The following is a 139,567-nucleotide window of genomic DNA, read 5'->3' as shown; positions in this document are numbered from 1 at the left end:
TACTTATTACTATCGAATCACAATACTTCTAGAATCGCAATAAATGAAAATCGCAATACTAATCAAATCAGCACCCATGTATCGTGAATCAAATCGGGACAAAAGCATATCGTCCCAGCCCTAATATGTACGGTCTAGCAATATTAATTTCTCCGGCATTGTTGTTGTTCAGCGCTTGTACATGTAGGACGTGACGGTTGGTCTTTGTGGTATTTGCCCTGTCCCTCCACTGTGAATGGACAGCTGTGTAAAAAGTGACAGTGGCGAGCGCAGATGTTTACCCAAAGTTGAACATTCTTCACCTCTCTGCCAAATGAAAAAAACCTCCAAATGTGCAGCGCTTAGCGCAGAATAGATGCTCAGCACCAGTGTTTGTAGCATTGTGTGACTATGCGGTGCTCCCATTGCAAAGCATTGAAAACGTATAGAGGTCTCAGGAAAAAATGCTTTAATGGACACACAACCCTACCAGGTAGAGTACGGTCAGTGCACTGTCGACAATATTAGTTAATATAGAAATAACGTACCAATTTTTCCCCCCATCGATCAATCGATAGAGTAGGTAGAATTTCAGTCGACCAACATTTTCTTTGGTTGAATAAAGCCCTAGATAAATTATTTAAATTGAACTAATCTCTTTGAACTCGACCAAACAAGTTTAACTGACCTTAAGATAACCAAATTAGAAATAAAAGGACATTTGTAATGGTTTTGATGAAATGTTTAATGAAAAGAAGCAGTAGCAGAATGATGATATGCCTGGTGTTTTTACATCCTGATGGCGGTACTTCTCCATTAGGGATCAACATGTATTTGTATCTAATGAGTTAAGCCCTCTGACGTGTCGTCTTTCATTTTTAGTTTTTTCCCTGGAAAAGATAAAAATGACATTTCAGCTAAAAAGCTTATTTATAGTTAATTACCACATCCTCTTAAACACACACATACAGACACACAACACAGACACACACATGCACGCACACACAAACACACAAACACACACACACACACGTAGATACTCAACAGTTATGTATTTTGTTGTCCTTAAGTTCTAAACATTTTCTTACCTGGGTGTCCTCTCCATCAGGAGGTGGTTGGAACCCATCTGTGTTGTCAACTACTTCCCGAGTACCATTTAACTGATGGGAAAAATAATCACTTTACCATAATGTAAGTATGATATATAATAATTAAAATAATCCAAAGTTCACACTTGTACGGTATGTTAACACTTCTGTCTCTGAGCTTGTCTCCAATTCATTTTAGGCTGTTACACTTGCACATAATGTTTGTTTCAATGTCTCACTATGGGATATGGTAGCTCCCGAATTGCCAGACAAGCTTATCTAGCATCCACCAAACTGTAGGAGAGTCACCCTTTTCCATTTAAGACTCATACACCGTGCGGGCCACGCATGGGGCTGAGACGTCCAGCATGTAAAGCGAACAAAAGCGAGGCGTGGACCAGCTCGCTGCAGCACAAATGTCCCTAACAGAAACATCCCTGAATAGGGCCCAGGATGCAGCCAAGCCACGAGTCAAATGTGCATGCAGACCCGCGGGAGGCTGAAGCACCTGACCTTAATAAGCTACGGCAATAGCCTCCACCACCCAGCGGGAGAGGCTTTGCTTTGTGACAGGTTCCCCTTTGGGGGGTTAGTCCAGGAAAGGAACAGCTGATCTCTCCCGTTTGAAACAAAGTTTTCATGACTAATAAGCAAATTGCCAATTAGCAAAACAACACATTTTCGTGGCATTGTTAATTTTTGTCTAGTAGGACAACGTAGTAGGGCTTTACGACGCGAAGAAATATCTAATTGCAATTATTTTGGACTGATATTGCGATTGCAATATGATTCACGATATTGTCACGACATTATTCTCATTTTCTTTGACTAATATTAAATCTTAAAAAATTAAAATGAGTATAGTTTGTGTTTTTTCGAGGATCTGCACAAAACAAAGATGTTTTCTGTACTCTGGAGGATAGGAGTTGTAGGCCGGGACGTCTCTGCAGCACCACAATACTTCATTCAGAATGGTTTCACACATATTTTGCCTTTGCCCCTCTGCGATTTGGATATTGTACTAGTCCATATTGCGCGAAAATTGCAATTAATTGTGCAGCCCTAGTATGTAGGACACTGGCTAAATCCCCCGCCCTTTTTACAGTTTTTTAATATGTAACTAAGTAACTTTTAAAAGTACTTTTAAATGAACTACTTATTAACTTTTACTTGAGTTACTTTTCAGTTTATATACTGGAATATACTACTACTATGGTCCATAGCCCTGAACATAGGGTCAGACCAGCTGTCCAGGGGGGCCCTGTTATCGCGGAATGGAAACCGAAAATCATGGAACAGATTTGGGTTCGCATCAGATTTGACGGCCCGACACGTGCCGCACAGTGGATCTGTTCTAGGGCTGTTGGAACATTCCGAAAGTCGAATATAATTAAAATAGTAAAAAAAAATCAATACTACTCGAATGCTGAAATTACTATTCAAATATGATTTGTTTTAATAAATAGGTTGGCTAACGTTAGCTAATCTCCCTTTTCTCATGTCAGATGAACAATAAGTTACGGGAGTGAGAAACACATATTATGAAAAAGAACAGTCAGCTGTTTAATCTTTAGTTTAATTTATGAAAGTCTACATACCTGTATTATATAGTTTCTGCGATCCTGTAGTACCTGAAATAGAAAGTCATTGCACTTCAATAAAAAAGTATTTACATATTTACTCTAATTCAATGACACAGCAGTCTGTATTTGCTTATTCCTGCAAGGTCTGCAGAAAATCCTATAGTCAGCATCAAACTCTCGGACTGTGAAAGAAGGCTGATGTATACTGTCTTTGGGTTATTCACACTTCGTAGGATAAATGAATCTGTTACATAGAAATTGAACAATACATATAATAAAAATGTAAATGTATTTTTAACCCTTGGTGTAATTTAGAATTAATAATTGAAGTCAGCAAAGTAAAATTTGTGTAATATTCAAATCATTACAAGAGAGTGAAGAACTTTGCCTAACAGATTGGATACAAAATTAAGACATTTTGTAGTAAAAGGAAACATTTGGATAATGTCAAATTTATTAAACCAAGTTATCAGTGGCAATCTTCAGGCACATGCCCCAAGGTTCAGTCAGTGCCAAACTCAATACTCTTCTTTGAAACCAATAGATATTATAGAAAACACTCGTCCCTATACAGGAAGGCAGAGAAGAAAAAAACCTGCCATTGATTTCCAAAGCAGGCAACCCCATTACCAAAAACATTTGACACTCTATACTTTGATTTCCAAAAACCTCTTGGACAATGTTAAAATCATGTTCTCCCTCAAAGTCTACCCACCATTGATGAGTTGGTTGTTGTGTTAGTTCCATTCTCATTTTCCATCGGATGTATACCTGCTGGCAGCTGAAAATTTATTTTAGAATGATTTAGTACAAGGTCATGATAGTGTTTGCTTAATATGCATTTGACAGTTTGTTGCAAAGGACATGGACTTTGGGTTGTAAATAAAGCAACTAAATAATCAATAGAAATAGCAGCAGTATGATACATGCTGTAGCCTCTACTCTCTACTGATTTGTTTGATTCTTGAAAAAACTATGAAAATAAAATGTATTTTTTGTTGTTTTACATCAGAGTAGTATCACAATAAATATTGAAATGCCATTATAATTATAATTTATATGTAACCGAATACCTAAATTATGAAATTTAAATATCACTTCATTTATTGTATTAAAATATTTCATTGTTGTAAATTGTAAGTGGTGTTTAAATTTCAGCATTAAAGGTCCCATGGCATGAAAATTTCACTTTATGAGGTTTTTTAACATTAATATGAGTTCCCCCAGCCTGCCTATGGTCCCCAATTGGCTTGAAATGGCGATAGGTGTAAACCGAGCCCTGAGTATCCTACTCTGCCTTTGAGAAAATGAAAGCTCAGATGAGCTGTTCTGGAATCTTGCTTGTTATGAGGTCATAACAAGCAAGGTTACCTCCCCTTTCTCTGCTTTGCCCGCCCAGAGAATTTGGCCTTCAAAGTAACATTCAAGTAACATTTAAGGTATAACATTTAGGTTAATGGAAACTACAGAACATAATTACTTATTAATATTTTTAATGAATTAAAGTTAAAATCATAATAAACACTAATTATGTTCCAAAATATATGACCATTCTATATATGGACTGTTTTTATATAGCGCTTTTGAAAAAACTATGAAAATAAAATGTATTTTTTGTTGTTTTACATCAGATATATAGCGCTTTTCTAGTCTTTACGACTACTCAAAGCGCTTTTACATAGTACAGGAACCATTCACCATTCACACACATTCATACACTGCGGCCTAGGCTGCCGTACAAGGTGCCACTTGCTCAAGGACACTTCGATGTGGGACTGCAGGGACAGGGATCGAACTACCAACCTTCCGATTGGAAGGCAACCGCTCTACCACTGAGCCACAGCCGCCCCGCGCTTCAATAGCATTCACACACACTTAAATGTACAGGTCCTATCCCCTGACCAATCCCTAACCTCAACCACTCAAGGTCTAATGCCTAACCCCAACTAATCGAGCTGCTTCGTAGGGCGGGTTTTGCTGGCGGGCTAAGTATAAAGGATCTTTTACTAAACTCAATTTGAATAAAAAAAATCTTTTACCTGCGGAAAACCAGAGTCATTGTCAAGAGGGTTCCAGACACTGATCAGAGGTCTTGTGTCCTAAGGAAAAATAGAGAACATTTCAGGACCTTACAGTGATTCTTCCGAAATGTATCATCAATCTATATAATAACAATAATAATACATCTTAAAGCGCCTTTCATGACACCCAAGGTCACTTCACAAACAGAAAAGAATGGCCTTATATTTAAGACAGTGTTTAAGTATATTTTAATATATATGAGTGAGGGCTCTTTTTTTCTGATCAGGTCCCATTTTAATTATTATTATTATTATTATTATTAATAATATATTATTATTCTTGCCGGCCACAGAGTGGTGCTGCTGCGTATAATACATCCATGGTATTAAAGCGCACTCTTTGTGCCTGTTCTCTTAATACATCCATGGCCTGTTCCGGTTAAACGGAGTTTAAGTTTAAGTTGTAATGGCGGGCATTACCGTTACAGTTTGTTGCAAAGGACATGGACATTGGACATCAAATAAAACATCACGTTCAGTGATTTTCAAATGTAAACATAACAATGCAGCAGTGATTACGTATTAAAACAATTAGGTATTCATTTGCCTGTAATAAAAAAGTGTTGCTTCTGCCTTTACTCCCATACATTTAAGGCCTTCAAAGTAACATTCAAGTAACATTTAAGGTATAACATTTAGGTTAATGAAAACTACAGAACATAATTACTTAGTATTTTTAATGAATTAAAGTTAAAATCATAATAAACACTAATTATGGTGAGCACTTCTGAATAGTTTCTTATTTGGATCAGTTTAGCTGGTGTGGGCTGAAAAAAGAAGAAGAAAACAATTACGGAACTTACAGTAATACTATATAATAATTGTTCCAAAATATATGACCATTCTATGAGAACACTTTGGTGTCGAAGTCACAAAAGGATTGTGTGGCTTTTCTGCTGCTAAACCTCAACAAAATAAGACAAAAAAATGCATCCTTTTGAGTTTTGTTTATTCTGTTTTCACCTACCTTGGTAAGCGGCACCATGCTTCCTTTAGGCCACTGCAATTAAAAAGAAATAGCACTTAAAAACATCAAACCCAAACACCAAAGATACAACATTGGGTATTTGTATAATATCCCTTTGCCCTTTTGTTTGTTCTGTTTCTACAAGGTCATTGACATAGCAGCAAAATAATCAAACCGTTTTGTTTCAAAGAGGCAGCAGCATTATGATTAATGCCCCAGCTTATTCACTGATTCTTGGGGGTGGCTTCATCTAGGTTCCTCATTGAAGTAAAAGTTCTTAAGTTTAAATCTCATGTATGGTTCTGTGACCTATTTTTTAAAACTGTTAGTTAAGAAATAGTACTACAATGTTGTTGGTTGCTTGTGCCCTGGAGGTGAAATGGTTGCCCCCGCAGCCACAAGGTTGGGGATCAATACCAGGCTCCCCAGCCACGTGTCAAAGTGTCCCTGAGCAAGACACTGAACCCCAAATTGCTCCCCGGATGCTGTATGTATAGCTGTCTTCTGCTCCTAATGGGTTAAATGCATCAATAGAATTTCACTACATTGTACTGTGTGTATGTGACAATTAAGAATAAAGTTTGATCCTTTAATATACAGTACACTAAATAACATCTGAAAGACTAAAGTAGACTGACTCCTCTTAGCTCTAGGCAACACAAAACAAGTTGAGAGAAACTCAAGTCATTGCAAAGTAACAAAGCGCAGTACTTTTATAGCAGGTTAGAGCCAGAGTAAAACACAAACCATACTGTATAACACACAAAACCCAAAGTGCAGTAGTAGTGTTCATTATTTTTAACCAATTTAAATTGTTTCCTTCCACCAATTTTAACGCATTAACATCTTACCGAGGCTGTGAGAATGAATCCCACCAAACACAGAAGCGTAATTCCTCTCATGTCGATCACAAATTAGCCTCCTATCTGCTCATACATCTGCTTTATAGTGTCCATGCCAGTAGGTGGAGTCTATTACACATCTGTACTGCATAAAAGTGTTCTAGTTTAATTTCAAAGTCCAACGGGGTAGATTTGTTAGCAAATGTTAAATTGCTTACTCACACAAAACTGGTTCGATTTTTGGGTGCCTGGGTAGCTCACTTGGTAGAGCAGGCAGCCATATATAGAGGTTTACTCCTTGACGCAGTGGCTGTGGGTTTGACTCCGACCTGTGGCCCTTTGCTGCATGTCATTCCCCCTCTCTCTTCCCTTTCAAGTCTTCATCTGTCCTATGAAAATAAAGGCCTCCAATGCCCCAAAAAATAATCATAAAAAAAATGTCGTGCTCTCATTTGGCCACCGGAAGCAAAAGGCATTACACTGAAAATAAAAATAAAAATGTAACTCTATTTAATATCCAAAAGTTGATGTGTATTAGTACACAGTGTCATTCCAGACATTTTGATTAAATTTAATAGTTTTAATAATATAAATAAATAAGTATAAATAAGTTTTATTAAGGGGCCAGTAGATTAAATTGTTGGACTTTTGTCAACTAAAGACTTCTATCATTTTCATGTGTTATGAATTATGGGTTTGTCTGTCTCTCAATACTTTCTGACTACCACATCTTTCTGCACTCTGCCCCAAGCCCATTTTTTTCTACTGAAAATGCACATCTTTAAAAAAGACTCACACATATATATTTTTTTTTTTTTTTTTTTTTTTTTATATATTTTTTTTTTTTTCTAAAAAAAAAACCCCGGCATTGTGCTTTTTTAGTATGCAAACTTGACCAAACAGAAGTAAATACTTTGTTTGGGGGCTATTTTCAGCTGCAGATTAATATACATCTGGTGCTTTACTGAGTATACAGCAGCAGGACGTGTATCTGGGGTGGAGATCAAAATTAGGGCTGCATGATATGAGGAAAATATCTAATTGCGATTATTTTGACTGATATTGCGATATAATTCACGATAATGGAGGGAATGATCTTTTTATATCGTTATTCTCATTTTCATTGAACAAAATAAAAATAAATTAAATTGATTACAGTGTACATTTTTGCGAGGATCTGTACCAAACAAGATTTTTTTCTTTAGTCTGTAGAATACGATTTGTAGGCCAGGACGCCTCTGCAGCATTACAAAACTTATTTAAGAATGGTTTGTACTAGTACATTTTGCAGTTTTGATAAAATTGCAATTAATTGTGCAGCCCTAGTCAAAATAAACTACAATGTTTGTGTTTACGGTAATGAATTGTTGTGTTACAGTATCTTGTTTTTCAGAGTAGGGGGATACAATTTTTTCTTAGCTAAAAATGCCGGCCGCTCATCTAAAATTACCCAGCTGCGAGTGCTAGAGTGCCTTTTGGAGGCACAGGTTTGTTTTTAGCTGCCTTTGTTGAGTCTGGTTGCTATGATATGGAATATCGCGTAAGTAAAAATGTCGGCTGTCTGCACCATATGAGTTGGAATAAGGTAGAGTACTTGCTCTGGCCCTTGCTTTTTAAGAAGGAAAGGCTGAAGCACATACGTAGAGAGGACAGATAGGGGGAAAACATTTAAAATCGTACATATGTTTTTTTGCAACAATTTTAAAATGTTATTTTTTTTCCTAGATTCGATGTTTTTTATTTATTTTTTTACTAATGATTCACCCAAATATTTTCTACCAATACGGTACTGCTGATAGTGACTACATCATATTAGTTTCCAGCAAAACAGACAGAAAGCAGAAAATGTAGAAAATACATGTTATGTACTTCTTTACAAATAAAATAAATGTCAGACTGACTGACTGACATGGGATGTGCATTCTTCTTAAAAAACAATTAGTTTTTAGAAATGTATCATGATATAGGCCTATTGTCTCTATAGGTGTATTATTCAACTTTTGTTTTCGTTAAAGAAGGAGAAAAAAAATCACAATACTTATTACTATCGAATCACAATACTTCTAGAATCGCGCATAAATGAAAATCGCAATACTAATCAAATCAGCACGTATGCATCTGAATCAAATCGGGACAAAGGCATATCGTCCCAGCCCTAATATGTACGGTCTAGCAATATTAATTTCTCCGGCATTGTTGTTGTTCAGCGCTTGTACATGTTGGACGACGGTTGGTCTTTGTGGTATTTGCCCTGTCCCTCCACTGTGAATGGACAGCTGTGTAAAAGTGACAGTGTGGCGCGAATATTTTTACCCAAAGTTGAACATTCTTCACCTCTCTGCCAAATGAAAAAAACCTCCAAATGTGCAGCGCTTAGCGCAGAATAGATGCTCAGCACCAGTGTTTGTAGCATTGTGTGACTATGCGGTGCTCCCATTGCAAAGCATTGAAAACGTATAGAGGTCTCAGGAAAAAATGCTTTAATGGACACACATCCCTACCAGGTAGAGTACGGTCAGTGCACTGTCGACAATATTAGTTAATATAGAAATAACGTACCAATTTTTCCCCCCATCGATCAATCGATAGAGTAGGTAGAATTTCAGTCGACCAACATTTTCTTTGGTTGAATAAAGCCCTAGATAAATTATTTAAATTGAACTAATCTCTTTGAACTCGACCAAACAAGTTTAACTGACCTTAAGATAACCAAATTAGAAATAAAAGGACATTTGTAATGGTTTTGATGAAATGTTTAATGAAAAGAAGCAGTAGCAGAATGATGATATGCCTGGTGTTTTTACATCCTGATGGCGGTACTTCTCCATTAGGGATCAACATGTATTTGTATCTAATGAGTTAAGCCCTCTGACGTGTCGTCTTTCATTTTTTGTTTTTTCCCTGGAAAAGATAAAAATGACATTTCAGCTAAAAAGCTTATTTATAGTTAATTACCACATCCTCTTAAACACACACATACAGAAACACAACACAGACACACACATGCACGCACACACAAACACACACACACACACACGTAGATACTCAACAGTTATGTATTTTGTTGTCCTTAAGTTCTAAACGTTTTCTTACCTGGGTGTCCTCTCCATCAGGAGGTGGTTGGAACCCATCTGTGTTGTCAACTACTTCCCGAGTACCATTTAACTGATGGGAAAAATAATCACTTTACCATAATGTAAGTATGATATATAATAATTAAAATAATCCAAAGTTCACACTTGTACGGTATGTTAACACTTCTGTCTCTGAGCTTGTCTCCAATTCATTTTTGGCTGTTACACTTGCACAATGTTTGTTTCAATGTCTCACTATGGGATATGGTAGCTCCCGAATTGCCAGACAAGCTTATCTAGCATCCACCAAACTGTAGGAGAGTCACCCTTTTCCATTTAAGACTCATACACCGTGCGGGCCACGCATGGGGCTGAGACGTCCAGCATGTACTGCATGAACTGTCCCCTCTGCTTTCAAAACTGCCGCTGTCACCCCAATCCTTAAAAAACCTGGTCTGGATCCCTCCTCTCTCAACAACTACCGCCCAATATCCAACCTCCCCTTTCTGTCTAAAACCCTGGAACGCATAGTCGCCTCACAACTACAAACCCATCTTCTTGCCAATAACCTATTCGAACCTCTCCAATCTGGTTTTCGCCCCCTACAACGCACAGAAACCGCTCTCCTCAAAGTCCTCAACGACCTCCTCACCTTTGCTGACACCGGTTCCCTCAACATCCTCATCCTCCTCGACCTGAGTGAGCCCTTCGATACTGTGAGCCATAACATCCTGCTCACCAGACTCAAAGACCTCGATTGCGAGGGTCCTGCACTCAGCTGGCTCCACTCCTACCTTTACAACAGATCCCATTTCATCTCTCTCCACAACCACACCTTCTGCCACACAATAGCTACACTCCACTCCATCTTCATCCATGTACCTCCTTCTTGGTCAGATATCTCCACCACTTCAACCTGGACTTCCACTGCTATGCTGACGACACCCAGATCTACCTCAGCACCAAATCCCCCACAATCCTCCCCTCTCCCACATCAACTCCTGTCTGTCAGCTATTAAAACCTGGATGCAACACAACTTCCTCCAAACTCAACAGCGACAAAACAGAATTCCTTCTCTTCGGCCCCAAATCCACACTCAGCAAAACCAATAACCCCACTCTCACACCGCGACGGCACCATTGTCTCCCCATCTCCCCAGGCCCGCAACCTTGGCGTTATCTTTGATTCCACCTTTTCCTTCCTTGAGCCTCACATCCGTCAAGTCATTAAAACCTCCTTCTTTCACCTCCGCAACATCGCCAAAATCAGACCCTCTCTCACACCCCGCTGCTGAAAGACTCATTAGCACCTTCATCTCCTCCGACTGACCCACCCAAACCCCTCTCCCCCCCACCACCCCACCAAAAAAAAAAAAAAAAAAAAAAAAAACAAAAAAACCACTCGACTGAGCCAACATCACACCAGCTCACTAAAATCTCACTTTCCATTTCCACCCTACATCAACTCCCACAAAATGGTCCTCACAATAAAATAAAACCCTCCACCATCTGGCCGGGCCCTCATACCTCACTGACCACCTCCCCCTTACCAACCCTCCACGGTCCCTCAGATCCACCTCAGCGCGGTCTCCTCTCCATCCAAAAGTCCAACCTGCGCTGTTTTGGGGACAGAGCCTTCTCCCAAGCAGCGCTCCCAGGCTCGGAACTCCCTCCCCCAAGAGATCCGCACCTCTGAGTCCCTCACCATCTTCCAGTCCCGCCTCAAGACCCATCTCTTCACCTCAGCCTACCCATAGTCCACCTGCCCCCCTCGCCTTTTCATCTGTATCTTGTTTTGTTCTACTTGTTTTGTTTGCTCGTTTTGTTTTGTTATGTTTTTATAATCTACCCTGCCCTGTAAAGCGACTTTGAGTCCATGAAAAGCGCTATATAAATTCAATTTATTATTATTATTATGTAAAAGCGAACAAAAGCGAGAGGCGTGGACCAGCTCGCTGCAGCACAAATGTCCCTAACAGAAACATCCCTGAATAGGGCCCAGGATGCAGCCAAGCCACGAGTCAAATGTGCATGCAGACCCGCGGGAGGCTGAAGCACCTGACCTTAATAAGCTACGGCCAATAGCCTCCACCACCCAGCGGGAGAGGCTTTGCTTTGTGACAGGTTCCCCTTTGTGAGGGTTAGTCCAGGAAAGGAACAGCTGATCTCTCCGTTTGAAACAAAGTTTTCATGACTAATAGCAAATTGCCAATTAGCAAAACAACATGTTTCGTGGCATTGTTAATTTTTGTCTAGTAGGACAACGTAGTAGGGCTGCACGACATGAGGAAAATATCTAATTGCAATTATTTTGACTGATATTGCGATTGCAATATGATTCACGATATTGTCACGACATTATTCTCATTTTCTTTGACTAATATTAAATCTTAAAAAATTAAAATGAGTATAGTTTGATTTTTGCGAGGATCTGTACAAAACAAAGATGTTTTCTGTACTCTGGAGGATAGGAGTTGTAGGCCGGGACGTCTCTGCAGCACCACAATACTTCATTCAGAATGGTTTCACACATATTTTGCCTTTGCCCCTCTGCGATTTGGATATTGCACTAGTCCATATTGCGAAAATTGCAATTAATTGTGCAGCCCTAGTATGTAGGACACTGGCTAAATCCCCCCGCCCTTTTTTACAGTTTTTTTTTATGTAACTAAGTAACTTTTACTTAAAGTACATTTTAAATGAACTACTTATTAACTTTTACTTGAGTTACTTTTCAGTTTATATACTGGAATATACTACTACTATGGTCCATAGCCCTGAACATAGGGTCAGACCAGCTGTCCAGGGGGGGGCCCTGTTATACGCGGAATGGACACCCGAAAATCATGGAACAGATTTGGGTGCGCATCAGATTTGGACGCGCTACGGCCGTGCCACAGTGGATCTGTTCTAGGGCTGTTGGAACGAATTCCGAAAGTCGAATATAATTAAAATAGTAAAAAAAAATCAATACTACTCGAATGCTGAAATTACTATTCAAATATGATTTGTTTTAATAAATAGGTTGGCTAACGTTAGCTAATCTCCCTTTTCTCATGTCAGATGAACAATAAGTTACGGGAGTGAGAAACACATATTATGAAAAAGAACAGTCAGCTGTTTAATCTTTAGTTTAATTTATGAAAGTCTACATACCTGTATTATATAGTTTCTGCGATCCTGTAGTACCTGAAATAGAAAGTCATTGCACTTCAATAAAAAAGTATTTAAATATTTACTCTAATTCAATGACACAGCAGTCTGTATTTGCTTATTCCTGCAAGGTCTGCAGAAAATCCTATAGTCAGCATCAAACTCTCGGACTGTGAAAGAAGGCTGATGTATACTGTCTTTGGGTTATTCACACTTCTGTAGGATAAATTAATCTGTTACATAGAAATTGAACAATACATATAATAAAAATGTAAATGTATTTTTAACCCTTGGTGTAATTTAGAATTAATAATTGAAGTCAGACAAAGTAAAATTTGTGTAATATTCAAATCATTGCAAGAGAGTGAAGAACTTTGCCTAACAGATTGGATACAAAATTAAGACATTTTGTAGTAAAAGGAAACATTTGGATAATGTCAAATTTATTAAACCAAGTTATCAGTGGCAATCTTCAGGCACATGCCCCAAGGTTCAGTCAGTGCCAAACTCAATACTCTTCTTTGAAACCAATAGATATTATAGAAAACACTCGTCCCTATACAGGAAGGCAGAGAAGAAAGCTGAAAAAAACCTGCCATTGATTTCCAAAGCAGGCAACCCCATTACCAAAAACATTTGACACTCTATACTTTGATTTCCAAAAACCTCTTGGACAATGTTAAAATCATGTTCTCCCTCAAAGTCTACCCACCATTGATGAGTTGGTTGTTGTGTTAGTTCCATTCTCATTTTCCATCGGATGTATACCTGCTGGCAGCTGAAAATTTATTTTAGAATGATTTAGTACAAGGTCATGATAGTGTTTGCTTAATATGCATTTGACAGTTTGTTGCAAAGGACATGGACTTTGGGTTGTAAATAAAGCAACTAAATAATCAATAGAAATAGCAGCAGTATGATACATGCTGTAGACTCTACTCTCTACTGATTTGTTTGATTCTTGAAAAAACTATGAAAATAAAATGTATTTTTTGTTGTTTTACATCAGAGTAGTATCACAATAAATATTGAAATGCCATTATAATTATAATTCATATGTAACCGAATACCTAAATTATGAAATTTAAATATCACTTCATTTATTGTATTAAAATATTTCATTGTTGTAAATTGTAAGTGGTGTTTAAATTTCAGCATTAAAGGTCCCATGGCATGAAAATTTCACTTTATGAGGTTTTTTAACATTAATATGAGTTCCCCCAGCCTGCCTATGGTCCCCAATTGGCTTGAAATGGCGATAGGTGTAAACCGAGCCCTGAGTATCCTACTCTGCCTTTGAGAAAATGAAAGCTCACATGAGCTGTTCTGGAATCTTGCTTGTTATGAGGTCATAACAAGCGAGGTTACCTCCCCTTTCTCTGCTTTGCCCGCCCAGAGAATTTGGCCTTCAAAGTAACATTCAAGTAACATTTAAGGTATAACATTTAGGTTAATGGAAACTACAGAACATAATTACTTATTAATATTTTTAATGAATTAAAGTTAAAATCATAATAAACACTAATTATGTTCCAAAATATATGACCATTCTATATATGGACTGTTTTTATATAGAGCTTTTCTAGTCTTTACGACTACTCAAAGCGCTTTTACATAGTACAGGAACCATTCACCATTCACACACATTCATACACTGCGGCCTAGGCTGCCGTACAAGGTGCCACTTGCTCAAGGACACTTCGATGTGGGACTGCAGGGACAGGGATCGAACTACCAACCTTCCGATTGGAAGGCAACCGCTCTACCACTGAGCCACAGCCGCCCCGCGCTTCAATAGCATTCACACACACTTAAATGTACAGGTCCTATCCCCTGACCAATCCCTAACCTCAACCACTCAAGGTCTAATGCCTAACCCCAACTAATCGAGCTGCTTCGTAGGGCGGGTTTTGCTGGCGGGCTAAGTATAAAGGATCTTTTACTAAACTCAATTTGAATAAAAAAAATCTTTTACCTGCGGAAAACCAGAGTCATTGTCAAGAGGGTTCCAGACACTGATCAGAGGTCTTGTGTCCTAAGGAAAAATAGAGAACATTTCAGGACCTTACAGTGATTCTTCCGAAATGTATCATCAATCTATATAATAACAATAATAATACATCTTAAAGCGCCTTTCATGACACCCAAGGTCACTTCACAAACAGAAAAGAATGGCCTTATATTTAAGACAGTGTTTAAGTATATTTTAATATATATGAGTGAGGGCTCTTTTTTTCTGATCAGGTCCCATTTTAATTATTATTATTATTATTATTATTATTATATAATATATTATTATTCTTGCCGGCCACAAGGTGGTGCTGCTGCGTATAATACATCCATGGTATTAAAGCGCACTCTTTGTGCCTGTTCTCTTAATACATCCATGGCCTGTTCCGGTTAAACGGAGTTTAAGTTTAAGTTGTAATGGCGGGCATTAACGTTACAGTTTGTTGCAAAGGACATGGACATTGGACATCAAATAAAACATCACGTTCAGTGATTTTCAAATGTAAACATAACAATGCAGCAGTGATTACGTAAAACAATTAGGTATTCATTTGCGTGTAGTAAAAAAGTGTTGCTTCTGCCTTTACTCCCATACATTTAAGGCCTTCAAAGTAACATTCAAGTAACATTTAAGGTATAACATTTAGGTTAATGAAAACTACAGAACATAATTACTTAGTATTTTTAATGAATTAAAGTTAAAATCATAATAAACACTAATTATGGTGAGCACTTCTGAGTAGTTTCTTACTTGGATCGGTTTAGGTGATGTGGGCTGAAAAAAGAAGAAGAAAACATTTACGGAACTTACAGTAATACTGTATAATAATTGTTCCAAAATATATGACCATTCTATATGAGAACACTGGTGCAAAGTCACAAAAGGATTTTGTGGCTTTTCTGCTGCTAAACCTCAACAAAATAAGACAAAAAAATGCATCCTTTTGAGTTTTGTTTATTCTGTTTTCACCTACCATGGTTAGCGGCACCATGCTTCCTTTAGGCCACTGCAATTAAAAGAAATAGCACTTAAAAAACATCAAACCCAAACACCAAAGATACAACATTGGGTATTTGTATAATATCCCTTTGCCCTTTTGTTTGTTCTGTTTCTACAAGGTCATTGACATAGCAGCAAAATAATCAAACCTGTTTCATAGAGTCAGCAGCAGTATGATTAATGCCCCAGCTTATTCACTGATTCTTGGGGGGTGGCTTCATCTAGGTTCCTCATTGAAGTAAAAGTTCTTAAGTTTAAATCTCATGTATGGTTCTGTGACCTATTTTTAAAACTGTTAGTTAAGAAATAGTACTACAATGTTGTTGGTTGCTTGTGCCCTGGAGGTGAAATGGTTGCCCCACAGACACAAGGTTGGGGGATCAATACCAGGCTCCCCAGCCACGTGTCAAAGTGTCCCTGAGCAAGACACTGAACCCCAAATTGCTCCCCGGATGCTGTATGTATAGCTGTCTTCTGCTCCTAATGGGTTAAATGCATCAATAGAATTTCACTACATTGTACTGTGTGTATGTGACAATTAAGAATAAAGTTTGATCCTTTAATATACAGTACACTAAATAACATCTGAAAGACTAAAGTAGACTGACTCCTCTTAGCTCTAGGCAACACAAAACAAGTTGAGAGAAACTCAAGTCATTGCAAAGTAACAAAGCGCAGTACTTTTATAGCAGGTTAGAGCCAGAGTAAAACACAAACCATACTGTATAACACACAAAACCCAAAGTGCAGTAGTAGTGTTCATTATTTTTAACCAATTTAAATTGTTTCCTTCCACCAATCTTAACGCATTAACATCTTACCGAGGCTGTGAGAATGAATCCCACCAAACCCAGAAGCGTAATTCCTCTCATGTCGATCACAAATTAGCCTCCTATCTGCTCATACATCTGCTTTATAGTGTCCATGCCAGTAGGTGGAGTCTATTACACATCTATACTGCATAAAAGGGTTCTAGTTTAATTTCAAAGTCCAACGGGGTAGCTTTGTTAGCAAATGTTAAATTGCTTACCCACACAAAACTGCTTCCCATTTTTGGGTGCCTGGGTAGCTCACTTGGTAGAGCAGGCAGCCATATATAGAGGTTTACTCCTTGACGCAGCGGCTGTGGGTTTGACTCCGACCTGTGGCCCTTTGCTGCATGTCATTCCCCCTCTCTCTTCCCTTTCAAGTCTTCATCTGTCCTATGAAAATAAAGGCCTCCAATGCCCCAAAAAATAATCATAAAAAAATGTGTCGTTCTCTCATTTGGCCACCGGAAGTAAAAGGCATTACACTGAAAATAAAAATAAAAATGTAACTCTATTTAATATCCAAAAGTTGATGTGTATTAGTACACAGTGTCATTCCAGACATTTTGATTAAATTTAATAGTTTTAATAATATAAATAAATAAGTATAAATAAGTTTTATTAAGGGGCCAGTAGATTAAATTGTTGGACTTTTGTCAACTAAAGACTTCTATCATTTTCATGTGTTATGAATTATGGGTTTGTCTGTCTCTCAATACTTTCTGACTACCACATCTTTCTGCACTCTGCCCCAAGCCCATTTTTTTCTACTGAAAATGCACATCTTTAAAAAAGACTCACACATATATATATTTTTTTATATATATATAATTTTCAACAAGACTGAGTATTTTCCTAAAACAAACAGCTGGGCATTGTGCTTTTTTTTAGTATGCAAACTTGACCAAACAGAAGTAAATACTTTGTTGGGGGCTATTTTCAGCTGCAGATTAATATACATCTGGTGCTTTACTGAGTATACAGCAGCAGGACGTGTATCTGGGGTGGAGTCAAAATTAGGGCTGCATGATATGAGGAAAATATCTAATTGCGATTATTTTGACTGATATTGCGATATAATTCACGATATTGGAGGGAATGATCTTTTTTGTATCGTTATTCTCATTTTCATTGAACAAAATAAAAATAAATGAAATTGATTACAGTGTAAATTTTTGCGAGGATCTGTACCAAACAAGATTTTTTTCTTTAGTCTGTAGAATACGATTTGTAGGCCAGGACGCCTCTGCAGCATTACAAAACTTATTTAAGAATGGTTTGTACTAGTACATTTTGCAGTTTTGATAAAATTGCAATTAATTGTGCAGCCCTAGTCAAAATAAACTACAATGTTTGTGTTTACGGTAATGAATTGTTGTGTTACAGTATCTTGTTTTTCAGAGTAGGGGGATACAATTTTTTCTTAGCTAAAAATGCCGGCCGCTCATCTAAAATTACCCAGCTGCGAGTGCTAGAGTGCCTTTTGGAGGCACAGGTTTGTTTTTAGCTGCCTTTGTTGAGTCTGGTTGCTATGATATGGAATATCCGCGTAAGTAAAAATGTCGGCTGTCTGCACCATATGAGTTGGAACAAGGTAGAGTACTTGCTCTGGCCCTTGCTTTTTAAGAAGGAAAGGCTGAAGCACATACGTAGAGAGGACAGATAGGGGGAAAACATTTAAAATCGTACATATGTTTTTTTGCAACAATTTTAAAATGTTATTTTTTTTCCTAGATTCGATGTTTTTTATTTATTTTTTTACTAATGATTCACCCAAATATTTTCTACCAATACGGTACTGCTGATAGTGACTACATCATATTAGTTTCCAGCAAAACAGACAGAAAGCAGAAAATGTAGAAAATACATGTTATGTACTTCTTTACAAATAAAATAAATGTCAGACTGACTGACTGACATGGGATGTGCATTCTTCTTAAAAAACAATTAGTTTTTAGAAATGTATCATGATATAGGCCTATTGTCTCTATAGGTGTATTATTCAACTTTTGTTTTCGTTAAAGAAGGAGAAAAAAAATCACAATACTTATTACTATCGAATCACAATACTTCTAGAATCGCAATAAATGAAAATCGCAATACTAATCAAATCAGCACCCATGTATCGTGAATCAAATCGGGACAAAAGCATATCGTCCCAGCCCTAATATGTACGGTCTAGCAATATTAATTTCTCCGGCATTGTTGTTGTTCAGCGCTTGTACATGTAGGACGTGACGGTTGGTCTTTGTGGTATTTGCCCTGTCCCTCCACTGTGAATGGACAGCTGTGTGGACAGCACATTCACCTGCTTTATAGTACCCATGTAGTAGGTGGAGTTTGTTTATGCTAAAGTGATTTGTGCTTCACTAGCTAAGTCCGTTGTTCATTGGTTAACAGCCATTAATTACCAAGAATATTTGACACTCTCCATACTTTGACTTCTCTCATCTCACGGAAAATGGTGAAATTACTTTTTCCCAGACTTCCCACCATTGAGTTGGTTGTATGGAATTGGAATTTGAAACCAAGTCAAGGACGGTCAGCGTAACGCTTATCAGTTCAATTTTCTAAGCACAAATGGACATTTGGAAAAACAGAAAAATGGTTTCAAATATTAAATTTTTCATTTCATAGTCTTAAATGTATAAATTAATGAATTCATTAATTCAGTGTTCAGCTCTGTTGTCGTCATTATACAACACAGATTGCACTATGAAATGCAGTTGTAGTTGTGTAACGTCAGTTGATCAAATATAAAAAAGTGTCTCTTATGATGGATCAATCACGAGTTGGAATAACAAAAAATATACGCTTTTTTAGAGGATGGTTTCATTGTTTTTATAAAGTAATTTACAAAATATGACTAACGAAATTAATAACTAATTGGCGTGTTTAAGAATCAGTTTAATCATAATTTTAGTTAATTTTGTATATTTAAATATGACCTGTCAAGTTTTGGATTTGAAAATAAGGGAAATTTTCCGGTGCCCACCTCGAGCAGTCCCACCACCCCAACCAAGCTCCAGTATCCCTTACATTTTAAGACAGGTGTACAAGAAAGCTAAAATCACCACTTGATGCAGAATGCTGAAAACATTTACAATTTATAACATTGCTTGTCTTTACATTTACATTTTATTTTCATTCCACACATTCTTTTCATTTCATATTGCTTTTCTTTTACAGTTTTTCTTTTAATTTCACATAACTTTTCTTTAGTGAGTTATTGTACAAATTTGTTGCAGACTTTGCATTCTTTAAGACTGTTTTGGAAGGAGTGTATTTGTGGGCTGGGCCAGAGTGGTTCATTTTACATGAGAGTAGAGCGCAGACAGTTCTGTTGTCTAACGTCATCCTATTCTCTGTAACAATCTTTCGTACCATGCTAAACACCCTTTCTGAACTTGCATTGCTGTGGGGAATGCATAGTAAAGCCTTCATAAGTTTTGGCAGCGCACCGTCTCTGTCGTAGCGTCCATCATCCGTCTCTGTTTTTTTTCTTCTTTTTATCCCCCGCGTTGTCACTCATCATCTGACCTCACACACTAACCTCGCGACAACTGCCACCTACAGTACCTGCCTGTAGTAGGCTACTGCAGGTGGCAGTTATCGCGAGGCAAGTAACAGCTCCGATTGGGAATTTTTTTCTTTTTTTTTACTCCGCTCGGGTCCGGGGTATTATTATTTTTTAATAACGCAGGTTAAAATACGGGAGATTTACGGGAAAATACTAATACGGGAGGACGGCGGGAAAGAAGGGTAAAATACGGGACTTTCCCGGCCAAAACGGGATACTTGACAGGTATGAAATATGAGTGTATGATTTAAAAACAGGCGCGGGGTCACTCACTTTGCCTTACTGCGCGCGCGCGGTCGTTGCCATGGCGCTGAATTGAAACCACAGACGGGTTAAGGGCATAGACAGTATATGGTTAAGGGTTAACCTGTCTATGGGGTTAACAGAGGTGAAGAACTGGAGTCGATAAAGTGAGCTGAAATTACTTAACGCTATTCTCACCTGAAACCTCTCGTTAAATAGTATAGGTGGCTTGAGTTAATATATTTGTACAGTACAGCAGGTTGAGAGGCGGTTGGCTTGAGTTTTGTTGGGTTGTCGTCGTGTCTCTGACAGAGGTGGTATGAAGGCTCACAGCAGTAGAGTCGGAGTGTTTGTCCGAATCAGACCAACGGCACACTTCTCTCAAGACCACATTGAATGTCTTCCTGACGGACAGGTACATCTCCGGTTTAATATTTACGGTCTATGGTTTCAATACGAGTGGCTAGCTAGCAAGTTTTGTTAACTTCCATTTGATTTTAATGTTGAATTTAGAAACAGAGTCACAGTTTTGTTTTCATTGGTTGGGGGTAAAATTTGAACTTAGCACGAATAATTTTTGTAATTTGCGAGCCAAAGCACGTTAGTTTAAAACGTTTAAAACGAAAAGTTAAGATTTTTAGACTAACGATACTAGCTAGGTCGGCCCAATATATCCAATATATAATAGCTAATACTCGTATGTTTATACATATATGTGTATTAGTTCAGTTCAGTCACTTTATTATCCCAAATGGGAAAATCTGCAGTCAGGAGTGCAGGATAAAAACACATTCAAACAACATACAAATTAACAAGACATTAAGACAACAATACATATTGTTAATCTATCCAATTAATGTTAATTGTCAATATCAATACATGCCATAATACATACACACATACATACATGCTTAGCTACACATGCACATAAACATACTATAGCTACAGTACAGACACATAACATTGGGTCGTTATAAAAAATGCCATCCTAAAAAAATGTGTTTAAAAAAGCTATGGTACATTAAAACCATCGTTAACAAGAAGCTACAATTAGACATTTAGTTATGACATGGTACAAAATGTTTCAATTTAATTTTGAAGTCAAATGATTAACCTCCACCATCTTTCTTTTGACTTAATGATGGCTGCAGTAGTGTCTGTTTCCAGGGCCCTGATGTTATGCATGATTGCTCACTGGGACAATTAAAAAGGAACTGAGCCATTGCTCAGACATGTGCTTTTGTTGCTATGACAAGACAACATGTCTAAAGTTACTTAGAATACAAATTGCATCACATTTCAGATACAATATTTCAGTCCTGGAACACACAGCACAGTGGACATCTTGTGGCATAATTTCAATGCATTTTTATGCTTGAAAATAATTCCTGTGTTTGGTAGTCTAACGTTTCACCTGAAACTTCTTTTTGTGTCTTGTCTCCCAGACAGTGAACATCCATCACAGAAAAGACTCAAGGAAGCCCCAGGACTCCACGAAAAATCAGCTGAGTTCCTGGTCATTCCGGCTGGCAGGCATCCTGCAGAATGTATCCCAGGAGGAGTTGTACGCCAGAGTGTGTAGGCGGGTGGTACTGGGAGCACTGGATGGCTATAATGGTAGATCTTTTTATATACTTAAAACTGTGCGGTGTGTGTAGTTGAGTATTAATACCAGATAAGCAAAACTTATGGTCAACACACTGTAGGTTTGTTGTTTTTCTTTTGTCTTGTGACTCTATCACAGCCAGTTAAAGGGCCCAAATTCCCTTGTGATTTATCTTTCAAGAAATTATTATATAATCTATTGTCTTCTGTTGTGTGTTTTTCAGGTACTTTAATGTGTTTTGGGCAGACAGGTGCAGGAAAGACTTACACCATGACAGGATCCACTGAATCGTACAAGCAAAGAGGCATCATTCCTCGGGCCCTTCAGGAGGTAATCGCATCATGTGAAAATGTGAAAATGTTTATCTCTGAAAGACCCTGGCTGCTCCACTTAATTAAATATGTTTTTTTTTCTTTTCATTCTTTAAATGTTTTTTAGGTGTTTCAGGAGATGGACAAAAGGACTGAGTATACCTTCTCTGTGCACCTGTCCTACCTGGAGATCTACAATGAGACCCTGGTGGACCTGCTGTCATCGCTGCAAGGTTCACCACAACTGTCTCCTCGTGGCATGGTGGTGGTGGAGGAGCCAGGCAGAGGGGTGTTCATCAGGGGTCTGTCTCTTCACCCTGTCCACAGCGAGGAGGAGGCTCTCAACCTGCTGTTTGAGGTCTGATGTTAACTGCTGTAAATATTTGAAGGAATAATTCACCCCAAAAAATTAAATGGAGTCATTATTAAAGACGTACTTAAATGCGTCTTAAGTTATTAAAGTTCCAGGATTTAATGGATTAATTCATTGAAAATGTAACCTTGATGAAGCTGTTTTTTCTTTACTCAGGGTGAGATGAATCGAATTATTGGATCTCATGCCTTGAACAGAAGCTCCTCCAGGTCCCACTGTATCTTCACTGTGCATATAGAGGTATGAGTCAATTTACCTTTAAGGGTTTACAGTATTGTTTACTGTAGTTACATGCGTTTTCCTGCATATGATTTTAAGTAGGAGAAAATGTCTTTCTTGATTACAGTCTCACTCACGGACTTTGTCTGTTGCCAAGTATGTCACTTCCAAGCTCAATCTGGTGGATTTGGCCGGGTCAGAGAGGCTGGGAAAGACCTGGGTGAGATTGAGAATGTCTGATTTCACAAATACACATAGTTATGTTGAAAAGCCATACAAAAATTGTATTTTGCATAATGTGACCTTTAACACTTTAACATGTTAGATCCTTTGAATAAGGTAATGTCCAGGTGGGATGTTAGAATCACCAATCTTCTATTTTAAATTTTCCCGGTTATATAATCTTGTCTTTTTAATCATCTAAACAAAGTGAAAAAAGAAATAAGCCTCCTCTAAGATTTGTCATGTAAGTTTATATTTTTCCCCACTTCATTTTAACTTCTCCTTCCAGTCAGAGGGTCAGATGTTAAAAGAAGCCATGTACATCAACAAGTCGTTGTCTTTCCTGGAACAGGCCATCCTGGCTCTGGCAGACCGTCGCAGAGACCATGTTCCTTTCAGACAGAGTAAACTCACTCATGCCCTCAAGGACTCACTGGGTGAGACTGCACGCACTATGACTGATGCTGAGGGCGGAAATTTGGTAGTTTAAAGCTATAGTGCGTAGTTTTTCTCTCCCCCATGAGGAATTTCTAAGTAATGACAACAAAAAACGGAGGATTAAAAAAAATTTACTCTAGTCATACTGAGAAATACCGAGAGAGTTTTGTGGAGCTGATAGTCTTAATTAACTTTGTATCAACTCATTTGGCAATGGCTTAAATTAAATGGACGTTCATTAATATAAAAAAGTTATGCACTAAAGCTTTAAGTGGTACCTTTTTTTTGTAATACTTGTAAAACATAATGCTAACAACATAAGTCTATTTCTGCAGGAGGGAACTGCAACACTGTGCTTGTGGCCAACATCTATGGTGAGGCTGCACAGATAGAAGAAACAGTAAGCAGTGCAATATATGATATAAAACAAAAAAGCAGTCTCTTTCTTACTGCATGTGGTGTCATTTCAGCTCTGCATGATAATTACTATTCTTTGCAGCTCTCTACACTGCGTTTTGCCAGCAGAATGATGTGCGTCAGGACAAACCCTGCTGTTAATGAACACATGGATCCAGCAGTGAGTTCACATGATATTGCACATACCACTTAATGTGACACAAAAAATACTCAGGGAGGTCATGCATGGGTACAAATATGTATTACTTTTGTTTACAGTCTGCATTGTGCTGTGCTCCTGTGAGTGATCTCATTACATTTTTGTTGTAATTAGGCTCAGATCAAGAAACTTCAGAAGGATTTACACATGCTGAAAGAGGAACTGTCCTTCTACAATACATTGGTGAGTAGAGCTCGCATGAAAATTGTGACACAGCACAGATTTCATTATATATTATAATGAAATATTTCTTATGGCTGACCCAAATGCTTTGAAACTTTGATCGTTGCCATGGTAATCGATGCCCAAATCAGTATGCGTTGTTCTTTTTTATTTTGTTTTTATTATATATGCAGACTGATCTCATAAAGTGGCGTATGTATGACACGCCAATTCGTATGCCATTTTTCCGTGTTATCAAGACGCATAATCGCTTTTTAGTGTTTTTATCAATGCTGTTCGGCCGCCATTGACCTACATTATGTGGGAATTTTCGCCGTAGGGAGTAGTATGTAAAGATGTAAGTCCGCGGAGGGAGGTTGGCTGGGGTGGTGGATGGGTAAACACAGGACTTTCACCCAGGACTTTCAGCAGGGATTGCGTGTGGCGTTTTTTTTTTTTTTTTTTTTTTTTTTTTTTAAGCCTTCCCCAATGTTTCTTTCCTAAACCCAACCGTTTATTGTTTTCATAAGTGTGTGGCGTTGGTCGTTTTTTTTTTTTTTTGGCTTTAGGAAAGAGGCGTGTATGCCATGTCGATATATGCATTACCCCATAATATGGAATATGGTAATAGTAATTTCTAGGAGTGATCCTGAATATTCAAGGCTTCGAGCCTGATTCGACTGCCAATCTCACAGTCCAATCTTCGCAGAGGCGGTATGAAATGAGGATCATGCCATTTTGGCTATATGTGGGTGCTTAATGTCTGATTTTACATAACACAACTAACTGTTTTCTCCCATTAAGTTAATATATAGTAGGGGTGGTACGGTTCATGAAAAAACACCCGAACCGCTCGGTTCGCTAGTCTCGGTTCGGAGCGTGTGTGTACCGCACGGTTCGTCAGTACACTGTTAATGTGCACTAACCTTGATTGCGTCACATGGGTCTGGCTGGTCCCAAATTTCAAAACAGACTGTCATGGCGGCTCGTTCAGAATACGATCTCACATTGTACTAAAATAGTTCACCGAAACGTGTTTCTGAAAACATTTTAAGCGAGAAATAGGCCGTGCAGTTGCTGAATCTGTCTTCATTTCAGATAGACAAAGGTCAGTTTAAAAGATTTTTTTAAAAGTGGTACGGTTTTTTTGTGAACCGTACCACCCCTAATATATAGCCTATTATGATATCAATATCAACATATAATGCTGTAAATAAAAATTTGAAAAGAAAGAAACTTTTAAATAAATCTTTTTGAAGTGCATAAATAAATCCAACCGCTTCATGACTTCATGATTTAAGTTTCACTTTCCATGATCCGTGACCGATGGAGAAGCACCTTGGCGGCAGGTATTTAAATCTTGAACTGAAAATGTCTGGGAAAAGAAAATCTTTTTACTGCCTACCGCCACCTCCTGCGTAGTAGGCTACGCACCCCTAAAACAAAAAACTCAGTAAATGCTTCTCTCGCATAACAGCTTAACGCTGACAAAACATCTTCAAATGTGCTTGTATGTAACTCACGTTATGTTTAAGTACCAGACAATGCTTCCTAATGTTCATTTTAACACATCAGAATCCGAAACACATTTCAGCTGGTTCATATTAGAAGTTAAATGCCTATCATTCACCCTTTACCAGGTGAACCGTCCGAGAATTATGTACGAGCCGTTGTCTGAAGCCCAGCTGGCTGAGATCCACAGCCAGGTTCAGAGGTACCTAAAGGGAAGCCTGGAGGAAATCAGTGTGAGAACATAATGAAGAACACAGTTAATATTTTCTCTGTCACACCAATTTTGGCTTAGAATTGTTTTTGAAGGCTTTAATTTCTCTCTGCATAACATCTAATTACAGATCATAAGTATCAGGCAGGTCCAAGCAGTGTTTGCCCAGTTCAAGCTAGCTGTGCAGTGAGTATCATCTACCTTTTGAAATCTACAGCTTCAAAATGCAGTGTTTCTTTAGAAAAAAATCGGAACAAGGCTTTATTTGAAAGTGATTCAGCATGTTTATGTATCTATGTGAGCAGGGAACAGGAACAGAAGGTGAAGGCACAGCTTTGCCAGACATTCAACTTAATGGAGAAAGACCAAAGTGCTAACACAGCTGCTATCAAGGTCAGTCAACATCTGATTCACCGTTCAGGGCATCTTGTGGAAATTAGTAGTTGTAATTCTATTTGTCTATTGTACCACTGACAGCCTGTTTGTGATTGAGCTTTGATTAGATGTTGATTTGTAAACTCTTTTAGGAGTGGGATACCAGAGACAGCACTGAGGATGTGGAGGCACTTCGCTCAAGTTCGACCAAAGCCAACACTAAAATGTCTAGGGACAAACAGAGGTAGGTGAACCTCTGTATTATCCCATAGCTAACTAACAGAATCAGTAGCAACGTTTAAGTGTTTGTTTCCATCCCCCATGATTGCAACTGTAATTCCAAAACTTTGAGCATGATTACAGACAGACTACAGGACTAGACTAAGGGCGTTTTCACACCTGTAGTTCATTTGATTTGGTCCGAATCAGTTGGTGAGTTAGTAAACTTGGAGCGATTTTCCCTCAGTTGGTTTGGTTTGGTTTGGTTTCACTCCTGGAAAAATCCAAGCGTACCAAAATGTGTCATTACAAATCAGGCAAGAACGTCCAGCCCTCTTATTGGTCGGATATGTCTGGGGGCGGGAGCAAGAAAGTAAATACAGGAAGAAGGTCCTGTGTTCTGGTCTAGTGGTCAAACCAGCTCATTTCATTAAAATTATCAGACATTGTTTCGCAAGAGACGTTACTACATCTGCTCTGGTCACCGAGACTTTGCTCTGCTCTGCCGGCGTCTGTCTCCAATTTTAGCGTCAGCTGGTTTGACCACAGAGATACAAGTGACGGACGGCAAGCTTGACCGCAGTCTATTTCTGTGATAGAAACACTGCTACAGTTTGCTGCTCTGCTGCATCGCAGATTGCTATACACACCTGACTACAGGAGAAATTAGCTCTGACTTGCGGAGTACATATAGTTGGTGCGGTTCGAGTACGGATCATGTTCTCACTATAAATGAACCGCTCCAGAGTTTGATTGAAAGCGTACCGAGACCACCTCTTCAAGCAGGTCTCGGTACGCTTGTTTGGTCCGCTTTTGGTGCGCACCAGAGTTTGACTGCCGCGTTCTCACCTGCTCAAACGAAGCGCACCAGCAGGGCAAACAAACTCGATTCAACCGAACTAAAGGCTGTCGGTGTGAAAACGCCCTTAGGTAAATGCACTAGTTTGGTTTTCCTAATGGCACACTCAATGTGATTATCCAGCCAAAGCAAGAGACAGGGAGAGGGGAGTCCAGTTTCAAGGAAGCGTTTGGAGAGTGCCTCCAAATCAAAGCTGAATTCTGTCCAGATGCCTGAGAGGGAACAGGAATCACAAGAACCAGACACAGAGAGCCAGGACTCGCAGGAATCAAAACCGCCTGGCAATGAACCCTTTAACCCTGAGTATGTGTACTGTATTATATGAATATAGTCTTATCTAATACATGGTCAGCTCAGATATCAGTGGTAATTCTATAAAAGGAATGTGCAGTGTTGTTTTTATACCATTGCAACTGAAGCGTTTGCTTTCTTTGCCCAGCTCTACTCCATCCAAAGCAGAAGCCTTTGAGGATTTTAAAGTGGGACGAGGCAGCAAGATCAACCGCATCCTTAAGGAGAACAAGGCTGTGTTGCTGGAACGCTGCAGTCTTCTTCGACAGCTCACTGAGGAGGTCAATGCTGTCAAGAGAGAGATCGACTGCATCACAGCAACCATACAGCAGCATGAGACGAGAGGAGGTCAAGGTACGTCATTATTTTTTTTTTTAGACAATTTTTTGGGGCTTTTTTCCCCTTTATTTCAGAGTGAGAGACAGTGGATAGACAGGAAAGGTGGGAGAGAGATGGGGGATGACATGCAGCAAAGGGCTACAGGTCGGATTTGAACCCGGACCACTGCAAAGGCCTCATCCTACATGGGGCACACGCTCTTACTGGGTGAGCTAGAGGTCGCCCCGGCCAAGGTACTTCTAATGTTTGTATCATCGATCATATTTTTCGACATACTGCACTATGACTTTTTGACATACTATACAATGGCATTTTTCGACACGCTATACTATGAGTTTTTCCGACATACTATGCTATGACATTTTTATTACTTTTTTCGATATTCTGTACTATGTGTGTATTCGAAACCTGTGCCTTCTTGCTGTGAGGCCACAGTCTTAACCATGCTGCTATACAATACTGTTTTTTTGTGACTTTTTTCGACGTACTTATACTATGGTTTTTTAATGATTTTTTTCCAACATACTATACTATGACTTTTTTCAATATACTATATTATGACTTTTTTGTGACTTTTTTTCAACATACTATACTATGGCTTTTTGTGACTTTTTTTGACATACTATACTATGACTTTTTTATGATTTTTTTCAACATACTATACTATGACCTTTTTCGACATACTATACTATGGCTTTTTTCGACATGCTGTACTGTGGTTGTTTTCAACATACTATACTATGACTTTTTTTTTACTTTTTTTGACATACTACACTATGACTTTTTTCGACATATGGATGGATCATTAAATCATTGGACACTCTAAGAAGAGCAGTTTCTGTAGAGTTTTTCTGACGGAAGCCAGATTGAAATTTGTCTAGAATGTTGTGTGTGGCCAAAACAGCAAAGAGCTGTTTGGCTAGGCCTGTCACGATAGTCAATAAATCAATTAATCGCACGATAAAAAAAATGAGCTCGATAATTTTTCCGGCCGCGATAATTTCCATTTGCATGCTTGTTTGTTTTTCTCGTCTCTCTCTACATAAGAGACTGGAGAACCACTCTCGGTTCCTTAGCGTAACGAGGAGTGAACCCTCTTGTCAGTCGCATGGTCTTTGTGGGGGCGGGACTCCTGGCGGAGAGAGAGACAGAGACAGAAAACGCTAGTTGAGAGTTGGGGCAGGGTTTCCCGCAGCACTTTGCAGTTAAGGCGCCGTCAAAAAACTAAAAAGTATATGAGCGATATCAACCGTGTTACTTGGCGTCCCGTTTTCTCCCTTTCATTTCAAACCACACAGCTGACAACCTACAGGTGGAGGCGGTGGAGACAGGCTCGGACATACAAGCGGTTTCAGGAAAGTGGCTGCATGTGTCCGACAATGCACAGAACATTAACGGTACAAGCCTACAGCTGTCCGCGGACACGGAGTGTGGAAAGTATGTCAGAGGTGTTTACAATAATTGTAAAATGTAGTACAGAGTCTGTAGTCTATCGCACAAACACTCGAGGAATGCAGCAAACTTTTGACAGCCAGTAGGCTATGAATTGCCTGGGAGAACATGCATGTCACAAACGGCAATTCCACAACTGTACATCAGCGTGAAAGACGACATACTAAAGGAGATCAAAGACATATTGTGGATATTTAAAATGTCTTCCAGTTCCAGTATTAAATATTCTTTAGAAATAAAAGTGTATTGAAAAGTGTACCTGCATTATTATGCCATTATCATTAGATGCAAATTGGTTTCTCAACGACAATATTATCGTTTATCGCAATAATTTCTGGGACAATTTATCGTCCAGCAAAATTTGTTATCGTGACAGGCCTATGTTTGGCAACAACTTTTTCAAAAATTTTGGAAATAAAAGGCATCTTGGAGATAGTCCTGTAGTTTGCGAGAGTTGATGGATCCAGATTGGTTTTCTTTAATAATGGCTTTTGCAGAGAGCAGCTGATTATAGTAGGGCTGGGTGATATGGCCTAAAAATAAAATCCCAGAGTTTAAAAAAAAAAAAAAATCCGATTGAAGATTTAATTCGATTTTTTTCTCCCTCTCCCTCTCTTAAAATCAATCTGCAGATCACAAAGAAAATGTTCAAAACAAGTTTTATTTTGTTTTGACTCATACACACACGCACACACATGGGGCATGTATACTATATATATTCACCAACAACAAAACAGATGCTGAGATAAAGCTGTTTTCACACATACAGGTGGTAATTCACTTTTCGTTCCTCGCTAAAAGTTCAAATCATTTTAACGGTATTGCGCAACCTTGCCCCTATTTTCACCTGTTGCTGAGTAACGTACGTTAACATCCCGTGGTCTCTTGAATGTAGGATACCTGTAGCAAGCTCCTTCGTAGCGATAAAAACAAACGTCGAAGCGGAGCTCCGTGCTACAGAGCGGCGATTGCAAGTTGTTTAAGCCGCTACAGACCTCCGTCAAAGCTCGGTTGTATCAGCGGCATTTAGTAGATGTGTTGAGCCGCAAAAGACTTCCTCAACACCGCCTCTGGTGCCCCGCATGGTGCTCCTTCAGGTCAGCTGTAGCTGGTGGTTCAGTTATCCGAGAATAGGTGACTCTCAGCCGGGGACAGTGCACCGCGAGCGGCCGGTCATTTCGGCGGAGATTACAGATAAGTAAGTAATGAAACGACTGGTTAAAGTGATGGTTCGGAGTAATTTCACCCTAGGGTCCTTTGCACCATGACCTCGAGCCAAACACCCCCCCCCCCAGAAGCTTTTTTCACCTGGGTCAAACATTGGGAGAGTTAGCGTAGAGTAGCGTTATCAGCTGAATAGCTTAGCGCAGAGGCTAATGGACCCACGTTTGTATCTCGTAAATAAACCCACTAATAATGCCCGAAATAATTAATGTTATTCCCTGTCGCTGCCATGTTGTTTGTGTATCTCTATGGCAAATGCGCGGGGGGAGGGATGAGCCCGTTCGGAGCTACGGGAGCCCAGAAGGGAGCGTCGGCCGATGTTAAGGAGAAAATTGATTTTTCATTTAAACAAATCCACGTTAACTACACATTCGAGTTAATCGATAAAATCGATTTATCGCCCAGCCCTAGATTATAGAGATCACACAAGTACTCACAGACCCAAGGACATTTTTAAATAAGGAAGTTGGTATAACATCTACCGGGCTCAAGGAAGATTTCATACTGCTCACCAAGTCAGTGAGTTCTTGCAGTGAAATAGGAGCAAAACGATTCAAAATTGATGGCCGAGTGGAATGAACAGAGAACATGCACTAGCAGAAGCGATGATGCTATTCCTGACATCTCTGATCTTATTTTCAAAGAAAAATAGAAAGTCACTGCAGTCCTTTTATGAAAACACTGGCACTTCAGGAGGAGCAGGATTGACAATGTTGTTGACGGTGTCAAAAAGGATTTTGGGGTTACACTTGCTGGAAGAAATAAGGTCAGAAAAGTAAGATGCCCTCGCCTCCTTAACCATGTTATTATATTCAGATAATAGTTATTTGTGATGGATCTGGTGAACATGAAGTTTGGTGGTTTTCCACTGTCCTTCAGCCCTCCGACATATACGTTGAAAACAGCGAGTGGAGTCATTTAACCATGGGGATGAGTTGACAGGCATGATAATCTCCCTAACTAGCTGATGTGTGGTGAGCGTTCTGGGTCTGGCGTCGTAAGGCGTTGTATGGCTGCCGTGCATCACACAGGTGGGTGCTACACATTAGCGGTGTTAGAGAGCAGTCCCCACCCCCCCTCCCCCCAAAAGCGCTTGGAGTGTCTATGATAAAGCGCTATATAAATGTAATAAAATAAATAAATAATAATAAATAATCTGGATAACTGAGAGTGTGGCCTGGAATGAATCTCTGTTGCACATGAAATGTTCGAAGCACTGTCCTCAGGTTTAATCCTTGTGTTGACTTCGGGTCACATTGACCAGTTTTAAATTTTTGTTTTATATCAGAAAATATGGGACGTAGAAATAAGTGCTGAAAATGTGTAGAAGAAAAATTTAAAACGTTGGAAAAAGCAAAAAAAAACAATTTTTCAAGGTTGACGGGAAGATAACATTAATATCATCAGAAGCCACACTTTGGTTATCAGGAGGTTCAACATCATTGTCCTTAAATTCCAATAGCTCCCACACTACTATGACATTTTTATGACTTTTTTTTAACATACAATACTATTATTTCGACAAACTATGACTTTTTGTGACTTTTTTCGACATACTATGACTTTTTCCACATGCTATACCATGACTTTTTTCGACATACTATACTTTGGCTTGTTTTTTTTAACTTTTTTCAACATACAATATATCCTATGACTTTTTTCGACATACTATCCAATTGCTTTTTTGTGACTTTTTTCAGCATACTATACTATGACATTTGTATGACTTTTTCAACATATTATACTTTGACTTTTTTTGACATACTATCCTATGGCTTTTTTCAACTTACTATACAATGACTTTTTCCGACATACTATAATATGACATTTGTAGGACTTTTTTCAACATACTATACTACTTTTTCGACATACTATTCTATGGCTTTTTTCGACATACTACACTATGACTTTTTTGTGATTTTTATTTGACATACTATACTATGACTTTTTCCGACATACTATACTACTTTTTCCACATACTATACTATGACTTTATTATGGCATATTATGCTTGTCTAAAATGTCTTTTTTTACACAACAACTGGATGAATAATCACAGAAGACATTCAGTGTTGGATTCATCAAGTCTCCAAAAAGACACTGCAGTTCAGGTTAGGGGTGGCAGCATTGGCGATAAAGCGGGATACACGTTTTTTCACTGCATTAAGAAATTCATACTGTCACAGCCCTATTTAAATGTGTAATGAAGGTTTGTGTTTTTGAGCTGCGCTTGTCCGCACAGTGGGGCTTTGTACCGATGGCCCTGCCAAAAATTTGATTTGATAGGTTAATACATTTTTTTCATTGTGTGTCTTTGTATGAAGGTCACTATATGGTTATGGAGGGGGAGCCAGTGCTGCAGGAACCAGATGGCACTTCATTGATGCAGCTCAGAGAGCTGAAGGCCGTGTACCGGCAGAGATATGAAGTTCTATGTGGCGTCAAGGCAGAGGTCAACTACTGTCAACACCTTGTGGATCAGTGCAGGGTGCGCCTGCTCTCTGGTCAGTTCTCCAAATATCTTGTATCTTCTTTCATGGCTGGAATCTTTGTTCCTATAAAACACTCAGAATAATAATCAATTGCTCATGTGTGTCCAAGAATTTGAGAACTGGTATAAGAAGTCTTTCCTGGTGCCTGAAGAGGAGCTGGACATAACCATAGATAGGACCCTTGAACAAGTGAGTTTACCTCACATTTACAACAATGCATCTTTAATGGAGAAAATGTTGCTGTATAGTTTTCCATAAAGCAAACCCTGCATGTAAAGAAAAACTGTCACACAAAGTAAAGAAATAGCAGGTGCATGAGTCAGTTAAACAATGATTCTATATTTTTAACAGGTGTGGAAAGGACATAATTTTAGTTTGCCATGTATTAGAAAAGTTCAGACTAAATTTTGGTATAAAGTTATCTGCTTCTCTGCTGATCTTAGGGGGAGGATAACCAGCGGCTTCTTCCTGACAGCCCCGAGTCCTTCTACAACGCCCGCTACAGAATGCTGAAAAGGGTGGGTGTCCAATTCTGTTTTAGATCCAAGGAACAACTCCTTATTTAATCAGATAACACATTAACAATCAATAATGCGAAAAGTAAAGCTCTCTGTCTTTACAGAGGACGGCACTGTCCTTTACTCCAGTGCAGAGGAACTCGTCTGCAAGGTCTGGACAGAGAAGACTTCCTCCTATTCTACCGGTTAGCTAAGTAACTAACTAAAGTGTCCACATGTGCTGCATTTTCCTTTTTAGGCATTCACTTCTTCTCTCGGGGGTTTTCCACATTTAATCAAGCACAAAAGACACAACACAATGGATCAGCTTCTTAAATGAAAAGTAAAATTTATTATTCCTGAACCACAAAATAGACTTCTTTGGTTGTACAAATTCACTAGTTACAGTCTTGTATGAGCGCTAACCCCTTGACCCTAGGACTTCTGACCCTTTCCCTCCAACCTAGTTGCAAGTAAAAGCCTCCAAAGAACTCAAGACAAAAGAATAAACAAAAACTTGAAACACTGCATTAATAATGTAGTGAAACCCATCTGAAAAAAAAGATTTACCTAACAAAGTTAAAAAAGAAGATATCAGCCATTGCAAACGTTATCAAACAAACTGAATTTCAGTCAGTGAGAGCAACATGGAAAGCTATCATTAGAAGACCCTACATTAAATTAACACAAATGCTACTATGCCGTGATTCTTCAGAAATACCCATCAGATACATAAACTGACAGTATGTCAAGCAGTGAACTGAATAAGAACAATGTCTTGAGAGGAATTTCTAATTGTTTATGCCTCTCTCAGTTCTCCCATTAACAAACCAATATACATGCAGAGAGCATCCCAATACCAAGCCTGTCCAAATCCAGATGCGTCAGCAGTCCAGACACTCACTTGGTCTAGGTCAAGATTGGCTCAGTTTCAAACCCAAAGTTTGCTTTCCTTTCAGTATTTGTACATTATTCACACAATAATAAATGATTTTTTCAGTGGCGTCAGATTTAAATAAACCATAGACAGAAAAATAAAACACCTGCTACCTTCACGTCACTCTGGAATATCCCAGATAATTCACGGTTAGAAATGAATGATTCACATTGATAAAAATAATACCCTAAACAGGGCAGGGTGAGTACCGTTAATTAATGATACTAAAAATGAAACTTTAGTATTTGATGCTGTGATCTGTTTCTGTAAAGCTGCCTGATCAATGCTGCTGCCTTCAGTGTAGTCATATTCTCTACAAGGGGTTGTAGCACACTCAATCACAGGTGTGACACTGATGTGCAACAGCTATACTTTGTCCAAGCTATCTAATTTGTAGATATGATTCTCTCTGAGAAAAAAAAAAAAGTACAATAAATGATATGAATTCATTAGTTGAAATCTTTGATTTAGTGACGCATAACTATCTTTGAAATTTAAAGATAAATCAAGATAAGCATCGGTCTTTGTGCTCACAACGACCGGAGGGGTTAAAACAGTGTAAAATAGAAGGCCTTCAATTTGAGTAAAATGCTAAAAACAATAAATTAAGATATACGTTCTTAAAAAGCAGATCTGTGGCAGTGCAAAAAAAGATATGTAGCATTTTTTTTTTAAAGCTCTCCACAATTTGTGATTGTGAAGGTAGCAGGATGTTCCCTCCTCAATTAATATATACACTCCTGTCTGCCCAAGTCTCAAGAAACCCCTGACATTTTACAATCTATTCAATGAAAGCCTAACAATAAAATTCAAGACGTTAGTATAGCTATGACCCATTTCTTTTCTCTTCCAGTATGCGTTTTTCTTTAAAACAGTGAAATCATTAGAGGTGCAAAAACTAAAACAACTAAAAACTTCGGTCACCTCCTTTTTAAAAATCGATCGGTTTCTACTTGGTAAACCAAGTGTACAACAAAAATAATGGTCTGTAAGTAGCGGTCCTAGCTAACCACACTATCTTTCTTGCCGTTGAGGGACTATTGAGTAACTTGCCAACTCATCCACAGAGTGTATAGGCAAGACTGGCACGCAGGATATAAGTGAGTGTGTATGTGTGGTGACTATCCGTGTCGTAGTCTCTGCAGTGGTTATATATGGGAGAGTAAATCTCGCTATACTGACACTGTGTGTAGTGTTTGGTGACTCTGCGCCTCCTGTGGATGCACTCGTGTGTTCCACAGTGCATCTAAATGTGTGTGTTCGCGTTATGTCTTCGGCTTTCTTCTGTTAGTGTGGGGTGTTACGTGGGCATGGCGGTTTCCAGGCTGCGACGGCCCTGCCTCAGTTTGCGCTTGTTGCTGTACAGGGCCATCTCCTCCAGGGCTGAGGTGGCGGGCAGCGAGGCGGGTAGCTCAGCCTCAGGGCTCGCAGAAGGCACTAAACACAAAAACAGACAGAACAACTTCAGTAACACATCTATCAAGCTGCTGCAGTTGAGCTTCTTTTTACAATCACTTCGCAACGGCAGCTGTGGTGAGGAAGAAAGATGAAAGCAACTGGACTTATGAGAAAAGTGGATGGATCCCTTAAACCTGCGAGAGAAGCCCCACATTCAGATCACGAAACCAGGCGAAAGCTTTGAGAAGAAAACTGATGTATCCAGTGACTGCATGTTTAAACCAGCCACCTCAATGGGCTCTGTATTTAAACTCAAGAGTCAATGCCATTAAAGTTACTGCAAGAACAAATTTACAGTCTCTTTAAAACTATTGTTTTACTCAGCGTGTTTACATGCACTTAATTGACCGGGTTATGGTTGGCTTTTTCAGTAAGCTGATTTCTTGGCCACGTTTGCGCTTAACTGGGTTTCTAGTGTAAGTGGATGAAAGGAGATAATTACATGTAGCAATGCATCCTTGTGTTTAAAATAATTCCATCCTAAGTCAGAACAAAACTGAAATTAATGGATAGTAGCCTCTAAACGTTTCCTCTGCTGTTAACAGTTAAAATCAGTAGGCCATGCTTCCAAAATCAAGTCAGGGGTGACTTCTGATGACTGATATGCTGCATGTATTGGCAGATTTACAAAAAAAGTCAGTATGCCGTAAAAAAACAGCCTATATTAGGTCCTAAAAAGTCATAGTATTTTTTTTTATTTTTTATTTTTAAAATCATAGGATAGTAAGTCATAAAAACTTTGTTAAAAAAAAAAAGCCATATATGTCGTAAAAATGTCATAAAAAGTGATAGTAGAGTATGCTGTTAAAACAAAAAAAATCATAAAAATCTCACTTTATGTCATAAAAAACTCATGTCAGTCAGTGGGCATGCTAATGCTTGTGCTTTTCATATGACACCAAATCTAGCAGAATCCCACTACTTAACACAAACGTACACATACAGCCTCTTTGACAAATATACATATTGAAACAAGTTACAAAATGTAATAATCCCATTATTTGTATAACCCGGTTACATGTGTGCATGTAAACATCCCGACACCAACATGATAATATAATCACTTAGAGCTCCCGGGAATTACCAGTTTCAGCCAACACTTAAAACAAAACATGCAGTCTGGATCACGGTTAGTGTGAGATCATTACTTTAGACACAGCAAATTTCTCTTCCACTTTGGTCTCAACATCAGGTGTGGTGGGCGGCAGCAGGCAAAGCACACCCAGGTAAACACATCCATGTTAATACCTGAACCCACAGTTATGCCACACAACTAGCAGGTTAGAGTAGAAATGCACAAACTAACACACACTCTTCTCACATGTTCAATAAATACTCGTCGTCCAATCACATTCAGACCCCAAAACACATGCACACAGAATCCTACCAATAGGAGCTGCTTATCCCAGGTAGTCACCTGAATCAAAGTGGATAGAAGAAATTAAGGTAACAAATGCATTACTTATTGTCTGTTTAAATACAATATCAAATACTGCATAGCTCCAGTACTCACTTGGGTTGCTGGAGCCGTCGTCGATGAACTGCAGGTCATCGACTGTGTCAGGGGACTGCAAGAGAAGAAGAGACTGTAAATAAGCGGCGGCTGTGTTTTAGTGTCCCAGGGGAAGCCATCACCATGTGAGCAGTGGAGCTGGCAGCAAAAGGACGGGCCAGCCGCTCGCTGTCAGTTTAGCAGACAGCGCTGAAGCTCCCAGTCTGTCAGAGAGTACCTCTACTCGACTACTCCTCCAGGAGATATTGGCATGTTAAAGGAAAGGGGGGTTAAGTTAGGTCATCAGTTCCGGGGTTTGTTGTGTAGCGTAGGCACATCCACAAAAGAGACAGCCATCAGAGCAATAGTACAGCACCAAAAAGAGTCACCAATTCACAACAGAAAACAAAGCAGCATGTTCAGATGTCTTTGTGTTGATGGTGGTCATGTTTTCCTTTGTTATCAGTGTTGAGAAGTTGTTTATTCTACTTAGGGACACTCTCAGGGGACCCCTACGAGCTGCAAGCTGAGGACCGACCAACCATGACCGACATACTTTTTACTACAATTGCACTGAACTGCGTCTTCTTTGTTATCTGATATTTCTCCAGTCGACTATAGAACTGTGATTTGGATTACGGTGTTCTGCATAACTTTATGTTACTATATTGTAAATATACACATAACCTTTAAACACTACTTTTGTCAATGCATATGCAGGAAACATTATGCAAACACTTACATATAGTGATGTCAATTAAATTACGTCCGCCAAAGGGAAGAACGATCAACCTGAGGTCACTGTGTAAACAATCAAACCCACACAAGATCCCACAATCAGGAACGCTGACTAACAGTGACACATGCGATCACAGATGATTGACCCCAAAAATTACAAGACCACTTAAGAGACAAGCTCACTCCAGGATTGTACTGCTTCCTCTTCCATCCCTTTTTCCACACAGAGAAAAATAATGTAACATAATTTACACAAACCTACACAAAACCTCTACCCTAAGAGCCTTTATAACTGCTTCAAAAGCCAGAGCATGAGAGGAGATCTAGAGGACCTCTGCCTGATTCGCGACACATGCGTGAAACAAGACAGCTGATGGAAGTGAACGTGAGAGTGGATTAGTGTTTGTGGCCATTTCCCCCCAGAACCAATTCTGGTTAGTGGGATAAAAAAAAAAAAAAAAACCTGTCTGCGTCTCTGCAGCTGTCAAGTGTTATTGTCTGTGATTGATTAGTTAGCTGAGAGATAGAGGAGTGTGAGGGGTTACTGCTACGGATGCTCTTACATTTGTGAGTGGTAAGTGGGAGACCAGGAAGGGGGAGGCAGTACTGGAGGGAGACCCAGGGCTGATTCAGTGTCATTTATGTAGAGCAAGTCTCTCTTCATTGCGCAAGTAAGTTAGTGAGCCAATCCCTATAGTGCACAGCAGGAAGTACTGATCATTTACGGAGCCGTACCCTAGACTTGAGTCACACTGATGCCTCTTGGTTAACAGAGAAACTAGAGGGGAGAGGCAGAAGGGAAAGCCAGGGGGAAGGGAGGAGGCCGAAGCCCCGGGAGCTCAGCATGCAGCCAATACCTGGATGTCGTATACGGGTTTGGAAGAAGGAATGGCAGCAAACTGTCGGTAGTCAAACTTCTTTGACGACAGGGACTAGAAGGATAGCAAACAGGAATGAGCAGAGGTCGAGGGGGAGAGAAAAGAGGAAAAGGGGGGGGGGATTGGAGAAATATAAAAAGGAGGGGCAAAGGATGGAGATGGCAAATGTCAAAAGGAAAGTGAATAAGGGAAAGGGATGAGGGAATAGAAAAAGGAGAGTAGGGAGGCAGAGAGGCTAATGGGTGATTCAAACAGCCAGCTGTGGTATATGATTTGAGAGCAGTGTGTTCTTAGCTCCCAGATTGGCTAGAGTGACAATGAGCAAGATGATGGATTAATGCAAATGTGATTTGAAACAAATCTACTTTTTCCCTTTTCCCAGCATGTAAAGCAACGATCTTATTTGTTGCATTTCTTAACTTTCTTAAATAAAGCTCTTCATATTGAAGTCAGTGTTACAGCTTTGCTCAAATATTTGCTGACTCCAGCTCTCCAAGTCCGTTCAAAGGATGCAGTAAACCGTTCACAGTGACACAAAAGCCAGAGGAAAAAAATCGGTCAAAAACAAAATGGACATTAAGAAAAAGGTTTAGCACTTACCAGCCGGCCCGGAGAGGTTACTCCTCGAGGACTGAGCTCTGTCAGAGGAAGACAGATGTGAAGTTAACAGAAAGGCAAGGAGGGGTAAGGATGAAACAATAAGCTTTCGATTTATTTTGCAGTTAAGTATAGATTTATACAGTACTTTTTAAAACAAAAGTTGCTTCACAAAAATAAATTTGGCAGGATGTTAACAGAAGTAAAAAAAAAAAAGAAGAAGCAAAACATCAGGGAAAAAAAGAAAGGGAATATAAGTTAGTCTTGAGAAGTTTCTTACAATGTAATTAAATTGGATGATTGAATAGTAAGTATATGTTTCCACAGTGTACTTATGTTAACTGTGTCTCTGTTGGGTCTGTCCTTGGCATTTTAATAATATGCATTTGGTGTAATGCATGTATGACCTTTTATATATTTGTTTTAACGTGTTGAATCAAATGAGGTAAATATTCCAAAAATGAGGGGCAAAGACAGGAAATGCTTAGTCTCCCTGAACTTTAAAGTTAAGAGCTGGCAACATCCAGTACACAACAGTTCGCTGACCTTGAGTCTGTCTGTCACTATATTAAGGAATTTACACAAAGTAATGACTTAAAAGAAGATGCTTGTCATGTAAACAGGCTTGAGCGGTGTGAAGGAGAGCAGCTTCCTACCTTCCATAGGTGTGGGAGAGGGCGTTGGGGCGGGCGAGGGCGACTCCGTCAGCTGGTCTAGTGTGCCGCGTTTCTTCCCATCCCGAGACTTGGCGATGACCATCTGCGCTTTCAGTGCATCCTGCTCCAGAGACTTCATTCTACAAGAGAAACAACCACCATCAGATAAACGATAGTAGAAAATAAGGAAAGAAATACAGAGACAATGACAGAGGCACACACGCCGCTACAGATGGGTGTAGTGCCGCTCGCTACTAATTTTGGGTGCTCCTTGTCCTGGTTTGCTGTCACAAACAACCAGTTTAATTTAATTGCACAATAAAAAAGGGAGGCATTCCAGGAAAAGGACTACCTACTGCTAGTAGGCTTACCCTCAACTCACAAATAGCTTGCAAACTTACTGTGGGATGTGTGTTAGTACAAATAATAGTATGGAAATCAAGAGAACAGCAAGGCGCAAATGAAAAAGAGTGCTGCAGGGAGGAAGAGACAAGACAGAGAATAGAGAGAGGGGGAACCAGAGGAAAGGTAGAAATGGAAACAGCAAAGACGTGCAGAAGCAAGACAGCACTAGAAAGGCAGTGGAAGCACTGTCACAGTGTTGCTGCGAGTGCTTGCTTGGACCTTTCCGAACTCGGCCGCTAGCAAAATACCCCAACGCCAAAGCACCCCAGCACACCCCCACGATGCCGTGCGTCTGGCCCTGGTGGCTGGGGCCGAGGAGCAGACCTGAGCTGGGAGGCTGCAGAGGAGGAGGAAGAGATGGGGGGCTGGGGGGCCTCGGCCGCGCCCTGAGATGCCCTCACTCTGGCCTGGTAGAGCCTCTTAGCCAGGTCCTGCTCATACTGCCTAACATCGTCCTCTAGGCCACAGGGCCTGGGCCCCCGCCAGGCCAGGGAGAGGGACAGACAGGAGGAGGGAATAGGACCAGAAGTGCACCAGGAGGAAGGAGGAATATGAGAAGAGGAAGGAAAGAAAGGCATAAAGAGAGAAGAGAAGAAAACCAAAGAATGGAAGGTAAAACACTGACACATTTAGAAGAGCCAGGAATAATAAATAAGATCTGATTTCTAGACATGAAAATAGTGAAGAGAGGAGACGGACTAACCACACACACAGGACACAGACTTAGAACTTATATTTGGGTTCACTGCACATTGAACCTTGTTATCAATCATTATGACAAACTGTTTATCAGGAAATCTGGGACACAAGTGTCCCCAAGGTTTATAGCACATGTACAGCTCAAAGTAAACAAACCTTTCCCCTCTCTTCCCGCTTCTGACTCCTACTTGATCCAAATTAAAAGTGTAAAACAAAAATATGATATATAATTTATCTATAAACTATAAGTGTAAACCCACTTTGGTATAAAATAGATGAATTCAGGGGGAAAGATGTGAAGTGGTTCAAAAGCATTGAAAAGATCAGGTGAAATAACGATGGTCCCGCTTGACCCCGTTTATCAGCCGAGAAGTTACTAAAGGCCGTTACAGTTTGTTTGAAAAATTGTCTCTAGTTTATATATTAATTTATAATAATTAGAGGTTTAGTCAACTGATAGAAGTTTTCAAATAAATGTCTTAATATTTCAGTAAAAAAAAAAAAAAAAAACTTTAAGAAAAAGTTGCTGTATACGCCAAGATTTGATTTTCTATTATCACAAAACACAACTGTTTTGACGCAATCAGTTTTGGTTGTAGTAACTTGTGAAGTATATTTGCCAAAATGTATGCCATTTCTAAGACAATGAAATGATTGATAAATCAGCCAACAATGACAATAATCACGAATTGTTAACATGATGGTCATCAGAAATGTGACAGCGACCATTTTGATGTAAAAGTCTAGCTGTGTTTTTACTGGGTTAATTTATGCTTACAGATTTATTCTTATAACCAATGCCAAACTGCTATCACACTGCATTAAAGCGGGTTTATCTAACTATAGAATTGGTAACGGATACATTTTTCCTTTTAAACATCCCTTTTAATATCAACGTACTAGAAATACACAGGGTGAGGTAAAGTGAAAGCTTTAAAAAATTTTTTTAAAAAAATGCACAAAAAGACGGTGCTTATTTACCGTGCTGCCCTCCACATGGCTCTCTTCTCAGCCTCCAGGGCTCGTTTCTCAGCAGGGGACAGGTCCTTGTCGAGGGCCACAGCCAGCTCGGGGCTCTGCATACGGAGTCTCTCTTGATGTCTGCGCTCTGCTTTGGCTGTGCGGATGGGAGCAGCCGAGTCCCCGGGGTACACTGGGATCAGACTGACAAGACACACAAGTAGCAGTGATGACTACAGTGACAAAAACAACAGCAAAGAGACAGTCAAAGATGTTGCGTGCAATGTAATTACCCAGTCATGGAGTTGGGCCTCTGCTCCAGCCTGAAGCTGTCCTCCAGTGAATTCCTCTGAGACTCTCCTTTACCATCAACAGAGGAAGGCCTACATACAAAAATTTAAAAAATAAACTATTAGCAAAAGAAATTAAAAACAACGTTTAAAGCAATAATAATAATAATATACAACTCGTTACCCTGAGCTGCCACAGTAGCTCGGTGGCGTGACGTTGTAACTTGGTGGTGTGGCACAGTGCTGGGATGGGCTGGATACTGGCTCCACGCTGTACTCCACTCCATCCAGCAACACTTTGCCAGTTGCCTTCATCTGCGCCACCTGTTTAGCCAGGTCCTCTTCCTCCTCCTCGTCCTCGTCTTCATCCAGCAGGTACTCCCGCGCCCGCTGCTCAAACTTCCTCTCTGGGCCCAGATAAACGGACACAGAGTTGTAAATTTCAGTATCAGGTTAGTCAAGTCAGATGTTTTTTATTAGTTACTAGCAAGGGATGCTCAATAAAAAAACAAAACATAGAAACACACCTTCTTCCTCCCGCATTTTCTTGAGGTCATCTTCTCCAACAAGAGACACTCGAGGTTTGGGTTTCTCTGGTGTCTGATGCTTCACGTCAATCTCAAAATACTTCTGTCTGTCCCTGAAGGAGCGCTGCTCTGGGCTGCCCCTACCGCCAGGAGAAGGACTCTGTATGGCAACAACAAAAATCAAGGACAGAATACAAAATTATAAAAGATAATAATACATAAGTGCTGAGATTGTAGCACCTGAAGCACCGGCGATAAACAAAACAGACAAAACAGCTAAATATACGCCAATATTTGTAAAAAGAAATTGCTATTTGCGTTATTGCAGAGCCATTTGCCAAAAGAGCAGAGGATATCACGAGAGATGCCAAAGGAGAAAAATATCACCGACCGAGAAGAAAGAAACAAATTAGACATCAAAACAGAACCCAGCACCATCAGCTGATTTAAGATCAATGAACTGCCAGGCCCGTCATTGACAGAAGTAACATGGCTGTGTCCCAGCGTCTGGGAGCAGAGACACCACCACCGATCAAGCCGAGCACACCCAGACAGAGAACAGGGCTGCTGTAGATGTGGCGGAGGCGGTGGGTACCTGCAGGTCCCAGGACGGCCTGGAGAGGCGAGGCACTCCTGCCAGTCTCATATACTCCCGACGGTCAGGTGAGAGGGAGGCCCGGGGGGTCAAACCCTTACCAGCTCCCTCCTGACCATCTATGTCATCATCAAACACCTCGTTGTTCAACTCAGGCTGAAAAGGCCACATAGGTCGTCACCAGACTGTCAGACTGAGAGCCAGTATGTAATCACAGTAAGCTTAGAGCATATCTAGACTTTATTTTGTTCTTGCAGCTGCATATTCAGTATTCAGCAGAACACATTACACAAGTGTTCAGAAACTCCTCAATGTTGAACTGGCTTCTTAAAAATTATTGGGGCTAACTAACTTTAAAACACACCCTACAAATGGACTAGAAAATCTTGCGAGCGAAGCAACGTTAAGGCTATGATTCTGATTTTGTGAACACGTAAAAGTCCAGACCTTGAATATAATACGATCCTCACTTTTTCAAATGTACTGTAATTTCAAGAAACAGATAGCTGTGCTTTTAATATTTATTTGCTCAATTTGTTCACTCACCTCTGGAGAAGGTTGCTTTGGATGGAAATTGTTCCTCACACCGTACAGGTCCTGTTGGGCACAGCAGGATGTAAGTAACGTTAAGTAAACTCCGACTGAGGACAAAGACCGAGATACAGAGCAGGCAGACTGGATTAGCATCTGGGATAATATGTATATATAAAAAAGGGGGGATTGGATATTAGTACAAGAGCCACACACGGATGGACGAATGGATCAAGACCCAACACCAGTATGACAAGATGATGGCACTGGAGTACAAAAAACCAACGATGAACGCATTCCACACGTCACAGCACGTCACAGGCCCCCCCCCCAACACGGCGCAGGCTCCTTATAGGTCAGCCTGCTCCAGTCAGGAGGGAGCAGGGGGGCGAGACCAACCAATCAGCACAGCATGCTTTTGTCGTTGTGACCCGGGGGAGTCCGGGCAGCACGGCCTACCTGTGGCGGCTCCAGCACTGCCAGTGAGCGAGGCACGGCGGCAAACGCCTTGTATGCCTGCTTGACATTCATGGGGAACTCGTCGGGCGAAGTAGGGGAGGGGACGCGAGGCTGCAGGGGGGAGGTTTGGGTAGGGGGAGCATGGAAGGTGGGGTAGGTCCATATGGTAAAGGAGCCGAGGGGAAGAAGAGGAGATGGGAAGGACGGACAGACAGAGACATGGAGGAGAGGACAGACTATGAAAAAAACCCAGCAAAGTTGAAGAAGACTGTGGAGGAGAACAGCATGGTGGCTGGTTTCATGTGAGAGAGGAGAGGAGTATGCCAGAGAAAGACAGACAGTAGGACTTGGAAACTCCAAAGCCATGACAGACTTTTTTTTGTAGGAGCACCTTTGTGAAACAAATAGGAAGACGTGAGATGAAATCATAGCTTCTTCATTATTTACCTATCCAACTACGCTGCTTGCCAAACAAATACACAAGTGGAACATTTCAGAAAGCTGTAATTATGAGAAATGATTTGATTCAGGAGCTCAGAGTTGGGCTGGACGCTCCGTTTGCAGGTGCCGGAGGTCTGGAGGTCAGAGCCTGCAGAACCTGCACAGACTCAACTCCACTGTGCATTCAAATACAGGTCTTCCTTTTCTTTGGTTTTAGCCTCTTTAGAAACATCACATATCGGTGTCTCTGCTGCACTGCTATGAGACAGTGTTTTGGGGCTGTGCAATCAGAGGAGGCGGCACAGAGCGGAGAGTGGATAGAAAACAGCACTATGTGGTGGTGAGGGGTCTTACAGAGGTCTGGGAGTTGAAGGGGGAGGGGCCATGCTGGAAGGGGTTAGGACTGTGTCCGTCTGGAGTGGCGGGGGAGGGACTCTGCCGCACGCGCCCGACTGGCTGGATGGCACCCGGTCTTGTCTGGAGAGGAAACAAAATATATTTTATGGAAGAGATCAGTCAAGGCAGTTTTGTTCATTTAGCCTAAAATCACACATTTGCTTCCCAATCGGTTTAGCACGACAATAAGGGGGAAAAAACTTTTATTCAGACATAAACTTAAGGATGAATGACAACTCAAAATGAATAAAGCTAATGGTGGATATGAATCAGAGCTAATTTACCATTCAGATTATTTGTCCATGGGGTTTTTAAAGCTTAATAATTATAAATAATGATCTTCTTTTTTTTTTTTTACCTCTCATTACAACCACCCAGTGTCCTGCAGAAAGTTACTCTAGATGGAAAAGCTAAAGTAGTGTGAGAGACTAAAACTCATTTTGTCTTTAGGGTTAGGAGCTCTTTGAGATTCTAATATTCAAACACTTTAAATGCCTAGAAATCTTAAAAGTAATGTAACAACATAAGAAACGCATGAGAAATACACTACGACGTAAAGAGGTGAGTATATTGGCTTGATACATTGGTTAACCAGTTGGATGAGCCCAACGTTAATGTACTATAAAGGTTATTTTCTGAACAGCTTGTTTTCAAGCTCCACAGGCACTCACTGATGATGAAGTGTTGTCGTTGGCGGTAGGAGTGGAGGTGTAATGAACATTTGCCTGCAAAAGAAAGTGAAAATAAAAACAATGACAATGAAATAAAAACCCATGGATCGGCACCATCTACTTGAGTTTCATCCAATACAGTCGCTACTTTTCAACTATTGGATGACGCCAGGCCAAATAAAGACGCTATCAAACAACGCAAGACCACCAAGGTTCGCCTAAATTATATACATAGTATTTGTACTACACTGCTGCACATTTTATTTTGTTATTGTCCTGTGAGAGAATATGGTCAATATGGTCAGTAAAGACATTAAGGACAAAAATCTATTTCTGAGTGCACATCCAACTGTCTGCATGAGGCAATGCATCAGTAATCAGCTGACCATGGAGAAGCACATGCTTTTCAGACTGGTAGGACTGTAGCAGACACGGCAGCTAAAACTAGTTGTTTTATTAACCCTTGTGTTGTCTTCCTGTGGACCATGCAACTTTTTATTTTCCTGGGTCAAAATTTAACATTAAAACTTTTTTTTCAGCGTTTTTGGTCATCTTTTTAGAATTTTTTCTCAACGTTTTTGTCACTTATTCTGCGGATTTTTTTCAGTTTTTTTTTTTTTAAACATTCTTTTACATTTTTTTTTTCAAATGCTATAAAATTTAATAAAACACCAAAATTCAATGAAAATAGTGAACTGATAATTTATTTTAGTTGTGAAGAGTGTCGTATGGAACCATCCACGTTATTTGTTTTGACAATTTGGTTGAAAGAAACCCACATTTCTGATAAAGAAACTTTTTGAAAATTGGTCAAATTTGACTTGAGGACAACAGGAGGGTTAACAGACTGAGGGCTCAGAACAGCTGACGCAAAAAAAAAAAAAAAATCCAGGCCAGAGCAGAGAGGGCCACAAGACCCACTTACAAAGCGGGTCTCCCTGCCTGCATACAGGGAGCTGTTGGAAGAGTGGTCGCTGGGCTATGGGTGGGAGGAAAAGTTTAAAAGGATCAACTGTAAAATACCTCTTCTATGGTGATAGAAATGACTCATGGAAAAGGAGAAAATAAAGTAAAAGGATGGTAGTGTTAGCGCTGGGTGTTAAGGCTGCTCACCGGTTGGATCGTGGGAGAGTAGGGTGCTTCCCTGATTGGGCTCTCCGTCCTGGTGAAATCAGAAGGAGGCGCCTGGAAAAACAAAGATCAAACACCAAAAACACACTTAACAACTGCTCTTAATTTCACTCTGTGCACACAACAAAGTAGTAAAGAAATACCAAAACAAGATTCACTGGTTAGTCCTTATATATAGAAGTGATTATGTAGGAAATTCAACCAACAACAATCTCTTGCTGATGAACATGCACTTTTCTGTGTGTTTTTGCCATAGACTCTATGGCATAGACTGTAAAAAATAATGGACTGAGTTTCCGGGTCTGAAAATGCGAAAGTGCCTTAAACCTGCATTCTATCCAATTCCAGCAGGGTTGCAAAAAGACAGCTTGCACAGAAATCTATGAGAAAATGACCCTACTTCTCACTTGATCTATTACCTCAATATACATTTTCATAATGAGTTTATGGTCTCAAATGCTATTTACAAGTCTTCTTCAATACAGAATTATGTTTTTTTTATGAAATTATGGTCCCATTTATTAAAAAAATGATGATAAAGCAGGGGATGCTTTCAGGCGTGGCTACCGGCTACACGCCGACCTGTCAATCATGACAGAGGCTTAGCAATGCTAACCACGGTCTATATTAAAATAGCCGTCCGCTTGTTTTGGGGTGCAGTCCGTGTTTACATCTTCAACTTTGACCCTCTCACTGTGTGAAATTTTGGTCACCTAACGGTCTCGTTTAGCGTTCGGAAGCACTTTGCCAACCAAGCTAGCTAGCTAGCGTTAGCTGGTAACTTTAGGTAAGGTAAAGTTTGCAGATGTTCTGTACTGCCATACATGCAGATGAACGGCGCCAGTACCCAGAGGTGCGCGTTTACTCGCCGGCAAAACTCTGCCAGATGACTCGCTTCAGAAGGGTTGGAAATGGCCAACTTTTCCTGAAACCATACATAAACACTGGTTTGACTCATGGATGTATTATAAGAGGCTTCTAAACGGTAGCATTCTCGAACACCCATGAACAGCAGTCCACAAACAGACGAGTGACGACACTGCTGTTAGGTCCATTATTTTTACAGTCTATGGTTTTTGCAGGTCATGTTCATTCATGACTTATGACTCCTCGCAGTTGTTGGGACAGACATTCCAGTCTGTCCTGACTATGTACCGACTTATGTGCCTAAATACCTCACGAGGTGCCACAAGCTGTGTGCTCACAGCAAAAAACATGCACCAGTTCAGCTAGATGTTATACTGATATTAATACACACAACCTAGACACACTTCTTTAGAGAAAAATACTTTCCTTATGAGCCTTTTTTTTTTTTTTTAAACCACATTAATCCTCCTGTGCAATGAAACAGTAAAGCTAACATTTATAAATCAAAGTGTAGGTATTTGATCCAGCGATGCAACTTATGTTCATTTTCATTCTTGATTATTCAAGATAATAGTGGCCATTTCTTCGGATCCATTTGCACGACTGTTTAAAGTTATAACTTCCGCAGAGCCTTAACAGAGCAACTGTATGATCCATTTCAAGGGACACAAGTGAGCCAAACAACAAACTGTGCACAGTAACACACCATGCTGCCTCCAAACCACACTCAGGCAGGCAGCTTGCCTTGCTGAACAACCAGGGCTGAAGCTGGCCTTGTTTCCCGTAGCCCACAGGAGGCCCCGACAGGATCTGCTCCCCAGGTGGACGACCCTTTCCTTTGCGATTGGCCACCAGGAAAGGGTTCTCTTTGAAGCAGATAGGCTGAGAGTCCACCAGGCTTTCTTCTTCTTCGGTGGAAAATGTTGATGAATTAATGGTTGTTGATGAGCCAGCACTGTCAGTAGCGGCGGTCCCATTAGGGGAGAACTGGGATCCATTAATGTAATCATGCTCTGTGTTCAGACTTGGGCAGGACTCAGGGTCCATTTGGCTGAAGGGTTTTGTGGTGTGGCCTAAGCCAAAGCCCAGAGGCTCTAAAGGGGCTCCGTACTGGGCCTGCAGGGGGGCCTCCATGGGAGCAGTCAGACTTACAGGAGTAGAGAACTGGACAGGAGCAAACAAAGAGGGAGGACAGATACAGTAAAGTGACACTGATAATAAGGAATAAGGAGAGGAAAAGCTTCAACCACTCACTCAACACACTAAAGGAAATTATTATTGCTATGGGATCTGAGAACTTCCACCACAATTTTAAAACTGGCTTTATTTGAAGGTAAAACCTGTGTAAAGTAAATTTCTGGTGCACCCATTTTAATCCCTCCGCCTTAGCAATAAACAAGCCGTTCCTTAATGTCGCGACTGTGGTTTTGTGGTCTTTTTATTTTTTATTCAGGCATGGGCACCGTTTTAAAAGTATCGTTTTAGCACTGGTAAAAAAAAATAAAAAAATAAAAAGGATACCCAGCCCTTCTGCTGCTATATGCCACGAGACACATTACTGCAGTCCAGGCTCTTGGCCTCAGCCTTAAATAACCATATTATCAGACTAGCGAGACATTCAGGCTCCAGCACACCTTCAACTCCTACTGTACTGAACATAAAAGGACAGGTGATGTCACTGTAGGAGCAATGTTTAACTCAACCCATGTAAAGAAACCTGATACTGTAAGTGCAACCACAGACGTGTCATGTCCTCCTAAAAAGCCTCAAGTTAACCCAGATAACTAACCAACTTTGGAATCTATAAGATGTGTCCTTGACATATCTGGTGTTAATCAAAATAGCCGGACTAAGAATACAACAAGCATTGTGAGGCAGCAATGTGCCTCCCCACATGCTGACTATAAGAGTCTGTGGAGGGATGAGGGTCAGTGGGATGGAATGTGAACGAGTGCCCCTTTGGCTCTGACATAAACTGTGAGGGACAGCTGGGGTTTTGGTGTGAGAGAGGAGAGCGAGGCTGCTGGTCTGCCAGCATGCCGACACACTGAGCTAGCCATGCTGGGAAACAGTAACTGAATCATTTCAAACTCATTGTTTGTTTTTAGGATTCATCTTTGGAATTGTTCAGTTCCTATTTTATAATATTTGGTGTTAAATGTTCAACTGAATGCCTGTCTCTGTCTTGATAAAGGTTGGTTGACTGTAAACACCAAGGACAATGATTGGGGGAAAAAAAATTCTAGGACTCTATCGTTTGTGTCAGGGATTAGACGATATGTTGTATTTTATGAATATAATACAATGTTGTCAATAAACCAAACCAAAAGTCCCTTCCAAAACAATCGTACAGTACCCTTATTTTACTCTCAACCATCTCATTTCCAGGCAGCTCTGCAGCACATCATGCATATCACCTCACTTCTTATAAAAAAAATATCACAAAATCAAATTAAACTTGTCACTATCACTTAAATAAAAAACACTGCATTTGGCTTTCTAATGATTTCAACATGAACTATCTCTGGTTTTTAAGCTAAACCTTTGATAACAACATACAGGGTCACTGTGATACAGTTTGAGCAGGACCACGTGTGCTGGTGCAGCAAATCTAGCTCTAGCGCACCGAGCATTAACAGCTGCATATGAAATGTAGGTGAAGTTCTATGACGATCTAAAAAAGGCAGAGATCTACAAGTAGGGCACACAAACAAAGTCATAATTCCTGTCCATTTAAAGTTTTGTGACCCAAATGTTAATAAAGAAACAATAAGGATACCTTTAGTACTTGGTATAGTTCAAGGATGAGTATTTAAGAGCGAGTTACAGAACAAGCAATGCAATCCTTTTGGTGATAAGGTTTCAAAGAACTCTGAAAAGTCTAAGCTAAGTCTTAGACCGAGTCAAAATCATAAAATCTTCCATTTGACACCTAACACAGACACACGTTAAATCAAATTAAATGGAGAGAGAATGAACAAGACAGAAAGAAAGAAGACCCTAAATATTAACACTAAAGTCAACTCTCTATACTCACGGTAAGATGGGAACAGGACAGCGCAGTATTTCCTTAAACTTACTCCTCTGAGGACTTTGGGAACTGAAACACTTGGTCTGTTCCTCTTAGATGACACCCTCCCACCCCGTCTAGCACCCTGCCCACCCAAGAGACTCTATCCAATTCAGAGCCAGATGCAGGTTTAAAATATCGCAGAGGATAGGCTGGTTGATAGCGGGCAGCTGTCCCCTTCCCCCCCATCTCGCCACCTCTTTCACACACTCGCACTCTTTTTTATCAACCAGACCAGTGCCTTCCCTTTGGCCATGCTTCCTTTTCAAAGTCCACCTCCTTCTGTACCTTATAGATACTTTCTTTCTTCCACAGCCTCTTGAATTCTTTTTTTAAATTTTCTCATCTTGAATCTTGGTCTTTGCTTTCTTTTTCCAAACTTCTTGATCAGTCCTTCACCTTTATGTTATTTCTTCAATCCGGCTTGATCGCATCTGCGCTCGTTAATTGATGTAGGTCACAATTCCATTACTCGGAGATGAAACATCGTATGGGTTTGGCCTTGGAGCCACCGTCATTAATGTTGACTTGGAGTTTTGCACATACAGGGAGGTTAACATTCCTGCTCCTGGAGGGGCAACTGGTCGGCTCTGGGTCACTCAGTTTCCCGGGACATAAAAACAAGGGATTCCATGAAGAGGTCTATTCTGACCCTTGAAGGCCATTTCCAACATAGCCCGCACAGAAATACCAACAATTTACAGCTTCAGAGGATTGAACTCTTTTTCAAACATGGTGAGAAATGACTCATAACAGTTAATGTAAAAACCTTTGTATCTTCTACCGCTGCCAGAAGACATTAGAACATAAAGAGAGACTTACCCTGTTGAGCTTCTGCAGACTGGTGGTGGGCAGAGCAGCCAGGGTCTTGTAGTCAAGTTTTAGAGGTCCAGTGCCCATGTTCTGCAGAGATATAATAGAAAACAGAGGCTAGAAGGGCACTAGGCCGAGGTTTATCACACATCAATCACAAATCTATTCAAAGTGAAATATTTTTACTGGAGGAGACTATTTATAGAATTGTAGAGAACCATTCCTGTTAGGGCTGGGAGGATATGTTTTTGTCCGAAATGGATTCTTTCACGATACATGGGTGCCGATTCGATTTGTATTGCAATTTTCATTTATTGCGATTCGATAGTATTGAGTATTGTGATTTTATTTTCCTTCTTTAACAAAAACAAAAAATGGAATAATACACTTCTAGAGACAATATATCATGAGGCAATTCTAAAAAATAATTGTTTTCTTAAGAACAATGCACATCCCATGTCAGTCTGACATTTATTTCATTTGTAAAGAAGTACATAACATGTATTTTCTGCTTTCTGTCGGTTTTGCTGGAAACTAATATGATGTAGTCGCCATCAGCAGTACCGTATAAACAGAAAATATTTAGGTGAATCATTGGTTAAAAAAAAGGAATCAATTTAAAATACCCCTAATTCTTGGATCCACACTTCTATAGTAAATGTGAACTGTACTTTACCTGTAACAGTAAGTAAGTACTCAACCTGGACATGACGTTCTCCACTAAAACTAAGCCATTTTAATGTGGCTCAAGACTTATTTCTATCAGAAAACCAAAAACAGAGGATATATTTCCCCTGAAAGGGATGAACAACATGGTAAACTCCTGTGGAGGTAGTGCCGTGGTATTTTTGATCAGACTGCCTTTTTGCACAGACTTCCAGGAAGGTTGTCTGCAGACCTGCCGATGAGGAGTGTCTCACCTCAGTCTCCTCTTCTAGCAGGCGAGTTGCCTCCTCACGCTCCAAGCGCATACGCTCCTTCACCAAGAAAGGTAGGGGAGGAAGAGGAGAGTACAGGATGGGAAGAGCCCCGACCACACACAGCCACACAGTGATGCGATGAGAAGATGGAGAATTTACAGAAGTGGAAAGAAGTGTTACAGAGGGTGAAGTGGAGAAAAACAGTGGAGAAGTGGTATGGAGATGGGATGATTGGATGGTTTTTTATTACACCAAACATACCAAAAGTAAAAGAGAGATGAAAGAAAAACAGAAGGGAAAGAAAGGATAGAATCCGCACACATTAAAAAAAAGTACTCTATTCATTAGCTATGGGAGCAGAAAAAAAGCATGCAAGGTGGGACATTGCAGGAATTGTTCTGTCAAACACAATACCTACACAGGGTGCAGAGGAGAAGCTTCATTCACTCGATATCAGACAAACCTGAGATTCTGCATCTAAAAGCTCCACCTTACAGTATCGTGCACACTTGTGTTCTGCATTTTGTACGAAGAAAAGATTTTTATTCTCCGGCCTCGCTGTATTGCTATCTTTCCGCTGATTTGACAAATACAGTTTCATCTCTAGCCTTCACGAAACAGTCGTGGATTTTCACTTACCACTTTTTCCATCTCTTCTCGCTCCCACTGTGATGTCTCTCTCACCATCTCAGACTCCTGGAGAAGAGCGAGATTTAAGATCCTTACAGTCCCAATAAACAGCCTGTAAATCTTAGCGCAAGAGTCATTTAAACCAATGCAATTGCCATATGAATTATTGCAGAGGAACAAAAACTAGCATTCGTTAAAGCAACAAGCCCCTACATTCCTTTTGTACAGGCAGTCTCCCAAAAGCTCATCTGAACAAAATAAACAACTGTGTTGGCACTTCCTGGGTGCTGCAGTAAAATGATTGGTATGTGCGGCATGTATGGCTTGGAGTGAGTCAAACTCCACTGTTGTTGAAAACTCCACCTGCTAACACCAAACTGCTGTGGAAGCACAGTGTTGGGGACAGAATCGCTGAACAAAACAGCTGATTCACGTGTTGACTTGACCACCGTCGTTGCAAAATCGCCAAACTGATTCCCGCTATGTGGATGAAAGGGGTGTGCTGCGTTTCCTGGTGTACAAACCAACACAGTTCCCTTACTTAGCGCTTTTGGGCCTCGTCCGGCCTGATCAGTGAATGTTTGCTAAATGCGCACAAAGTACAATAACCCTGACCTTAACTGCAAAGATACTGTTAATGTTGGTAATTAACATAGTGCATAATCTGTATTATAAGGTGGAAAGAGTACTAGAATATTGTACTCCAGTAACAGTACTGTTACTTTAAAGAAATATTACTCAAGTGAAAGTAAAAGTACTTGTGTACAAATTCACTTAAAAATACATGTACACACTAGTGGAACAATATCAGCAACATTAACACTTACATTAAAACTACAATAATGCTAACCATAACCCATAAAGATGTGATCCCTAAATTTGATTGCATTGTTGCGGCCACAGACACCGCTGCAGCTCCTTTCTTCTGTTCTAATCTCACAACTGGATGTGAATATTCTTTTTATTCTGTAATGGATGGGACTTGAAATGTAGCAAAGTACAATATTTGTGATAAAAAGTACTTTGAGTAAAATTACAGATTTTTAACGACTTTGTTACAGTAACGAGGGTAAATGTAATTCGTAACTTTCACCCCTGTTTGTATTGTACCTTCTGCATGATTTCCATCTCCTCTGGGCTCAGGTCTCGGTCTATAGAAGAGATGCTTTCCATACTGTTCTTACGGACGATGCCTGTTGCAAATGGGTTGGCAATGATGCCAGGAGACGCCTAGAAATGGACCCAATCAACAGTGAAAATGTGCTTTTTAAAACAGATCGGTCAAACTTTTAGAAAATGTCATAACATCAGCACTGCAATTTCTTGACCAAATTAGTTATTGTACTAGATATTCTAGTACAATAACTTAAAAATATAATAATATCTATCTATGGCAACATAAAAGTGCTTTATTTGAGGTCATTTAAGCTCACAACCATGTTTAATCAACAGGCTACATAGTATTGTTTCATTTTATTTTATTGTCTCAATAACTTAAAAAACAACAATATTTTGTCCAACTGCTCAGGGTATCTCACCTCCACAGCAGCCACTTTTTGTGGGTCGAAACCATCACACATCAGCATGACCAGAGAGTCTCCTACAGCTCGAAGCACTCGCACTGCCTCTGTGTGCGTCATGCCCAACAGGCTGTGGTTGTTCACCTCGAGGATACGCATGCCCACCTGCAGTCGCCTGTCTCTTGCTGCTGCACCGCTCGAACTCACCTATTCCAATATCAAGTAGGAGTAAATTGATAACTACAACTGCCTGAGATTACCTAACAATATGTAATCCAGGCCCATTCTTTGAAATATCCTGTTAATGGCATCTTATACATCACTCTTAAAACTATCTTTTATTCTTTTGTGGACAGCAATCACGACTTATAGTTCTCAGTTAGATGGGATGTGGCTTTAAATAAAGTGGACTGTTTCATTACTTTTCGCTATTCAATGGTTTGATGGTGCATTTAAAGCTAAAAAGGAGATACTCTTTGGGCTGCAATTCCTTCAAAAGAGGTGAAAAAGCCTTAAAATTTCAATTTCAAATTATTGAATTGAAATTGTGTTATATACTATAAATCATTTTAGAACCTTAGATATGAAGATGCCTTCATCTGTGGGGTCAAAGGGGTTTCCTGCATGACCCTTTGCTCCTCCACGAATACTGATGCCAAGCTTCTCCCCTGGCTGCTTCTGGATCACAATTTCCTGCAATAATGTATAAACAGTTCATCAGGCAAGGAAAGGTGAGCCTTTGCTTCTGTTATGCTCACATTGGTATAAATATATTCAGTTGAGTTGATGGTCTCACCTGCATCCCAGGCGGCGAAGGGTCCCTCCGTACCAACATACGGATCTCCTGCTTGTTGGCCAGCAGCGCTCGCACAGCTTCCTGGTGTGTGGCGTGACGCAGGTCGATAGCATTCACTTCTAATATTCGGTCCCCAACACGCAGTCCACTTTCACATGCTAGACCGTGAGGAATCACCTGATGATGTGAAAAGTGAGACACAACACGTATTTTAGGGAAACCAAAAATAAAAACTCGGAATCTTTAAAACGAGGAATTTCACGACTCTTTCAAAGTCATACCTTGGAGATGAACACCCCGGGTTCATTGATGCCGAACGGGTGACTGGCATGATCGCTGCCTCCCACAATGCTCAGGCCTAGAGGGCCACCTGACTTCACCAGGATCACTTCCTGTTAGGATTAGAGGTAGAAGAATAGTTATTTATTTATTTAAACACACACATACTTTTTTTTCCCCCCAGGCTAAATTTAACAAGAGTGAACCAAAGAACATCAGGTTACAGTCATGTCTACATCTATAATAAACACAACCCAACCTACTGCATGCACATACATCTCAGCCATGAGCCGCTATTAAGTTAACAGAAATATCGTTGCATTATTGACAACTGGAAATGCTACACTCTAAAGTACACCATTATTTAAATCAGACCAAGCCTTCATACCATGCACCATCTTCTCTGGAACTGGACAGCATTAAGGATAAGGCAGGGGCCAAATAAACAAACATTAACGCTGAATGCCTTCATTAAGCTTCTACAGCAGGGTCTAACAAAGCTAAAAAGCTATTCCACTAAGAGGTCTCACCTCAATGGGATACTCGTCCTCCATCCGGCTCAGGTTGTTCCCATGAAGGGTAAGGCCGTCCTCCTCCTGGTCTGGTGAATCTGAGGGTTCTGGGGGTGGAGGGGAGTGGGCGCGTGCCCGGGATTGACCTGGAGAGCCCCCTGGTGCATTCAGGTCTCGCTCCACCAGGAGGGAGATGGTGGGGGAGGTGCCGGTAAGGAGCGCTACTGCCTGGTCATGCCTGGCCTCTGTCATGTCTACACCATTGATCTGGATCGACAGTAAAACCAACCACGGAGGGTGTCAGCCCACCAGGACGCTCCAATGGGCCACATTTGCCATCGGCACGATGAACATTAAAAAACAAATTCATGCTGAAAACTCTTTAAAAAAAAAATTAAAAAAGTCTTCTCTCTCCAGATTCTACACCTCATCCCTTAAAACTATTTATTAGATATTTAATTCACTAACAGTTTGTGAGTGCACCAAAGTGAGGGTGGTTATTTGAAGAAGAACACAACACCTATGCAGAGCAACGGGAACAGGCAGAGAAAAAGAGGGAGAGGGGTAACAGTGGGCTGCTGCAGGCAATTTAAACTGGCAGAGCTTCCCTGAGGGAGGTTACTAGCAAGCAAAGCTATTTTTGTCCCACAATGTCATGAAATTCCCTAAAATCAGCTTATGACTGCTTGTGCTGCTCTCTTTAAACGTAATCAGTAAAACGCTTGCCTTTGTTTACTTAAAAAACAAGTGGAAGTGTCAGTGTGCAGTTTCTGCAAAAAGTCGGATCTTAAGTCAACAAAGGCAAGCAGGGAAGTCCTTAGACATCTTTGTCAGAAATAATTCTTGAATCATTAGCTTGGTTTTAAGATTAGAGGGTGGCTGTCCAGGCATGCACAATCTTAAAAACTGTACTCTGGTCCAAAGTGACAAGCAGAGGTCAGCACTGACCCGACAGTACCAGCTCTTACCATCGGCTGATATGCTGCTTTATACAGGCTCAGCCCACTCCACCCCAACACCATACCCTCCACCAAGCAGATGCACTTAATACATTAGTGAGCATGCAGACGGACAGTGTGAGAAAAAGAGGCAGCCAACAAATAGACAAAAGAGCTGAAAAACTGCCGAAGTAAGGGGAGTGTAAACCCGGCAAGAAAGAAACGAGGATAATTCAGGAAGCTCTTCTGTGATTCCCATAGAGCAGGATGTACATTAAATAAACAGTTAAGAGAAGGGGCAGTTTCACAATCGACACACTGGGAGAGGAACCTCAAAATGAATCAAAATCAACCATCATCAATTGGTTTACAGTAACACTGTGTGATGTATGTGCATGGGTGTGACTAGGGGGGAAAAAAACATGCAACTCAAGAGTTACTAATATGCTGACCAAAAAGGGAACAAAGCCAAGCTTGGAGTGTGATCAGCAGAGGAAACAAAAGAAGAGGTCCATCTTCTTTTGTGCTGCACTATTTAAGCAAAAGAGCTACACAATTTGCATCCAAGGAAAGACTCTGGGTTAGAATTAGTAGGCGGACTGTATTAGTATTCTGTCTTAGCTGCCAACTTATGGTTTTAATGCGTGAGAGTTGGATGAGTTAATTGTCTGCATGTGGCCGGCATGGGACCTAACATGAGTTAGTCTGATCTAGATATGGCAAGACTTAATTTGAGGGATGCGAGCAGTGTTGTGGGCAAATTTACAATATAAATATAAAACATATAGCAATGATGACATACATCAAGCATGTCAAGTAACTACTTTACATTGTCAAGATGGGAGAAAAACTGCAAAAGTGAGAAAAAGATCTAGATTTATTACAGAGTACAGGATCAGGCCACGTTCTTTAGCCACCTCAAAAACTACAACTGCTCTAACGCCAATGTCCGTTTACTGTATCCTATTTGAACCTATTAAACAAAATGGTTCCCATTCTCACATGGATGAAAACATTGTAAAGGAAACCCTGTTTTGATCACACTGAACACTATGTTGCCCAGATAGAGGTGTGGAGGGGGTGGGTAGTACTCACAGAGATCACCCTGTCGCCTACATGCAGTGTGCTGTCTCTGTGTGCCGCTCCCCCTTCTGCGATGCGTGAGATGTAGATTGCCTGAAAACAGATGAGAGACATTGTCAAATGTTTAAACCTTTGTTGATGAATTACTCTGAATTGTTTTTGTGACTATTTTCTGACTGTTTGTTAAGAACTACTGTACATATAACAGAAACACTGCTAATATTGTGTATCTAAAAATGGTTTAACAAGTGGAAGAGGATACCTAATTATTACACAAATATTTGCTGGCCTCTCCTGTCTGTGTATCAGATTAGAGTGGGTCAGTGGTAAAAGGGTCTGGTGCAACTCTGAGCTGTCTAGAAGCTGAGTTACCGGTCAGTCACTGTGTGATATCCCACAGTGTGGATCTTAGCCAGAAATAGAATTACCTTTATAAAGTGTGCCAGCGGTAATTAATAAAGGCATTCTGAGACATTAGCAGCCCACAATGGCACAAATTGTGATTATAGGGATGTACACATAAACAAAGAACATCCATTACAACTGATAAACAGCATAGTATCGATCATTAAGACACAGCACAATCAGCACAAATCATGACCCCCTGTCTGTTTTCTCAGCAAATTACACAACTTGTTTGACAAATAAAAACATAGCTGAACTCTTAGTCTGAGTCACAAAAACAAAATGTGCAAACACATGCAGGAGAAAAACTCTACTGCACCTCCTCCTCAGATCAACCACCAACTAATCCAAGTCACTGCATCAATTTCAAAAAGCTTTTGAAAAAGAAGCAAGACTTACAGTCAGACCCGCCTAAATCATACATCTGAGTCCTTTCCTCTTTGTGGGCTCGTTGAACTGTATGAGTTGCAAAGCCGTATTGCGCTGGCCCAAATATACACCTCACCCAGTCCCGTTACAGTGGACCTATCAGGTGTCAGGGCTGGCTATTCATATCTCCATCTCCCGGGCGATGACTGTAAACACTTCGGCTAGAATAGACGCTGTTAAAAGACAGGTCCCTGTGACTGAGACAGTTACTGCCAACACTTTGTGACCTAACTTCCGAAATTCAAGACCTATTATTAACGATGGTGTCTTCATCTTAGACCATGTCTTCGTATCGTCTTTCTCTTTTAACTGAAACCCATAATCTCAATAGACTACAGACTTTACTTTGATGCAATTGTCATATTTGTACTTTTGATGGAAAGCATTACATTTTTTGAATGTGTAAGCCTACCTTGCCTTATAGACGAGGACCTTTTAATTTATGTAAAAATGTCAAGCTAGGGTTGGGTAATATGATGGTTAATTTGACCTGATTTGAAATTAATTAATTATCAACACAGTTGCTGATTAATTTTTCTGTCAATCTACTAATTGATTAATCAACTAATCGAAAACTAATTGAAAAAGGCTCTTAATGTGTGGCCGGGTTGGATCAGTGGGTAGAGCAGGCGCACATATACTGAGAGGTTTATGCCTCGACGCAGAGGTCCAGGGTTCAAATCTGACCTGTGACAATTTCCTGCATGTCTCACGTAGCTGTCCTGTCAAAAATTAAAAAGGCGGAAAAGCCCAAAAAATAATCTTAAAAAAAAAAAAAAGGTTCTTAACTATATTGGGATTTTGATTTTAAACGTATCGTCCAGCCCTATCTGAAACCATAATGTATACAAGGCATTTTCCTGGGAGGCAGCCATCAAATATGTAAGTCTATGGTGACTTAAAGTAAACTTTCTTCTGATTCAGTCTTTACCATGAAACAAAAGCAATATATTCTTCATTGATGTCTTCATCACAAGTAGATTGGAGGATGCTCTCCACACTCCTTACAGAATCTATTCTATGGTTAGTCAGAGTGGACTTATGGGTGTGTTCTCACTGTGTCTGCTGTGCGGTAGGGCGTGGAGCCTTTGCCCCCGGCGATGCTGAATCCCAGCCCCTTGTCGTTTCGGATCAGACAGGTGGAGAGCCGCTGTTGAGGCCCGCTGGCAGTCGTCTCCATGTTGAAGGCGATGCCACTGCTCCGTCTCTCCCGCGGGAAGTAGTCGTCCTCTGGCCTCAGTGGCGTGGTGGTGATGGCGTTCTCTGGCTCCACCATACGCTCCCGGAGCACCGACATGGAAACTGTAGCACCAGAGCTACGAAGAGCTTCAACCGCTGTGTGATGTTCTGCTTCGTTGAGGTCCACTCCATTCACCTGAGACAAACGGATAGAGAGAATGACTAACTTGCAATGCTGTTAAATTAAACATCTTGCTATAAAAGCAATGCTAAAGGAAAAGAAAATGCTATACCACTAGGAGTTTGTCTCCCACTTTGACCCCTGCTCTGGCTGCAGGACCCTCTTCAGACACTCTGGAGATGAAGATTCCCTGAGCACACAAAAAGATTAATCTGTATAATCCATGGTTTATGATTTCTTGAACATATCCAGATTCTAGATACATATTTTACCTCATCATCTCCCTTGTAAGGTGTAGATCCTTTCCCTCCAGCAATGCTGATACCAAGGCCGCCAGTTTGTCGCATGATGGTTAGGGTGTGCTGCAAGTTGAGGAGGGGGGAGTCAGCATAACTACTAGTGAAGCTACTCTAAACACCACTCAGCTCAAGACAGACTGAGAGGGAGGCAAGCCCACAATGTTCTTATTTCAATTATTTATTTATTTTAAGTTGATTACCAATTATTTTCACATCTTAAAGATTATAAGTTATGGGTGACCTCCCTCCTTCTGCCAGAAGGTGGTGTCAATCTTATCACAGCGCCATCCTGTCATCGTGCTCACAGATGGATGGCGAGAAACTTTTGACTTGTCTGGAGCCGAATGTCAGTTTTAAGTGGAAGTTGGATGATTGGTGCCTTGAATTTAGCTTTAAAGACATTTTAAGTAAGTTTTGTGCTTGTAAGTATATTGAAAAACATCTGTTATCTACCAGTAACCACTTAACTGACAGTAGACTTCAGACATAAAGTGAACAAACACACACTGGCTAAAGCCCTCTTCAATTGGACTCGCAGAGGCTTGACCCTTACTGAAAACATATAGTGTGTCATGTGTATGTACAAGAGGAGATACTTTAAAAGTGTAAAATAAACACTATATAAGGCGTAACAGACTGTATATATTCTGTGTGCTTGCAAGCCATGCAAAAAGGGGGAGGAATGCAGACAAATGAGGGACAGGAGGAAGGAAAAGGGGAAATGTCAAGAGTAACGGATAAAAAGAGTGTGCTGTGTGAAGACGGTTTTGGACTCGTAGTGTAGATACCCCAGCATTTGTTGTAATGAGCGGACATTAATAATTTCCTAAGCAAACAAATCAGACATAATTATAAATGTCTGAGATCACAAATTAACTGACAGACAATTTTCATGCATTACAAAATGAAACTTAAATGTTTCTAACAAGTTTGAGTACAGGTTTTCTTCACTAAGGCTAAAACAGCATAGGAGAGTATTCATAAACAACACTATGAACAAAAGCATGCCAAAAAATAAAAAAAGAGATAAAAATGAAAAGATCTACTGAATATTAGCAATGCAAATATTGTCATCTCAACAATTTAAAAAATTAAGTCATGTGCAATCTATAAAATGTTTACAATATCAAAATTAGACTACTGAGAAGTATGCTTCATCCATTTTCATCAGTCTGGAACTCCTCTTCTGGTTGGCAGTTGAGCAGTTGAGTTACCTACTACGTACCAAAGATCTGGAGGAAGCTGGAGAAGCAGCCCATTCATTCCAGGGCAACACAGCGTGGACAGGGGATGAAGAGGAGCAAAGTAGCAGAAGCAGAGGAAAGGTACAGTAGCAGAGATGTAGTGCTGCAGAACCCGATGCTGGACTGGGATTTATGCTAATGTGTCTACAGACAAAGTTAGCTTTTTGGGGTATTGCCAGCATTTAGAATAAAATGGCAGGATGACAAATAAGCACACAATGTTATGCTGCCTAAAATTTTGAGATGTGGATAAACTTGAGGAAGACAACACAACTGTGGGCATCCAGGGGACTCATTATTACTTAGAAAAGTCAGGGTTTCCAACAGCTAATAATATTTGGCAGGGCGACTAATAAAATAAAAAATAAAAAATATTTGTTGTTTCAGGTGCTGTGCCATGAGGAAAGCTGCAGTTCATGGTAAACACAGGGGAGGTTGATTCTACTTTTTATAATATACCAACAGGATCACAAGGCCCTGTAAAGAAGTTTGTTCGGCTGAACATGCAAAAGGCTGTGCCCCGCACTGCCTAAAGGATATTTACAACAGGAGCTGCAAGAATAAGGCTAAGAGAATCATTAAAGATCCAAAATACCAGGGTAACAGCCTTTTCTTCCTGTTGAGGTCGGATAGAAGATACCAGATACATCAGGCTGGCACTGAGAGGCTCAGGACGAGCTTCTACCCTCAGGCCCCTAGAATCCTATATGACGATACTGCCTAAGACTGCCCGAGGGAGAGAGAGCTGCAACAAAGGTCCCCAGCTGTACTCATACTATTTAAGTACAGCTGCTTGTTATACGATTGTCACATAATGGGTCCTAACCGAAAAGAAATAGTTAAGTCAATGTGCAGCAGTAAGTTAGCAAATGCTAACCTCACTTAGACGCTTACAGTTAAATATAAAGTGAACTAAAATGCATGATAAAATAGTACTAACTGAGGCGAATTACATACATGGATACAACTGAACAATTTGTCAATGTCTGGAGAGCTAGTGTAATTTCCCAGGATGCACTCAAACACAGCATATTTGTGAAACCTCATTGAAAGTTTGGTCCTACCATGTACGTGTATGAAATCAAACTAAAAAAAGAAATAAAACATAGCTATTTCATTCCTGCATCCAGGTTCTGCCACACTGGCCATCTCATAGAAGAGTTGTGGTTAGGGGGTTCCTAGTGATTGGCTTGGATTAACCATTGATTTCTGTGGGAACTTTCTCCACCTCTGAATACTGGTGGGTTAATGAGTGGGTGAGTGAAGGGCACAGAGAGATGGGAAAGAGTATGTACAGACCTCTTCCTCCTCAATTCGAGCAGGTTCAATCAGCAGATTATTGACTTGATCAAATGACACCCCCTGTTAGGACAGGAACCAGCGAGAGGCATGCGGATTAGTCAGGCCAAAATAAAAATATGCTCACACACACACTTAAAAAAAAATAAAAACATAAAAACATGATCACACTTTCCATAATCTTTACCAAACACACCCAACACTCCACTGTCTGCTTGCAGGTTTTGGGGACTTTTAAGTCCACAGGGATGGACCACCTTGAAGCAGAAGCAATCCCACACTCACTCCCCAGCCACCAGAAGCAAATACAGGCAGAGATGGAAAGACAAGACCAAGGAGCTGAGCTACAGTGCAAAACACACAGTGTAGAGAGAGCGGACAAGAGAAGGCAAGATCTCCCATACCAGAATAAGCCCAGCCTCCACACCACAAAATGCAAATTCCTCCAGGAGCAAGCTTTAATTTAGACAACAAGTCTACTTTTGAAAAAAGAAAAATTGTTCAAGGTTAAAGTACACTTTTAGCCTGCAAAAGCCAAGATCTCTACAAAATAACTTTCCAAAAGTAATTCACAGATAGCTGAACAAAAAAGGTTTAGAAAATAAGAGCAATCAAAATAATTTTGATTCATTGAATTTGATATACAATGAAGAATCTTACACTCTACAAAAATGTAAACATCCCATAAAAATTATTACCATGATATGACACAAACAAGGATCATTGGAGCTCACATTCCAGCTCTGCTAATATAGGTTCTGGTTGGTCTGAGGTCAGTCACACAAACAGACCCACATTCAAAAACACACACAAAACAGATTCGGTGAGATCATGTTTGATCACAGTGTTAAAAAATTATTTCTAAAATCAGCATGAAATCAAATTATTCATTAAGTCTCCCCATACATTAATGATCAATAAGGAGACATTTTCATAAGCGCCACCAGAGCTGCCTTCACTCACTCCATTCATACAAGCACACACGCACAATGTTACAAGAGCAGAGTGTGAAAATGTCATTATTCTGGGCCGGTGTTGTGCAAGAAAGGCCTGCAGCTGCTTGTGTGGAAAGAACATTATCATTTGACATCAAAGAATTCCTATCGAGTATGTTAGTTGTGCATAAACAAAGATCAAGAAGCTATCTCACGTAGAAGCACAAAGGTTTAAAGTGAATTTCTCTAATTTCTCTCAAAAAAAAAAAGAGACAATATGTATACAGTTTTGTTGTGTATGTGTCAAAGAAATCTACATGATGTAAGGTATTTTAAAAGTATTATCAGCAATGACCTCTGAGTGTTTGTAGGTGTTTGGTGAAGGACATCTCGTCTTTGCAACAGGACAGAGCAAAGACAAAGGAAAGCTCTAAGACTGATGTTGAGTTTGTGGTTAAACTACAAAATCAACTCCTGAAAAAAACACTTGCAAGGGAAGACGTCTTCATTTCCACAATGACCCTGCATGCAATGCCACATCCTTAATATATGCTGGCAGCCCACTCCAAACTGAATGCAATTGGCGAGGTGGTAAGGGCACTCTATGCATACAGTATTAGGTGTTTGCATAGATGCGATGAGCAAGCAAAAAAATATATTCAGTTTAAATATATTCTTACAACATAAATAGAAAATGTAAGAATAAAATAAGGCCATAAACTGATATGGTGTGTGATGTACATACAATACAACTGTTCTGCATAATGAAATATCCTTTTGTACTGTACCACTAGGTTTCTACATGTGTGTACATAATTACAAATATGTAGTTAGGGAAATTAATATTTTTCTACTTATAAAATGCAACGTTGCAAAATTTCTACCCAGCTACCCTCCACATTCCTGAACTGCAGTGCTGGGACCTCTCCTTTACCTTTACTTGACTGGAGTTGACATGGAGCCGACTGTCTTCAAGCTCCTCCAATCTGCGATGTTGTTGAGGGGTGCTTATACTTTGCTCTTCCTCCTCATCATGCTCGTCCTCAGCAGGCTGTGTCGGAGAGTTCAGGCCGTCTGGACTGAAGCCCTGCAGCAGCGCAGCCACAGCCTCGGGCTTGGGCAGCTTGGTGATCTTGAAGTGCTTCTTGTAGTGCGGCGTGTCCTTTCTGATCAGACGTTGCTTCTCTGCGGGAAAAGCAGGCCTCTCGTCCACGTCGCCCCTCTCACCATCTTCCCCGTCGTCCTCGTCATCCTCATCCAAACCACGGATGATGGGCTCCTCCGCAAAGTGCACAGTGGGCTGCAGGGAAGAGGGGTTTGAGACTGAGTTAGTTAAATAAAGGGGGGACCACAGAGAATTTTCTTTCATTTAGAAGAATTGCCAAATGGGGAATAACATACAACGTAACAATCACTACGTTTACAAGCTGTCAATTTTCGGGTTATGGTCGGGTTAAGGTCACTATTCGGGTTTCTGAAACATTCGGAATAACCCGTTCACATGCGTGAGCAGAGAGAGTTACTCCTGTATACATGGCATTTGTAATCAATTGGCAATATCCCGATGTAAACGGCGATGCACGGTTAGCGTCTGGATGTACGGACAAACCCTGCTTCGCGTAACTTTTCGGTCGCCTTCTTATAAATCTCACTATCTCGGTACTTTCTGCCGTCAATAAAAGACATTATATTCATGGTTTTCACCACACTAATGAAGAAATTGGTTTCCTCCTCGCTCCAAAAGTGTGGTGCTGTGCTGCGTCTCGCCATGTTTACCTCTACTTCTTGTTTACTTCCGGTATACTGCGCGCAGGTTTTCTGGCGCATACAAGAAGTTCTTCTACTCAAAAGACCAAGATTCCTTGCGAATAGAACATGCGCAGAACACAAATCAATGTTCCTTTTGATGGGGATATGCCGATACGCGTTTACATGACCAAAATTTCGGGATAGAAAAGGGGTAACCCAGGGATAATTTTCGGGTTTTTAAAAACCGGAATATGAGCACATTCGGGTTTTTGCCGGTGTTTACATGGCCGTGTGCGACCGGGTTATTGCTAATATTCCGGTTTTGAAAGGGTTATTGGCTGCATGTAAACGTAGTCACTGTTATGGATAAGATGTTTTAAATATTCACCTCAATATACTCCACCTCCATCTCATCCAGCTCGTCCTCATCCTGTGGGGAGCGGCCGTCTACGAGGTCCTCTCTCTGCGAAGCCGCCGTCACATTTTGTCTGTACTCATGGGAGGTGGCCGACAGTGTGCTATTGGACACCTGGGAGTCATGGCTCTGATTGGAGAGGTCACTGAGCCGTTTCTCCTAAAAGCAAAAGCATCAGTTTGATTAATTCAGGATCAAGTGCACCAGTGAATAATGATGCTTTCATTTTGTGCATGAGGTCTGTAAAGGTGTAAACGCTTAATAGTGTGAAACTGCTTTTGTCTACTTCCTACAGTAGCAGGTGAGATGGATTGCTGCAACAAAATTACATCTCTAAATGATAACTGGCTGCTGACAGATTTGACTTAATAATCATTATACAGTAGGATGTATGCACCTGTGGATCGGGGGACTCTTCTTCTCCATCTGGTCTGGATGTGTAAGCTTCATTCCTCCTCTCCTCAATCACCTTCTTCATCACCTTCAGCTCACTAGGGTGCGGTGTGGCTCTGCGCTGAAGGCCCTGAAACAAAGAACAGAATTAAAAACATGAATTCGAACACAAACATGCATTCGTATGGAGCGGTTACAAATTTTTGTCAGTCAAGTACAGAAATTAGTCAATGACTTTGTGACAATAGAAATTTGGACTTTATGTCTCACTCGAAGCAACACAATTTTCAAATCAGGATTAGCTCAAACTAATGATAACAGAGCCGTACAGTATCAATGCTGATAAGCAGGAGGTAAAAACATAACGTTATCTGAGCAAAATGACATGAGAAGGCATAAAGTGACATTGTATTGTTGCGTTTTCTCACTCTGCGTTCTGCAGCAGCCTCATCATCCTCCTCCTCCCCGGCTTTGGTCTCTTCCTGGAACTGAATGACTGACACTCGGTTCAGGTTGCTGTCTGTCCAACTGTCATCCACACTGTTCTGCAGCAGGTTTTCTGCGGAACACGAAGGAAAAGGAGAGAAAGACGTCAAACGCAGTGTCTAGCTGTAGATTACACAATCTGTTCTTGAAGTTGTCCATTTAAAAATAAAGTCTCACAACCCATATGTGGTTTTACAAGCTACAACTAGTCTATACCATAACTTCATTGAACAGATATGATAGAAAAACATGCTATAATTTATTAAAATATAAAATTAAGTCAACGGTAAATCTATTGTGATTTAAACTATAATGAAGTTGGATTAGGGCACATGTAAAGAAGATTTAAATGTCATACACATTTGAATGACCAACCAAGACTTATCCTATACATCTAATGAAAAACAATAACTATCTAATTAAAAAAAAAAAAAATCACATTGCATAAACTAAGTGCTACTCACCTAGGCTCGGAGAAGGCTGCTGGGGCAGTAAATAGCAGGTCAGCACCTTCTCTCCTGTGCACTCATCATCCTCTGTCTGGAACTTAAGCATTGGCTGTGACTGGTTCTCTGCGAGCCACATGGCCTTCAGATTGAGGTTTGTCAGGGCAAAAGGCAGGTTTTGTAGTCTGGACAAACGGAGGAATGAGGGATGAATCACAACCTTTCCTTTTCATGAAGTAAAAATAAAATATCATCCGCCTGATACTGCGATCACAAAACTCCTAGAGTTAAGAGTGCAAAGAAACTCATGTGTGCCGTTAAATAAACTCACAGAGAAAAAGAATTAGAATAAAAACCATCATCATTCGGAAGAAACCTTGCTCCCCCTATAACTTTTCGGAAATGTACCAATGACCCTTTGACAATGATGCATTTGCTTGAGGTTTTCCGATTTACATAACTTCAAAATACATCTACACAAGGTTATATTGCTAGATCCTGATCACATTAAAAAGGGAAAAATGTGGAGGAGCAGTGTCTCTGCAGGATGCTGGCAATGCTAAAAGTCCATTTTGGCAAAAACATTCAAATTAAATCTTTGACCTTAGCACAAAAGACTGCTGTGAATTATTTACAGTTCAGGGTGTTAAAGGAGGTTTACCTGTTTCCGGCAACATCCAGCACATGCAGCTCAGTGGCATCTGCAAGCTCAGCAGGAAGTTTGCCTAGGTGATTGTCTCTCAGTGAGAGAACGTTGAGGCTGGCACAGCCGCCCAGCTCTTTGGGCACGTTTCCCAGACGGTTGCGGTCTACATTCAGGTTGGTCAGCTTCTTTAGCTTGCCCAGCGAGCGAGGAAGTGACTTTGAGGGAGTGAGACAGAAGTCATTAATATTCAGTAAAATTATAATGAAGCTTAATAGCTGTTAATCGGACTAAGGTATTGACGGGCATCCACAAATCCTAACTGGGTCAGTGCGAGGCTGTTGGAAGTGGTTTATATCTCCCTACCTGTAAAAGGTTCTCTGTCAAGACGAGTTCTGTGAGGTTTTCACACTCTCCTATTGAATCAGTCAGCTGGGTCAGTCTATTCTGGTCCACCTTCAAGATGGACAGCTGTTTCAGGCAGCCTGGACACAAAACACAATACCAGTTAACAAAAAACTATAATAAACACAACCAGTTAATAAAACACAATACCGTCTTACTGTACTCTAGCAATAAGACACCAACGACGTGATCTTTTTCAATTGACCCATGCTCTAGAATAAATTCAAATGAAAACAAAAAAACGACAAGCCGTTGTTATTGCCTGTGTCACTCTTTACTGGCATTATTTTTCCAGTAGAGGGCAGTCCTGTTTAACAGAGCACTGTCTCCTACACACAGTGTACCTGCCCCTGAGTTTACCTTATCTATTGCTGCCTAATTAGATGGCACAGTTTCCCTAAGCACCCAAAGAATACACTTTTTTCACACAAGGCACAACGAAGAAATAAAACACACTAATTAGCGTTAGGCAAATTATTGTTATTCTTTCATTACGGCAACATCTGGAAAGGTGCTGGGTTGGCCAATCAAATACATTCCTGCTGGATTACAATAACGTAAACACCATATATCTTCTGTTTCCCTCTCAATCATTGCGACAAAATAGTTGCTGCTGTGATAACTTTCTACAGTAACATCTTGTTTGAGTATTACAAACCGTTCAGTGCAGTGCAGTGTTTGGGCTTCTGATACAGCCTTACATGCAGTAGTCTGTTACTCAAACTGGACTTCATGGATCATACTTCATGTCTCACTGGTAACTTAAACAACATGGCCCCCACCAACACGCTGAATCCCTGCTGAGACAATGTTTCTCTCTTTCCCCCTTTGTTTTTCTCACCTATGCTGTCCGGGATGACTTCCAGCAGGTTCTGTGTGAGCAGCAGGTCAGTGAGAGCCAGGAGGCCTTTAAGCTCTGAGGGAAGCTCCTCCAGACGATTTTCCGACACATCCAGACACACCAGTCTCCGGAGATTCCCCAGCTCCTACACAAACACACAATAAATACCACTTGCCGTGAGCCGAGTAGGCACAATACAACCATTACCTTCACAGCACAAACAAGAGGATGAAATCTGCTAGTGGGAGCTAATTCTGCATATGTGTAATGCAGTTTTATAAAACATTTTAAGAGAAAAAAAAAAAAAAAAAAGGAATTCATGCGACAGGACAGCTTTTAAAAAAACAACAACATTTGTAGTACTTACTGGTGGTAATGAGGACAACTGGTTACGGTCCAGCCATAGCTCCCTCAGGTTTGGGAGAGCACCGAGGGTGTCCGGCTAAGAGATGGGACGAAGCAGAGAGGGGAGGGGGGAAAACATGGGGGCATTTTGATTATTTTTGTTAATGTTTGATGTGCAACGCCAGGGACTACATGCTCTAAACAACAAACGCAAAAGTGCTTCATTCGAAAACTTTCAATGGGGTTGAGGCCGAAATAAACAGAAATCATGTCCCCCACACACTTTGTAGATAAATTTGATAATTAAGGCAAAGAACTTTGGGATCTGTTATTCCTTACACTATTGTTGAAGCTTAAAAATTGTTTCATAAAACCATTCAGTATTCGTTTGCAAACCTGGGCTCACTGGGCTAAATTCTCCCCAAATTACCACAAATGGATGTACAAGTGATGAATTAAATTAAGAAGAATGTCATGTGAAGCATTGGCTTAGCCTCCGCCCTTGTCAAGTCATACGGAATTGTTTACCGTCCTATGAGACATGGTGGGCGTTCCCAGGCTTAGAGTGAGATATAGTGCATGCAGGGCCTCAGGTCTAACCAATAGGCTCTGCTGTGTTTAGTGAAGTAAACATGTAGTTTGGATCATAATTATTGTGGTGGGAATGTGAAAAGGATATTTGTGTTACATGTCACGTGTGTGTGTGTGTGTGTGTGTGTGTGTGTGTGTGTGTGTGTGTGTGTGTGTGTGTGTGTGTGTGTGTGTGTGTGTGTGTGTGTGTGTGTGTGTTGCACTAGAAATGCAAATATAAACATAGATTTTAAAGCACAACTGAGGGTGTTTTCAAGAGTAGACGACCTACTGCATCTTAAATCATATGGTTAAAGGGGATGAGTTGTTGACTCACCAAAACTTCCAGTTCATTGCTGCCCAGGTCCAGCTGTTCCAGTTTTACCAGGAAAGAGAGTGACCTGAACATGCACAAAAAATAGCACATGCAGTAAGTCACACAAATATGTGCCCTAAAAGAACAAAGAGCAGAACTTTGCAAACTATTACAACATACAGTTCATTCACATCTAAGTAGTATGCAAAGAATGTTTTTTTAAAACATACGTTGCTACAGGTAACTTGTAGTTTCTGTCATGTTCTTACACACTACAATGAATCTTTCCTAAAACTAATCCATTTGTAGGTAAGAGAAGTTCTAACTAAAAAGTAAACAATAGTAAAAGTTATAAAAAGGAGAAACAATTCCTTATGCATTGTGAGATTATTGTCATCTTGTTTTGTCAGTGGGCATTTATTGTGCTTGATGGAGATAGGAGGAAATTAGATAAGAGGCCGAGCCGTGCATATGTGCGCTGGAAGAAGATGACACTTACGTGGGCAGAGACTTCAGCAGGTTCTCCCTGAGCTCCAACGTCACCAGGTTGGCAAGGCTATAAAAAGAGAGGAGTGGCAGTTAAAAGGAGGCAAGTAAAAGAGAAGGAGTCGAAGGAGTTGGCAGGTTGGGGGAGTAAGAGAGGGAAGAGGAGAGACAGTTTGGTTAGTCAGATGGTAGGTCTGTTCGACCGGGCTGCCTGGCATGGTGAGGGGCTCCTCCATCTGTCTGAGCACAGCAGTGGCCAAGAGCCCAGAGACCAGCTGCCTCACAGCCCACTGGGCAACAGAATTACACCCCTTGAAAACCTGCTCAGTCTCCTAATGTATTGAGGAGTCGAAGGCCTTTCGTCTGGCGACATGGAACAGTGTGATGGCCTGATTAGAGAACTTTTACAATTTTGACAAAATTTATAATCATGAGTGTTTGTCAAGTAGCGGTATTCACAATTAGGCCTGCAACTATTTATTATATATAATTTTATCAATTTCTTTGATTATCAATAATAATGTTTTGGGAGCAGAGTTGCAAAATGAACGTGATAAACTATTTGCTGTAAATGGTGAATATGGGTTTAAAATTTGAAATTGTCAATCACTTATGAAGACACGACAAGAGTTACTTTAACTATTTAAGAGCACATTACATTATATCCCTCAAATTATCTACTATGAGCCACTGTGCATGTGTACTTACTTTCCAATGTCGTTGGGCAACGTCTGCAATGACACGTCGTTGAGTGCCAAGTGAGCCAGCGCTCGGAGTTGAGTGAAACCATCCGGCAATCTGAAGCAGAAAGACATGAGGGAATATAGGGGAGAGAGACTCTTATTCTACTATTAACCCTTTAAATATTCCCATCTGTTAAAGTATTCAGCATCAAAGCTTAAGCCAGTTGAACCATTGCTGTTCTATAAGAGGAAGTTATGTATTACGTAAGATGTGGCATACAAGACAAGAGCAGTGCAACAGTGACTTTATGTAGGGATTATCATGGGGATTAACTAGTAGCCAGGTTATGTTAACGTACACTTATGTTTCATACAGAGCCTTGTTTGGTCGGAAAGCACATTGTTATACAAAGCATTATCTCCTCCAGGCATTTGTTCACAATTGTTTCTTAGCAACTGAGTGATTTCAAGAATTGCAGTAACAAATCAGCATAAAGTGCAAACTGTACATTTAAAACACACAACACGATTCATTGAACATTTAAAATAGGAAAGTAATTACAGCACATAAATGACACTTATGCTTTGTTTTTGTTTTTTTAAAGCAGTGTTACCTTTTCTCTCCCCTTGTTGCATCTGGGCAAACATCATATTTTCTCACAGTGGTGATGAATAGAGTGATGGGCGGTTCCCACTGACTTACCTGGACAGGGGGTTTCCGCTGAAGTCTGCGATCTCCAAGGCCCTGCAAAACTTAATGCTCTCGGGGATCTCAGGAATGTCTGCAGGAGAAAAGGGGAGGTGGGGGAATAAAACAGGCATCAGCACCATGGACATAGATTTAGAGAGGGGGGGGGGGGGGGGGTTCATATATTATGGAGCCAATAATTTTAAGTTCTTTGTAATCACAGCCAGATGGCCAGGAGCAGGGAAGTGAGAGAAAGGAAGGGAAACATTAGACAAAAAGCTGGGAGTTGTACTAGGGAGGACATGGTGAAAGTTCCCTATTACATCCTAATTTTCATCCCCTCACATACAATTTAGAGCGCAATCTTAAATTTTTAAGACTTTAGTCTTAAAAGGATAGTGTCCCATGTTTGGTAAAATGCATACATTAAAAAGGAGGGTCAAATAAAGAAAAAGGAGAAAAACATTTGTGAGAGATAGATAAAAATAGATAAATATGTTATAATATAGGTTTACAGCTGGATGGTGTTCTAGCTTCTTTGATTATGGGGCTTTCCTTTTGGTGTGTTGCTACGCACTTATTGTGTTTTTATACTTTATTTTTTGTTCGAAATGAAAAATAAAAGATAAAAACATAAAATGGATAATTTCTTAAATACTTGCACTGTTTGTGGGCTCACTAATTGCAAAGCAGGTAGATGACTGCACCGTCCCTCCATATTAAGAACTATATTGTGCAAAGACACAAAGAATGCACAAGAAGAAAACTTTTACCACTGGATGCTGCAGATGCAGGTTAAGAAAGCCCTACGGAGCCAAGCAGCCAATAACGCTTATCTGGCTCAGCGTCGTCCTGCAGCAGGGGCAGACAGGCAGGCAGACAGATTGGAAAGGCCCCTACAGGCCACTGCACACTGCTCCTACAGCACTTGATGCAGTGTGCAGCAGAGCAGATGTCTCATATTTACCATATAGGCCCTTCCTGCCACTGAGTATCACTGTATTTGTGTGCAGCATGCAAGGACACAGAGAGGGCAAGGTGTGTGTGTGTGTGTGTGTGTGTGTGTGTGTGTGTGTGTGTGTGTGTGTGTGTGTGTGTGTGTGTGTGTGTGTGTGTGTGTGTGTGCACATATGTTTCAGCGGATATATTGCAGAAATTAAATAGCAGCCACAAATGAAATGAGTTTGCCCTTAAGTCTCAGTAACGTGTGTAATATTACTTTAGGTTGCATCGTGGTGCTAAATTTCTTTCTTTGTTAGTCTTATAGGAATATTTCAAGGGCACAGAGATTCATGTATGAATGTCTGTTGTGCTTGGGGTAATAAGGATAATCCGGCAAAAAGGGCCAGCTAATATTTATCTAATTGCTGCTGCTAGTATGTTGATTATTCAACTGATTTGGCAATGTTCCTGTTGCTTAACCACATGGCAGAAATCATTTTAACCCTTTGTTTTGTGCTTTTCTAGACTCTAGAGAAGAGTGAAAGGTTATTTTAAAGTCATTAAAAAAAGTCATTAAAAGTAAATTAGTGTTAATGGATGGTTTCTAAAGGGCAGGGATCCTAGAGCAATTGATACAAGTGCACAGTGAACTTGTATGTGTGTTTGTGTACCATTTCTGGAGATGTCCAGTTCCACCAGCTGCATGAAGTTGGCCACCTCAGGAGGGAGTCTCTGGATCTCATTGTCACTCAGGCCGAGCTTCCGTAGGTTCAGTAGTCTGAAAAAAGGCTGTGGAGACACATGGTATCATTTCAATCCAAACGGAACATGACATACTTTGTCATACAATCTTGCCAGGATGCATTTGAAGGAAAATGTTTAACAATCAAATGTTATTGGTAATACTATCAAATCTATAAAATCCTATACAGAAGTGGTAAAGACACTGCAAAAGCTTAATAAGGCGGGTCGCAAATAACGATTATTTACATTATGGATTATCTGCAGATTATTGTTTGATAAAACATTTGGTCTATAAAATGCCACTTGTGAAAAAGTTCCCAGAGCCCTAATTGACATGTTCAAATTTATTATTTTGCAGACCAACAGTTCAAAAGCCCAAAATATTTAATTTACTACACTGTAGGACAAGATACAAGCAACAGATCCTCACATTTGAGAAACTGGAACCTGAGAATGGTTGACTATTTGCTTGAAAAAATGACTTAAATTATGTTGTTTATCGAAATACCTATTTAAGTCAAAAATTCGGAATTGATCAAGTGGCGAAGAACCTGTCGCAGGTGCGTCTAGGGCGTTCACGAATCCACTTTTGCTAGTTTAACGTTGGAAATAAGGGTCCGTGCGCCAGGTGTGTCTAGTTTCTTAATTAATCATAGGTGCGTTTTGGGCGTAACATGCAATAAACCAATCCGTGTCATCTCCCGTTCTCTTTAAAAGCCAGGCGCGTTTGTACCTTGGTGCATTGCTATTATGATGCTAAGCAGGAAGGAGAGATTTTTAGGAGAAGAAAGTGATCTGCTCGTGCGTGAGGTGAAAGTGCACATCATAATACTATTTCACATTGTAATATTTTTTTATTTTTAATCCTTGCAGGTTTGTGTGCTGCTGCGCGACCCTGTGTGTGTAACAAGCATAGTGTGTGCTCGCTGTGCTTGAGCATAGGCGCATTTTACTAATGCGCTGTTAAAATAACAATGAAATGCTGCGTTATTGACTTTAGACCAGGTTTTTGTTGGTCAATGGCGCGGTGACTTTCCGTTGCCTCAAGATAGCAATACGGCAAGAATGCACCTGAACACACCTCCCTGTAAAACCAGCACGCCCATGGGTGCACAGATGGGCGCAGGTGCATTCGCTATTTAAACAATGTGGGCGCTGGATGGGAAATTGACACTTGCGTCGGGCTTTGCGCTGCGCCTGCGTCGGGTGCAAGATAGCGTCCATTATGTTAAGATTACTGCTGCCGTTTTATATGTTGCATACATTTCTGTCTGCCTTAACTAGGCTAGAACTGTACTGCAAACGCACAAAAAAAATCCTGTATATTCAGACGAGGGCTGTTTCCAGGACTGGTTTTAAAAACATTCCATCGTCATATTCCCAATAACTCCTCCTCACCATGGCAACGTCAACCAAACAAAGCGGCTTTCGATAGGAGAGCTGAGGAGAGTGCTGCGGCTGTGACCATGCCAAGTGCTTTCACAAGAGCCTGGTTGTTTGACAGGACAGCGTTCAAAAACATTCCTCCGCCAGCCACGCTGTGTGTGTGTGTGTGTGTGTGTGTGTGTGTGTGTGTGTGTGTGTGTGTGTGTGTGTGTGTGTGTGTGTGTGTGTGTGTGTGTGTCTGTCATCTGCCGTTAAGATGGACTGACAAGACAGGCTGGCGGGGAACAGCAAGAGTAACAGGCCAAAACTATGCAGTGATTAACCCCTCAATAAGTCCCTGGTTCTGCGACCCACAGTGGACCCACTGTCTGCCCTGTCAAAAGCCAGTCGACTCCTCAGACGCTGCAAGGGAGGAAGACTCTTGAAAACTTGCAAACTTGGGCTTTCTGTGGTAGGAATTTGTAACTCATTATTCAGCGATGCTTTCTGAACACAGTGTGCACAGACATCTGCAAGCCTAAACCTTAATTCAAATTAAACCTCAGGCTTTCAGCAAGGCTTTCTCCTAAAAACAATCCTTGTGTGTAAATTACCAGAGATTAGTATACTTAATTGAATAATCCAGACAATTTCCAACCTCCTCCTTGGCCATGGGGATTTAAGTTTTTGAAAACATAGCACTGTTACACACCTGTTTCCAGACTGTTGAATAAACATGCAGTGAATCAGATAACCTTCTTTGATGTGCATTGTCAGATTTCTGCTTGACAAAAGTGGGAAAACACACATGCACACACAAGTCCACACACTCAATACAACATGCTGTGAGACAGCTTTGCAATCATGCTGGCAAAGAGAAGAATGCTGCAGTTCAGCTGTTCCTCGATGACTGACATTTCCTGCCCTTAACTAGTTATATGTATTGTGTTTGGATGGGTGGCTACAGCAGCAAGGTTTTTCCCAGAAATCGGTTTGGGGTTTGCTGAAAGTGCAAGACAGTTTGTCCCAATTATAGTAGTATACTTCATACTAGCGCCCCACACAAACCTGATGGAGTGAAATAGGCAGAGAAGGGAGGACATGAATATAGGAAAGGAGAGAGAGAGAGAGAGAGAGAGAGAGAGAGAGAGAGAGAGAGAGAGAGAGAGAGACAAAGAGGGTGTTGGCTCACTGAGTAGCAGGTGACAGGTATCAGATGACAGGAACAGGAAACAGGAGGAGATGAGGACGACCATGTGACCCAGGGCAAGCCCAGATGGGAACCAGCCCCCAGGAGGGGAGGCAACCTTGCTAGCAGAACAGGTGACATTCGGAGACTGAAAGCCTCTCAGAGAAACAGTGTTCAAAAACACCTGAAAACTCAGATATTAGAACACACTTCAAAACATTATGTTAACTCTCTACAAATGCTGATGAAAAGCTTCAGGTTATTCTTTAACTTCCCACAGCGAGGCAGTACTCTCATACCAAAGTATGAGCAGGCATATTACTGCTAATGGACAATCAGCAATTCTTCCATTCAGGCTAAACCAATCACCCAATAAAATCTTTTGCAGCAGTGCATTCCTGTCCTCTCTTGATACCGTCCAGAGCACAATCAGTGATGAGGGGAAAGCTAGACAGTAATTCATGCCTGAGAACCAGTAATTATAAACACTCACAAAGATGGCCATTCATTTCAGAGTGGGCACTCACAGACAGGCTCGCTGGTGTTTTTCTAAGAAACAACCACCCAATTCTCATACCAGCTTTCCTCCAGCATTAAATAAATAACACCAAGATTTGATTTTCAACATGTTTATCTCGTTGTATGTCTCTAAGAAACTGTAAGATTCTGAATAACTTCAATCAAATACGGACATTTAAAATAAGTAACGTTAATAAATAAGGATGGGCCGGTTACTGGTTTCAAGTTATACCGCGGTTTGAAAAAGTCACGGTTTCAAAACCACTATAATTTTCTGTCATACTGTTCCTAAGGTATGAGCTGGTTTTTATGGACAGAAAATGCAGTTTAGAAATCCCTCTCCCTGCTAGTGTGCAGTGTTTCAAAATAAAATACATTGTGTTAAATTTTTTTTACCCAGACATTTAAAAAATAATACATGTATAAGCGGTCATCGTAATACTGTGAAACCGTGATATTTTTGATGAAGGTTATCATAGCGTCAGAATCTCATACCGGCCCATGCCTAGTAATAAATATTTTCTTTGATGCATCCATTACTTTTGGAACAGTCAATAACTGCTATTTCATCAATGAAAACTGGATCTGATTTCCCTGCCCTTTCCTACTGACTGACGTACTTTCAAATTAAACAATGGAGAACCAACAGTGTTATACGGGTCAATGGGTCACTTGGAATAACAAGCGGGAGCAGTGGGATTTAGTGTACCGCCACCGTACCTTCATTGTATTAGTGAGCCACAACAGTCTGCTCAGTGACTCAGGCAGTTGTTACAGGACTGCGCTTGTGTGTGTAACCATTTATAGAGTGAGGCGGCACGTTGGTTAGTGTGCTACATTTCCTTTACAACTTTGCAACTGGGATGTTTTAATGAGGGCCTTGTGAAAGTTGTTTGCTTAAGGAAGGGAGTGAATCTGTGAACAGGAGGATATAATACGGTTGAACAGAAAGGAGTGAGAGGGGAGGTAGATAAATGATAGCCATGTCAGCAGAGGGCAGTGTGAGGTCTCCATAGCACTTACGTATTACATAGCATAACAATCACCACAGCCTATTTGCAAACCATCATCAAAATAGAATTTACCATTTTTGCTCATGGCTAAAGAAAGAGGGGCAATTCAATTCCAAAGTCTTAGGGCTGCAACTAACGATTATTTGTATTGTTGATTAACCTTTCAATTATTTTCTCGATAAATCGATTAGTCGTTTGGTCCATAAAATGTCATAAAAATGAAACAAAAATGTCAATCGGTGTTTTCTAAACCCCATGATGAAGTCCTCAAATGTCTTGTTTTGTCAACAACTCAAACAAATAAAATTATTCAAACTGATAGTCTGCGATTAATTTAACAGTTTTTTTAGTTAGACAATTAGTAGACAACTAAATCGATTAATCTTTGCAATTCTACTCCACAAGAAACAAACAATCAGAGAACCGCAAGCAAACTAGCCACCTGGTAACATCTTACGGTGGGTGTCCATTGTCAGCGTCATTTCAACGCTTCCCATTCATTTCTATGGAAGCAGCCGGGCAATACATTCTGGTAACGTCGACGAAGGACGCCACTATTGTGGTTGGTTTTGAAATCTGGGAGCAGCCAGCCCCACGTGACGCATTCGTCCAATCAGCTGCAGCCATCGCGGTTGTAGGAGGGTGTAGACTGTTTTATTTGCTTGTCAGTGGTCACTGAAGAGAAACTGGTGGCAAGCCCACTAGCGTGCAATGCATATATGGACACGTACAATCAGCTTTGGTAACTAAAACATCAAATTGTATGTGATTCATAAATAAAAAAGTTAGAGTCACGCCTGTGCCCATGTACCCTCCTAAACTACTTTAGATTGCAGAGAAAAAAATAAGTAGGTCAATTACATTTATGGTGGTAAAGACAACTATGAGAACTTCCACAGCTGCACAGATTCTGTTGGACTATGATAAGGTTTCACACAGGGGAGGATTGGGTCTGTGCAACATCCACAATGTGACCAACTCAAGCTAGTGTGAAATGAGTTCTGCGGTGCTAGTACTTATTTGAGATATCCCCCATTATTATACAGTGAATGAAGCCTCGTCACCCATGAGCAACCTGTGACAGAGACCTCTGTGTGTGCGTGTGTGTGTGTGTCTGTGTGTGTGTGTGTGTGTGTCACACACAGCGAGGCTACACAAAAAAAAAAACCCACTGCACTTCAGTGAGTTTGTGCAGCATCGTAAAAAATGCTCTGCTTTGTCTTATCTGAATCGCCCTGCTTAGCTTACATTCCACTCAGGCAATGTTAATTTGCCTCAGTATGTCTGTTTGTATGTGTCTGCATGCATGTCTGTAGACGTCCTTAAGTCACAGGAGAGAGGATCCTGTGCTGTAGGTCTGATAGTCCGTACTGTTTACAGAGTCTTAGTTTTACTTTGGTTAAGGTTGCCAGGACATCTGGCTACAGTAGTAGGACTGTGTGCATGTGTGTGTGTATCAGGGTGAGAGCAGTATGTTAAAGTACATACTTGTGTGTTCATGTGTATTAGCAGCGGTGGGTGTTTATCTAAGAGTGTTTATGAGTGTGTTTATGTGCAGTGGAAGAGACTGTAAATTCACAGGGTGGAACGTTAATGCTTGTGGACCTCACATTACTCCAGAGAAAATAATTAAAATGTGACTATACATCCAAGCAGCAAAGTGTGTATGTTTGTGACACATGTGAGTAAACTGTATGTTCTCTGCAAGTAACGTCCTACTGTAGGTGCAGTGATCCGAACCCTGATGTTCACAGAGGCTACAGTGTTCCAGTCAAATTACTCCATTTAGCTTACGGTTACCCTCCAATCATGCCATAAGACCACCCACCCATCCCCACCCACACACCCTCATACACCTCAGGAAGAAGCACATTTAGTGTGCAGGAGACCATTTCTGCAGAGGCAAAGGTGTACAGTCTTGGCATTTTGTGAAACGAAAACAAAAAGGGCTGAACCATCTTGATCAGGTCTCAGCTCGCCTACAGAGGCATTTAATCAATGGACCCACACATCTCTAAATTGGATAGAAAGAGGAAACCGAATTACATACCATCACTAAACCTCTTATTCTTCCCATTTTTCTGTTTTACGCTAACCCACTTTCTTCCCTCTGTAAGTGGATGTCCTGTTCACACATTCCCAAGCCTCTTAATCTTGTGCCAAATCTGCCCCTGTCGGCCTAGTCTGCATGTCCCCACTCTTTCCAATATCAATTCCCTCACAATGCACACAAACTACACACACTACTGGGGTGAGGGGCTCAAAAAGAGGGGAGGGGAGAGCACATGCTTTTGTGCCTGCCTGGACTCTTTTAGCGGCCGGGGAAATAAAAAGCAGAGAGGATTTGGTTGACTGAGTAACTTGGTCAGTCACTCAAATGGTGAGCCTCATTACTGCACCCCTGTTTCTATAGATAGCTGCAGTCATTGTTGTGGTATAAACTCAGTACATGAGTGAGCACAGACACAAGGAAGTTCTGCAATAAGAATCAGTCCTCCTCTTACTAAACTTAATATCTTCAGTGCAGAGTTATATGAATCTAAAGCAACAGCAAAACTACACGCTTAGTCATTTCAAGTCATATGGGCTGATGTTGCTCTGCTGCTTGGCCAAAGCGTCCCCTCCCCCTGTAGAAACCCAAAGTTCCCAACACTTCTACACATGAATGACAAACTGGTCCTCTTCCCCTCCCTCCTTCCCACTGCTCTCTCTCTCTCTGCTCCACCTCTCTGGGTTCCCTCCATTTTCCTTGGCAGAGGGACAAAGGCCAAGCAGCCAGCCCCACACAGGGCTGTCAGTCACAGGCCAGCTCTCATTGACCCCCTCCCTGCAGCCCAGCCAGGGGATTCCTTCATTGACCGAAAGGGCACCACAGAGAAGACATAGAGGCTAGAAATGGAAGGATGAAGACTTGAAAAAGGAATGTTGCAAAGGATAACAAAAGGCAGGAATGACTAAGAAGGATAGAGAAAGAGAGTGGGGAGAGCAGTGCAGAGAAGAAAAGAAAGATTGTGTGCGAAGTAGAGAGGAGAGAGCTGAGAAAAAGGGGATTGACGGTGGATTATTAATGAAGAATAAAGGGTAAACAATGGATTCCCACAGAGCTCTAGATACTCTGCACCACTAATGGGGACAGAGACTTGTCCACACTGACCCAACAAATTGTCTCAACAGACTATTGACTCACCGCTCTTCTCTCTGACAGATGAATAATGTAATTTATTAATCAAAACATGCAACAAATCAACAGACTATTAACGTGGTTTAGTCTGGTCCATTGTGGCCCATATGCAGTGTGGAGTACAACGCTCCCATTGGCCTCATCATAAAACCCAAACACATCAGGCCGACAATGCAACCATCCGCCTACCCACAACTATAAACCTACATCCCACTTCCTCTGCCCTCACCCACTGTCTCCCACACACTCTCGCTCTTTTGCTCGGGTGTATTATTTGTGAGACAGAAATGAGCACGAACAACCAAATTTCCACAAAACACACCAGCACTACACTGCTGAATTGCACCTATGTATTCTAATATCGTCAGTGAAACATGCTCACACACAACCTACCTGGCACATAAGTAGGTGTGTGGGTGTGTAGGTCCTTGTATGGCCGTGTAATTGTGTTTGTGTGCCATTGTAAAACACTGTGCGTATGTGTGTGTGTGTGAGTGTTAGTGTTTCACTTAAGTGGCACTTTCAGCCGTGACTTCCCCCTATCCGGCACCAGTCCCTCAGTAGGCCACACAGACAGAAGGGCGTGGTAAAACTGGTATGACTGACAGCCTAGCTAACTCCCATCAACTTACACCTGTCCTGGTGACTTTGATCTGTGTGGAGAGCAAACACAGCCGAAAGTGATGCCTACCACTACACAGAAGTTTTATACTACAGTAGCCAAATCCAGTTCTGACAAAAAGACATTGAGAAGAGTTAAAAGCTGTAGCTACTAGCTATAAAAACAACCTATTTTGGTAACAGGTCTGCCAACATTTGCGTGATGAGGTAAAGATTTGCGTGTGTGGTGGTTGAGATTCCCTGGATGAATAGATCAGCATTAAAAACAACACATAAAAAATAAAAAATAAATAATGTTTGTATACATGCATGTTCATATTTGTGTGTTTTTTTTTTTTTTTTGTTTTTTTTTACAGGTGAATTGTTGAAATGAAGACCTTTGAGGAAAGCATTTTATATTTTACAGGCTTAATGAACTCTAATGCTGTGTATAATCAAGTAAGGGCAGAGCCTTAAAATTGCATCCCCAACTAATGCACTTGTAGCACCTGGGGCAACAAATAGTTATAAACATACTGGCATAAATAGTAGTCTCTCTTGTTCTGTCTGCCCTCTGGAAATCATCTGCTTTGCTGCCATGTTTTCTTGAGTGAGGATTAGTCAGGGCAGAGTCAGTAAGGAATGGATGGACGCATTTACACAGTTTATATACTGTATGTGTGTTTATGATTGTGCGTGTGTGTGTGTGTGTGTGCGTGTGCGTGTGTGTGTGTGTGTGTGTGTGTGTGTGTGTGTGTGTGTGTGTGTACTCTGGATAAACAGGAGGAAACCTGGAAAGACTGTTTCAAAAACAACTGCTTGTGAAAGGGGGAACCTTTAGGGCAAAATGACGGAAACAATGACAGTGTGGCCACAATAAACACCTTAAAACTACCTACTGAAAATACAGTACACCCAGATAGTGTTTCCACTAAGCCACTGCGAGTGCCAAAAAACATCAACATGGTTAATTAAAAACCACAGTGACAACTAGTGCTTTTCCCCCTTTGCCTCCTGGGAATGCTGATTAGTTTTGTTGAGTTGACACTACTATTATGTTTCAGTGGATCCTGATTGAATTTAGCCAAATGTGTAGCCTGGAATGTTCCACTTATAGATTCCTATTTGACAGCTGTATAGACATGTCAATGCAAACTGTAAAATAAATAGAAAGCCTATATATCACACTTGGGTCTGTTGTTGCAGACTCCAGAGAGCGACAGATGAAGATATAGTGAGAACAGGTGGGCATGGCATTGTGTGGCTAAGAGGCTCTTCCACTCACAAATATACATGGCCATCTCTGTGGCACAAGCACACGTACAACACTAGGATTTTGAAAAATATTTACCTTCTTACTATATTCCCAGCTTAGCTGTGGAAACATATTAAATAGGACAGTTTTGATATACTTGCCACCCATGCCATCCCACCTGAGGCAGTTTTCTATCGGTGTAAATGTTCAGGTGCAAAATACTTTATTTACTTCCCAAAGATAGATGTATGATAGTGGCAAATGCTATGGCACTCTTGGTTATGATTCTGTAACAAAAAAATGGTGATTGCGATGTACAGTAAAGCTTTTTTTAGTCAGCATTTTAAAAATAGATGAGTAATCCCTCCAGTGTTGCCGTACCGGTGGACTAATCACTGCTTTGGTTACTAAAACCATGTCAACAACTTAAACACCATGAAAAAAAGAGGGAGAAATGTTGGCATTTTTCCATTACATGGTACCTGCTCGACTCGCCTCTACTCGTCTTTTTTGGTTTACCATTACGAAAAAAAGTCCCTGGTACCTGCTAACAGGTACTTTTTTTTTTAGCATCACCTCCGTCGAGGTTCCAAGCGAGCTGAGGCGATAACCAAAAGGTGACGTGAAAACCTGCGGACTACTGATTGGTCGGAGAGAATCGTCACTATCACTGTCACTATCACTGTCACTATCACTGTCACTATCACTGTCACTATCACTAATCACTGCGTCATCATTGCTAGTGACAGACGGGGGGTGTCCTGAACAAACCCGCCATTTTTAAATAGCTTAGCCAGCTGTGTTTTTTTTTTGCTGCCTCCAGCTTCTTTTGAATCAAAATGTGTCTTCTGCCGCATGCCCAGAGTCAAAAACAACACACTTTTGATGTTCTTTGAGTGTGTCGCGTTAGGTCACGGCAGTTTCCTGCGGCATCGCTATGACGACCAGGCACGCTCACCTCAGGCATGAGGCGGTACTAAATCTGCAATGGAAAAAGGAGGACGGGGCACCGTGGCCGAGTCACGTTGAGTAGAGCAGGTACCATGTAATGGGAAAACGCCAAAGAGAGTTAGCACTGAGTCCCAGTGCAGATTTGCAATCCAAACCAAATTCAAAGCAGCAGTCAGGCTGAAAGCCTTGAACTTGATCTTTTCAGAGCTCCAACACCTGCCTGCAGTTTGCCTCCATTTCAGGTTTCATCTTCCACCTGACAAAACAATAAGAACACTTAAGCTAGAAAATCAATCGACTGTTATTGACAATATCCTACTTCTAGATTAGAGAAAGCAGGAAGCATTATAACACAAAACTACAATGGAGGAAATGACCAGTATGTTGGGAAGTTTCTGTAGTGAAGAACCAAATCGCAGGGCCTGTGTTCAAAGAGGGTGCAGCATAATCAACACCAACACTGCCTGGAAATGTAAATATTGATGACTGATCCTGCAGGTGTCTGGATAGTCACTGAGCAGATCATGACCAAAAGTGAACACAAAGGGATGGGACAAAGTTGTGTGAGCAACACTTGTTTGCTAATACATTAAAACGGACAAGCAAGCGCACACTGCTCCAGACTTTGCGGTTTAGTTGAACTAATGATTCTTCAGCTATGCTTTCACACAGCAGACATGAATGAGTACACAGGGGGGGGATCAGAAACTGTAAAGGAGGCCCTTCACCTCCACCCCCTGTCAATACACATGCTCTATCATTCTCTTTCTTTGTTACCACAAACATGACACAACCCCAGAAGCCCTATTGTTCATAGTCCACAGAGGACGTTTGGCTCTCTTTCCTGGATGGACTGGATCCGGTATTTGCGGCCTGCCTGTCAGCTCTCCGTTTGTCCCATAGTGAGGCTGTACTGGCGGATACTAAAATGGCAACCAGGGCCTCTGGCACTGCGTGGCCCAAGCATCGTATATATGTATACACAAGTAATGCTGGCTAGTTAATATACTGTCAACACCTAACATGATCAAACACCAGGACAGCAAAAAGAGCACTTTGGCTCTGTAGCTGCTTGATTCAATGTAAATAAAAAGAACGGCATTAAACAGGCTCTGCGGAAGATATTCATGGAGCTACTTTACATCTCTTACTACAGGGACATTGTCGAGTATGAAACCTTAAAAAGCAGACTGAAAGTGCATGTGTGTGTGTGTGTGTTGTGAGTGCAAAAGCAGTCTCTGTACAATTGATGCATTGTACGTGTCCAGGTTGTGGCCTCCCTCACAGGATCATGTGGCTCAGTGTCTATCGTTTTCCTCTAACGGTCTTGGCATTTTCCCTCTTGCAGCCAGCTTAATACAGGTCTATGTCTTTGTATTCCTTTCTCAGGAATGTTTGAAACTGACGTGGAACTGGACAGCTATGGATGTACCATAGCCCTGGTAAATTGACAGCCCGCCAAGTGCATTTTTACTTTTGAAATTGAGAGATTTTTGCAAGATAGTTTTCAAACAACCAAGATTAAATGCTGCCAGCTTCTGACACACTGTACAATGATCATGATTCACAGAACATTTATTACAGCATTCCTTTAAGTCTCTGCTGACAGACTGAATGGCAGGAGAGTCTGATGATGAGGATGGACAGTCACTTGTAGTTATAATAGCTAATAGAGGTGTGACGAGATCTCGTATTAAAATGTGGCGAGACTTCAAAAAAGTTGTCTCGCAATATCGGTCACAGGTGCAGAGCAGCAGCCAGTAGACAGAATCTGTCCTTAACAGTCTATGGTCCTGGTGAGTCTTAGAATACATTTTGCTTTAAAGATGAGTCTGGCTTGGGCCTCTAAATAAGCATAGAAGATCTGCCCGTTCTCCAAAGTTGACTCCTGAGTTGCAATTGTAAAAGAGCTGCCTGTAAAACCCAGCGTTAGAATGTTAAGAGGGTACCGCCGCTGTCTGTCTGTCTGTCTGTCCATCTCTCCCTCTTCCCTCCCTTCTCTTGCCCAAGACACACGGACTGCAGCATTCAGTTCACTGTGGCGCTGACCCGCACTAATCGTTCTCTTTCTGTCTTTTTTTTAAATGAGTCATATTAAACAAAGAAATGTTCTCCCCTCCTTTTAAAATGGTCATAAGTTGATACAAGAGCAGCCTAGTTCCTTGTTTACTGCTACAATGAAACGCTTGGTTACGTTGTAACCTTGTTCTCTGAGTAAAAAGTAATCTCTCCACCGTACATATGGAACAACGTACAGTAGAGAACGTTGCACTTAAAAAATAAGAAAAAAAAAAAAAACAGGCATTCATTTTGACTGTTTTTCATTTTAGTTTTTATTTGAGGAGACTAAAGTAGTTCAGTTAGAAGGTCATGCACAGCTTCAATTAGAAGTTAGAAGCTCACGCTGCACTTATTGGGTCTTTAGAGGTTAGTTATACAGGAGAGAAGCCAGTCATTTGAGTTTGGAAAAACCTTACACAGTGCTCGTTTTTCATTTTGTGACTTTCGATTGAAAAAAAAAAAAACGACTATTTACAGTATAGTCATATTTCTTGATTGAAGTTTTCTTTAAAATAGTGTTAAAATCTCGTGAACCCAATCTCGTGTCTCATCTCGTCTCATGAGCCGAGTGTCTCGTCACACCCCTAAGAGCTAATGTTGCATTACCCCTAGGTTATACTACAGTCAGAGGGATTTTGGTGCTTGAAAAATAAAACAAATTGGCCATTTATTTCAAATATGCTCCACATAAAAGTAACCCTATCAGGTGGCATTAACAGCCAGCCTTGTGCTACATAGACATGAGCTGACAAACATCTGTCACTTTTGCCTGGATCCAACAAATCTGGATTACACAAGGACTCCTACTGTTTTTGAGTAAATGTATACTTTAAAAAAAAAAAAAAGGTCAAAAGTTGTTTAACTAGTATGCCACCAAATGGCAACAGAATACAAATAATTCAGTTAACCTACTTAATCTACAGCACGTAGCTTGTTTTAAAAGCATTAGAAAATTTGCACCGTGGCATATATTTCTAATTCTAAGATTTGAAATTTGTAGTGTTGGGAGTACAGATCATCAGAAAAGCATATAAGCCTAAAACACTAAGTTCAATAAGTGGTCCACAAGAGCAGCACAAAGTCATCTCTATATAGTTCACTGATCGAGCATCCCAGGCCCTGGGGAAAAATAACTGTTCCACTTTAGGTGTTGCTATGAAGTGTCTCTGCCTTGCAGCTGTAACTTTTTCAAAGCCCAAGGACAAAGTGTGGCTTTGAGATGAGAGGGTCTAGTCTTCCTCTCTGCGTCTGTACGACATATTTGGATTGGGCAGAGGGCAAGGTTGTGGCGTTGCAAGCAGATTTGGAACAGCAATCGCCAGGACCTCTGTGCACATGGAGGTACAGTAGGTCTGCAGTGACAGGGAAGCCCCAGCCCATCTGGTGTCTTTCCCTGACGGGCCCTGGGAGATCCATCACCTTGGTGACCAGCATTTGTTCAATGAAGAAGCCAGGGGAACTAGGAAGCAGAAACCTCCCTAGTTGACGCTCGACTGACAATGAAATGAAAACTGAGCCTCTCCTCGATTCAGACACTTTATCTGCTTGAAGATTAAATATAGTATCTGAAAATCTGCACTGTATCATCACGAACAGGAGAACCATTACTGTGATGTAATCTGGCTTTATGTCTGTTATCATGTGCTTTTTTTCGTTATAAACACTGGGTCAGAAGACCACTTTATGCTTACATGCTTATCTACAATACAAGACAGAAGACAAGGATGCCGTTACTTAGGATTACATGCCAACCGCCATTAGTATGTCAGGTAGACAGTATAATTACAGAGTTGTCTGCACACCCCTCCTACACGACTCCAGAGAGGATCAACAGCAGGAACAACCAAAACACCCACAGGCAAGCACATGCTGATCCCCAATGGATTCCTGAAACACTGCTCTTCTACATGCACAACGTCATGGATCTGGATTGCGATTGCAGATCTGAAAATACACTACAGGGGAACCTGATTATGCACAGAAAGAATCACACTGTACTTTAGAGTAGAGCTGCACAATATATCGGTTTTTATATCGTCATCGCAATATCAACTTGCGCAATAAACACATTGCGAAAGGCTAAAGAATTGCCAAAGACACTTTGTCAATTAAAAAAAAAAAAAAAAAGATATCAGTAGAAAACTGCACTTTATGATGTCATTTTTTAGTGGTGCCTTTTACGTTCAATTCAATGATCAGTAAAATTATGTTGGAATCTTTTATTTATTTTTTTAAATTCAACAAGCAATTTGTTGTATTTTAGCAGAATACTGAAAGCAGCGGAACTGAGTACCTTTAATATCTGGTTATTTATTGCAAGTAATATCACAATATTCAACGTTATCGCATATTTTTTTCATATGGTGCAGCCCTACTTTAGAGCACATATAGCATATTTTGTACCATTGCCAGCATGTTCCTCGTCTGAAGGATGAAGTGGCAGAGTCCAACCAAACATATGCTCAATCCCTGACCTTACCTGACATATGCCTGTGCTCTTAAGAGCCGTTAGACTGCTGAGGTGCAGCAAATGTCACACACAATCACTGTTCACAGACCAACCTGTGACAAAACCTACTCTGCAGCCTGTCCCAGCATTCGTCCTGCAGCCTGCAACCCCTTGCTACCAGACCAGCCTGCAGAGCGTAGGTAAGGTGCCAAGAAGACGTTGAGTAGTGTCAGCCAAGTCTTTGAAACACACACCGTGATCATGGATGCAACAGGCTAAGCTGACAACTAAAAAGCTGGAGTTGTGCACCAGCATTTAACAATATTTAAACTAGAGATGTTCCGATACCGATACCAGTATCTGTATCGGCGCCGATACTGCCTAAAACGCTGGTATCGGTATCGGGAAGTACTGGAGTTTATGCACCGATCCGATACCACGTAATAAAGCCCTAAAGAAAATCTACATTAAAGTAGTTTATTTATGTTCTTTTCCGTTATAACTGACTGTCAAACTGGAGAATAAAAGAAAGTTCTACGGCATTCATTGTTTGTGTTTGTTCATGTTTCACAAAGAGTTTAACCTGATAGAAATAATATCACATCCATACAGGGATACAGCTGTTAAAACATAATAAAATATATGACACACTGGTATCGGATCGGTACTCGGTATCGGCCGATACACAAGTTCAGGTATCGGAATCGGTATCGGGAAGCAAAAAAGTGGTATCGGGCCATCTCTAATTTAAACTTTATGACTACTTTTATTAAAGCTTTTCATGCAACGACAATACTTTTAATTTTTTAAGCCACAAAGTGGAAATAAAACAAAGAAAAGGTAAAGCGGGAGTGAAATTTGTCATGACACAGGTAAAAGCATAGTACATGCATGTTGTGACAGCAAACATCTGTATTGCCAGTCAGTCCAGAAACATGAATAGTTTTTTGGGGGGGCCAATAGACACAAAGTGCACACAGTGCCTGTTGTGGTCACATACTGATTTGACTGAGAGGGACATTTTACTGTAATGGCATGACTGTTTCTAAACTATAACATATAAAAACCTATATTTGGCATTTCTTTACTGCAACGTCTTACTTACTTTTGGGCCAAGACATACACAGATACCGATATATCTGCAATAAGATAATATCAGCCCAATAAATTAATATCGGACAGGCTCTAATCTGAAAGCATTGTCAGTTTACACATAAAAATCCATTGCCTACTTCTGCTAAATGAGCTGAAATTACCTTACTGAGACAAGCTGACAAAATATGAATATAAATAGACAGAGAAGAGAAGTGCTATCAAGGTGTCCTCAGCTGAGCTCCTTCTCAGAATTCCCATTGAGTTTTAAATCCCAGGCGTTCATGGGCTAGCTTAATTAAAACACTGTTAGAATGAGTGAAGACTCATATTTAACAAGAGGAGACTGAAATTAAGCTTGATTGGCTTGAGAATTCAACTGAAGCCAAATGTGCGTATCACGCATGCCTCGTGTTTGTCTAAGTATAGTGCCTGCGTGTGGGCTTCACCAACAGGAATGTGAAATGAGTAAGTTCAAGTGTGTGCGAGAGAGAGGAGTGAGTGCAACTTCCAGAGGGCAGGACAAACTCCTGGAGATTCCAGGCATGCCTGCATTTCCTCGGAAGTCACGTGCTGGTGCTGCAGTGCAAACACAGCTATGCTGGGTTAATTACACAGAGCACACCAAGCCTTGCTCTTTTCCCCAAATGTTTCATACTTTATTAAGAGAAAGTTAAGGCAGATTTGCTTAAAGTTTATCAAAACTAGATTAAAATTATAAAATCATTTTTAATTACAGACTACAACACAGAGAAGTTAAACCATAAACTGAAATTATTCAGATTTCACTTTATTTAGGCTCCTGGAGCCTAAATAAGGTTTTGTGACGTTAGACTGAACTCTTACACAACAGTTGAGATGGGAGAAATATTATTAGAAAGCTGCCTAGTGGGACAATAAAACAAAGAGAATGAACACAAAGAGTTGCATTGTGAACTGTTGCAATTCCTCGAGTTAAAATAACTGACCTTTTACTATAAACAATGCCCCAACTATCAACACTTACTGAATCACTCATCAGATTCGGCTGTTCTGTTGTGGCCACGTCAACTGACTTAAAAGCAAAGACATCAACAGAAGAAAAAGCAAAGGAAAGTTAAGTGCTGAGGCCAAAACATATTTACAAAAAGAAAAACAATGAGTAGAAAACCAGGGCATTCTTGCTGCACTGGAAATGAAAAGATGTGCTCAGGGGACTGACTAATGTGCAAACACATGCACATGCTGCCATCTTCTTTTCTACAGACCTGTTGCTGCTTAGTTTGTTATTCATCTCTGGCATGAGCATGACACATGCATGCGTGCGTGCTGCTTTGTTGTCTCCAAAGAACCCTGCTGTGCCTTCTATTGACCGCTCTCATCTATTCTCTGAGTCATACACACAAACATTCACCCATCAGCACCCCTTTTAGAAGTCTGAAACTGACACATTCAACCTGACTTATATTGTGTTTGCTCAATAACCAAATAACCAACCATGACCATGTAATATTGATAGATAGTGCCCAACCAGCCCCGTCAGACACCGCCTACCAAGAGTCTGGGTCTGCCGAGGTTTCTTCCTAAAAGGGAGTTTCTCCTCGCCACTGTCGCAACAGCCACTGTTAATGCTTGCTCTTGAGGGAATTACTGTAATTGTTGGGGCTTTGAAAATTATAGAGTGTGGTCTAGACCTACTCTATCTGTAAAGTGTCTCGAGATAACTGTTATGATTTGATACTATAAATAAAATTGAATTGAATAGATTCCAAGTTCCTCACATCTGAAAAAGAGGCTCCCCAATCAGAACTAAAGCCTTTTCCCACACAGGTGTCCCTGACCCCTTACATTTTCAGTAATAGCAACGATATATTGACCTGGAGACTGCCTCATACAGCAATTCACATGAAGCAAAAAAAAAATTCTCTGTACTTTTACACATCTGTGTTGCTTTGGGGGAATAGTTCCAGATTTCATACATATGTCAGTTCTGTCAGGGCTACAGGAAAGTGGAATGAATATACTGGATGTATGTATGTATGTATGTATGTATGTATGTATGTACACACACAAACACACACACACACACAACGTGTTAATCGCGATGAGAATGAGATTAAAGACAGAGCATAACGCGATATAATTGTGTTCATCACGTTACGATTCTTTATTTTACACCATCACTGTTGGTGCTGTTACCAATCTTTGCTACGAAGAATCGCTATGCTTTAGAATCTTTGGCCGAAGCACTTCAAGTTCAAGCTACCATCTACGAGCTAAGCATGCAGCTAGTACAGCTAATCAAGTTCATGCTAGCGGACTCAAGCAAAGCACTATTTTGGAGAGTGCGAGTCGCCACAGACCTGTGAATGAAACCAAATCAAAAAACATTAACTGAAGCGCTTGCTAAAAGGGTGGCAACTAACTGCAGACCATCTTGACAGCTTGTGCATGCACTTTTGCTGTATAATTTATTTTTAAAAACACATCTTTTGATCTGAAATAATCAACTGAATCTAAAAGTTAAGTTCATTAAGTAACTTTCTTTGCATTCCCTTGATTCCCAATCACGATACACTGGTAAGAATTGGTTTACATTGATAATACAGACTTAAAAACAGTTATGAAATGCAAAATTGAATTTTAATCATGTGATAAAACATGAGATAAATCACAATTAACTTTGAAATTCAGCGATTAATTGTGAATAAGAAAAAAATAATCATTTGACAGCACATACATACATACATACATACATACATCTGCCAAAATCAGTTAGACAAGACCATATTTATCTGTGGACTGTCAGCACACTGACTGTAAAAACACTCACAAAGAACACTGATCATTAGCGGCGTTACAGCTCAAGATGCACCTTAAGCAGAATCTAGCATATGCAGCAAAAAGACCTCACAATCAAATACAACATGGCAGTTTGCTGACTTATAAGAACAGAGACTGTTTCTACAACATTTAGTGATATCGGCTAATGGTAGGCAAAATTAATAGTGTGATCAATAAGGAGGAGAATTAGACAACACAGCAATTTAGATAAGTTGAAAATGATTATTCAGTCAATGATAACTTTAGTGATCAGGAAACTCAAAACACTGAGCTCTGCAATAGAGCCCTTTTATTGCATATTACACATATTTCAATGCAGATATACTGAACGTACAGAGTGTGTGTGTGTGTGTATAAAGTATAGTATGCTGCACTTAGCTATCTCATGAAAGCTTTCAACACAACCACAAGAAAGTCATTTTATTTATTATAACACATTTTAAATATTATCCCAGATTAGTTCATGGTCAAGGTAGATAATTTGAGTCTTATTTTTTTAATGCACGTGACATTTTAATATGCTTTGGTTTGTGTAGGCTGATTTATTGTTAAATTGCAGCAATTTTAACAGAAGTCCTGAAGATTGAAAGCAAAGACAGCAGTTATCAATGGAGCACAAAACATTTCTGCTACTCAGACACTACATAGTTTAGAGACAATCATCAAAATTGGCTGGGTTGGGAGAAAATATTCCCCAAATGGAACCAAATGTTTGGACTCTGGAGCCATGTAGATGACCGGCAGTGAGATAGTGTGAGTCAAGTGACGAGAGTTCAAGTGGTTTAGACGCTGCCATTCTAGTAGTAAACACCGCTGCAGCCCCAAGTGTATTACTGTACTCCTTTATCATGACTCTTGAGCTGTTGGGCTTAACATTCCTTCATGGGTCGGTGCCACATCTTGTAAGATTACAGAAAAACAAGGTGCTTCACATTAGTTATCATAAACTGTATCAATCAGAGACACTGTGAGCTTCTGAGTGTGTATATGGGAGAGAGGGAGAAGGCAGGGAACAAAACAAAAACACTGCTGTACTAGGAGGTGGAAACTGGGGTAAACAACAATAAAACATAAGCTGATATTTCTTAAACCTTCTGTTTTTAAGCCTGGACTTAAAAATCCTCCAAAAAACAAGATCCAGAGTGGAGATGATCTCACAAAAACAGGGCATTCCACTGCTCACTTGATTATTTCCACTTCCTGCATGGAGAGACGCTCCCAACATAAAGGAATCAACAAGGAAAACACGGACGTCAGCAATCAGACTGGGCCGAACTTGGACGATGACTGAGTGGCCGAGTTGTCCTACAGAAAACCAGCGCTTTGTGTGCATCCTGAAGTCATTCCGAACTGGCCGCCTGTTTCAAAACAAATGTAAAAGCAGAGCAGCTCTGTTGTGGTAGCTGTTGTGTAGATGAAGTGGTTGCTAACTGGTTAAATTCAAATTCCCACTACTACTGCTGAATAGATATTTACAAAAAGCATTTCTGTCAAGTGGTAAAACACAGTTTATTTCTCTAAAATGTAGCAAGTATCTTGGATGAAAGTAAGAGAGTGGAAGGTGTGTGAAGGGGACCATCAATCAATCAAATTTTTATATTTGTCACATGAAATTGTACGAGGTACAATTCCAGTGAAATGTACTTTCATCCGCTCCCATCTAAAGCCACTGGTACAGACAGTACACTGAGGCTGACAATGGCTATCAGGTTTCAGGTGTGACAGATAGAGGCCTTCAATGACTGTGTGGCCAGCAGATAAAGGGCAGCATTTGTTTGTGGTTGGTTTTAATGCCATCCCGGGTGACCTTTTCCCCACAGGAACATCAGCACCCTGACAGATTAGCCTCAAAAGGAGCATTTGTGTTACTGAGAGTGCAGTTCCTGGGCTCCTGTATGATCTAAAAGGTCCAAAAACAGCATCCTATCCCAAAGAAATGTCATTGCTGAATTTAGCTACTCCAAACTACAGCAGCGATCTCCTTTTGAGTCTGTGGCCTAAACATAGCCTATTGAAAATGTGCAAATGCAGTTTACTAAAGCCGAATAAACATCTGGCACAAGATGACCTCAAACTGTACTGCTAACAGGATGGGAAATAACCAACATCGTACTAGGCAATTACAACTGGCTGATAAGTTTGTCTCGTGTTTACCAAGCCTTGTTGACAGCTAGCAAATCTTACTGTTTTTTCTAATCTTTTCCTTCTCAGGTCAGAACATTTGCATTACTGTGTAGTCTTGAGTACAAAGAAGTGTTTTGTGATTTGGTTTTCATATTTAAAAGTTAAATGTTTATGCTTAAAGCCTCCTACATTTATCAATTCAAAACATCCTCAAAAAATGTTATTGTGCAGATTACTAACTTATTTGTCTTATTGCATAGTAAATTGGATATTTGGGGTTTTTGGACAGTTAGTCGTACAAAAAAAACAAAAAAACTTTCGACTCATAATAGAGGACCATTTACTGTTTTGTTTTTTTATTGACCTAACAATTTATCTATTTTATCATACTCTACAGGTTAGTTGTAACCTTAAAATTATGCGACTGATGATGTTGCTCAACTAAGGAGGGGAAACTGAGTTTGTTGCTTAATACCCACAGGGAAATTTAGCTAATGTAAAAAGTGGCCAACAGCCACTTTGCCGATCTGACACAAAATAAAGTTGGCTTCTTGGTTTGCATTTTAGTTTGTGTGTTAATAATAATGATTTAAGTTTGCCACTCCCTGCACCTGAATACAGACAGGCCTGTGTTCTTTATCTCTGAGGTTTCTAAACACTGGCTGCTGAGAGGATGAAATCAACACATGAGTACAGTCGGACCAAAAAAGAGAAAATGGCATCACGTTGCACATCTTGTCTGTGTGTGTACGTAATGCATGTGGCCAACAGACTGAGCTCCCGTCCTATGACAGTGCTACAGCAGGGCATGCAGCGCAGCCACAGACTCACCCCTATCGCAAACAGCTGCCACAACCAGCCCAGCCATCAATTATTCACCGGGGCTTTGCCTCCTTGTTTACCTTTGAGGCTGGCGACCAAGGCCAGAGTGCATGGGAAAAGTGGCGAGTAACAGCAGCATGAGTGAACAGACCAGCGTTAGGTCTAATCATCATCATCATCAAATGCTACTGTGCTGAAAGTCAACATCAGAAATGATTTGAAACAACCAATTAACAAAATTGTTGTGATTTATTGTAGATGGGATGCATCAATTAGGGATTATGTTCTGGGGGCAAAAAAATAGTGCATTTCAGGGGCACTTGACATTAAGTAATAGATCAGTGGCATAAACAGATGCAGGGCAGCACGTCCACATGCACCTTGCCACCATTAGTGTGCAGGTTTACATTAAAATAAATAAAAATAAATACTGTCAGTGGCTGTCCTTATGCATGCACTGGAGGCTTGACATAACCCAGTTACCATTGCTGCCATTTCCCAGGAAGAATGCATGACTTCTCAAAGTGAAAGGAAGGGAAGGAGGGAGGGTGTGCATGTGCTTGTCAGATAGAACAAAGCAGAAGATCCATCTACACCGTGCACAAGTCTCCAGGGCACCAGCGGTTTGCTCTGTGACCACTTCTCTGGCTGCTTCTTTTCCACCTGACACAGGATGTCAGCCCAGACTGGCATTTATGGATGGATGGATAGCGACAACACCAAGAGCCCCAGAGGACCGGGGATCAGAGGAGCTCAGCTCAGCTCCCTGGTCACTTCCTCATGTGGATGTGCCAAAGCACCCCCTTTCTCCTGTTAATCCATCTCTGGAATGAAATACACCCCCCCCAACTACCAGTACCACTACATACTCACTCTCTCCCTCACACACACACACCCACCCATCTCCCATTACCCCTCTGTCCCACCAGATTGGGGGGAGGGGGGGCAGGCAGGATGTAAGACCAGCTGGTCATCAGCTCAGACAAAGAAACCTGCTGAATGTGCTCTTGCATCAAAAAGGCACTGTGATCCTCTACCCAATCCTCTATGCTGATTACAAAAGTAAAAAAAGACATACATAGTCTCACAGACATAGTTCTCTACAGTCAGGGTGGGGATAGCTTCTGTCACAGCCACAATCTGAGAAATTCATATAGTCTGGCCTAAGACATGGACACAAAACACTCACACGACAAATCCTACTTTAGATGTATTACGCTTTGTGTGCAATACTACCTCTGGCTTCAACATGCTTTACCAAAGCAGGAAAAAAAAAAGAGAGCAGAAGAGTGAGAAAGAGCTGCGCCAGAGGAACGATGTGGTTTTACCGCAGAGAGGCCAGTGGCAGGTGTAATTTATCTTTGGTCCAAGGCTAGTTCAGCAAGTCGCTGGGGAGAGACAAACCAGGTCTCCCCTGTAGAGTTAACTAAAAACTCAGGGAGGGAAGACTGACTGCAGAACTCACAAGTACACTGTAAGGACACAGTGTGAAGTGTATATGTCGTAGTATTTATACCAAATTTCCCTCGTAAGCAGCCAGCTTTTGGCTTTAAAGCCAAGCCAGGCTGCATTTCTCTTACACCTTTATTAGGAATGATTTAGTAGATGGGTGGAGCACCATTTATTCTCAATTAGACTGAGCCATTTTTCAATCTTCCTTGAGAAAATAATAAAGACTTATAAATCAAAGACACAAAATAAAACACTTGGCTATTCACGCTTGGGTAAAAAAAACAACAACAACAAAAAATGATAGCCCAATTCACATTTAGCAAGCTGAGTGAGGGGGTTTAATTTGGGTTTCTCTTGACCCGAGGCTGAACATACACAAGGGACTCAAGAGAAAAGTACTCCGATTTTTATCAGTGTATTTATGTACTGAAAAGTGACCCAAATGGCAGAAAAGCAGATCCCAGAGGAAGTGTACACTAAGACGCAGTGGCGTGTATGAAGGGGGGGGATCACAACTGAGGTGCTGAGGGGCATTTTCACGGCCGGGTGAAGCCCTAATCTCTCCTTTAGCCACAGCTCTGCACACACACAGAGAGGGCACTGGTGACAGCTGAGGATTAAAAAGATTGCATAGGCTAGTCATCCTTCCTATTTATCATGCACATATGCATCCTGTTAATTCCAAAAATAACATATCTACACATCTAATTTTTCCTTTTCAGACAAAACCAGACCTCCAATAAGTAGTGTAACTTTATGAATATGGAAAGAACAATTGGTCATTCAGGCGTTAATAGCAGTTACAGATTTGCTCACAGCCCAGATATTGGATGCCACAGTTAATATAATTCTTGGTGGCAAGAGGAAGGAAATCGGTACTGTAACATATCGGGTGTACCTGGAAGGTCCTATTAGGTAATAATACTGGGAGCAACATGCATAAAACCTGTTTTGCAAAGTCTAATGGAGACACACCCATTAGGGATTTGTTCCCTATTTCAACAATGGAAAAACCAAAATAAGAACAGGTAAATATACTCGGTCATGTGCATGTGTTGGAGGCAATTTTGGGCTTCTGCCTACCACACCTGCATCCCACCTGGTTCCTCCAAAAAGGGAGCCCCTTGTGCTGTTCAGCAGGTGTAACTGACCCCCAACAAATCTTAAAAGTGATCATTTGAGTCACGATATGCTTGCAGAATTAATGTACTCCTGGTGAAGGGCAGTGCAATGCGCACAAGAAACACAAAGAGCCATGACATTGGATATGAGGGTGGGGTGGGGGGGCGGCAATCGGACTTGTGAATGGACTTCTTTGTAAACTGTAATTGGGACTTGAGAATGGCTAAAAAGATAATTCCCTCTTCCTCAACATGATCTTTAAGGCAGGGCTAGTTTGTCAAAAGCAGCAGAGAGAAATTCAGATTACTTTAGTGCAAAATGTCCCTGCAGAAAACATAGAGCAAGTACAGGGAAATATAGATTGTGGGACATGTACTTTTAACTATCACATGCAATTCCTCAATTGACAAAAAAAAAACTTATAGAAATTGAAAGAAAAGAAGTTAACAATGTTTTTTCCATTTTTGCTCTGGTGTTTCAATGATTAACATGAACAAAACTCACAAAGTAAATGTCCCAATAGCAAAACAAAAGACCCATTGCAGGCATCTGAGATTAGTTTTTGTGCAATGAGAAAACAGAGCTCCGACGCAGCATTACGGGCTAAGGATGTATGGGCATGAGGGGAATTCCTGACCAGCTGCCTACTTTTAAGGTTTCTCCAAACTCATTTCATACAGATAAGTCATACTTAATGCTACTATTTCATATTGTATAATCACTACCTAGATAGGATGTTGCCATAAAATCAGACAAAAACAGTAATTCTAAATTTATTTTTTACAAACCTAAAATGTTCTTGATGTGGCAAATGGAGACATCATTGCCGCAGAGAGCATAATCTAAGATTGGTGGGCAGTGTGGTGGGGGTGAGTCACAGCAAACTTAAGAAACTGTTAGGACGTCTAAATCTCCATCTGTTCACTACGTTTAATCCCTACCAATACAATCTAGACCTATCCATCCCCAGTAGGTTTAAACATGGTCCCAGTTTCCTGTTTTTAAAACATCTTTAGGGCTGTATTGATTATGTCATGGTGTAAAATGTTAGTGTACACATAAATTCACCTGACTGAAACTAACCCTGCTTGACTGACCTGTAAATTTGTGACTATGCCCGAGGACAGTTTGTAGCCCCCGCTTTAAAAGAAGTGAGTTTGTGAAGAGGTGTCACCTCTGAGCCGATTATTCTCTATCTATGGCATATGTTGTACATACTGGTGCAGCCAATAAGCATGCCACGATTCAGCCATACCGGGCTCATTCACAGACACATGGGATGAACTGATGAGCAAAAATGCCTCGGGATGTTAGACGGACATCTAAAAATAGACTGACAAGTAAGTCAACAGACTCATCTCTGACTTGAATACACAGTGACAGGGAAGGAGCACACAAAAGCATAAAAAGACATTTAGACCCTCGCGCTCTTATGAGCTCATTATGGTAATGCCATTCATCAAACAGTCCATGCCCTTGTTCCCAACCCTGTATGGGCCTGACCTCTCACACTGCTCCCTCGCTGAAGCCCCGCTGACTCTGATGACCAGAGAAGGCCCATATGCTTTGTGTCTGCACGCTATGCATTCACTGCGACCACATGAGACATTCTGTCACCACACATTTATGTCCCCTGGTTGAAGCCAGTGCCACACAGAGAGACTGTCGGTTAGCTGTCTGCACCAGAATATTTGGTGTATCTGTCGCTCAGCATTTCAGGGGCCATGCACCAGGTACACTGTGTATATCTGACAGGTATGAACTAAGTGGAGAAAACGTAGGCCTCAGTTTTTGGGCCAAGAAAAGGCGCCAACTAAACTGAAGACGGGTAAAATATTCAGCAGCTGATGTATAGTGTGTCTTCATGAGTAGCTCTCTGTCCATCTGTGCCCAAAACGGTACAGGTAAGAGCCAAGTATGTGTACACAGAGTAGTTACTGTATATGCACAAGGCTATATTTTATCAAACTAAACTCAGGGAGGGCTAATCTAAAATAAGTACTCTTGTGTAAAAACTAACACTAGCAAAGCGATTGTTCAAAAACACAAATGCATCCATTGCTAGAAGAAGCAATATAGCGTGTGATTCCCAAAAAGGTGACAGGCACTGTCAACACTTCAGCCTCTGTTGACTTGTTAACAACGTTGTAGTAAACGTGCCACTTGCCCCTTTCACCACTTAAGCCATGAAACGTGAGAGACTGACAATGTCTAAACTCCCTGCTCCATCACAATCGCACCCAGTGCCTTTTCTGCTCCCTTAAACTAAACACTTTGGCTGTGCAAAGAGAACTTTTATCATATTTCAAATGTGGGTGTGTTGGTGGGGGACAGCGTTGCAATTCATTCCACGCATGCCTTCCCACACTGCATCCAATCTAACTGGCCAGTGATGCCATTACTACAGGCAACGTGTTGTGTGCCAGCAGTTTTGGTCAGGGTTAGTCCCTCACAACATGCAGCATACCCAGCCGGAGAACCCTCTGCACTCCTCAACTGACTAAAGCACCTAAGTCCACTTATCTTCCTAGTTAGTTAAGACTCAAGTCTTCCTGGAAATACATACAATGATGGATTACCTAGTAGTAACATCATGACTCAAGTTTGGAGCCGATTTTGTCTTTGTTTGACACTTACATATGTGCAAAACAAAGCAAATGTACTCTATATATGCCATCTTGCGATCATTATCTAATGATGTTACGTTACAGCACTGCAGAATGGCCAAACACATTTCCAAGGAGGCAAGGAAGGAGGTACCCTTGCTGAGAAGGAATTACCTGAGCAGGTGATATCATGTATGCCATTTCACCCTAAGTAACCTTTGCTTTCCACTAAGTAAATTAAACACCAACTATGTGCAAGTGTAGTGCTGCAGGGTGAATTTACATAACATAATTAAAACCAAGAAACCATTCACATGAGATCCACATATAGCCACTTCAGTCAGGGGAATAACACACAAGTGCTGATAGACACAGAGGAGACATTTTTTTTTAAACCCTGCATACCTTTGGTAGCTCTTTGAGTTGATTGGCATCAAGGAGAAGCTCTTCCAGGCTGCGACTATAGCGGAATACCTCATCAGGGACTGTCTGCAAGTTGCAATGTCGCTTGTCCACCGACTCGACGTGGCGGTTGCAGCGCCACAGGGGGATACACTTCAGCATGTCCGGCCGCCGTGGGGGATTTGGTTGCCGGTTCTACTGAAATCTCCGCATCGGAGGGCGAAGGTCGAGGAGAGAGAGGATATTTTGAGGGAGTGGGCTCACTCAATGTCAAAACACTCACTGTGTTCCCACGACGGTCCTGAACAGGAGGCCAAAATCCACTTAGAGACACAAAAATAATCCCTTCGATCTGTTAGCGATATTCCCAGTTTCAGTTCAGCTGTGTTCAAGGATTGTCAGGTTCGCCCTCGTGTCATCCACCCCGGAATTACAATGAACATAAACAAAAATGAGAACTTACGCTCGGCTGAAGTGTTTCCTCACTTCTTGCACTCACTTCTTCACAGAGACGGGACTAACGTTAGCTTGTTTTGCTACCGCCACATCCCTGTATGAGACCGAAGCTCTGCCGCGGCTAGCGCAAAAACATGCCAACGACCCACATATGCATAAACGGCGCTGCAAGTATCCTAGTCATGAGTGGCGACTGCTAATACAACCACTTGACTTGGGTTACAGATACTTTACTACCACAAAACAGCTAACATTACCCACGGAGCGAGGCAGCAGAGATTAACCCGAGTATGGCTGCGCAAGGATGTGCTCGTCCTCATCGCCTGCTGTGTTGTGTTAGCAGGCTAGTTACCAAAGCCATTTTCTTTTCCTAGGATGGCGAAGGCACGGCCCGCCCTACTCTCCCTTTGATTGGCTATTACTTGTTGCCTTCCTTGGGTTGGGTTGGTTACGATTAGGCAAGAGCAGTGGGATTGGTTAGGGTTAGGGTAACAATGTCAAGGTAAGCCAATCAGAGACGGAGTAGGCAGAGCAAGGGTCCTGGGGGGGAAAAAAACTCGCTTTGGCATCGGCTAGTAGCTAGCTAGCTGACTGAATGTCTTTGTGCCTAGCTGCCGTTATGCACTAGTATAACGAACGTTACGGAAAACATTCTTATCTGGCCAAATGTATAGACGTCAAATAAACTGCCCAGTGAGTGTTTTTTTTTTTAATGCGACGTATAATGCCAGCAGCGACAGCAGGAGTTTCAGCAACAGCCGTGCATCCCTCCCCTTTGAGCTGAGGCAGGCCGGTTTGTCCTGTGGGGGGCTGGGCAGTTGCTAAGTTTGAGAGTTACGTTACTTTTTAGCTCCATCTAGCGGCGAGTATCAGTTGGCTGGCTTTAACTGATACAGTACTACTAAAACAATTCAAATCTATTACTAAATACAAAATAGTCATGGCTGGAAAATTAGTAAATAATAATCATAAACCCGGTTAAATGGCACAGACACTCCAGGATCCTGCCAAGTCTCGGCGAAAGGACACCACAGCTCCCGACATCCTGCTGTAGTTTAACTGCCAATTAACTTTGTGTGCATTGACGAATGAAAGTACGGTAAGTTATTTACCTGACATTTGCACTGCTCAAGTCAACAGTTACTTTATTTTTGCTGCTCCATCCAAAATAAAAGGACTTTTCCTGTCATGTGTCATGCATGTAGTACACGCGAGTAGGCTACAGAACCATAGACTGTCTTATACATTCTATGTACAGAACAGAAAACGGCTCCAAGTAGCCTTTAGAAAACGTTTTTCTGGTCCAATGACCTTGAGCACAAATGTGAACAAAACCATGCATATAGATTAATCTGATTTTGATCACTTCAATATTGCTTTACTGTTCAACATGTTTCAAGCAATCATGTTTCTTTATCAATGCAATATTCAAGAGACCGTTTGTCAATCATCCACCTACAAATTATTCTTCCTCAACGTACTGTTTGGTTGTAAGTAGATGATACAAACTAATTATGGGGCTAATGCAGAGATAAAAAATAAATGCTTGGCAAAGGTGAATAGTCAGTGGAGTATTAACAATGCATCTGCCACAATATTCAAACCCATCACAAGTGAAGCAGTTTAAAAATAAGTATGGCAACATTCAGTATGCCAAACAAAAGGGGAATTGCATTTACAGTGGTCAGAGGTAGAGGCAAGATACAGTATGCGGATCATTTTTACTGATACTTAAGTAAAAAATAGCCTACCTTTGCTTAAAGTCTGAATGGTTATTCGTGTTCATGAGTATGAAAAGTTTTTCACTCCCTGTACAAACAGAAGCTGGGGCATTTGAGAATAACCAATACAATATTAGACCATCAACAAATGCTTTAAGTACATGTTTTTGACTTATGAATCAAATGCTTTGTTCTAGAACCAGAACACATAAGTGTGTTTATCAATACCTTAAAATTAAAAAGGTTTTTCATAACCATACATTAAAAAAACAAAAAACAAAAAATGGCATCACTTTTTCTGGACAAACAATAACTTTTAATCATGGAAAGAAAGTGTTTACATGTCCTGGCAATTTCATGAAAGAAAAAATAAAATAAAATAAAGGAGCTAAGCAGGAAAATGTAATTGTGTTAGAAGATTGGATTACAAAATTTGAAACTTGCACCAAAAAAGTTGTCTTCACAGATAAAGCAAAAATCGACATGGAAATACTTTTAATGAATCCCCCTAATGGGGTGTTTAACATTAATATCAACAGTATTTAAAAAAAAAAGAAAAGAAATAAAAACATAATTACAAGTTTCAGGAGGACCGCATCTCTAGCTGCATTGACTGTGGCTGAAATGAGTTTAGGTGACAGGTATAGGGATGGGTGCTGGTGAACCATTTCAAAAACACTTTACGCAGAGAGGTCACTGCTGTTGAAACGATCTTGGTCATACACCTCGGCGACAACTTTTCGACCTCCGAACCAGCGGTCATTGAGGGCTTGGATTGCTTTGTTCATCTCTGAGGCCATGGAAAACTCTACGAATATTTTGACGATGATATCGGCATCCTCTTCTTCTCCTTGCTTTTCCTGGTATATGATGACTCTGTTGACGCAGCCAAACTTCCCACACTCTTCCGTCACCTCACCCTCCAGGTCGTCGTCAATGTCCTCCGGTCCAACCATATTTCGAAGCACCATCACCGTGGACTGGAAAGGAGTAAAGAAAGAATTTAACAAATAAATTTAAAAAAAACTAACATTTTGATGATAATGAGTAAATAAAAGCCTTAAATCACTTTCTTTTGACCCCTTAATTTCCCAAACCTCACCTCTGATTTTCTAAGCAGTTTCTGCATCACCATATGTCTGGCACTGCTGCCTGAAATGCTCATGTGTTCTTGGTCACTCAACATCTCTTGCCCTGTACCATCCTGCAGCATCTCCTCTTTCTCTTCTTTCCGCTCTTGTTGGTTGGTGCCACCAACTTGATTAGACAGGACGGGAGGTGATGCAAGCACAGGGTTCACAAGACCAACCTGGGGAAGCACTGGTATGGGAGGACGCACTGGAGTCACACCTTTTAGGGAAAGGCAGACATGCAGACAGTGACATCAAATGTGCAAATAGACAAACTTTAAAAAAAAAAAAAATAACCACAGTCAAGTATTTACTTAGAGCATGTGCTAACCACCAGACCAGATAATAAAGCACACTCATTGCTGGTCAAGTTAAATTAAGTACTGAGCCTGTTAATCAAATGTCTAACAGCTTGCAACTTGAAACCATTACAGTGGGCTAGGATAAACCCATACTCTAAGATTTAATCTCCTTCAATGATATGCCAATGAGTTCTAAAATTGTAAGCAGCATCAAGTCATCTGGGTGGCCATACAAATTGGCAAGATACTGTATTTGTGATCCATAGAAATGTACAGTTATCCAAATATTGTGAGGAAGATTTCAACAGTATTGAGGTATTACAGTACACCAGGGTTATTTAGGAATACCGAAAGTATGATTTATAATACAATCAAAAACAGACACTCCTTTCTAGTAATCTGATACAGAGATGCTATATTGAAGGGATGTATTGTACTTCACAGCACGCGTCTCCAGAGGTCGCAAGCAATGATTTATAGGAAAGGGGTGCTCATTTCCAATCTATTCATTGTTCTATGGGCCATAACTACCGTATTTTCCGCACTATAAGGCGCACCGGATTATAAGGCGCACCTTCAATGAATGGCCTATTTTAGAACTTTTTTCATATATAGGGCGCACCGGATTATAAAGCGCATAGAATAGAAGATACTGCAGTCAAACGTTTGACTGGGGTTGCGTTATGCATCCACTAGATGGAGCTGTGCTAAAGGGAATGTCAACAAAACCGTCAGATAAAGTCAAACTTTATGAAGCGTTCTGACAACTCAGTTCACTCCCTCCTTATAGCATTTAAATCTAAGTGGTCCGGAAAATGGCGATCGTCTCAACGTGGTCCCTGACATGTTGTCATCGGCTTGTCCGCTTCCATTGGCCATATCAGAGGCAAACCTGAACGGATTGGCTAATATGAGCTACCAATCGAAAGCTTAGAAGCTAGGGAATACGATGACGCCCACATCGATCATGTAGCAAGCTGGGCAGAGAAGCTAGCGACGATGACAAGTGCGGAAATGGAAAAACACGCACGTTTTCCGTTGTGATTGACCCGAAAACTTCAACATTGTGAGGGCGAACAGATCGTTTTGGAATATAAAGCTTGGATATTACATTTCCTTGGACTTTTGTGGATTTATGAAAATCAAGTTTTGGCCAAAATACCACTTTGTTGCTGAAAGGACAACGAAATCAGGTATGGATGCGCACTCGACAACGCGCGCGGATTATGGCTAAATTGTTTTATTGTAAATTGTTTACTTTGTAACAGTTGTGTAACTGCTATAAATCATCGTATGCTTTGTATGTTAGCTTAAATTAATCATTAGAGGCTAAGCTTTCAATTGGTGTGTCGCATGGCTGTATATTTTGAATATTTAATGCTTTAAAGTTATAAAAACGCGAATGAGTGGAAGTTTTATCGAGGTTAAAGCGACGCCCGTCAACGGGGCAGTGATCCGAGAGGTTGATCCATATATAAGGCGCTCCGGATTATAAGGCGCACTGTCGTTTGAGAAAATTAAAAGGCTTTTAAGTGCGCCTTATAGTGCGGAAAATACGGTATTCAAACCCAGAAAGACCTATCGTATACCTCAGTGAAATGTCAGGAAGGTCAGAAATAAATAAAAATAAAAAAGATACTGCCCAATCCTAAATTATTAAAACCTGGCATATATCAACTGTGCAGCCATGATAAATATGGGAAAAAAATAAAAAATTATATTCACAAGCTTTATTCATTGCGAAACAAAGTAAGCAGTTAAGACCTTTAAAAGTGGCACGAGTTTTAAAACAATAGGTTAAGTTGCATTGCATGTAAAGCTCTATTGCAACAGCACTATAAAAGCACAATTAAGAATGATTAAACTCTTGCTTTTATAATAATGAGCACTCACTCATGTCTTTGTACACACCTGTGATGACCCCTGGTGCCTGGGCAGCCATAACAGCCTGAGGTATTCCCATTTGCTGACTGAGAAGTTGGGGCGCGGCTAACGCTCCCAGGACTGATGCGCCGGCTACAGCCTCCTTAAGAGAGGGGGGCCGAAGACATTAGGTAAGGGAAACACACAGAGAACAGCACAAGGCAGCACAGTCAACGATCACACAATATGGCACAGAGTGAGCTCAACCTTGCCTCTCTTTATCAAGGTCACATACATTACTACAGTATAGATTTACTAACAAAAATCAGACTATTCTTGGCAAGTCAAAAACTTACAGCACTGACGTTTAGAAAGTTTTCAATCATGACACATTTTACAAGGAACACAACTGTCTGGTTAATCATTGTGACTGTTCGCACTGAAAAATGGCAGTCAATGTGTTTGTGCCAACTAAGAGAAGACTCTTAGCTTACACACCCAATCAGTGAATGGGAGGAGCTTTTATCGCTTATGTTACTATATAATGTATACTATACAAAAAGGAAAATAGATCTTCTGACTGTTTGAACACATCGAACTGGATTTAAAAAAAAGATTGAGCCCAGAAGGTCTCATTTTTCAGGGCTGTTAAATTGACACTGTCAGGGCAAGTACTGTTTTTATGTGATCCTACAAAACTGGGCTTCTCCCAGTCACCTCAATAAAAATATTCTATGCCCATATTATCTGTGCTTTTGGTGTCAATTCTAGCTAGATCTGGGTTATATTTACCTGGAAGGCCATTAAATCCCTTTGGAAGGGATTCATACTTGCCTGGGCCGTTATCTTAGCGGTGGCTGCCGCTGCGGCCACAGCTGCAGCCGGCGGCAGACCACCAGGGGTCGTGGGGGTCAGTAGGGGCATGGGCGGGGTCACTGCTTTGCCCACCCGTAGGTACTGACCCCCCAGGTCAAAGAGGTTCATAGAAGACACAGCATCCAGGGCTGACTGAGGCTTTTCATACTCTGCAAGTGAATAATAATAATAGTAAATAGCGGAGCAATGGCAACACAAAGAGCACGAGCGAATGAGGGCCCTCCAGCTCACCAATGAAGCCAAAGCCTCTGTGTCGCCCTGTGGTGGGGTCTCTGGCTAACGTGCAAGACTTGATCCTTCCGAAGGCTTCAAACACACTCTTGATGTCATCATCTGACAGGTCAGGGTGGACGGACGCCACGTAGATCCGATTGAAGGCGCGCGCCTCCTCTGCCAGCTGGTCAATGATGGGTTGCGCCTGACCGATGTTACTTGGCCGCCCAACCTATAGCACAGATCATACCAGCAGGGCTACTGAGTAAGGGATTTTTGTACCAACCCGAGAACGCACTACCGCAAAACTCCAAATCCCTGCAGCACTAACTTTCGACAACCACCGAGTTCAGTCAAAGCCACCCTCCTCCTACAATTATGACACAATGCTATCCTGGCAAGTATTCTCTGGTTTTGCATATGTGCATGCCCATTACTACACTATTTGAAGGATCTGATAAAGTGGTTCCGAGATCTAAAAAAAAAAACCTGCACATTTCTTGCCTGTCCTATCATTCTTATACTGGCCACCAGATACTAAATATTCCATGTTTTCACAAAAAGACAACACTAAACTATGGACAATACTTAAAGTTCTGTGTAGATCCCTTGTACTTTTCAGAACTCTAATTTTAAATGACCACAAATATAAAACAAACCAGGTCTCTAGGGGATGTCCATCAGCTGAACATGAATTTAATCACTACTGCACTTAGATCCTTGATGAGTTATGCAATACAGATACATTGTCAGCTCTCATTACAAGAGTGAAAAACAATACAACTTGCCATAGTACCAATTACCACTTCATTTACAATGCAAATACAAAGCTGTTTTGTAAATATCGCCGAAACTATCAAACAAGCGTTATTTCAAAACCACCAGCTCAGCCAGTCACACTGTGCATGCACAGTGTGACTGGCTGAGCTGGTGGCAAACCGAAAGGAGAACGCATTAAGTGTATCGTGCTACTGCTACGCACCCTGAAAACTTCCTCTCCCTAGTCAAGACGAGTATCTAAGTACGACTGGGATCTGTACTACAGATGGGGCGGCCAAGCAACACCAACCAGGCGCAGCCCATCATCAGCACATCTTGGACACAGAGCGACGCCACGCGCCGCTGGGCATCCTACTGGAACTGGTCACTAAAATAGCCTTGATGACATCATGGAAGCATAACACACAACACAGACAGTACACTAAACATACACCCAGACATACACACAACACACGCACCTGGGAATCAACAGACAGACAAGCAAAGGGGGAGAGAAATTAGTCACATATGGATAATTTCACAAGTCATCACAAAAGCAGTTAATTAACTAATCAAATCCATATTCAGGGAGGAATCCAAATCTCTGTTAAATCAAACCACACTATATCTATCTATATTAAATTGTTTCCGTGTACCTAAGACATCGAGAGGTACTCCTATCTCCAGACAACTCACCTTAATGTTTCTCCCCCCAAGCATGACTGAGTTCATCTGCTCCAGAGCCAGCTGGGCAGCTTCTGGCACATCATACTCCACAAATGCAAACCCCTACACAGTCATATACAAACATTGAAGAGTTAGGCAGCTTTACTTGTAATCTTCTGCACTTAAATCAAGATGCAAAAGAAAAATGTATACCATGATTAACACTGACCTTGTGTTTCATTGTAACAGAATCCCAAGACATGTCTATGCTCTTGATTGGGCCGAAGGGGGCAAAGGCCTGTCTGATGGTGTCCTCACCAAGCTCATAGTATATGGAGCCCACATACACCCGACACATGATGGCTAGGGCACGTTGCCGCTGAGCTGCCACCTGCCAGCCGGGGAAAACAACATATAAGCACTAGAGTGTAAAACAAAAGGAGAACACACACACTAATAATAATAATAATAATAATAATAATAAATGTGTATTTTCTACTGTGCTGGCTTTGCCCCAAAATAGTTAAGAGGCCAATTCCAAGTTAGGGGGTATGGACAGGTAAATAGGGTAATAATGTGATACTGTAATCAATGGACAGAACTTTGTGAAAAAAAATACTAACATGTAGAACAGTTATAAAATACTGATGTCACAACTTGTAATTACAATATGACCTCTATTCTGTCACTATTGAACAGACATATGGAGAAAAACACACTTAAGTGATTGACATGCACAGCCCTCACAAATATTTGGCTTCAGTAACTGACCTGTAGTCCAGGGATGCAAGTTAGGTAACAAACGTTATCCATATAAAGTCTTGATGAAACCTTTTAAACCTTCTTCTCAAGTCTAAGGGGAGTGATGGTTTAACCACTGAAAGTTGCTGTGTTGTTTACGGATGCCTTTAAGTCAGTCTGCTTCTGTTATTTAATTCTATTACCAACAAAACATGTGCCTAATTCATGACATAATGGAAAGTTGACTTGTTCATTGACAGAACAACTAGACTTTAAGATGGCCAAAAAGAATCCCTGTTCCAGCAGTTCTCTCATTTTGGTCCATTAAAAAGGGATTGCTATCCCTCTTTCGCCCCATGCCAAGAACTTTGTTTTTAAATCAAGCAAATGCATATAGTTCTTAAAGAGAACCGACTTTTTTCACATTTATAAACCCTTTAAAAAAAAGCCCATTAACAACCAAAGAGCTTTTAATATCTTGTTAAAAATACTAATGCAAATGATCCCAACGTGACTCAGGAAAGCAAATATGTGCTTCAACGATTAATAACAGTCAATGAGCTCAACGAGGATTACTAACATGGTTGCAAGTACACTAGCAGTAGAAAGCCATGTTTTCTTTAAAATATGCATTATTTGGTTAGATGAAAAGGGCAGGGATTGTTGCCAAAGCAACCAGTAAAAGAAGGGTAACAGTCCTTTTCCATTGGGAATGCGCACAGAAAAATAATTTAATAATCTATTGACCGATTGTAAAGGTGAGAGAGGATCTCCAAAGCCCATTGTCACTGCTGCCATCTGAAAGACAGTAAAGATGAAAAAAGTGCTGAAAAGTAGGTTAGATATACCTTAGCTCTGCTTTTTCAAAAATGTCATTGCTTTGCTAGATAGACAAAAGTGGTTAAGATAACACTATATTCAGAAGCTCCCTTTAAACAACACACAGTTTGGGGAGTTGCCTTCCCTATCTAAATTACAAAATACCACACAGCAATAAACATAAACAAATCCCCTTTAAAAGTGCAAAGCATTTAACATGATAATCAATGCCTTCTTGACGATCTTTTCCACCTGAAAAAGAGCAGACGCAAAAGCAAGGGCACGTGGTCTACACGTGGTCTTTTTTCACAGCATGGGTCGAGAAGAGAGTAAGACTCCCAAGAGAGCTTTTACACAACATAATATATGAAAAGGCTAAGATATTCTGTCTAGAATCAAGACTTAGACGACACGTGCATTACAAACTTTGTCCCGCAGAGTACCAATACATTTTACACATCTCACCTGCAGGTTGGTGAGCTGTTGTTGCTGATGGGCGATTGTCTGCTTCACCAACACACTCTTAATGCTTTGTTCCATGGCATACTTCTTTGCCTGGAAAAGGAGAAAAGTCATTGCATTCAAGTCCCTCATATGAACAAACACTTGTTATAACATTACTGAGACCAAAAAAATGTCAGCAATATCTGCGTTAATCTTTTCAGATACATTCCAACAGCAAAGACGCAAAATGTGTTCTAAAAATATCAAACAGGCACATAGAATATTTTCCAACATTAAAATGAGGCCTTCACTTACATATCAGACATTTAAAAGATAATAAAATGCAAATAGGAATAAAGAAATTATAAAAAGAAAAATCTGCTTTTCAAAAGGGTTCTTATATTGTTAAAATGATATCATACTTTCATTATTTGTACATCAAATGTCAAACTCAGACATGGAAGTTGCAGCCTTTGTCTTGCACAAAAGTAAAAAGCTGATTAGACACAGTTACACCTATACATGGACAAGAAATTGGCTAAACAAAAAGAAGATTAAAACAGGTTTCTTTAGTCGCCTACCCCAAATATGCATGTAAATAATTGCATGGATTTACTTTTATCAAATAAACTTACAATGGTAATTACATTATCACTAAAGGTACATGTATGTCAGGGATTTCCTACCCTCTGAAGTGCCTCCTGCTGCTCTGGGGTAAGAGGCGGCAGGCCAAGCTTGGAGCCTGTGCCCTGTCCATTCTCCATCGTCAGAGCTTCACCTCCCTGCAATTCAGAAACAGCAATTTATGAAAAAACAACTGAGAAAGAGTTGGGAGCATTAACACCTGCCTGTATGTACATACATAACTATATTTTCCCAGTAAAAAAAAATTAATAATTCCAGCGTTGCACATCACCTCACACAGCACATGTTATTTAATATTCTAGCATACAGGACATACACCCGGATTTAAACCAGGTGGGACGGGACAAACTCCTTACCTACGCAACCCGCTAATCGCTGGGTCCACCAGACTGAGGCAGGAAAGCCCCCAAGGGGAAGAGGACTGATGGGGAAGCTTTAACAATTCAACAAATTCTAGGGAAAATAAAAAATGCCTTCAGACTAACAATAAGAGAAACAGGCAGCTAGGGCTGGGTACCGAACTTCGATACTTTTAGGCACCGACCGAATTGCTTCCTTAGCATCGAGCCTCGAAAAGTGCCTCTTCATTCACTACTAAAATTTCACTACCTAAGGAGTAAATTTCATCAGTGATAGTGAGCTAATAAGCATGCAGCATGTTTATACCAAGATCTAATAATGCTCGTCATTGGATGTCTAACATTACACCACGTAGACCATGCAGAAAAACACTGACAGAAGGGCTCATGTGTGGTGTTGTATTTTAAATAGGCATTAAGTCAGTGTGCGTCACATAGGTGTAAATGAGCTGGAAAATGATTTAAAAAAAAAGATGTGTAACGTAATATGTAATTTATTTTTGTTAAAAATGGATTTCGAAAAAATAAATTAAAAAAGTATCGTTCAGGAACAGTTATCGAATTCCCGGTATAAAAAAAAATTATGTGAACGATACCCAGCCCTACAGGTAGCTGGCATTATTTTTACATTGCAATCTTCAAGCCCGTCTTTCCTTAAATTTTAGTCAAAGAAAACATGTAGAATTCTGCAGGCTCGGCACCATTGATTTATGTGATGAGTAATACCTTTTCCTTCCTATAAGGTTCCTAGAATTGAGTTCGCCAACGTTAGCGTGATGCACATGCATGCTGATGACGGAGCTCATCTTAACATAAGCTAGCTACATTATTAAATAGATAGCAACAGAGGGCTAAAGTTAAACTTTAGGCGAACACGGGATTAGCTAAAGTCGACATGGACATTAACTACAACCGATCTGTACTACACCTAAATGATGAATTGCATAAGTATTACCAAAAAGCACTATGTGATGAGCGAGGCCTGGTTTCGATTTAGCTTAGCTACGTTATCTTTGTTGCTAGCAAGGAGCTAGCTGATGTTAGCTAGGCATAAATTACAATGGCGTTTGAAGCAAGCTCTATTTTCCCCAGTGAGATACATTGTCATTTCACAGGCTATCTCGTAAAAATAAATTCCACTAAACATCGCGAATTACTTACGCAACCGCCACTGTAGCTGGAAACGTTAATGTTTCTATTTATCAAGGGATTTATTTACCGCAGTCTCTGTTACCGCCATGAAGCACACCTTCTTGAAAAGGCCCACACCACAACACTCGCGAGATCCTTACGTTTTCAATTCAAGGTATCGCGATAATTTAACCATGGGGTGGATGTGGAGTTTTTTTTCTCTCTCTCTTCTTTATTTTAAATCAGTAAGCGTTACAATTATGGGAATAAACAGTAATACTTAACTTGTGTTTTTTTTACCAGACACATAAGAAAATATATATAAAAGAAAAAGGAGAAGAAAAACATTATTCAAACAAAAAACAAAACATGCCAGGGGTCAGCAAAGAATAAATAGAAAATATATTAAGTGAAAATATTAAATAAGGAGCACAATCTTACATTTTAATAGCTTTTCTTTTTTGCCAGTTATTTACAAAAACAATACAACTTTCCACAGTACCAGCGTCTTAATATATAGCAGCATTTATTTCATGAAAACATTAAAGTGAAAAATTACAGATCTTCTAATCTTATCAAAGATAAATCTACAAATATCTTGTCACAGTTTACAGATATCTTTTAATCTCACGGTTGAATGTGTTAAAAATAATGTCATGCCGCTATGGTATTGGATTTATGTTGGTAGCTTTTAACAAAACATTATTACCCTCATAAATACAAAAAGTATCTGTTCTTCCCTACAATGTTTTTTTATAATAGATAACCCCTCAACCAAAGTTACAGCTACACTATGCAAGAATTGTATGGGATATGTTACCTCTATATAACTCAAGGTCTTGTAACTATTTGTAATGTGTTTGTAACACTAGTTTATATTCTTGTAACAGACTTATGCAAAAAAGGTTCTTTTGAAAATTAATCAAAACCATATATTTTTGTAATTGCTTTCAGCTCCATGTTTGTTGACAGAACAAACATCTCCAATCTTGCAATATGTACCTTTTGTGTTTGTTTAGTGTGCTTTATAAATTCCTTGTCAGTTGCACATTTTAAAATTACGAAAGAAAAATCGGCTTCAGTCTGATTATGTTTGACTCAAATGGTCCAAAACTACATTTTGTTTTTCCCCAACACCTAATTCTAAATGTAATACAGCCTAACTTAAAAAAAACCCATCAAGATCTACTCGTTCCTTTTCCTAAATCTGTTTAATTGGGCAACAGTGAATATACAGTGCCTTGCGAAAGTATTCGGCCCCCTTGAACTTTTCGACCTTTTGCCACATTTCAGGCTTCAAACATAAAGATATAAAACTGTAATTTTTTGTGAAGAATCAACAACAAGTGGGACACAATCATGAAGTGGAACGAAATTTATTGGATATTTCAAACCTTTTTAACAAATCAAAAAACTGAAAAATTGGGTGTGCAAAATTATTCAGCCCCCTTCAGTTAATACTTTGCAGCGCCACCTTTTGCTGCGATTACAGCTGTAAGCGTGCGGCGGGGTATGTCTCTATCAGTTTTGCACATCACGAGAGACTGACATTTTTGCCCATTCCTCCTTGCAAAACAGCTCAAGCTCAGTGAGGTTGGATGGAGAGCGTTTGTGAACAGCAGTTTTCAGTTCTTTCCACAGATTCTCGATTGGATTCAGGTCTGGACTTTGACTTGGCCATTCTAACACCTGGATATGTTTATTTGTGAACCATTCCATTGTAGATTTTGCTTTATGTTTTGGATCATTGTCTTGTTGGAAGACAAATCTCCGTCCCAGTCTCAGGTCTTTTGCAGACTCCATCAGGTTTTCTTCCAGAATGGTCCTGTATTTGGCTCCATCCATCTTCCCATCAATTTTAACCATCTTCCCTGTCCCTGCTGAAGAAAAGCAGGCCCAAACCATGATGCTGCCACCACCATGTTTGACAGTGGGGATGGTGTGTTCAGGGTGATGAGCTGTGTTGCTTTTACGCCAAACATAACGTTTTGCATTGTTGCCAAAAAGTTTGATTTTGGTTTCATCTGACCAGAGCACCTTCTTCCACATGTTTGGTGTGTCTCCCAGGTGGCTTGTGGCAAACTTTAAACGATACTTTTTATGGATATCTTTAAGAAATGGCTTGCTTTTCTTCTTGCCACTCTTCCATAAAGGCCAGATTTGTGCCGTATATACGACTGATTGTTGTCCTATGGACAGAGTCTCCCACCTCAGCTGTAGATCTCTGCAGTTCATCCAGAGTGATCATGGGCCTCTTGGCTGCATCTCTGATCAGTCTTCTCATTGTATGAGCTGAAAGTTTAGAGGGAGCGGGTCTTCGTAGATTTGCAGTGGTCTGATACTCCTTCCATTTCAATATTATCGCTTGCACAGTGCTCCTTGGGATGTTTAAAACTTGGGAAATCTTTTGGTAACACGAATCCCGCTTTAAACTTCTCCACAACAGTATCTCGGACCTGCCTGGTGTGTTCCTTGTTCTTCATGATGCTCTCTGCGCTTTAAACAGACCTCTGAGACTATCACAGAGCAGGTGCATTTATACGGAGACTTGATTACACACAGCTGGATTCTATTTATCATCATTAGTCATTTAGGTCAACATTGGATCATTCAGAGATCCTCCCTGAACTTCTGGAGAGAGTTTGCTGCACTGAAAGTAAAGGGGCTGAATAATTTTGCACGCCCAATTTTTCAGTTTTTTATTTCTTAAAAAAGTTTGAAATATCCAATAAATTTCGTTCCACTTCATTATTGTGTCCCACTTGTTGTTGATTCGTCACAAAAAATTACAGTTTTATATCTTTATGTTTGAAGCCTGAAATGTGGCAAAAGGTCGAAAAGTTCAAGGGGGCCGAATACTTTCGCAAGGCACTGTAGCTGATATTGTAACTGGGATAGGACCTCAAGGAAAGAAGTGAGGGAATGTGGGAGTAATATGCATTTTATTTTTCAATCATTTTAATATATATTTACCATGAAACTGGAGATGCCTACTAAATATCTATAAAATCATAATACTTGCTTAGAAAATGTGTTAATGTGAACATCAAAATATACTCAATACATACTGGGATTTGTCACAATTAATGAAATTTCAGACATAACCATCATGTCACAATTTGTTTATTGTCATGTATTTAATTGCCATAGCTACAATATTTAACAAAGGTTTAAGTAGAACACATCCAAATGCAAATTCATTCTACAGATTCACGGGAAAAGAAGTAATTTTTACATAAAATAAAACAGATATGGATATATATTTTTTATGTTAACATTCATTTTCTTGGTCAGGTCTCCTCTGGAACCAAACTGTGACTGACAAAGGCAAAAGTTTTGAATCGTTGCAGGCTATTAAGACATGCAGCTTACTAGATCAAATGAGAGCAATAGTGGCACTGCTCTCTAAAAGTAAACCCCTTTAATAGCCACAAATAAATATGTACACCACAGCCCACAGTTGGCGAGTGTCTGGGAGAATTCAGGGCTCCTGTTTTCAGAGACACACTGATAAGAAGGCTTGACACAGAGTAGAGTAAGTAAGTACTGTATGCAATGACATCGATTGAAACCTCGACCGTAAAGACCCGGGAAAAAAATGAAGCAGAGCTAAATGAGTTCGACAAAGAAGAGTACACGGCTGAAGATCGATCCGACAATTCATTATTGTTTTTGTTTTGTTTTTGCTGTCCAGTTTTGTAAAGAAAAGAAATCCACCCAAATGGTAGTCTTCTTTTACGGTGCCAAGACTGGATTCTTTACAAGAAAATCTGGCAGAGCTGAAGGGCTGCATTCTATTTTTGTGTTTGTGTGGGCTGCAGTGCAATAAATCCCAAAGTTCACACTGTAATTGTCTAAAATAGTAGATCTGATACTGGGAAAAGAACATGTTCAAAGCAGAATATTCCTCTCTTTTATCAGAGATTCTGTTTTATCTCCTGCAGCCCATGGAAACCTCCAGAGGTTAGCAATGTTATCGATTACATAAAAGTCAAAATGCTAAACCATACATTCTTAAAGATTTTTGAGTAGATTTTCTTCTTTTAAAACACCTATTAACACTAAACAAGTTCAGTGTTAGAAAATATCCTCAGATGGTTTAAGAAATACCGCAAAAATAAGTATAGCAGTAATATCAGCAATATGGCAAGTTTTGTTAAGTCTTAAGATCACATCACCAACACCATTCATCCCATTTATACAGGACTGTGATTTTTACTTCACAAGCTTCCCGTGATGTATTCCAATTTTTGTACATGAGCTGCAGTTCTTGAGTATTTTAATTGACTGCAGCAGAGAGCTTATCACCTGATCCATTTGTTCAACATACAAAGGTTTCAGCTCTTAATGGAGCTGCCATTACTGGGTGTCAAGCTCATCTTCACATTCACATTGACTATGTGGACTCGTGATAAGACACAGGAACTAGTATGAATCAATGCATCTGGATTTAAAACTAAAAGTCAGCCTGAATTAGTTAAATTACAAATTGCTAAATTGGGTATGACACGGTTTCATTAGGAAATTTTGTCCAAAGTACATTGCCATATCAGGCACTTTGCAAGTCTTTGGCTTTCAGAACACTTTCACAGGGAAAACCCTTAAGAGCACTACAGGCTAATAGAGAGGCATCATCTCATTGCTCGTCACTACATTTAGGCATGGTGTGTTTAGAAGAAGCAGACTTTGATCCAAGAGTGCAGTGAGGTGTGTTAACTTTGCACGTCATAAAAAGCACATAAAAAAAAAAAAAATACAGGCTCGTGTAAAGCTTCTATTGTTCACAGTTCAACAGAAATAAATAAGTCAACTGAATGAGTATTAACAGTGCATGTTGGACGGAATATTAAATTTTAATGGGGTTCTGGCTTGTAAGGGACAGGGGCTTTAGTAAATTACTTTGATTACAATTATAAGTAAATAATCACCAATCAAAGTGGACACTGGAGTGCAAACAAGCAATGAAACGTCCTTCTGAAAACACAGCTGCTGCATTTGTAAGTAAAACATATACGTTCTGAATAGTGGTATTATGGAAAAGTTGTCAATATATCTTAAGGCATGATAGCCCTCTTTAGCAGGGAGTTTAAAAATCTTCCACTGCTTCGTGGGATTGCTGAACACAGCAATGATGCCTCTGGCCCTCTAACCAGAGGTGCCTTCGGTTTCTTTCTCAGCGCTGGTGTTTCTTCGTTGTCTCTAGGATGATTTACTGACTGTCCCAGCCCAGCATCCTTCTGTATTTGTCCTCTTTTTGATCCCCAGCTGGGTCAGCTCCTTTCCCGGCTGTGTCATACTGTCCGCTGCCCTCTCCATTTCTTGATCTGTGTGGTCAAGGCCCGAGCCCCTCTATCTGGGCCAGTCGCTGTCGTGACCCCTCCTCATTGTGTGCTCCCAGAGGCGAGCGCTTTGACCCGGTGACGGCTGATGGCGTCCTCCAGGAACACTGCTACCTTCTCACTGTCCTCCTACACAGCACAAAGGACATTTTTGAGCCTAGATATGAGTTCCTGTTTTGCTTACAAATGCAAAAATCACAGTAAGGACATTTGTTCATTTTTGTTGACGAAGAACATAAAAAAGCTTTTATATCCACCTCATTTATGAAGGCATAGTGAACAAGTTCACTGGCAAGGTCTTTGGAGGTGTCAGCTGAAAGTTTCACATGAAATATTTCAGGTACAAAAATCGGCGATAAAATGAACCTTTAAGTAAGTAGAGAGTAAGTTGTTTTTTTTAATGATAAGAATGTAATTTTCTCAATTTTTCTTATTGTCAACCAATCCATAAAAAAGACCAAAACGAACAAAGGATTGATCCACCTACAAGTATTGTCTGTGTATCCAAAGCCTGATATACTGTATTTATACTGTATACTGTAGTCTGTAGTATATAGCTCATTTTTATCCAACAGCAGTTCAATTGTAAGTCAATCTGCCACTGAAAATAGTCCCCAATAAATGCACTATTTACTCCTGTTTGAGAAACGTTTCGTAAAAAATAACAGTGTGTTTTATGAAAATACTGAGCGAGTTTATTCTTGACTCATTTTTAAAGATTTACATCATTAGTAGAAGCCAATGGGCTTGGGTCTGAGAGCCACAGGAAGGCTGGAGATGTGGGAAGGTACAGGTTGAGAGACAGACACTTTGGTGGTTTTGGTTTTTTCACAGAGTTTGCAGACAATAAGAAAAATATAGAATAACGCTGGCCTTCTCTTTTATGGCACAGTTGTGGTCAACTTACTTGGAAGGATGTCACAGCTAAGCTGCCTATGAAGTTTGTCATCCATCTTCAGAAACAAAGACAGCTGGGGAGAGACCAAAAAGTCAAATTTAAATCAAGCTGGATTTATGTTTAACCACTATAACTGACTGAACTTCTACAAATAATGTTGATACAGAGCTTTTAGAAGAATGCTACTGGCAAAAAAAAGACCACATATGCTTGATTATTAAGGAGCCCAACAAAAGCTTTTTTTTTTTTCTTTAAGATTATTTTTTGGGCATTTTAGGCCTTTATTTTCATAGGACAGCTGAAGACACGAAAGGGGAGAGAGAGCGGGAATGACAAAGGGCAGCAAAGGGCCGCAGGTCGGATTCTAACCCGCGGCCGCTGCGTCGAGGAGTAAACCTCTATATATGTGCGCCTGCTCTACCAAGTGTTCTAACCCGGCCACCAACAAAAGGGTTTTTACTAAAATAGGCAAAGTACCTGTAATACCATGTGACTCACATGAGTTTTGGTCCCTTCTTCATTTGACTCCAAATTACAGTGCATTTGAACAACCTACAACACCAACAGACAACAAGTATAAAGAGAGTTACAGCAAAAATATCTTTAATATGTTTTGGGTGATAATAAACAGGCATTATAATAATAATAATAATAATAATAAACAGACCGGTTATATATTTTACATAACCAAAAGGGAGGTCTTTATAGTCATCCTTCTTTCTAATTCTTGACATATATCATGAACATCCTCTTTCATGGACATTTTATAACCTCAGACATGTTTGCTCTGTTACCTTCCTTGTTTCTGTCTCCTGGGGTTCAGGAGTCGGCGTCTTGACCGTCTCAACCTGCTCCTGAGACAAGGAGAGGGTGCGAGGGACGGGGTGAAGCCGAGATGAGGCAAAGTTCATCAAGGGGTAAATCCCATTCCTGAAGAAAGGGGACAGGACTTCATGCTGCAGTCACAGCTATAACGGACACAAAATGAGTCTAATCCTGAAGTTCCACTTACTTGACATCCTCCAGAAACTTGTCAAGTTCCAAAGGGGACACATGGGAATATCTACAGGAGGTGAAGAAACACACAATAGAAACACACAGTAGAGCAGAGTGAGTGTTGTGCTTCACATGCCATGTCAAGATATTCACAAATAACCAAAGATACGAGGTGCGTAATTTTACTTGAGCTGAACTCCCTGTCTGTCTTCATGTTTAATCTCCGCCATGACAGCGTTGGGGTCAAAGGACTTGGTTTTCTCCTCCACACAGTTTTCTGGGAGCAAGTCTGTAGATGCAAGAAAAAAAGTCTAGACATTAGTCAACTAATGTCTTTTCAAAATTTTTTTAAATTTTTTTTTTTTTAACCTTAAACTACGAGTGTATGCTAAAGCTAGCAAATATATTGTATAACCCATAACACTGGCTCCTCAACAGGATAAAACATGTTATATTATTGATTTAAGAATTTTAAATGAAGGATTTTGCAGGGAAAAAAAGATACTTTTGGTACCGTTCTAAAACCTGCTTGGCAGAAGTAACACATAGAAGTAATCACATCAATCTGCTGCAATCATGTGCATTCAAGAGGAGGCTTTTTGTGTGGTAAGCTTGGTGTGTGGAGGTGAGAAACTCACACTGGTTGTTGATGAGGCAGTGGGCGGCGAGCAGTTTGAGGGAGTGGACCTCGAACAATACTCGGTGGAACAGAAGGTCGTGAGCCGTAGGACGGAGCTTGGCTTCGTGACGCAAACAGGACTGGGTGAACTCCTGCAGAAAGTAACAAGACACTGAGTCCAACACATAATTACATGACTGCACGGTATGACCTAGTTTACCGATCATCACGCTGCCTTCTGGATTTACTGGCATGTTTTACTGAACCATTCACCAAAACTGTACAAAGTCTCTGCATGTGGTAAGAAATACACCTAGTAGCACAGTGGAATGTGTAGGCGAGTGTTAGTAGTGTAGTGTAGTGTCTTCATTTCCATGTTGCCCTGGTTGCGCTGGTGTATATTTAGGACATGAAGTATTGATGAGACTCACTCTCATGGGAGGGTCTTCCAGGGATTGACCTGCAGTGATGATGGCCTCCTTGGACACAGCAATATCTCCGTTGGCCTGGATCTCCAGTACTGCCATCTAGAGGTGCAAATAATCTGTTAACACAGTCACACATCAACGTGCACACACACATACACAGAAGAGAATCTCACAGTTCCGTTTCTCTCACCTCTAGAGCACAGATGCCAAAAGAGAAAATGTCTATAGCATAATCATCTTCGTCAGCTAGGAACAGAAATGGAGAAGCAAAAGTTTAAGGAAGTGAGACACATAGATAACTTTAAGGAAGAGCGTACCCCAAAATGAAAATGTAGTCGGATTAAGCCTTATTGCAAACAACAAATTAACCCTAGGCTTTCACTGTGGCTCCAATGATCTTGACACTCACTACCTCACTACCTCTTACAATTACAGTCATTAGGTCACACACTTCCCACAATTCTCTGGTGGGAGAATCTACACTCAGATGCAAGGTTTTCACTACCATTTTAAGGATTAGGTGCATCACACAAGCAGTTTCGGGCACTGCCTAAGACGAATAAATGTAACCAAAATACTTTTGTTACATTTAATGATTGTAGTTGGTCCCCAGTGGACTTCTTTAGCAAGTTTTGTCTTTAAAAGGTGCCCTGCCATACAAAACCATTTTTACTTGCATGTTTTGAAATATGTTGGGTCCATATGTGTTTGTGTTATGTTGTGAATGTGAAAATGAACTGCTACCTCCTTTGTCAGCTCTAGCCACTGAAAAGAAATAAGCAGAGAAATAAGGCCAATTACAAAAGCTGGTCAGTCTGACATCATATTGCCTGAGCTCATTACTATTCATTAGCTCGCCCAGTTGGGCTGGGTAAAGGATTCTGACAGCCAGGCTCTCTTTGGCTAGCTGTTAGCAAATCAGATTCAAACAGCTTAGCTTGTTGAATATTAATGAAAACTGGCAGAAATCTGAGTCTTCCTGTAGGCTTTCTATACCACGCTAGAAACAAGGTAAACAAGGCATTTTTTCCACAAGAAAAATGTTACAGAGTCCATGATAGAACTTCAGACATTACCACAAAGTAATGAAATACATGTGGCAGGGCACCTTTAAGCTTTTTGTGTTGGAATTTTTTAATTATCTGCTCTAGCTTTTCCAACATTTTAGACACAAATATGGTCCAAAATAATGTGAAATTGCATTTTTTTAATTTTTTATTACCAAACGTATGTTTTCTTGAGAGAGGACCCCTAAACACCCTGCCAAATAAGTGCACCTAATTCTTCCACAAACATAGGGAAACACTGAGATGTCAACAAAACATTTTGATTTTGCTGCAAATGTGTAGGATGAAGATAACATGGATATACAGAGGCTAACTTGCAGTGTTTTTTGTGATTTGACCAAATTTTAGAGGATCATAAAGTCACATTAGACTAAGGTGGGAATGACTGAATTTTCACTTTGGGGTGAATCATTCAGTTAAAAATGATTGGAGATAGATTTGATAGCATTAAAGCGAAAGCTGCACACAAACTCCGCTCTGTCACACTTACATCCATATTCTGGAGCAAAAAAATGAAGATTCCTCTGCTCATCGCGATGTTGCCTCGCTTTACCATGGACGCTGGCATCTGGAAACACTGGTTAGAGAAGACACAAATAGTATAGATACGTTAGATGAAATATATTGATACATATGACACAAATTAAAACATATCTGCTACAAAACTATCCATTTCTTACCATTAACAAATAACCGATGCCACACTGTGGAAAGAAAATTAAGCACAATTGAGATATTTATTCTGTTTAAAAACTGCAGAGCAATCCACAGTCTGAGGTTACAACATGGATGGTCTATGCTGGTTGTAGTAACATAAAACGCCCTGCTGGGAGCAGACCTGAGCCGATCTTGATGAGGCCGTTGTGCTGAATGAAGATGGTGTCGCACGTCAGGTTGCCATGGATTATCGGTGGGTCACAAGAATGCAGATAACTGCCAGTAGATAATAAACCGTGTGATTAATGCGATGCCTGAGATAATAGAAATCTCTCATGTTAAAATCCTGGGGAAGAAATCAGTCAGTACCTGAGGGCAGAGAGAATCTGGGTGCACCATCTCTTCCAGGCCTAAAATATAGTGTAATAGAGCAACATGAATCCTCTAAAGACACAAATCCATCCCTCATTCTCAGGATCATATGTGAAGAATACCAAATATAGCACTGTTACTATGGCTTTGTTATAGAATGAAAAACAGCAGACGTAGAAGACAGAAAAAAAGAGAGAAAATGAGATGCAGGTTTCAAACCCAAGATATACACTCACCGGCCACTTTATTAGGTCCAACTGTTTAACTGCTTTCTAATGCAAATATTTAAATCAGCATATCACATGGCAGCCAAGGTTTGAACTTCAAAGGTTGATGCTGATCAACAGGATGGGGAAGAAAAGGGATTTAAGTGACTTTGAACCGGGCATGGTTGCTGGTTGTTGGGTTTTAATATTTCAGAAACTGCTGATCTACTGGGATTGTCACGCACAACCATCCGATGGTAGGATCATCATTTGGCGTAAACACCATAAAAAGCATGGATCCATCCTGCCTTGTATCAAAAGTTCAGATGGTGATGGTGGTGTAATGGTGTTGGGGATATTTATTTGGCACACTTTGGGCCCCTAAGTACCAAGTATTGAGCATTGTTGAGTTCACTTTACTCAAATGGTCTCCACAGTCCCCAGATCTAAATCCAACCGAGCACCTTTGGGATGTGGTGGAACGGGAGATACGCATCATGAATGTGCTACTGACAAATCTGCAGCAACTGCGTGATGCTCTCATGTCAACATGGACAAAATCTCTGAGGAATGTTTCCAGCACCTTGTTAAATGCCGCAAAGAATTGAGGCAGTTCGGAAGGTAAAAGGGGGTCCAACCCGGTACTAGCCAGGTATACCTAATAAAGTGGCCAGTGAGTGTATATGTCTGAGCAGACTGAGTCACCAGGGTGTCCTGTTACATCATCTCTAATCCTGCAGAAAATATGGCTCTGAATAGTGATGGGGTGCAGTAACCTAGGCCACCACCAGGTGGCAGACTGAGCAAGTACACCAATACAGGTAGCCAATGTGACCAGAAAACACTGACCTTTACATTCATAGTCTTGTGGTTCTTCTTAGTTTTCTTCAGAAACTGCTTAAGGCTGCCCGACGACATGTATTCTGTGATGAATATAACCTGTGGGCCACACATGGAGATAAAATGGAAAAATGATAAATGGAAATAAAACGGACAGAGGGAGAAAGAAAGACCAGAGAAAGGATGAAAAACAAATCATACCCGCGCCTGGCTCTCCTTCATGTCCAGCCAGTACTTGTGGAACTTTACAATGTTGGGGTGTTCGACCTGCATCAGGTTCTCAAACATCTCCTTGATCTTCTCCTAAAAAAACATACATCAGAGGTGGTTCAGATCTTCACATTACATCAAGGACCAAGAATGGTCCATCAATCCCTTGTCCTTCTCCAATAAAGCTAAAACTATAAGTTATAAACAATTCAGATATTCGATTAATTGTAATTTTTTTTTAAGCAAAAATTAATTATTTTAAACTTCACAAATGTTAATATTTGATGGTTGTCTTAGATTATAATTATCGGAATACCTTTGAGTTTTGGACTCTTAGTCAGACAAAATTATTTTTCATTATTTTGTGATACATATCACTAACAAAAATAATCATTAAAGACCTCTAACTCACGGTCCATAAAACATTTTGAGGCTCTAAATTAGAAATGTATGCAAAGGTTTTTTTCATTTCATTATACCTGGGTAAAATTCTCAATTAAAGGACAATTCCGGCGCAAAATGAACCTAGGGGTTAATAACACGTGTACAGAGTTGACCGTTCTCTGGAATATGTTTTGATGGTAATCAAATGTGTCTCTAGCTTAAAACAAGCTAGCGCGAACCGCTGATTAGCTTAACACTAGGCTTTTGGGGCACTGGTAGAGTAAAAATAAATAGCTATTTTATACCACTAACAAGGCTCAAAATAGCATCACACTTCCACGGTAGCATAATGAGGGTCCCTACATGTAAACCGAAGCATTGAGAACTTTGTAAGTATACAGACAGTTTATTAAAAATAAGTTTATAAAGACATTACCTTCGGGTATACAGGCAGGCGCCATCAGTCGAACCACGAACGCCCTGCTAGAGCTATGTTACTAGTTACTGGTTGCACTGCGTTCGTGGTTCGACTGGTCATTCGATTACAATCAAAACATATCCCAGAGAACGGTCAACTCGGTACACGTGTTATTAATTGTTGTTAAGGTTCATTTTGCGCCGGAATTGTCCTTTAAATCTCAATACTTTTGACTTCTAGCAAGAAATACATCACAGAAATTGCTGCAGGCAAACCCTTCAACAAAGAACAGCTTGACTGCAATTGTCAATTAAATAAAATGTATAGCGAAGTTGACCTTTATCTTAGGACTAAGATATGAACAATGTGTAAAATACTGGACAATCACTGAAATGTAGCCCACATTATGTCACTGGAAGACCCTTTTCCTGTTACGTATTGTGGTGCCCATGTCTCTCAGCCCAACACTATCAGCTTTATCTTGAAAACGGCAATAAAAAATAAAGTAAGAAAGAAAAAAAATAATGTAATCATTATTTGCAGCCCTAATTACCTAACTTAATTTAATAATTTAATTCATTTTTTATTTAATTTATACATTTTATTGATCCCCAGTGGGGAGTTCGGTGCGTTCTAGTCATCTGATAATAACAGTAAATACTGCCTGTCTTGGCTGTAGGGAATAAGAGCCACAGTACCTCCTGTGCTTTGAAGACCTTCTTGTCAGAGAAGAGCACCTCGTTCCACACCACCTCCACGCCCTCCTCTGTGTCCATGGCCAGAGAGGCACTTTCCACACCTGGGACATTACCTTGGCTCACCTGCAGGGGGCAGAAAGAAACACATATAGGACTTAGCATGATGCTATACTAAAACCGCAAGTACACATTTATTGCTGTCCTAGTTTTATGCCACAAAGATGACATTAACGGATTTCTTTGCTACTTTGGGGCAGCAGTAGCAAGTAGACTTGTTGGCAAACAGTTTACACATCCAGATACAGAGCAACATTAGCAGGTTTTACCAAGTCAAATTTAAGACTTTTTAGTAATAATGACACTGAGTAATAATAATCTGTACATATACAGCAAATTATATTTGGACTATCGAAAGGAAGAACTACAACACCACAGAATAAAAAAAGTATTTCAGTGAGCATGAGAGGTAGCGTTACATGGACGTAGAAAAATGAAGATGTGTTTAAAATTATTATTTATTATTATTATTATTATTATTATTATTATTAGTAATGCTTCGGCGAATTTAGGACTTTTTAAGGCCTAAAATTTAGATTTTGAAATTTTATACTTTTTTTTATACTTTTTAAAAAGGTCCTATGACATGCTGCTTTTTGGATGCTTTTATATAATAGGCCTCAGTGGTTCCCTAATACTGTATCTGAAGTCTCGTTCCTGAAATTCAGCCTTGGTGCAGAATTACAGCCACTAGAGCCAGTCCCACAATTAGGACGTGTCATTTCTGTGTCTGTAGCTTTAAATGCTATTGAGGAGGAGCGAGGCGGGGCAAGGTGGAGGGTGGGGGTGTGGCCTTGACCAACTGCCATGCTTCGCTCGTTAGCAAGCCATGATGTGGGCCAAATTCTCTGGGCGGGCAAAGCAGAGAAAGGGGAGGTAACCTTTCCCCTTATGACATCATATAGGGAAGATTCCAGATCGGCCCATCTGAGCTTTCATTTTCTCAAAGGCAGAGCAGGATACCCAGGGCTCGGTTTACACGTATCGCCATTTCTAGCCACTGGGGGACCATAGGCAGCCTGGGGGAACTCATATTAATGTTAAAAAACCTCATAAAGTGAAATTGTCATGCCATGGGACCTTTAAGACCCAGCGGAAACCCTGATTAGCATTCATTTGGAGCAGAGGTTGTGTCCATCTCATGAATGCAAGTCCAATATTCACGCTCATTCTAGCTCTCACCGTTGATTGTTCCTGCAAACTGTAAAACTACTGTGAAAAACAAAGCAGCATTACAGAGCCCTCGCTAAAATACTCAACAAAAAAAGCCTGTCTGAAATGATTAGACGCCACCCTTGCTTCGACTATAAGATCTGCTAAAAGCTTCATATAACCCATTCACAGAGATCTGATAGTGGCAGCTCCATTAATAACAAGCTGAATCTATGAGGCACTATGTATTTAAACACCATCCAATTCAGTTTTTCATCCATTAATGCATGAAAAGGCATCAGTGTGGATAGATGGAAGATAATTCACCGTACCAATGTTATGTTAAATGTTGCCAGCCAGCTAGAACATGTGATGATGAAGCGTAAAGAGGGGCGATTGGATGAGCAGCAGCTTGTGTAAAGAGGGAAGAGATGGATTAGTAGGAGACGGAGGGGATGTTGAAAGATGAGACACGGGCCACAAGATGGAGCAGGTGGCACTTGAGATCCAAGAATTGCAAAGAAAAAAAAGGAAGCAGAGTGGAGTGGAGTGAAGAGGCAGCGGCTGGGTCGATAATCTGGAAGAAACAGACAGCCAGGGGCTTCGTGAGCGTTTATATAACAACAGCGGCAAAGAGCTAAAGACACATAATTTTGCTGCCTCTGCTGCAGCTGTAGACCTGACGTGACCTCCTGATACTTTTATGCAGCAGAAGTGGTGGTGCAATGAGTAAACCCATTGCTAATAACCATGATGCAATCCTGTATTGCATAATAGTATTGGAGAATCAGTGTCTGGCCTCTGACCTCTTTGAGATTTCCTGACAAGGGTCAATGAAGGATTAGCTCTATAGAGAGGACATAGAACCATTGATCTACATTATTTATGGCCCAAAGTGAAAACTTTAAATCAGTGGTACAATGTCACAGAACATTTGCCACCAGGCCGCAAGGAAACGATATGATGCTGTGGCAAGCAGCTGAGAACTGACACAGAGCTCGATGATGGGGTAGCAACTGAGCAACTATTATTTGGGCTTCTCTCTCCCCTCCAATTACTACTTATTACTGCTCAAAGCTAAACATTGACTATCCTACAAAGCTCCACTTGTGCCACGCTTCATGACATCATCGGCATCATCTAACACTCGGTGACGAATGGAGTCAAAAGACGTCTCTCCGGGTCTGGCTCAACAGGAGGAGGTTTGTTAACAAAAAAAACAAACCTCAAAGACAAACCTCAATCAACACCACAAAAGCTTCCATAAAAATTCAGATTTTTCAGATACTGCAGATATTTTCTTGAGCCTCAAGACAAAGAAATGCTTGTTGGCCACTGTGGTTTATTGCACAACCTACAGTGCAGCGCAGCAGTAAAGCTCTCTTTATAGACAAGGGTGGGCAGCAGAGAATATATGACATAATCTCACTACTCCCCCTCTACAAGAAATGATAATCTGATTAGTGGTATTACAGAGCTTAAACACAATCCTCTGACTGGCTGACAGAAGAGGGCGTTCCTTTGCTTCAACGAGATATCAGAAAGGAATCATTTCAGTCTTCCTCTGGCGTCAGGGCTCAGCTGCTGTTTATTTTCTCTAGATGTTGAGAAACATTTGGTCTTCTGTCCCAGCGTCTAGCGTCCCAGGGGTTTAACGGGGTCTGTTGCTTGCTTGGTCATGCCAGCGTGAGACTCGTAAACAGCACACTGGATGCTCGGCTGTGATTGGCTGCTTTAAGGGAGGTGGGTTTAGGGTGTGGAAAGAGATTTAAGGGATCGTGTGTTCATGTCAAAACAATTTCTATTCTAAACTTTGTTCACTCATCTAAGCCGGGTAAAACTGGATCTTGAAGGTTGTCACACTAACCTCTCATTATCTCACCACACATTTCTTACTCACATTATTTTCTTCATTCTTTTTATTTGTAAAGGAAAATATGATCAACACAGGGACAAAACTGAGAAAGTACACCACAGGTAAACTTGTGCTATTCTAAGATCGGGCATGGGTATGAATCCCACCTGTGCCTCTTCTTCAGTCCACTTTAATGACAGCCACCAAAAGTAGAAAAACAGAACTCAGACGGAACACATCACTTCACTCTCTTCTTACATGCAGTGTATCACTCCGCTATGGTTAAGACAGCATGGTTAAGGGCATTTTATGCAACATAATCTGCCATGCAAGGAAAGTTAATCAACCAATTAAAAAATCTCTACAAAAATAAATGTCATCTTTAATGGGCACCTTCACTTTCTGTCAGATTCTGTCAGATACTTATTGATCAGCACAGCAGATTACCCACAATCCACTGGTGTTTGAAGACAGAAAGTGAAAGAAATAGAATTAAAAGGGTATTTTGAAAGATTTGGATATGAAAACTATTTTTAAACTTGTAAGTCATATACTCGTAGTTGCCAGTTTATTAGGTACACCGCACCAAGCTACAAGTAATGGAGTCTAATACTACAGCCAGGCAATTAATCCTAGCTTCCTACATTAATATTCAGTTTCAAAACTGTTGTATTGTGTTGTACAGTACATTTTGTCCACCTCATTTTTATCATTGAGAGTAGACTTAATTTATTTTTACTTAAATTTATGTTTATCCTTTTGACAGACACACCCTGCTATTTGCAGAGCTGAATTGGCTTTTGGTATAACACACTTGCATGGCTACTTCCAAGTAGAGGAAAGTGCAAATCTCTGTTGGCTGTTGTTGCAGTGACAGTTACATTGCCCAGAATCAGGGTAGGATCTTTTACATTTGGAGCAAGAGCAGCAAATTATCTCAAATTGAGAAAAGGTGCGTGATGAATGAACAGAGGAAAGGATTAGCAGAGGACTAAACTTCAGTACAGCAGCTCTTTCAGCATGAATCTCCCTGCAAAGACATTTATGGGTGTCTTTGTCTGAGACTGTGTGGGTCCAAGCTTTACAGGGACAAAGAGCTTTGTCTCCTAATCGTCGGCATCTCGCCCTCACTGAGCCTCTTCCTACACCTTTATACCTCAACAATGAGCTGATACTCACGCTCCACATTAATATTTAATATGCCGATTTTGTACAGGCTACACCCAACTGCATCACTCTGTACTAGCTACTTGCTGGTGCCTGTACTGTATGTAAATGTATGCAGACTTCTTTCTTTGTTGCTTTGTACTTTCTCTCTCAGAGATTTAACTGGCATCAAAGAGGAGCAGGATGAAAGAGTTACCCAAAATGCAAGTGTTAGAGAAAATCATGTCTAAGTCGGAAATGTGGATGTGTCGATAATGGAAAAAAATGCACCCTCTTCAATTTAAGCAGGGCGTCTTGCTAATCCCCAAAAAACTGCTATTACCTAAAAAAATAATGTATTCTGATTACAGATAATTGTAAATACGGGTAATTAGATGATTACATCTCCGAATTAATGTGTGTTTGATGCAGGTGAAAAATTAATCTTTCTGCAGTATGACATTTTTTAACTTCTTTCTTTTACCATTAATTTATTCTTGCCTACGCCCTTTTCATCTATAAAACACAGTTCTGTTCCTGTTCCACACAAATATGCTAATGAGCAAACACCAAAGCAAACCAGACTTCACAGCGAATACACTGAACAACCATCGGGACCTCCCGCTGCTCCGTGAGCCGCCTCGCACTCCTTGTTCCTGTCTGGTCAGTGTCAAGGCCTTAAGGCACTGACTGTCTGCTGACCCTCACCAGCTACACCGGATGCTCTACAGTCCGCCTTCACATCTCCCTCTTTCTGTCGCCCCAGGATGTCACATCTGCAGCACATAATCAGGTCAGTGTGTGTGTGTGTGTGTGTGTGTGTGTGTGTGTGTGTGTGTGTGTGTGTGTGTGTGTGTGTGTGTGTCCGTGTGTGTGTGTCCATTTAGCGTGAAGACTAACGTGATGGCAACAGTCGTGACAAGTCGAACTAGGGGACAGGAAATGTGCAACTCAACCCTTTACATTTACAGTTAGGCTAGATGACAGCGCATGCTCTGCTTGAGGGATTCTAAATCAGACAAAAATTGTGTTAACCTGTCTGGAGCATTTTCTCAGATTAATGCCCTTCATATCTCACATCACATTATCTAAATCTGCTGCCAGGACCTCGACTTTCCCAAGCGTATAAAAAAGGTTTGAGCTTTTTCAAAAAGGACACACAAGGTCACAGAGCTAATATCGAACAGATCAGCCCTTCATCACATCTCACTTATTCATTTTCTCATGGAGCAGTTAAAGCTCCCCACAAAGAGGAATGTTTGAGCATGGGCAGCAAGAGCAGATGCATACAAAGTAGAAAGCTGCTGTTAAACAGAAAAGAATTCCTACTGACCCGATTGTTTTGTTACTTAATGACGACTCTAAATTACACCTGCTTGGGAGACAGAGGAAAATTTGGCTAGCCGGCTCAACTGCAACCAAGAAAATGATAGCTCAACGTTGGCTCCCCCCTCACTCGCTTTGTATAAAACAGCAGCCCGGTCTCATGGCAGTTCGTGGTATGGTCACGTTATTGAATCTCTTAAGTCGTGGACAGGACGTGTAAATGTCGCTTTTTTCATGTGGCGATTACGAATTTTGAAGCAATGTATTTCAATGGGAATCATATTTCGTGATCACAGAACGATGACAGTAGTGAGTAGTACTGATAAGGCAAAAGTCCGCGCAGGGAGGTTGGTCGGGGTGGGGACTCATTTCCCCGTTGTTGCGTCCCCCAGAGCAGGTTAGAAAATTGTGACCTGTACACGTTCAAAATCGTGACCTGTACACAAATTAATAAATCAAAATAACGTGAGTATTTCACGACCTGGCGTGAGACCGGGTTGAAAACAGTGGTTGGCATATTTTCTAGACATAGTTATGCTTGAGCTCTCTACAGCAAGGATTAACAAAGCCAGATCATAAACTATCAGCCTGTGGGAAAGAGTAGCAGCACAAATATCAGACTTAGGTCACCTCCACACGTACCAAAACGATCCTTTTTTTTACCCGTCTTCCCTGGATTCGTTTCAAGAATAGTTGCATCCAAACGAATCCATTTGTAAATGACTCAACACGCTACTTCATATGCCAGGCCTATAGGGGGCGCTGTTTCTGCTACAGAAATTCACCAAAAAACGGAGAAGAAGAGCATTACCACTTCCACTTCCCATCATAACATGAGTAGCTAGACTAACATTCTCTTAATACATCCGTGGACTATAATAACTTTCACCACTGCTCATTTTATAAAGGCTGCCGCAAGAAAACGTGTCTTTGTTTACATTTTATAATGTGCTGTTGGATTGCTTTTTATTTTGCAATTCTGTCTGCCATCGGACATGATTGCAGCTCGCTAGCTAACATCAATGATCCATGAATGATGTCTTTTTGATAATCTACGGTTTTCTGGCAGTAGCCTTTCTACAATAAGCCGTGGTAAAAGTTACTATAATCCGTTCAAGGAGTTGATAAGCAGACAGATTAGCTAGTTAGCTAGTTGATAAATTGTCTACTTCCACTTTATAAACAACCATAGCAGCTAACGTTAGCTACGTCGCAGCTGTAGCGGTCAGCTACTTTAGCGATGTTTAACGTTGGCTATATAACGTTAGCAATATATCTTGTGTAGAATCCAGGACCGGCAGGGCAGAGGGAAGTGTCAGGGAGCAGAGACAAAGTATTTAGATGAAGTGAGCTGGTTTGACCATGGAGATGGGATATGCTCGCTTAGCTTCACCGCAGTCGTGTGTGACCGGCGTGCACTAGCCATGGCACTAGCACTAGTGCGGGTAAGAGGTCGAGGGGTGTGGCGATGACATCATCGATACGGGGTCGTATTCGTATTCACCGTCCAAACGAAGCCAAACGAGAGCCGTTTTCAGATTTGTTCACCCTGAGACCAGGTTTCAAAAAAGTGCGTTTTCAGGCAGTGCACTACAGGATTCGTTTGGACGGTCGGCCCAAACGATGGAAAACATGTGCGTTTGCACAAAAAAACTTTCCGTGTGGATGGCCCCTTAATGAACTCGACCCCACAAGAAGTAGAGGAGAGGGATTAGGCAAGGTGTGGTTTCTGTTTATTTGTTTGTTTTGTTTTCCTCGAGACCTTAGAGGGTGGGGGGTGGGAGAGGGTTTTGTTCTTGTTCAATTTGTGTTGATCTGTTCTGTGCACCATCTGCTATTACACTGTCACACGGTGTGGAATTTGTTTTGTATGTCTGAAGGTGCCAATAAAAAAAGTTGATAAAAAAAAAAAAAAAAAAAACAGGCAACAACTTGGTCAAAACACAATGAAAGTTATTTAGCCTCATTAATGCGGCTCTGCTGGTCATCCAAATTTAGAAAAGAAGTTCATGTCCTTTTGTGCTGTAAATAAACATGATCCATTTTAATAAAACGGTTTGGATGAAATTAAATTAGGCCAGCTGACAAAAAACTCAACAAAAAAAGTCTGCCTTTTTTGTTTTACGCAACTGGGGCATTTGTGATGCCTTCACAAAATATTAGAAAATGTTTGGTTTCTGCAGATGCTGTGTCTTTCAAATCCAGCAATTGGTTTTGCAGTTACTGTCTGTACCAGGGCTACAAGATTACACCTGCCACGCTCTCCTCACTCCCATTGTCACAGGGACAAAGCTGCAGATTGATAGGGCCAGCGGAACAGAGATGGCAAAACCACAACTGCATTCAAGAAGACAAAAGCTGCTCTGACTGGGATGGGATATGTACGGGAAGTGTTGAGAAGCCCCTTTACATAAAGCTTTTCATGAAGTCATGAGTAACTAAGTATTTAAGAGCTAAAACTCAAAACTGGTGCTAGTAGTCCTTAGTGTTGATAGATACTAAAACAACCACTTTTTAGTTTGGGGCTCCATTCATTTACAAACAGTCTCTCCAATGTCCCTCAAAAAAGGGATAGTTTGTATTTTATTTTCACAGGCCATATATAAGACGATTTCATTGAACCACACAGGGTGAATAATGTCATTTTAATAAATCATTTCAGCAGTAATCAGAATCCAACTCTATTTGAGTCAGAGCATCACTCTGCTGTGAACCCTGAGCATAACTCTGTCCTTGTCAAACCCATTAACCTTCCTGAAGCCATGCGAGTCAGTGAGCTATTAAGTCCACTGCCCTTTAAACACCCCCCCCCCCATCTATTTCAACCAATGAAACATTCCTGTGTTTCAAGTGGAAAGAAACAGCACATGGTCAGGTTTTATCTGCATAACTGCAGTGTGAGTCTACTCATTTACCTGCCAAATCTCTTAAGACAAAGACTATAAGATCTCACATTTGTAACATGTGGTAACAGACGGGGTAAAAAGAGTACACATGCCGTTAACAAACCTGGCATTGTATGGACTAAAAGAAAGTTTACAAAAAAGACTAGACATGCATTCATACTGCTTTCATGTTTCATTGTGAGTGAGATATTTCTCTGTCTCTTACGAGTAGGTTTTCTCTGATGAACGTGTGAAGCAGCATCTTGGCTATCGTGAGTTGACAGTTCGGAGAGAATAGGAAATGCCTATGTGGGAGAAATAACACCCTGCCTTATCACACCTAAGCACCCACCTGGCTCCCCTCTAACGTGAGATGGTAAAACTTCATTATGTGTGCAACATAAATCATTATCATGCTCGGTTATCACCACGATATTCTGACTTTTCCCCCTCAAACAAGTTAGTTAGGAAGTTATTTCAGTCAGTCATTCATCATCCATCTAATCATTATTTGTTTCTGATGAGAGTTGAGCTGATTTTACAGGACAAATCTGTGTGAGAGAGAGAGAGAGACTCAAACTCACAATGTTAAAACCACGACTGATGTACCACAGCTTAATTAATAAACAAAGCAAAAGAGTTGATTATACTTAGTTCATGTGGGAATTATTCGTATCGTGTCAAATATTTTTGCTTCATTTTACATTAATCCTTAAGATAATTCAGGCCTTATTTAATAAAATACTCATTTGTTTTAAAAATTAAATTTGATGGCTGAATTAAACTGTGGTGATGCTTCACTTCTTCCTTATAGGGTGGTTGTTATGAGTGTAATTTTAGTTCAATCAAACAGACCTCGGCTCAAAAGGTGGTTGAGGTTTGTTGGAGTCTTGTGTTTGAAAGCATTTCCAGATTAATTAATGCCACAGTGGCCAATCAATCAGACAGACTCAGTCTCAAACTAAGATTTTATCTCACTATCTCTCCTGTGGCAGCAACAACATGCAGGGACATTTCTTCAGACCACAGATCCTTACATAACCTTGCAACTAGTACCTTATAGATTTATTAGAGGTCTATCTTGAGTCATGATTGTAGAAAATCTGTGACTCGTCAACGGCCTTTTCACTCCCCTTAGGGATTAATTGATGGTACATCTGCTTATCATACTCAAAATTCCTGTCACAATTGCTCAGTAAAAACAAACAATGAATAACACAAACATCCCACTTCTACATGTTTGAGTGATGTCTCCTATCCAGCAGCTGTTTTGAGCAGAAAGATGCTCTTTTATGGCTGGTCCAGTCCCAGTGTCCGGACCCTGCACTCACTCACAGACTCAAGCCCAGGATGGCTCTGGGTTTTTCCCCACAGTGAGAAAAGCAAGTTATTCAGGTCTCTTGCAGACATTTTCAGCCCTTTGTGCATACTTTTGATCAGTATGTATGGAATGTTAGTGCATTTACATAGGTAGTGAACAGCTGCAGTGGGTAGAAAGCAAAAAAAAAAGCCAGAATTTGAAGTAGAGTGAGACATCTTCCTGTTGCTCTCCCTCTTCCCTCTCTGGCGCACAGGCAATGCATGGGCAAAACAGCCAGCGGTAACGCTTTCTCTCTCTGAAATGACCTGTGCTTGACCAAAGTATTTGGTCATGGCTAGATTTTCTAAAGCTAGGACACAGAACCAAGACGAGGTTCAGGAGTCAGGAGTTTGTCTCAGACCAGTTGAATTACAATATGCTGAAAGATTATGAAGTTTTTCCCCAACAACGCCAAAAATAAAGGGCCTACCACAGCTTTAAAAGTAATTTTGAGGTGCTTGTAATGTACTCGAGTAAGGTTTCCATGTTATGCAACTTTATACTTGTACTCCACCACATTTTAGAGGCAAATATTGTACTTCTTACTCCACTATGTTAATTTGACAAAACAAAGAAACACTTGCACTATACACAATAGATTTGAGCCTTTCACTTTACTGGCCAAAGAAATGACCGTTATTTCACAATGTGCTGTTTCATTCCTCATTGAAAATGTGCAGCCCTGGCACCTTCTTGCACTCTGGCACCAACACACGCCAGTGCTTTGGTCCGGGGGGTGGATATTAGTACTGGGCTATAGATTTACTGAGGCTTTAAAGCCCCCCTCTATTTTGATTACAATCACTGTAGTTTCACCCACAAAGTCACTCACTCACACAAAAACGTGTGTTTGCTTCGACCTGAAACTGGCCGCCTTCCCGTTTCTTTAAAAAAAAACATGTGCAATTGACTGTGTTCTTGGAAAAACTTAACAGGGTCTGGCAGAGTCTGTCAAGTCTTAAAGTTCTCCATAAAGTGGGGTAATTTCTGCCCACTGGATTACCCAATTCATTCTTGTTAACCCACACACATTGCTTGCTTCATTGCTACTACGAACCCAACGGAAAAGCAATATGTTATGTGAGCTCCAACCAACCGCAACCCCACCCCCTCTTCTGCATCTCCAGCAGAGGTTACTGCAGTACAGCTTTCTAGCAAGCAAAAGGGGTGACTCAGGGTAAAAGCTCAACAGAATTGGCATACAGTGCAAAGGTTTATTGAGTAATTGCCACAGTAGCCAGGCAGCAACAGCTAAAAGCTTGGTCTGAGCGCAGCAGCGGTGCGCTCAGGCATGTTGGGGACTAACATTAACATTAACAGCTCGTAACACTCCCGTTACATTAGGCAGGAGCAAGAAAACAACTTTGTTGAGCAGACGAAACCGCGTAATACGGGTGTGAGTAGAAGTTTCTTTCTCGCAGCTATTGTTGCATTTATAGGCCTCAATTAGTCAGGTGGCTGATATTGAGCTTGTTAAAGAAGCCCCATGTGGAGAAAGGCTGAAGGAAAGTAGATACGAATACGACGACAGAGCAGAAAGAGTTGTGTTTATCATGCAGCGTTTATCTTCCAGGGGAGTTTAAGCTGAAAAGTGAGAGTCAAACTGAGCTGGCTCTTCAGCACGTGTTCAAACAAAAGCCTGCTGGCAGACATGCATGGAGACGGCAAGCTGCTTTTTTTGTGCCTGTTGCCGTTATGCAACCCTAGAGACAAAGCTCAATAGGAGTGTCTGTGAAAGCACCACGTGGGGGGGGGGTTAGCGTCTGTTTATCTGACCCTCAGCTACCTGTCCACATTTTCTGCACAACATGTCAAGAGCTACAATGTAGGCTGTCATCACCAGGCCTGCAGACAGGCGATAAAATACGATCCAGTTCAGTTTGGGTAACAGATCCACGAGTTTGAAGGTTTATTAGGAGCTCTTTATAATCCTATGAGATTTTACAACTAACGGCCGCAATCATTTTAATCTTTCGTCGTGATGATCATAAGGTAAACATACAGAGGAGATTAAGGCTGGGACGATATGCTTTGGCCCTTTTCGATTCTTTCACGATACATGGGTGCCGATTCAATTTGTATTGCGATTTTTCCTTCTTTAACAAAAAACAAAAGTTGAATAATACACTTCTAGAGACAATCAATCATTTATATAGACATTTCTAAAAACTATTTGTTTAAAAAAAAGAATGCACTTCACATCAGTCAGTCAATCTGACATTTATTTCATTAAGTACATAACATGTATTTTCTGCATTTTCTGC

General features: G+C 40.6%; 5 protein-coding genes across 37 annotated transcripts in view; 1 reads left to right on the top strand and 4 right to left on the bottom strand.

Moving 5' to 3' along the window:
• Nucleotides 1–703: 703 nt before the first annotated feature.
• LOC120552119 lies at nucleotides 704–16,710 on the bottom strand. 6 transcript variants are annotated; one of them, XM_039789855.1, is made up of 13 exons: nucleotides 16,599–16,704; nucleotides 15,752–15,784; nucleotides 15,529–15,552; nucleotides 14,743–14,802; nucleotides 13,480–13,545; nucleotides 12,771–12,803; nucleotides 9,634–9,705; nucleotides 5,699–5,731; nucleotides 4,690–4,749; nucleotides 3,366–3,431; nucleotides 2,666–2,698; nucleotides 1,068–1,139; nucleotides 704–869 (listed from the first exon to the last, which is right to left on the bottom strand). In XM_039789855.1, the coding sequence occupies exons 1-13, from the start codon at nucleotides 16,647–16,649 to the stop codon at nucleotides 858–860; spliced, it is 615 nt and encodes a 204-aa protein (XP_039645789.1). In that variant the 5' UTR covers nucleotides 16,650–16,704; the 3' UTR covers nucleotides 704–857. The 6 variants fall into 6 exon arrangements, with proteins under 6 accessions (XP_039645789.1, XP_039645792.1, XP_039645791.1 ...); XM_039789858.1 differs by lacking the exon at nucleotides 13,480–13,545 and having other exon boundaries at nucleotides 16,599–16,710; XM_039789857.1 differs by lacking the exon at nucleotides 3,366–3,431 and having other exon boundaries at nucleotides 16,599–16,708.
• A 3,809-nt stretch (nucleotides 16,711–20,519) lies between these two features.
• On the top strand, nucleotides 20,520–38,914 carry kif9 (kinesin family member 9). Its single transcript, XM_039790437.1, has 22 exons — nucleotides 20,520–20,576; nucleotides 20,722–20,824; nucleotides 21,855–22,026; nucleotides 22,239–22,345; nucleotides 22,454–22,684; nucleotides 22,856–22,939; nucleotides 23,046–23,138; nucleotides 23,430–23,577; nucleotides 23,914–23,978; nucleotides 24,078–24,155; nucleotides 24,309–24,377; nucleotides 25,997–26,101; nucleotides 26,210–26,265; nucleotides 26,385–26,472; nucleotides 26,607–26,698; nucleotides 27,656–27,835; nucleotides 27,972–28,177; nucleotides 33,163–33,342; nucleotides 33,440–33,519; nucleotides 33,774–33,848; nucleotides 33,953–34,033; nucleotides 38,208–38,914. The coding sequence occupies exons 2-22, from the start codon at nucleotides 20,729–20,731 to the stop codon at nucleotides 38,259–38,261; spliced, it is 2,340 nt and encodes a 779-aa protein (XP_039646371.1). The 5' UTR covers nucleotides 20,520–20,576; nucleotides 20,722–20,728; the 3' UTR covers nucleotides 38,262–38,914.
• Nucleotides 34,152–103,074, bottom strand: scrib (scribble planar cell polarity protein). 16 transcript variants are annotated; one of them, XM_039790421.1, is made up of 47 exons: nucleotides 102,729–103,074; nucleotides 102,269–102,566; nucleotides 75,167–75,284; nucleotides 73,569–73,647; nucleotides 72,891–72,980; nucleotides 72,196–72,252; nucleotides 71,718–71,781; nucleotides 70,833–70,907; nucleotides 70,466–70,610; nucleotides 69,586–69,704; nucleotides 69,238–69,437; nucleotides 68,595–68,761; nucleotides 68,073–68,203; nucleotides 67,649–67,774; nucleotides 67,225–67,410; nucleotides 66,022–66,387; nucleotides 64,153–64,215; nucleotides 61,583–61,672; nucleotides 61,423–61,500; nucleotides 61,008–61,325; nucleotides 59,129–59,209; nucleotides 57,114–57,362; nucleotides 56,586–56,696; nucleotides 56,305–56,481; nucleotides 56,085–56,201; nucleotides 55,527–55,715; nucleotides 55,099–55,218; nucleotides 53,998–54,054; nucleotides 53,359–53,415; nucleotides 52,448–52,528; nucleotides 47,671–47,742; nucleotides 47,483–47,536; nucleotides 46,558–46,611; nucleotides 45,845–45,967; nucleotides 45,050–45,160; nucleotides 44,606–44,656; nucleotides 44,060–44,215; nucleotides 43,465–43,624; nucleotides 43,122–43,344; nucleotides 42,941–43,030; nucleotides 42,669–42,851; nucleotides 41,313–41,459; nucleotides 40,584–40,723; nucleotides 39,931–39,968; nucleotides 39,310–39,384; nucleotides 37,736–37,790; nucleotides 34,152–36,201 (listed from the first exon to the last, which is right to left on the bottom strand). In XM_039790421.1, exons 2-47 carry the CDS (start codon nucleotides 102,425–102,427, stop codon nucleotides 36,065–36,067), a joined length of 5,739 nt encoding a protein of 1,912 aa, XP_039646355.1. In that variant the 5' UTR covers nucleotides 102,428–102,566; nucleotides 102,729–103,074; the 3' UTR covers nucleotides 34,152–36,064. The 16 variants fall into 16 exon arrangements, with proteins under 16 accessions (XP_039646355.1, XP_039646354.1, XP_039646359.1 ...); XM_039790428.1 differs by adding an exon at nucleotides 37,610–37,639 and having other exon boundaries at nucleotides 36,066–36,201; nucleotides 102,269–103,074; XM_039790420.1 differs by having other exon boundaries at nucleotides 102,269–103,074.
• Nucleotides 103,075–104,735: 1,661 nt separating this feature from the next.
• On the bottom strand, nucleotides 104,736–114,583 carry LOC120552398 (poly(U)-binding-splicing factor PUF60-like). 7 transcript variants are annotated; one of them, XM_039790440.1, is made up of 12 exons: nucleotides 114,479–114,554; nucleotides 113,257–113,353; nucleotides 112,942–113,037; nucleotides 112,277–112,366; nucleotides 111,740–111,790; nucleotides 110,481–110,642; nucleotides 110,282–110,374; nucleotides 108,845–109,058; nucleotides 108,530–108,762; nucleotides 107,768–107,900; nucleotides 105,545–105,792; nucleotides 104,736–105,422 (listed from the first exon to the last, which is right to left on the bottom strand). In XM_039790440.1, the coding sequence occupies exons 3-12, from the start codon at nucleotides 113,017–113,019 to the stop codon at nucleotides 105,123–105,125; spliced, it is 1,602 nt and encodes a 533-aa protein (XP_039646374.1). In that variant the 5' UTR covers nucleotides 113,020–113,037; nucleotides 113,257–113,353; nucleotides 114,479–114,554; the 3' UTR covers nucleotides 104,736–105,122. The 7 variants fall into 7 exon arrangements, with proteins under 7 accessions (XP_039646374.1, XP_039646377.1, XP_039646372.1 ...); XM_039790443.1 differs by lacking the exon at nucleotides 114,479–114,554 and adding an exon at nucleotides 114,421–114,439; XM_039790438.1 differs by lacking the exon at nucleotides 113,257–113,353 and having other exon boundaries at nucleotides 114,479–114,583.
• A 2,912-nt stretch (nucleotides 114,584–117,495) lies between these two features.
• Nucleotides 117,496–139,567, bottom strand: part of LOC120552247 (nuclear receptor-binding protein 2-like) — a 38,398-nt gene continuing 16,326 nt past the window's right edge. The window contains exons 2-19 of one of the 7 annotated variants that reach the window (XM_039790107.1): nucleotides 127,523–127,645; nucleotides 126,014–126,115; nucleotides 125,822–125,911; nucleotides 124,764–124,804; nucleotides 124,576–124,670; nucleotides 124,418–124,441; nucleotides 124,228–124,314; nucleotides 123,415–123,435; nucleotides 122,861–122,916; nucleotides 122,674–122,769; nucleotides 122,262–122,394; nucleotides 121,810–121,912; nucleotides 121,640–121,690; nucleotides 121,422–121,557; nucleotides 121,105–121,179; nucleotides 120,637–120,700; nucleotides 119,987–120,042; nucleotides 117,496–119,858 (exon numbers count right to left, since the gene is read on the bottom strand). In XM_039790107.1, the coding sequence (XP_039646041.1) occupies nucleotides 119,772–119,858; nucleotides 119,987–120,042; nucleotides 120,637–120,700; nucleotides 121,105–121,179; nucleotides 121,422–121,557; nucleotides 121,640–121,690; nucleotides 121,810–121,912; nucleotides 122,262–122,394; nucleotides 122,674–122,769; nucleotides 122,861–122,916; nucleotides 123,415–123,435; nucleotides 124,228–124,314; nucleotides 124,418–124,441; nucleotides 124,576–124,670; nucleotides 124,764–124,804; nucleotides 125,822–125,911; nucleotides 126,014–126,115; nucleotides 127,523–127,645 (1,440 nt within the window). In that variant the 3' untranslated portion in view covers nucleotides 117,496–119,771. The remainder of the gene's footprint in view (nucleotides 119,859–119,986; nucleotides 120,043–120,636; nucleotides 120,701–121,104; nucleotides 121,180–121,421; nucleotides 121,558–121,639; nucleotides 121,691–121,809; nucleotides 121,913–122,261; nucleotides 122,395–122,673; nucleotides 122,770–122,860; nucleotides 122,917–123,414; nucleotides 123,436–124,227; nucleotides 124,315–124,417; nucleotides 124,442–124,575; nucleotides 124,671–124,763; nucleotides 124,805–125,821; nucleotides 125,912–126,013; nucleotides 126,116–127,522; nucleotides 127,646–139,567) is intronic. The other 6 variants (XM_039790109.1, XM_039790111.1, XM_039790110.1 and 3 more) reach the window with 6 other exon arrangements.

Source organism: Perca fluviatilis, chromosome 22 (genome assembly GCF_010015445.1).
Source record: "Perca fluviatilis chromosome 22, GENO_Pfluv_1.0, whole genome shotgun sequence".
Taxonomy (NCBI): domain Eukaryota; kingdom Metazoa; phylum Chordata; class Actinopteri; order Perciformes; family Percidae; genus Perca; species Perca fluviatilis.
This window is presented reverse-complemented; position numbering and strand designations above follow the sequence as displayed.

Bases quoted from the DNA above. Each gene is read 5' to 3' on its own strand.
- LOC120552119 (XM_039789855.1), bottom strand. From the start codon at position 16,649: ATGAGAGGAATTACGCTTCTGGGTTTGGTGGGATTCATTCTCACAGCC. The intron at 15,785-16,598 runs GTAAGATGTTAA...TTTTAATTGCAG, and splicing joins GATTCATTCTCACAGCCTCG to TGGCCTAAAGGAAGCATGGT. The intron at 1,140-2,665 runs GTATGTAGACTT...TTTTCCCATCAG, and splicing joins GCAGAAACTATATAATACAG to TTAAATGGTACTCGGGAAGT.
- kif9 (XM_039790437.1), top strand. From the start codon at position 20,729: ATGAAGGCTCACAGCAGTAGAGTCGGAGTGTTTGTCCGAATCAGACCA. The intron at 22,685-22,855 runs GTCTGATGTTAA...TTCTTTACTCAG, and splicing joins CTCTCAACCTGCTGTTTGAG to GGTGAGATGAATCGAATTAT. The intron at 28,178-33,162 runs GTACGTCATTAT...CTTTGTATGAAG, and splicing joins TGAGACGAGAGGAGGTCAAG to GTCACTATATGGTTATGGAG.
- scrib (XM_039790420.1), bottom strand. From the start codon at position 102,427: ATGCTGAAGTGTATCCCCCTGTGGCGCTGCAACCGCCACGTCGAGTCG. The intron at 56,697-57,113 runs GTGAGACCTCTT...TAATCCTAACAG, and splicing joins AGGACGAGTATCCCATTGAG to GAAGTGATCCTGGTGAAGTC. The intron at 46,612-47,482 runs GTAAGTGGGTCT...TTTCTTTTGCAG, and splicing joins CAGGCAGGGAGACCCGCTTT to GCAAATGTTCATTACACCTC.
- LOC120552398 (XM_039790438.1), bottom strand. From the start codon at position 114,499: ATGGCGGTAACAGAGACTGCG. The intron at 113,038-114,478 runs GTAAATAAATCC...TCTGAATTGCAG, and splicing joins TGGCGGTAACAGAGACTGCG to GGAGGTGAAGCTCTGACGAT. The intron at 111,791-112,276 runs GTGAGATGTGTA...ACTGTCTTTCAG, and splicing joins AACAGCTCACCAACCTGCAG to ATGGCAGCAGTGACAATGGG.